At 40.6% G+C, this 144,179-nt stretch overlaps 3 protein-coding genes across 3 annotated transcripts; all 3 read right to left on the bottom strand.

The window, feature by feature from the left end:
• Positions 1-33,017: 33,017 nt before the first annotated feature.
• Positions 33,018-39,314, bottom strand: LOC118579993 (TRPM8 channel-associated factor 3-like). The gene is given in 7 exon segments (XM_036181834.1): positions 33,018-33,347; positions 35,380-35,717; positions 36,408-36,647; positions 36,929-36,971; positions 36,973-37,140; positions 37,878-37,986; positions 38,692-39,314. Coding segments are annotated over 7 exon segments (1,851 nt in total).
• Positions 39,315-65,101: 25,787 nt separating this feature from the next.
• LOC118579850 (TRPM8 channel-associated factor 2-like) lies at positions 65,102-86,068 on the bottom strand. The gene is made up of 8 exons (XM_036181587.1): positions 85,893-86,068; positions 83,613-84,249; positions 71,516-72,507; positions 71,140-71,237; positions 69,954-70,167; positions 69,310-69,549; positions 68,128-68,465; positions 65,102-66,937 (listed from the first exon to the last, which is right to left on the bottom strand). The coding sequence occupies exons 2-8, from the start codon at positions 84,233-84,235 to the stop codon at positions 66,692-66,694; spliced, it is 2,751 nt and encodes a 916-aa protein (XP_036037480.1). The 5' UTR covers positions 84,236-84,249; positions 85,893-86,068; the 3' UTR covers positions 65,102-66,691.
• Positions 86,069-99,180: 13,112 nt separating this feature from the next.
• Positions 99,181-140,112, bottom strand: LOC118579492 (TRPM8 channel-associated factor 1-like). The gene is given in 10 exon segments (XM_036180778.1): positions 99,181-101,535; positions 104,468-104,718; positions 106,130-106,467; positions 107,267-107,506; positions 107,811-108,024; positions 108,553-108,650; positions 108,913-109,129; positions 109,131-109,908; positions 113,845-114,478; positions 139,940-140,112. Coding segments are annotated over 9 exon segments (2,766 nt in total). The 5' UTR covers positions 114,465-114,478; positions 139,940-140,112; the 3' UTR covers positions 99,181-101,525.
• Between the last annotated feature and the right edge of the window lie 4,067 nt (positions 140,113-144,179).

Raw genomic sequence — 144,179 nt, 5'->3', positions numbered from 1 at the left:
CTTGATTTCCTCCAATTTTTGCTTTTTTCTCCTCCATTTCTTTAAGGAATTTTTTTTTATTTCCTTGTTAAGGCCTCTATCATCTTCACAAAATTGTTTTTAAGGGCATTTTCTTGTGGATCAACTGCTTGGGGATGGTCAAGTCTTGCTATTGTGGGATCACTAGGTTCTGATGATACCAGATTGCTCTTTATGTTATTTAGTGTGTTCTTACAGTGCCGTCTACCCATTTCTTCCTTGAATCCAAACAGGCAGAGCTCCAGGTCACCCTTCTTCCAAGTGGTGCAGATGGGGCCTCTGGCTCAGAGATTGCTCTTCTTCCAGTGCCTCAGAGGATGGTTGTCAAGGGGGTGGGAGGAGGCTGCTGCCTGGTCTCTGAGACTGCACTGGCTGATGGGAGGGGCAGAGGATATGCCCCTGGAACCTAGGGACTAGAGAACTGGCCTGACCAGTTCAGGGATTGGGCCCTCACCTGTTCCCAATTGGTGCGGATTGGGCATATGGGTCCAGTGGTCACTGGTGCTATAGGGGATGGTTGGTGAGGGAGTAGGAGTGGGAGGAGGCTGGTGCTGGGTCTCTGGGGCTGTACTGTCTAGGCTGTTTCTTTCTTTCTTATGACCACCATCCTGACTGGGATAAGATAGAATCCTGGTTCAGTTTTGATTTGTATTTCCCCAATGGTGTATGAGGCAAACATTATTTTTTTGTGTGTGTTTATCCTCACCTACTTCATCTTTTGAGTATTATGTATTCATTTCATTGGCCAATTTGTTGATTACATTGCTTGCTTTCTTATTCTTTAGTTGTTTGAGTTCTTTATCTATTCTACTATCAATCCCATGCAAATTTACGTCTTTAGTTGTCAAGCTTTGAAGCCATCTTATTTCACCCACAAATTATTTAGTACACCTCCTGGTTAGCTATCACGGTACTGTGTTGTCTTCATTAGTGCTCTATTGCTGTGAAAAGACACAATGACCAAGACAACTCATAAGGAAAAGCATTGAACTGAATGCTTGTGTACAATGTCAGAGACTTAGTCTATCATCATCATGGCAGAGAGCATGGCAGCCTGCAGGCAGGTGCTGGAGAAGTAGTTGAGAGTTTTAAATCTTGATCCTCAGGCAGCAGGAAGAGTGAAAGACAGTGGGCCTGGTGTGGGCTTTTGAAACCTCAAAGCCAAACTCCAGCGACACACTTCCAACAAGGTTACACCTCCTAATCCTTCCACTTTTCTCAATACTTCTACTCCCTGGAGACTAAGCTTTTGAATATATGAGACTGTGGAGTTATTCTCATTTAAACCACCACATTTGTACTTGTTCTCTGCCTTTATACAGGTTATTCAAGTAGCACTTTAGGTATGATATTTGAGTGCCAGGCAAATTTTAAGAAAGAATAGTAGTTAAAGCCCAGAAAATTCTATAAAAGGATTAAATAAAGACTGATCTTAATACCTTTGGTTTCTGTCAGGCTTTTTTGGTATAAAGATGCCCCTTTAAGGATAGAGTTTTTTCTTTAGACAGAAGTAGAGTATCTACTCCTTAGGCAATAAGTGTGATCTTTACAACTAAATTTTAATTTTGGATAAATAGTGTTCTAGTATTTGAAAGTTTCTGAGAAATTGTGAGATAGTTGTTATTATAGTCAGTAGAAGTTGGTAAGACATACATTGAAAGATTAATAAGGAGCTAAATGGATTAGCCTAGCAGAAGAAATACAGAATAGAAAGCATGAATAATAATGTAGTACTTGCACATAGTACCTCAAATCAGCAGTACAGAAACTATCCATGATTTCTGAGTAACGACAGTAAGTAAGCCAACTGTGCTAATAAGGAATCAAGATACACAATTTAACAGAGAATTTTTTTTAACATGTGTCTTGACTTATATTAAGGGACAATGCATTTATCAGCTTGACTATAGTAATTATTTCACAAATGTATAGGTATAGTGAATCATTACTCATGTATCTTGATATTATATGCAACTTGTATTTATCAAACATTAAAAATAAGTTGAATTAAAAAATTATAAATATATCCCCCCAAAAGATTTGCTTTTTGTGCTACATTTGAGTCATCTTTGCTAAGAAGGATGAAGCACATAAAGCCAAGACCAGGTGGGATGTCTGGGACAAGCACATATCACAGTGAGCTGAATTCTGGAATACTCATTGACTTCAAATAGTCAGAGAAGGGTGGTGTCAAATTCAAAGGTAAAACTTGGTTTGATTTGCTCAAGTCAATTTGAGGCAAGAGGGATGAGCATAAATGTAGCAATGAAATATGAGTTAAAAGGGTCACAGATCAAGAGGTCTGGAATGTCTTGATTCTTTAGGTAAAATATTAATTTCAAACCAATGTTTCTAAACTTTCCTTGAAAAGGGTAGTCTCTGATCCAATACTTTTAAAAATGGTAAAAATTTTTTTAAAGTATTTATCATATATTCTATTTGAGTGTTAGTATATGTAAACGGACATATGTGATTTGTAGTGGTTTGTGTATGGTATGTCCCACCAAAAGGCTCATGAGGTGGGGATTTAATTTCCAGCTAGTGGTTATATTTGGGAGTTTGGACTCAGATGGAGAGAAAGTAGGTCCCTAAGGGTAGGCTCTTGGGTGTATCTTGTCTCTGACACCTTACTGCTCATGTTTCCTGTCTGCCTTAAGGTAAGAGCCTCTTTCACCACAGATTCCCTCCTCTACAATGTTCTCCTCAGGTTCATGGACCCAAGTGACCCTCTGAAACCCTGAACTGAAATAAGTAATTCTACAGTTGAAGTCATTCTTGAGTATTTTGGTCACAACAACCAGAAAACAGTGATTTTATCTCTTTTTTTATCTAAAGGTGGGTAGCATTTCATAGCACAGAGGAATCATGTTAAGGGATTTAGGTCTTGTATTAAGAATATGAAGAACCACAGAAAAGTTTTAAGCAAGGAAAAAAGTGATATGTTACCAAGATTCACCCTGTATAGTTTTAAGATGAATGAAAAGGGAGAAAATGAAATCAAGGACAAAATTGATAGTTCAAAGTGATGTAGGGTGGGCCTTAATGGAATTCAAATGACACACATGGGTAGAAGAATAAATAAAGAAAATCTGTTTGAATAGATAGCAGAATGTTATGGCAGAGAGTGTGGAAGAAGTCAAACATGTCAGGTTTGGGACCTAGGAGATATTTGAGACCAGAAACAGAATGGAATTATACATAACAAGGCCAGAGTGACCTAGAAAGGATGCTGATCTCACAAATGAGCCCAGGTCTCCATGGGCTGTTCAGGTGATTATGTGCAATAGCTGCTTTTGGAAGTACAAAGGTAGAGGAAAGAGGTTGGAGCTGGGCACATTATCTTAAGAAATATAACTATGCTCCAGGTAGAAGGGGGATAATATGGAGTCTGTGCAGACCTTACTGGCAGTGTGTTCTACAGAGTGTCTGGAAGCAGAAAACTCAGTTTCTAATTCTTTGCTACCCTTCCTTTAGAACTTTTTTCAAGTTAATTATTAGCTGAATATCAGAGATTTAGGGGCAGTAAAATGCTTATCACAAATAATGTTATGCTGTGGAATAATGCTTTTGTACACTGGTTTAATAAATCATTGATTGGCCAGTAGCCAGGCAGGAAGTATAGGTGGGATAAGCAGAGAGAGAGAGAGTTCTGGGAAGAGGAAAGCTGAGTGAGGAGATGCCAGCCCACTGTCCAGGAAGCAGCATGTAATGGCATACAGGTAAAGCCAGGGAATACATGGCGACATATGGATGAACAGAAATGGACTGAGTTTAAGTGTAAGAGCTAGTCAGTGGTGAGCTAATGACCAAGCAGTTTTAATTAATATAAGCCTCTGTGTGGGAGATATTTGGCGAATGGTAGGCCAGGACACAGAAAACATCTAGCTACAAATGGAGTCAAAATGTGGGACCTAAAACCTGAGAGAGCTTTAAAAGGAAAAAAAGTATTCTAAAATGGAGGTAAAAACAGGTTCCCAGTTTTGTCTATCTGGCCACCCATGAGCTACAGTAGGGCAGGTTTGCAGTGGCGTGTGGGCTTGAGAGCAGCATGGCGGATTTCCACCAAGGTAAGGTACACAGTGACGTCTCCAAGCCACACAGTGCACTGTGTTGTAACAGATTTAGCTTTTGCTAGTACAGAAAACAAACAAACAAACAAACAAACAAACAAACAAACAAACAGAAAAAGAGGTTTCTGGGCTACACACTGCTGGATGGAAGCATAAACCCACTACTTCCCATAATTGGCAGTGAGCCTGGTTCCCAGAGCTGGTAGTAAACATAGTTCCACCATGTTGGAAAGCTGAGGTGGGTGGAGCCACCAGCCAAAGCTGCCATTTCAGTCCTAGTAATGCTGCAGTTTAAAGCAACAGATTCACAATAAGACAGATTCAGATGGAACAAGAATTTAAATGGTTTACAGTGTGTGTAAAAATGTACATAAGCTTGAAATAGAGAGAAAAAGGAATATAGACAAGTTATATAAAGAAATAGGAAGTTTTTAAAAATAGTCTTTAAAGATAAAGTAAAAGTAATATAAAAAAAAAGTCTGTAAAGATGTAACTCACATAGAGAGCCTGGATTATATTGTCTTTGGGGCTTTTAACTGCAGAGAGACATTTGTTTGTAAAAACTGCTGAGTTAAATCAATACATATATTTTAAAGATATCTTGATTTCAAAATTTATGCCTAAGGATATGTTGCTTTGGAAAAGAGGCTCTGCTTTTGTTTCCACAGAAGATGAGAATCTTTAGATTGCTTCCAGGCTAATATAGTTTGATCAAGGAAGACCCCCCTGAGACGTCTCCAGATGATCCAATATCCAAAATCAGCTTCAAGGCAACTGGCTCAGACAATGCAGTGTCACAAACTATGCCAGTCAGGACTTGATTGACCGTAATTCTTAATTTTCTCAGGATCCCCATAAGATTACCAGTACCCACAACCAGCAGGAAGTAGTATGAGAAGCTATGCCCAGATTCCCAAAATAGTGCTTGTAAATGTTTATTTTTATTTAAAGGGGCCTGATTATAAAGGCAAGCTCTTCCTAAAGAAGAAAAGGGGATAGTATAGATATGATAGGATGAAAGAGTAGATTACTGAATCTACTTTTAAAGAGCAACAACTTCTTTGAAATGTTTTACAATCCTATGGATTTTAGTTCATTGATATAAATTTAAAGTTAATTTTGTTATATTGTATGTATATTTCTACTCTTGTTTAAAGTATTTTTTGTGAAACTCATTTGAAATTGTAGTATATAGTTGAGAAATACAGATTAATAATTTGTTATCTATGATAACCAAACTTACAGTCACATTAGTTAAGTTTTCTAGGTATACATAGATATATTTCAGTTAGATAGGTAATCTTCAAACACTTCAAAGACCTACTGAGTATGGCATTTAAAATGTTTTAAAAACTTAGACTTTCTGGACAGTGAGACACATCTGCTCCTGGCAGCACAAATTTATTTCAAAGAGAAAGATGGGCATTGAAGACACTCCATATGGAGTTTATCTTCTTTTTGGCAAAAATAGCCATTTGGACAAGAAACTATTCTTGCCTGAACTGCTTGACAAAATGTTGTATCGACTGAACATGCAGGGCCCATAGGAAGGTGACCACTGAACTTTGCAAGGCAAGATGGTCCTTCAGATTCCTGTTTTGCAGAAGAAACTGCCAGACATTCTACAGGACACAGAGGAAAGTGACTAAGAAACTCTAGGTCTATGGGTTGAAAATGGATGCCCCAGTATTGCAGAAGAACTTTGGATGACTGTCCAGGCAGCCAGCTGTCTCTGTCGTTTCCAGAGTTTTGGAAGTTGCTTACAATGCATTTCCTGTTTACTTAGGTAATATTATATCCTTCTGAGGTCTTTGATGTAGTTGAAGACTAGATAGTTATAATTTTCCTTGGTTATGATAAAAGATAAGTTAGATATCTTAGACTCACAAATATTGGATAAATAGAATATTTTCTTTGAATTTGCCAAATATAAGTAGACTAGATATTGTAACTGTAACTCTTGCTTGATGACTGTTTTGTTATATATAATTTTACTATGTTAAAGTTAAAACTTTCCTTTTTAATTATACAGAAAAGGGGAAATGCTGTGGAATAATGCTTTTGTACACTGGTTTAATAAAACACTGATTGGCCAGTAGCCAGGAATGAAGTATAGGTGGGATAAGCAGACAAGGAGAATTCTGGTAAGAGGAAGGTTAAGTGAGGAGACACCAGCCCACCATCCAGGGAATAGTGTGTAATAGTACACAGGTAAAGCCACAGAACATGTGGCGACATATAGGTTAACAGAAATGGGCTGAGTTTAAGTGTAAGAGCTAGTCAGTGGTAGGCCTGAGCTAATGGCTGAGAAATTTTAATTAATATAAGCTTCTGTGTGTTTACCTGGGTCTGAGAGGCTGTGGACCAGGTGGGACACAGGAAAACTTCAGCTACATTGTTATGGAGGTTAAATTAGCTAATATTTGTTGTAAGGTTGCTTTGCAAATTGTAACAGGCTGGAGTTTGAAGAGATAGCTCAGGTGACAGCCATTGCTGATCTTGCAGAGGACCTGGGTTTGGTTTCCAGCACTCACATTATAACTTTTAACCATCTGTAACTTCAGTTCTAGGAGGTTTGATAACCTCATAGGGCTTCTGCAAGCTCCATGCATGCATGAGGTACACATACATGCATGCAGGCAAAACACTCAAACACACAAAATAAAAAGAAATAAATCTTTTAAAAATGTTAAAGGACTGAGTCATCTTTAGATCTACTGTAAATTGTGATTTGATGGAGGTGGGAAGATAAAATGTAAACTCCAGGTTCAGAGGTCAGCTCCAGAGCAAACTGGCAGGGAGTAAAGGTCACTGTAGTTCACATCTACACATATTCCAGGATCTACAGAATTTATGGCTACTATAAGAGAAGCAAGAGTTTATAACAACAAGTCCTGGGAGTAATAATTAGGGACCAGCTCACCAGAAATTGGAGGACTGAATGGGCAGACCACAGAACATGAAATAAGAGACCCATTAGGTCTGGGATAGAAGATGAGAACATCTAATCCTGAAGCTTGTAATATCCAGACTAGAGGCAAAAGCAGTCTTGGCTATATTTGGCAGGTGACCTAATGAGAAGACTTGATTTCAGAGTTGAGATGTCCTTAAATAATAAAATTACGGGTTGGGGATTTAGCTCAGTGGTAGAGCGCTTGCCTAGCAAGCACAAGCCCTGGGTTCGGTCCCCAGCTCAAAAAAAAATTACAATATACAATCAATGTCAACACTCTGTGCCAAGAACAATTTGTCATTGTTTAATTTTACCAAGGAAAGAATTTAGTTTTCTAATGATCCCATTGCTATTATTATTGTTGTTGATGATGTTATTATTTATTGCTTCCCTCCCCTTCTGACACTTTTAGATAAAGTCTAACTCTTGTAGCCCAGCCTGGCCTCACCCCCCACCCCCCGCCCCCAGCAATTCTGCTCCAGTCTTTCGTGTACTGGAATTAAAGACATGACTGGATTTTCATTTTCATTTTACACGTGGTAAGACTAAAGCCCAATTAGAAAGCTCAACTAGTAAGCAATAGAGACAGGCTCCATAAGCCCTGGAAATGGCTCCAGAATCAAGTCCCTTCAAGTCTGTGCCCTTGCTGTGGGTGTTACAGATGGAGAGGAAAGGGCAGGCACACCCACTGCCCTCCACATGCCAAGACTTGGAGATTGGTCCTTGTTAATGCCTGTGCTCTGCATGTCTATGCACCCCAGATTCCTTTACAGGACTGATCAGCCACTCACCATCACTCGGGGGTAATCCCAAGACAAAGGGCATTTTGCTTTTTAGTGTACTGAACTCTCTGATGTGAAAGTGGTATAAGCCAGTGAAATAAGATTTAGGTTGAGAAGGATGGACCTGAGTGCTGGGTCACCACAGGTGACCTTGTAGCCTTAGGTTTGCTACTTAAATTCTTTATATTTCAATTTTGTCATTTGCCGATAGTGTTGTATGCAATGTCTCTGTGAGCAGATTTTGCAACCAGACCCTTTGAGTCCTGGGTTGTCCATTTATAATCAGTAAGAGTCCTGTCAAATTCCAAGCTTTTCTATTTTGAGTTTCTCTTTCTATAAAAAAGTAATGATAGCAAATGTGCCCCCACCAGAGTGTTTTAAGGAAGATATAATGGAAGATTGGCATGATGCCCCAGACCTGGTGAGTGCTCCAGCTGGTGTCCTCTGTATTTGCAGAGATATAAAGTTCTAACCTGATTTATAGAGCTATTTATAGTATTATAGTGAGAAGGACACAAAGTGACAACTCTATGTAGCACAAATACTGTGCAAGGCACCGAGGAGGCCCTCACTGTGCATCAAGTGTCATTACTGTCTTCTAAGTCACCTTAATGAACTTACACAGAGCAGGTACCCACCATGCCCATCTTCTTCCCCTAGAGGCCTATCATTCTGCTAAAAAATGTTGTTTACACATGTCTCTTAAATTTAGAAGACCTCCAGAGGCCATGAACCTCAAATTCAATCTTTTAAAAATTAGTTAATTAATTTTTATGTGTATAGGTGTTTTGCCTACCTACCTATCTGTGCACCACATACGTGCCTGGTGGCTGTAGAGGCCAGAAGACACTGAGTCTGAGTTACCAGTGTTTGTGAACCACCAGGTGTATGCTTGGAATTGAACCCATGTCCTCCGGAAAAGCATCCAGTGCTCTTAATTACAGATCCATCTCTCCAGAGCTCTCATTCAATCTTGGTTCTAAACAAATGTAAGGAATCTGCGTTAGAGTGGAACGGGAAGCAGCGCTGTCTCCTCCTGGCTCCTACAGAGCTGTATCTGGTTCCTGGTAGGTTCTCCTGGCTTCTTAGTAGGTGGCTTTGTTCTTCTAGGTTCTCAGGGACATTCTCCCTTGCTTATGCTTGAATGGAAGGCTCTCTCACAGCTGTCCTATAGCTTCTTATTAAAGTTCCTAGTAAGAAAATAAAATTACTTTAGTGACTTCTTATCATTAAAATGATAAGGCTGAAAAAATCCAACACCCACATGTTCCCCTTAGTTGTGGTCTTCAGTTTCAACTCCGTTAGCTGTGTTTTCTAACACTTAAAAACCATTTTTCTCTTTTTATTAATTTCTTGCAGGATTCCCCACAATGTATCTGGAACCTATTCACTCCTATCCCCATTCCCAGATAGGGCTAAATAGGGTAGGGGATGGGAAGGCCAGGTAGGGGAAGAAATATGGAGAGGAATAACTAACATTCAACACATTTTGAAAACATCATATGACATTTTTTGCTCATGTGTTTACATGTATATATGTGCTTACTTATGTGTGTGCAGGTGATGAGTGCATGTGTGTGTACCTGAATAAACCAGAGGGCAACTTCAGTCATTCCTCAAGTGCCATATGTTTATACTACCATAATATTATTTTTATTATATATTATTAATATCTTTTTGTTTATATATTATTGTTATATTATTTCACTAATATATAATTACTTGAAGGTCTCTCATTGTCTTCGAGTTTATCAAGTAGGCTGGACTGTAGCTTATGAACCCAGGGGTCTGCCTATTTTTGCTTTCCTCAGGCTGGGATTCTAAGTGACTGTGTTATACTAGCACAGACTCCCTAGCTTTTTTTTAATGTGGGCTGTTGTAGGAGATCAAACTCAAGTCCTTCTTCTGCAAGGCAAGCATGTGCAAACTGAGCCTTCAGTTGGCCTTCCTGCCACTGTATTTTTAAATCTTTATTTGTATGTGGCTTTTATTTTAAATTTTGCTTATGACTTCTCAACTTACTGCTGTGGAAATGAGATCTTGGCTTTCCTATACCCCTCTCTAACATAAACACATACCAGACAAACACACGTATATTTCGTTTCCTGGCATAACAATGACATCATGACTTGGGTATTGAATGATACTCACTGTGAACAATTATGTTCACCTTAATTATGACTGAGTTATGGATTATTTTATCACCATTAATTATTATGTCTTCTTTCTTGTAAAATTATTACTTCCTCTAATAATTACTTCCTTGACTGTTTGCTTAGCATTATATGTGGCTGTCAGTACTTTCCTCTGAAAACTGAACAAGTAGTGTAAGTCCTGAGTTCATTCAACCATAACAGGCTGTTGTTTTTCTATCCAGTCATGGAGACACTTTCCCCAAGCCCCTCCTCTCTTACTACCCTGTTGACCACTTATTCTTATGCTGTTATTTCTTAGCTCTTTGTTCTTATTTGTAAGTGAGTCAATATAACGCATAGACTAATGTTTGGTAGGCTATGGCAATTAATTGGTGCCTCAGTGATTTCACTGGGAAGTCTCTCAATGACTAGCTCTAGGTCTCTTCCAAGGACATGCCAGCATAGTTAGAAAAGGATCTATTGAACTGTCAGGCATAAGCCTAGCTGCCCACATCCTGGAAATCTCTAGTGAATGAGACAAGAGGGTAAAATGTGGAGGGAATCTTCCTCAGTGGCCCTTATCTCAGCATAGGGTTCTTGCTTTGGACTGTGTATGGTGTCTTTGAATACAGAGTTCACTCACTTGACCTTCCTACTTTCTGCTGGGAACAGCATGGCAGCCATTGTCTGCAGCTTCTGTGAAGACTTTTAACCTGGCCTTTGTTTCATGACTCCCTCTCTTTTCATTCTTCCTGGGTTCCGGAGACTTTCTAGTAATTTTCCGTTCACTGCTGCACTTTCTGACTACTTCCAGCTTAGAGTTCTGCTTTCCTTCATTGGCTGGGTTGTTTTTTCCATCCACTTTTTTTCTACTAAGCTTTAAACTACATGGCTGTTGCCTCTGCTCCCATTTCTTTGATTTTTGAAGACATGTGCCTTTAAAGTTCTTGCCTATGGTATTCGAGAGATTTGCTAAAAATATGTAAATGCACATAAGACTCAGGCACAAATGCACTGCTGTAAGAGGGTCTCCACCCTGCGCTGCTTGACAGTGTGGAAGCTGGGTCTTCTCTTCCTTACATAGGTGTTCCCTCTGACAGCAGCTTGGTCATTCCTCTCTGTCTCTCTCTCTCTCTCTCTCCCTCTCTCTCTCTCTCTCCTCACCTCTTCTCTCCTGTTCTCTTCTCTTCCTTCTCTCCCTTTCTTTTCTCTCCTCTCCTCACTCCCATTCTTTCTCTCTACCTACTTTCTTTTTACTAGTTGGATGAAACAAAGCAGAGGTATTTTTTTTATTCAGTAGATACCAACATGGCCCACATAAAACTTTTCTTTTTCTTCTTCATGTGATAGTGTTACAAGGTGTCCATATATCCTTCCCATGGCATGTTCATCAGATTCCCTTGTTCCAAAATTCCTGATTTTGTTGCCTTCTAGATTCCAGTAAACCCATTGGTGCCTATTGTTATTAAAAGAATCATCCTCAGCTTCTAGTCAATTCTAGTCACTTCTTATAAGGTTTAATGCCTTCTCTTTTGTGAAATTATTATGATTGTGTGGAACCAAAAGGCTGTAATTGATTCAAGATCTTAGGTAGTCTGAAAAACAAACACCAGATTGGGAAATTTTCCCTCGATGATGTTGAATCAATTCATGATTAGAATTTACATTCTTATGAAGTACTTTCTGTGACAGTATAGAGATAAATTGTAGAATGGAGCCCAGTTTTATCATCTGTAGATACAAAACAAAACAAGATGACAATATATCCATGACAAGCAATGAACATTTAGCTTTTGCTTCTGTGTTTGAGGGTTGACTGAGGCACCTTCTTTGCACTGTGGGGTTTGTAGGCCAGTTTCTATTGTTCTCCATTTTTCTTGCTCTGGGGACCATATGGTAGGGGCAGAGGCTATCACGGATATATTCTCACAATGATGGTGTAAATGCTTGAACAAAAGTCAATCATGTATGCTCATTTCAAGCCTCTGCTCATGGCACATTTAATATACCATTTCAACATGCTATCAGCACATTTAACATAATGTGGTGGTTTGAAAGAAAATGGGCCCCCCAAAGAGTGCCACTATTAGGAGGAGTGGCCCTGTTGGAGGAAGTGTCACTGTAGGAGAGGGCTTTGATGTTTTTTTTTGCTCAAGCTTCCCTCAGTGTGACTGTCAATTGACTTCTAGTTGCCTACAAGCACTCTCACCTCCATGGAAAGTCTCCCTACATACACATGACTATGCTCTCATCGTGATGATAACGGACTGAACCTCTGAACTTGTAGTAAGCCACCCCAATTAAGTGTTTTCTTTATATGAATTGCTGTGGTCATGGTGTCTCTTCACAGTAATAAAATCCTGAATTAAGATACATACCATCTCAACATACCACTGGCACATTTATCATTCCACCCCAATATGCTACTGGCACATTTAACATGTCATCCCAACATGCCACTGGGCAAGGTAAATCACTTTGGCTAAGATCAGAAATTTTATTTCCACAAGTCTACAGCAAGAGTGTGAATCTTTGGTACTGTTACAGGAAAGTGAGTGTTTGCCTTTCTATTAATTTTTATCAGAGTCTGTTCCTTTGGAATGGCTACCCATCTTTCCTAAATTTCTTCCAGCTTCATAAAATACAATCACATCCTAAACTCACCTGATCTATATCTGTGACATACCTTATCTGGATATGGTTTCTTTGTATCAGAGACTGATGAATAGTGAGAATATGACTACCTGCCACACACTTCACATGTAATCACAAGTAAGAATTCAGTACCAGAAATAAACACTTCCACCGGGAACATCAAAAGTGCTCGATAGAATTTCCGAAGTCCTGCTGAGCAAACAAATATTTCTGGGTCCCTAGATTAGACTCCAGTTATTTTCTTTAGGAATCACATCCTGATCTACTGTTTAAATCTGTTTTGTACCCTGGGAAGTCTTTCCCTGTCAGTCATCACCTAGTTTCTTCCAGAGAGCTGAAGACATAGTGTTTACTTTATGTCTCACATAGTCTCAGCTTCTTTTAGCCCAAGCTGATAGTAATTTTCACAATATCATTCTCTCAAAAACACTGTGAGTTTTCTATGGCTTTCATTCTATGTAATTATATACTAAAACAAAGCCTGTTCTTTATGAAACATGTCTTGTTTCTAGAATAACTTACAGATAAGTAATTGGGATGCATCCGGCTCTTTTTGGGTATCCCCTAACACTTTTGGCTTAGTTGTAAAGAGCAGTATATATGAAACCTCAGTCTTCTATGAGGTCATATTGAATGTTATAACTTCATCTTTGATTTGGTCTTTATTTTGAGGCCATTTAAAAACCACCGTGCCTTTTCTCCAAGTCCATCCAACTTCTTACATTCAATCCCCTTTCTGAAGTTTTGCAAACTAACATTTATTTCCTCGGGTCTACCCTTTTAAGTAACACCATTACAATGCAGCTACTAGAAATTAGTTAGTCTTTCAAAATTCATCTTCAAAAAAAATCTTTGCAAAATGCCATAATTTATTAAATTCATTTTTGTGTTAGTTATCCCAGGAAATTACCATACCATTTTTGGGGCAATATATGATATCTGCTACCATTTTTGAGCTTTTAACATCCGTTTTCATGAAGCTTACAGCAAACATGACATCTGTAAAGTGTCAGTCGTGTGTAATATCTGGTACCAACATGTGTTCTTATCAGATGTTAGTATACCATACAGCCTCTGCTGCAATGGTTATGGCATGTGCTTTTTTTTTTTTATCACATATAAATCTGCATTTTGACTGGAGCCATCCTGTTTTTAGCTGTTTATTCTGGGCTCCAAACTGGGAGGAAGTGATTACCTGGAGTGTATTCTTTTTGTGCTGCTAATAGCAGGGTAAGAAAGCAAGTCCAGCCATGTAAGTAACACTTCCAATATTTGCTTATAGGGGAGCTATTTTTCTAATCTTGCTGATCTGATACCAAGTTAAATGCTATAGTCTCAATCCTGGGGAAGATGAGTGAATTCCATTCATATGACACTATGAAAGTGGATATCCTATAATACTGTTGTGTGGGAGATGAATTGGTACATCATTAAATTCTCCCTGAGACATGCTAGCAATGTGGAAAAATTAAGTGTATCTGAGAAAGGAAAATATTCTCTCAACTCTCTTCCACCCCCAGAGTCTGGTTTACATTCCTTGGGGGTGGGGGTGGGGCACTGAGTTACAAATTTCTACACAAATAGAAAATGCGAAACTGCTGCAAAGGTGTCCCGTGTGGAGAAGATACCATCTTTTCTGAGAAGTATCCCAATTAAGATGATCGGAACAGATGACTGATGGGAGTCAAGGCCAGACCATGTGTCTTACATCTTTGTGGCCTTTGATTTTAACATGCTGTCTGTAAACCTGAATAAGGCAATCATAACCCCCTTTGCAATTGCATCTAGTAAATGAAATTAAGATGGAATAAATAAGTAAGCTAGCTCACATTTTAAATCAGATTTTGGAAACTTTACTTAATCTTTGGAACTGTCAATTACATCCCTTGAACAATGAATGAGGTGATGTCATCTACAGAGCTATCGACAGGTAAACACGTTCTTTTCCTAACCTAACGTTCACATTCTGGCCCTGTCTCTAGTGTGTACTTTGTTTTGTTTGTTTGTTTAATAAACTCCAACTTTGTTACTGACAGTCCTGAAATTCTTCTCTGCAGGTTAAATCAAAAGCCCACAAACTGGCGGCTCTGATATTACTTAGCAGGCTAGTTCGGCCTGCATCTCTCACTAGATGTTATGATCTCTCAGAAGATCCAAGAGCCTTCTTTTCTAAGGGAAATATTTCTGTTCCTCTTCTGAAGAAATAGTTGTGTTATTTTTTTTAAATGAACTTTTTCTTCATTTGCTGCGTACATCTTTTGTAAAGGGGACATATAACTTCTTTCATGCGCCACTTCTCTGCACAAGCAAAAACTCAAAATAAGCAATAAATCACACACACTAAAAGATCTGTAATGATTCTCTAGTTCATGTCAGCAACGAAGGATCTTGGAAATGTTTCTAAGAATATGTTGAACACACATGGCAATACTTGATGGAAGAGAGCAGCCATAATTTTAGATTTTACTGGATTTGTTGAGTTTGAGTTCACCGTGCCAGTTATAATATACCCATCTAACATTTTTCTGGGTTGGTGAGTGCAAACATAGATCTATTATCCACAGGTTTCAGGGGACAGCGGGACACTTGAGATCTACTGTGAAACTGGAGAAGGAAGCCTGTAAGTAGCTGAGTGTCAGAATTCATGATAGAGATCTCTCTATCCCAGGCTAGGTTTTCTGTCCTCTAAGACCTAAGGGCTTAGATCAGGGTCTTTTAAAACTTCTCATTTCCTGCTTTTAATTTTTACATGCTGAAAAATGATGATAGAAAAAAAAATTAAGTCTTCATTTTTGTGATTAAACCATGACAATTATATAAGAGCAGAAATGTTTGTATGTTCAGTAAAAATGCTGTAGTTTATACAACAGGCTTGAATTTAGGACAAGGGTTCTATGGTAAGCACTGGTTGGCTATTGGTGGCATGACATGTACAGTGCAAAGTGCACTTATTGTGTGTTCAAATCTGAAGATGCAGTGAAATCACGTTATGCAGCGTGGCCGATCACCCTCAAATACTTTGGATCCACTAAGCACTTGAGTTTGAATCAATTATCTGCTCATTTCACATGAAAAAAATCTTTTCCTGTTGTTAAGGTTTTTAGAACTCACATATTTGTTTCTGAACATGACTCCAATTTTAGAAGCTGTGGCTTAGGGTCCCACCTACACATTTGCTTAGAGATGCTCGATATTTTAAAAAACAAACTGATAGGTGGGGAGAACCAGTACATTCTCGGTGAACTTCTGGTTGATGCTAGTAAAGTCCCTGTTCACTTTGCATAGATAGTAAGTATAATCATTGAGACTTGTCTTAAGTTACCCAAACTTTTATTGAGGACCTCACTAGCAAACAATTTAGAGAATGGTATTGCATTACAGCACCTCACGTCCTCACAGAGACACTCCTGAGATTGAGACGCTAAAGCAATCCATTCTTAATGGGTGAGGACTCCACCAGGTTGTTAGATAAAAATTCCTGTTATTATTGTTGTTGTTATTGCTATCTTCTACCATTAGGCGAAGGGAGGGACCACACAGCCCTCAAAGGTCCACAGTTTCAAATCATTAAATTCCTGGCTGTGCTACTTCTAAGATGTATGCATTTGTCTTGGGTCCTTTTCTTCCTGATTGTAGTTGCTATGGCATGGTAAGTGCCAGAGATCATGAAGCTACCCTATCTCCTTCCTAGGAAAGGGCAGATGCCATTGTTTTGTGTTAGTCAGGGAAAGAGCCATGAGATCCAACAAATAAATTTAATCTTGTCAAGTTTGCCTCAAAATAGATCCAACAGTTCTCTAAAACCATATGGTGGTGGTTTTCTCAGTTTTCAAATGTATATCTGACAAATAAATCCTTAACAATGAATAGAATTCCATTTCTTTGGTATTCCATGAGGAAAAAACACATTGTTTTAAATGCCAGCCTCAAAAGTTAAAAACATCCTCAATTTTTTCTTTTCCTGATGATTCACCTTCTTGACCCCCTCTAAGTATGCCTGGTATGCTTTTCACTCTCCTTGAGCAGGTGGTCAGAAGAACATGGTTTATTCTAATGATGATAAAGAATGGAGTAGGCATGGGTTCTCAGAACATGAAAAAGATGCATTATCAATGCAGTATTAGAAATTGAGTTTTAAAATATATCATGTTGTCCGTTATCAATTTATTGTCAATTAAAAGTACAGGAATATTTTTTTTGCTCCATTTATAAACAAGATATTTTTTCCATTCATTCCTTGAAACTTATTTTTTTGACCTATATATTTTTCCAGGTGAAAAGGTGATACATGCCCACCAGATAAAGGCTTGAAATTCAAAGAAACTAAAAGGCAGAAAAATTATCATCTATAAATGCATGATGTGTTGTTTTGACAATGATTGTTTGGCAATATAAACATGTTTATTAAAATGCACATACTAACTTTAAAATTATTTTTAATAATTATAAAGCAATATGTGGTCTTCTTAATAGTGGAGAATAATTAGATCTTGGGAAGTATGAGGAAGACCAAAAATTCTCCCAATGTCTTTGCTGGTGTTTATTTTACTACTCATGTGTCTGGTACAATAAAATACCTGAAGATATTTTTCCCACTTAAAAATAAGATTATTCTTCCTATTATTGAGTTTTGAGCACTCTTTATATTTTAGATGCATATTCTTTTTATTGAGAATTTCATGTATATATATGTGTGTATATATTTTGATCTAGTTCACCCCCAATTCCCCCTCCAATTTCTCTTCTATCCTCTTTCATTCTTCCCTCAAAATTTATGGATTCTCTAACAACAACAACAAAACAAGGAGTCCACTTAATGCTTCCAGTATGAGGACAGGTCCAACTACTGTAGCACAGGCAGCCTCTTGTGGCCCACAATGCTGAAGAAAACTGACTTTACCTTTTCCCTGTAAGCACCAATTGCCAATAAGTCATCAGCTGGGGAGAAATTCCTATAGATGCAGATTTGTTATCACAAATACGTTTCCAGAATATTATCCCACTGTATGTAGCTTACTTTCCTACACTCTTAACGATTGCATTTAAAAAAAGTTTTTATTTTTTTAATAATTTATTTTTATTATTTTAATGAAGTGTGTGTGTGTGTGTGTGTGTGTGTGTGTGTGTGTGTGTGTGTGTTTACATGTGTGTATCTGAATGTGAGTAGTCAATATGAGTGTCAGTGCTTTTAGTGGCCAGAGGCGTTAGGTACCCCGGCTGCTGGAGTCACATATGGTTGTTAGTCGCTATAACATGTGCCAACTTGGGTCCTCTGCAAAAGCAGTGAATGCTCTTAACCAGTGAGCCATTTGTCCAGCTCCCCAGAGCAAAGATTTCAAATTTTGATGAACTATGACTTCTCAGTTTTTTCCCTCATAGGTTGGGATCTAATATGTCTAATACATTTTGGCTCAACTTGGGATATCAAAATTTTGTCCTTTTTTCCTGGAATTAATTTTTTAACATCTTACATATTTTTAAATCAATCCTATCAAGATTTGGATTTAGTTTTTGTACATGGTGTGAGGTATGAATCAAGTTACTTTTTGATGTGGGTTTTCAAATCTTTAAGAACCATTTGTTGAAAGATTGAATTTACTGAATTTCTTTTGTATTTTTCTCAAGAATACATGAATTATAAATGTTTGAATCTATCTGTGGACTGGATTTCACTGCAATGATTTGTATGATTGCCCTTTCACCAGCACCACACTGCAATGGCTTTGTGTATTAATCTCAACATTTACATTTTGCTTGATCGAAGTCTGAATATGATGCTTCTTCTTCATTCTCCCATTTTGTCACTTTCTCAATCATCTCAGCTCTTCTTGTTTCTGTGATTTTTTTCCATATAAGGTCTAGTATTAGCTTGTCAACTTCTAAAAAAAAGAGTCTTGTTAGGAATTTTTATTAAGACTGTGTTAAGTTTATGGGGAAATTGATATAATATTTTTAAACACAGTCTTATTATTCAAGAGCTGTGGAATAGGGAATCACACATTTGAGCCAGCTCATGCTAGATAGTGAATTATTGGCCAGCCTGGGATACATGATCTTACCTCTAAATAACGACAAAATATTTTAACCTTCAATTTATAGGGAATACTGCCAATTTGAATGAGTAGGTCTTTGAGTTCTTTCTTTGTTGTTTTGGAGTTTTTAGTATACGAGTCATAAATATATTTTGTTAAATTCATTTTAAAGTTTCTGCAATTTAGACTCCATGCCCCAAATTCTCTCCTCTGTTTGATTTGAGTCTATAGTGATGCTTCTCACTGTTTGCTCGCTTGTTAGCTTGGTTTTAGTTCAGCTTTGATTTTTGGTTGTTTGTTTTCTGTTTTGTGAGACAGAATCTCACTCCATAGCTCAGAGTAGACTGGAACTCACTATATAACCCAGGCTGGACTAATACTTAAAGCAATCCTCTTGTCTTTGTCTTCATACTTGATTCCAGGAATGAACTCTCATGTCTAGATCCAGTGTGCTTTTTGACACATGACATTTTTCATTTCCAAAGTTCTCTTTTTTCAATATCTAATTTCCTTGCTGATTTTTCTTCTTTCTTTCTGATGTTTTTCATCCATAATGATGATCTCTCCTATATGTCAGTGGATTTCCTCTCTAGGTAATGGATTGACTTTCTTGTTTTATTATTCTTCCTGTTAAGAAGGGAAATTTTGATCATGCCAAAATCAAGCTGAAGACATTCAACTTACATTCATGATTATATATTTACGGCATAATAAAACAGAAAGAAATTCCCTGTATAAATAGTACATCGTACTAGGACTCTTCCTGAACATCCCCTTGCTGCCTTGTGTTGTAGAGATCCTGCGGCTTTGGGTCTGTGGGTGAGGGCCCTTCACGTGCTCCAGCAGATTATATATGGGGTGGATGCTGGGGTGAGCCAAGTTATGACCCTGGATCTGGGCCTGAGCACCTGTAGGGTTGGTTTGCCAGATGGGAAATGGGGACAGCTCTCTCATGGTCACAGTTTCAGGGCTGGCTCACCGACAGCTGCACTAATGGGGTTGGCTCTATTGTGCTGCCCTGGCAAGGTGTAGGATTGCTCTCCTGAGTGTTGAAACGGGGTGGAGGGTGGATGAGAAGGGACTGGGAATGAAGATACGTGATATGAAAAAAACCACATAGAACAAACAAACAAGCAAACAAACAAACAAATAAATAAACAAATTCCACAGAATAGAAACAGAAAAAAAGAAAAGAAATGGTATGTTCACCAGAGACCTCCAGCAATACTCATCAATAAAATATCATAAGCACTTATGGTAAATTCAATAAAAATAAAATGTTTACTCTCAGTGCTCCATCAGTAAATCCCTAGACATGCTTGGCAATGCATTAAGATAAGAAAAGAAAATGGAAAGGAAAACACAAAGCATTCATGCTTTTTTCAAAGTGTGATCCTCTCTGTGAGACAGAACTAATAGCCCTAGATGATGAGTGGACTGTGTTAGGGAGAAGGACGCAGAGGTCAAGGATGAACTCTGGCTTCTGACTTGAGCTGTCACTGGTGTTCACACCTTCAGGTGAGGTAAATGTTGGTACAAAAGTTAAGAAAAATGTCAGAGTTTTAATATGTGAGTCTAGACTTTATCTGAGCAAAAAAGACAAGAGGAGATGTTAGATTAATCTTGGATAGGCAGTTTAATAGATATAATTTAGGTCTCAGTTCAGATGTCAGCACTAAAAAAATACAAAATCGGAATTATCAGAATATATATTGCACTCAAAAATTTGGGCCAAGTGGCATTAGTTAAAGAAATAATTCTATAGGCTACTGCTTTAAGGCAAGCAGATGGCAGGGACTAGACCCCTTCGGTAAGACAAAAGCCTGAACTTATTATAGGTCACTAAACTGAGAAAGAAATGCTTTTTCAAAGGTGATCAGGAAATAGATCAATAGATATATGTTAGTGAAGGTAGTGGAGGTGGTTGGTAAGGCAGGAAAACAAAGATTTAGAGCCAGCCAGGTGGGCTCAGGGAGGTAAAGAATTTGAGACAATAGAATTAAAATGCTCTTGATACACTATGGGCAGGGCAGGAGTGAGCAGGAAAGGTAGAGGATAAAGGACCAAGGGAAGAGCTGGTTTGCTAACGCCATAAGATAATCATCTAATTGTAAAAAAAAAAACCAGTAGGAAGGAACTGGAGAGATGACTCAGCAGTTGGAGTACATCCACTTTGATAGAGCATCCAGCATTCATGTCAGGGACAGCTTCTGGCTGCCTGGAACTCCAGCTCCAGGGGCTCTGACTCATACACACATACCTACACACAGGTGAACACACTCACTCACTCACACACACACACACACACACACACACACACACACACAAAGATAAAAGTTTTTAAAAGAATAATAATCAGGTATATCGAGAGAAATTTTGACTTCTGAGTCAAAAGGAGAAAAACATCAGTTAAATTTATTGTCTTTGAGGTTATAAAGAAGTTTATCAAGAGGAAGAACAAGACTGAGTTCTAATAAGCCAAAGTGAATAATTAGCTCAGAGATCATTTTAATGATACAGACTATCTTTTTTCCTCTCAATTCCCTCTATTTAATTTTAACCAGACATGAGAATATAATCTCATGCTTCTCTCCTCTCCTCTCCTCTCCTCTCCCCTCCTCTCCTCTCCCCTCCTCTCTCACCATTTATACCTGATTTTGTTTAAGGTGCCCTAATGAGTGAAAAACAATGTCTTTATTCACGGTATAGTCATTAAACATCCCAACTGCATATCTTCCCTGCAGCTCTTGGAGCTAAAGCTCAGCCAGTCAGTTCAGGGCCACCAGGATGCTGAATCTGAAACAGATAAGACACAAATAGCTTAAGATCATGACCGTCTTGTCAGTGGCCTCAAGTGGCCAGTGGCTACATTTGCAGCATTATAATCAAACTCTCCCGGTAGCATTTCCCTCTGTGGTTTTGAACTTGTAGTTGCTGGTTGGTGACAGGTTCAAGCTCAGCTCCCCACATGCTCTATCAATAAAGGGCACCTTAGTCACATCTGCATCTATGACCAAAAATCCTTACAAGAAAAAAAAAAAAAGCTTCAGTGAGTATTTGTCTTTGGTTTTCTATTTCAGATGGTTCCAATCAGTTTGGTGAGGAAGGTGTGAGGACAGGGGTTCAGGGGTTCATGGTAGTGGGGATGTGTGACAGAGGAAGTGAAGCTCACAGAAGCTAAGAGGAGAGCTTCAACACTTACCCCACGTGACCTCCTTCCCTCCGTGAGGTGCTACCGATCTCCAAACACATAGCTGCCCTCTGGGAACTAGCATCCAAAGCAAGAGCCTGTGTGGGCACTTCAGTCACAGACAGCATTCTCCAAATGTTTGCTAATGAATCCCTTCCCTGTGAAGTGACCCACAAGTTGTTGTTGTTGTTGTTGTTTCTGTCGCTTACTAACCAAGAACCACGAGCAGAGAGATATACTACATAGATTCCCGTCATACCATCCTCAGCAAAACATCACAATAACATCATAACAACCTCTTCCTACAAGAATTCTCTCCATTTACTAGAATTTGTGGAAACTCAAAGAGGGCCTATATCGTCTTCTTTACATTAGGTCCTGTTTGATTCATAAAGGTTTAGGTCGTGGCCAGCTACTGTTTTTAGAGTGAGACACAGAAGCAGGAACAGGAATACCTACAAGAATACTCTCTCTAGAGCGTACATCTTAAGAAAACAGAGGCCGTCCTTGTTTCTTCTTGTGTGCAGCCTTCTCCAATGGCTAACTTGTGTGCTGCGTAAAGAGAGTTCAGTGTGTATTCGTTAAATAAACGGATCCACTAGTGGTTCAGGTAGCGTTGACATGGGGGACATTAAATAAAGCGTCCTATTTTATTCATCTACAGGCACCCTCTGTGTGTCCTTATTGATACAAATGAAGACACAAAATAAGTTCAAGTAACTTTTAGTTCAGGAGTTCTTAGGTTAGGGAACACATATACTTAAGATTGAGTACTGGAATTCTGAATCCTGCTGAACAAGATAAAAATAATTCTGTCTTAGGAGAGAAAAAGGTGGGGTCAAAGCTCTTTGGGTTCCCCAGCACACAGTGGAATAAACGTAGTCTTTGTTAATTGGTCACATTGTCAATTCCAATGAGCTCATGTTGGCACACTCAGGCAGGAGTCCCTGCAGGAAGATGCGGGTACCTGCTGAGATCTGTACTGTGATGTCTACTGTAAATGTCACCCCTGAGGGAAGAGCAAGCCCACACCAGGCAGCCCTTCCTAAGGCTCCGCTTTTCCTCCACAGGGTGAAACTCACTGATGCAAATTGCTCAGCTGGGTCTTAATTAAAAGTCTGCTCCCTGGGGTTCTGTGCCTTATATACTTCTCTTCCTTCTCTCTCTCTTAGCCACTTCTCCTTTCCTGGAACACCTCCACATAGGCCCATGGTGAAGACAGCCGACAATAATGAGGCCCTAGGAACAGTTCAAAGCTTGCTGTAAAACTTTTAAAATTAAGCCCTTGAGATTTTAAGAGTTGTAATTAGAATCCATGGTTAGAAGTGACCTAAGATAACCCTGCCATCTAGCTGAAAATTTCCTCTACCTACAGGTCAGCTAGACCCTGGATGCTAGTCAGTGGTCTTCTAGACCCAAGAGAGAGCAGAGTATTCTTTGAGCCTTTTGAGTCATGCCCCAAATTTCCTTCAGTAGAGCAGCTGGGGTGCATTTACTTCTTCACTATTAAAATAGGACAGTTTAATGAATATCTACAGTGACAAATGTTTGTGCTTATTCAGATTTCCTCAAAATAAACTTCTAAAAGTAGAATTATAGTTTGGAAAAGAGGGAGTGTTTTAAAGACTTGTTAAAAATATCATCTCCGGGCTGGAGAGATGGCTCAGAGGTTAAGAGCACTGACTGGTGGTCTTCCAGAGGTCCTGGGTTCAATTCCCAGCACCCACATGGTGCCTCACAACCATCTGTAATGAGATCTGGTGCCCTCTTCTGTGTACATAATAAATAAATAAATCTTTAAAGGGGTTGGGGATTTAGCTCAGTGGTAGAGCGCTTGCCTAGCAAGCACAAGCCCTAGGTTTGGTCCTCAGTTCCGGCAAAAAAAAAAAAAATCATCTCCTTTTCCTTTCACTCATTTATGCAAACATTTATTTAGCATTTAATGTACATAAACAAAGTACTCATTAAGTTCTGGAATCCAGCAGTGAGCAAGATAGACTAAATTTCTGACTGCCTGATGGTCAAGGAACATAATAAAAAATTAAGTAAAACATGCAGCCCTAAATTGGACATTTTTATCACACACCCAAGCTTTGGGAACATTGTGGAAAGAGGGAGTGGAAAGAGTTCAAGAGCCAGAAGATGGGGGGGAGGGAGTATGGAGAAACACTGTTGCCTAGATATGGTAGGGCCATCACACTTGTGAACTCTCAGAGCATGTGGCCACCTGCACAAGACCTGTACAAGATCCAGCCTCCAGACATGCGTGCATGGAGGTGGGGAGCCTCAGGAGGCCCTGCCCCTCCCTGTGGAGCTACTGGCAGGCCAATGTTCCTGGGATTGAGCACTATTTCCTTCAGTGGTAAATTGTCCATGCTCCAGTTAATAACCCCACAGCCTTGCTAAAGCAACTCTAACTCTGGGTCATCAAAAAGATAATAATAAATACATGGACGTAGGAGGGGGACACTTCAAAAAGAAGGGTCCAGAAAGAATTGGAGGGATAAGAGAAGATAATGAGGGAGTGGATAGAATCAAACTGCATTATATACATATTTGAAATTTTTCATATATTTTTTATTAAGAGATTTTCTATTCATTTTACATACCAACCACAGATTCCCTTGTCCTCCCTGAAAAGCAGTTTCATCTTCCTAAAAGCCTCTCACTGGCCTTTGAAGTCTCAAAACACTGAATGCTTTGTTTGTCTTTATATCCCTGCAATCTTCCTAGCATGGAGTAGAGAGAATAGTTGATCTGAAATTGTATAAAAATTAAAAAAAAAATAAACTCAACAGTTACTAGATTATATATAATTTCTTACAAAAATAGTCAATGTTTATATAACAAAACATAAATCGCTACAAATGCTATACAAATTCTTAAAATTTGGATAATATGGAGTCAGGGGTGGTTTAATTCCTTCTCTCATGCCCTGTAGAATTGTTTGTAAAAAAACTCAGTTTCTTCTACACACCCTTCCTGCTGTCTCCCTCATGCAAGGTGTCACCAGGTTTGGTCTGGACTTGGAGATAACTTCCTTTTTGGTCTCACTTCATGCCTCTACTTCCCCTAAAGGGGGAATTCTCTACTCCTCTGGAAGCAGTTGGAGTGATTCTCTTGGAGCTGAAGTCAGATCTCACAGTTCAACCATCAACACATCAATATTCCCTTCTTCCTCTCAGAATAAAATCCAGCCATTCCCATGGTGTTCAAAGACTGGATGCTTTGCTCTGAAGATCAGAGACATAGTGAAGATGTCCATCCTTACAGCTCTGGCAGGTAACACTGGAATTCTACTGTGTACAGTAAGGAAAGAAAGAGAAGACTATAATAGGCACATACAAGAAAATGAAAGAAATAATTTTTTTAAAGAATCTTTGAAGTTGAAATAATTATGTATTTAGATAACATGAAAAAAATCTATAAGAATGAAATAATAAATAAAAAGTAATATTAGTGGGGTGAATGAACAGGAAGTTAATGTAAGTCCAATATGCAAAACCCTTTATATTCTGCCTATGTTCTCTATACTAACAATGGAAATGGAAGTTTTAGATGTTGCAACAACCTACCAATCTTTTAAAGAATAGCTAACATTAGTGTCCTCTAACTGTTCCATAAAACAGCAAGCAAAGGAGCACCATCAAACTGATTCTACTAAGCTAGAATCACCCTACTGTCAAAAATCACCTGAGGACAGGGAAAAAATGCAAGAAGTCTATAGGCTAATATTCCTGCTGAGCATACACCCAGAGATTTGCAATAAAATACTTGAAAACTGAATTCAAGAACAACACCACCAAGTTGGTTTCATTCCAAGGAAGCCAATGTGGTTCAACAACAAATCAATAAATACAATACAGAGCATAAATAGAAATCATGTGTTCATCTCAATAGATGCAAAAGAGGCCTTTGACAAAGCTCAACCTTCCTTAAGAATAAAAACCTTGAGAAAAGAAAGAACACACATCAACATCAACACAGTAAAGCAATATAGGAAAATGTATAGCAAACAATATAATAGGCAAAACCTGGAAACCTTTCCTTTAAAGTCAGGAGTGAATCAAGGGTGCTAACCCTCTCTGCTCTTACTCATTATACTGTTCAGTGTCTTACCTGCAGTAATAAGATTAGAGGAAGAAATAAATGTAGGGAAGAGTAATGTGAGTAGGGAAAGGTGAAGCTGAACGTGTCTATTTGAAGATGGGATGATCCTATAATTAAATGACCCTGTCTGAGGACCCCATCAGAAAACTTGTATAATCAGTGAACACAGCAAAATGGCAGTGCACAAACCAACACATAAATCCTGGTTGCTTTTCTATATGTCAATAGTGACCGTACTCAGAAAAAAAAAAAATCCTACTCACTATAGGACTTCAAAAAAATTAAGTGTATAAAAATCATCCCAACTGAGGAGATGAAATACCTTTACAAGGAAAAACTTTAAAATGTTAAAGAAAGAAATTGAAAAAGGCAACAGAAGATGAAAGAAAAAAAAAACATGCTCATGAGCTAACAGAATTAATATTGTGAAGAATCACTACATTACAGAAATGACCCACAGCTTCAAAGCCGTCCCCATTGAAATTCCTATTAAATTCTCCCCAGAAATTGAAATGCTATGGAAGGAGAGAGGACATAGAATAGGCAGCATGCTGTGGAGACACCACAATACCTAACTTTAAGTTACATCAGAGTCTAGTGACAAAGACAGCTTGGTGCAGACACAAACGCTGACATGTGGATCAATGAGATAGAATGAAGTCTCCTGAAATAACCCTCCATGGCTACAGCTCTGACAATGGTGTCAAAACACTCATTAGAAGAAGCCCCTCCAACAAACGGTGCTGAGAACACTGGGTCTGCGCACAGGAAAGAATGAAACCAGACGCAGGGAAAAAAAAAATCAATTCAAGTGTAACAAAGACTTTAACATAAAACCCAAAACTCAGAAACTGTTAGTGAAAACTCAGATTTAAAACGGTTTAAAATACAGGCATAAGAAGGGATATTTTTAAAACATTGTAAATATTACAGAAAATAGTTCCAAGATCAAATGGGATTGCATGCAATTGAAACTTCTGCATGGCGAAGGAGATAGTCAGCACAACAAAGAGACAGCTTGCAGACAGAATGGGAAAAAAATCTTTTGCAGCTATATATTGAATTGGGGATTGATATCTAGAATTTATAAGGAATATCAAAAATTAAATTCTGCCAAATCAGCCAATGAATACATGGGCTAATGAATTCAATGGACAGCTCTCAAAGAAAGGAAGACAAAAGGCCAATAACTGTTTGAACAAGTGTGCAGCATCCTTAGGCATCAGTGAAACACAAATTAAAGCTGTTCTGAGATCCACCTCACCTCAGTCAGAACAGCTATCAATAAGAAAATCAATGACAACAAATGTGGATGAGGAGATGGGGAAAGGTACCCATCTATGCCACTGGGAAGAATATCGTTTGCTTTCTTCCCCATAGAAATCATTATGGAAATTTCTCAAAAAACTAAAAATAGAACTTTGATACGGCCAGCAGTACTGTTCTTTGGGTACATTGTGATGGCTATTGTTAGCTGTTAACCTGACAGAATCTAGAATCATCTGGAAGACGCGCCTCTCAACATGCCCATGAGGATTACCATAGATACACTAAGTGAGGTGGAAAGACGTGCACACTGTGGGTGGCACTCACATCCTAGCATGCTTTCTGCTCTTTTGACTGCAGATGTGATGTGACCAGCTTCCCCAAGCTCCTGCTGCTACAATTGTCCTGTCATGATGCACTATAACCTGGAGATGTAAGCCAAAACAAACCATTTCTACATTGTGTTGCTTTTATCACTGTATTTTCATCACACAACAAGAAAAGAAATTAAGATACCTCTCAAAGGGCTCCCAGTCAGCATAGCACCACACATTAATATTTAGTGTTGCATGGTTTGTTCACAACAGTCAAGATTAGGATCCAGAATAGATGTCTATCAAGAGATAAATGGATAAAGAAAATGTGATATGTATACATAATAGAATTTTATTTGGCTCTAAAGAAAAACAAGCTGATCTCAACTACAGAAAAAAATGTATTCTACTAGAGATCAGTATACGAAGCTAAATAAGCCAGAGTTAAAATAGAAAAATGGCCTGTATTATCTCTCATGAAGAATATAGTTTTTTTTTTTTTTGTGTGTGTGTGTGTGTGTTTTTTTTTTGTGTGTGTGTGTGTGTGTGTTTAAGCCACAAAAGGAGAAAGGGAATTATTAGAGAGTATGAAGACAGAGAGATGATGGAGGTATTAGAGAGGCTAATGAAATACACAGAACAGAAAATCTACTATCAATTAATGAATTAAAAACTACAAGCAGAGGCCATGAAGTTGGGAGAGGGAAGTTGGAGAGAGAGAGAACAGAATGGGGAACCATTTGAGAAGAGGAAGGGGTCAGCAAGAGTGGGAGAAAGATGAGTGAGGGAGTGAATAAAAGCAGAATGTCAGATAATTTTGTAGAAAAATGTTACAATGAAACTCCAAACTTAACAAAAGTAGAATGTTTTTCTTTGTAATTTATAAACTCTATGCCTGTGTAGATATATAAAAATGGTGCCATAGTTACATTCTTGAGACCTCTCCTGCTTCTTCGACCCAGTTTCTCTGCAATATTTTTATTTTAAATTTTATTTATTGTTTGAATCTTCCATACACACATACAACGTGTCTTGAGCATATCCACTTCTCACGCTCCCTCTCCAACTTCTCCCAGGATAGACATCTCCCACCCAACTTCATGACCTCTTGTTGCGGTTTGTAATTTGTTTTTAACCCACAGAGTCCCAAATAGTCTTTCCCTTGTGCGCATGGGCATGGAGTCAGTCCTTGGGGCAATGGAGAAATTAGCAGTGGTCACATTCTCCCTCTTTCAGCAACTTCAACTTGCTTCAACTTCCTCCCTCAACTTCCAATAGCTCCACTGCCAGCAAGTTTTAGCTGGTTTGATCCTTGTAGGGAAACACAGGTTCTTTGAGCATGTGTGCAATAGCTATGCCCTGTCCAGAGAATAGCATGCATGCCACAGTGCCCCTCATCTTCTGGCACTTACATTCTTTCCATACCCCATTCCATGTTGTTTCCTGAGCCTTGGGGTGGAAGGGTTGATTCAGGTAAACACAAATAGTCACTAACCCTTAGCACTTTGAACAGTAATGCCTCTCTGCACTAGCCACTACCCACTACAATAGGAGCTTCTCTGAGCAAGGTTGGAAGAAGCACAAATCTATTTAGAAAAATATCATTAGATTCTCCCCCAGGGCCCATGACTTCCCTAGCCCTGGGTTTTGACCCACCATGTTTAAAATGCCAGGCATGAGTCCTCCTGCGCTGCTGGCCTCAGAGTGTTCATTTACCCTCACTGCCGCACCAGTAGGTTCATCTTGCCTAGAGCATGTGATATCTAGCTCTTGATGTGACCACTGATAGATTTTTCCCTCAGCAGCATGTCACCTTCTTTTTTTTTCTGTGCTTTATAGACCTTTCATGGTTATTCCTGTTCTTTGTAGCTTCTTCCTTGGGGAAAGATTTTGGTTTCTTGGCTCCTTTTCCTTCTGCTTTTCCAACACTGTGATAGAATTTTACAAAAAGATCTCGGGTTTTTTCTTCCATCTGAGGCTGGGGCGGCCAGGGGTGGCAGTGCAGCTGAAGTTTCAGCCTGGGCTTAGTGCGCCATCTGGAGGGCAGACAAGAAAGGGCCCCAGGTACTCGGCTCGCAAGAACGTGGGGCTCCTCCTAACCTATAGCAAAGTTCATGAAGCATAGTTCGTGGACACACAGTCGGAGACGGGTTGACCATAATCTCTAGAGGAAAGAAGAGCTTCTTCAAAGTTAATGTTGAATGAGAGTCAAGGGGACAGAGAAAAGAAACAGGGCTGGTAAGAGGGAAAGCGGAGGCCCTGAAATGTGAAGATTGGGGAGTGTATTTAAAAGTTGATTGTTTATCTTGGAAGTTTCCGTTTTCATTTCTTACAAAACATTGCTGAAGCCATTCTCATAAGAACTAACTTTTGTATATAGAAAATGGGAAAGGGTGGATCAGTGAGATGTTCTTTGTCGTCCTGCATCTGACCATTAATAGGATCAAAACTTACATTGCCTGTTATTAGGTAAAAGAGAATAGGAGAAAGATTAAAAGCCAAGTTGTGACTTCTTTGTAAAGATCTCTTTGAATTTCATCAAATTGAATATTTTTCTATAAGGACAAGAGTTCAGGATCCTTGATTAGTCTTCTACAATTTTATACAGCCCACAAGTACCTATAGAAAGCTTTCTTATGTGTTTGGTACTGTGTTATATATTGAAGAATCAACTTTGAGAAGTATAGGCGTCATCCTTGCCTTACTGAAATGGACTGTCTAGTGGGGTAAGAGAAACTAGTGAGACAATTGTAAGAGTGGTGAGAAGCTTTTCACAGATACATGGTGTGACTACAGATAAACAATGTACCTAGTTATCATACATAGCTGAACATATATTCTCTTCTAAGAGAGACTCTTGGGATGTAGCTCAGTGGTATTCACTTATCTAACATGCTCAAGGCCCTAGGTTTGATCCCAAGTACCCCTTGATCTTTTCATGTTAAGCAAATGAGTACCACTGAGCGACACCCTAGGCTCCAAAAATATGGATATAGATGTGCTCTCCATAGGCTCATGTGTTTGAACACTTGCTCCACAGCTGATGGCACTATTTCTGAAAGGGCATGGAACTTTTAGATCTACCTAGAAGACATAGATTACTGGGGGTGGCATGGACCTTGAGGGCTATGTCTACTTCTACTTCCTTTTTTCTCTGTTTTCTGCTTTGCTGAGATATAAACATCATAGAGAGCAAGCTCCTGCAATTTCAGGCACCATCATACCTTCCCTGACATGAAGTACTCTATTCTCTTAATTCATGGACAAAATTATACCTCTCCTCCTTTGAGTTACTCCTGTAAGATATGCAGTCACAACAATGAGGAGAATAAATGATACTCTTGGTGACCCTTGGCCAACTCTACCATCAGAATTAAATTAACTTGTGTTTAAGCATCTTCATTTACATGCTGGAGCTATTATGAGTAAAGAAAAAAAAGATATGTGGAACAAGGACAGGATATTCCATAGACGGTTCTCTGCGAAAGAAGCCAGGTGCCATACTTCTCAAGCAGCAGGCTGAGGGGTACTGGGATAAAGGGACGATATGTTACTTCGGTTTTTCTGATGACAGGTGAAAGAACCTCAAATCAGCAGGAGCAAAGGTAGCACTTTATTGACTTAGGAAACAAGATAGTTCGAGTCCTGTCATGGAGCTTGAGTCACTATTAAATCAAGATTCTTGAAAAAATATCCTTGGAGACATAGTTCTTTATCTTTGATAGCTCATCTTTTTTTTTTATCCATAAAGTCCTGTTTGTGTAAATATAGTGCTATTAGAAGACAATGTTAGGCTCGTATGATTCATAGAAACCATGATTTCAGGAAGAAATTATTTCCTAACTATGGTTTTGTGACTCATTAGAAAAGGGCAGTGATTGGCTGGTCTACTTAAATCTGTGAGCAGATGTAAGATGTACCAGGTCCAGCAAGTTAAGAGCTGTGGTTGACCATCCATGGATTCATGCCTACTTTCGTGATGGGGTATTAGGAACTCTTGATTGACCACCCATTTCCATCATGCAGAAATGAAAGTCACTCTCCATAGGAAATTTCACAAAACAGATGAAAACATAAAGAATTTCTATATACATATCTCTTTTAGCATCCCCTGGGTTCCTGGCATTATGAAGAGAATAGCTATGATAGATTATACTTTTGGATAAGGGCAGTGGAGCTAAAACCCATGATCTCCTTTACTTATTTTTAATTTTTCAAGTGTATAGGGTGCACACATGTGTATATGTATGTACCATGTGTGTGCATGAGCGTGTGTATGTGTGCACATGAGTGTGGAGGGCATAGGTTGATGTCAGGAATCTTTCTCATTTTCCTTCTCCCTTTATTCTTTAAGGCAGAGTCTCCCAAATCTTGCCTGATAAGGCTACTTTTGTTGTCCAACTTGCTCTAAGGATCCCCTTTGAAATTTGGGTTTACTCACGTGTCCTGAAAGCTATATTTATGTACACAGTTTAGCAATGTTCATGTGCTGTGGAGTTGCAAAGACACTGATCCTTCAACACAGGAATCTAGCATAAGTTTCTGGCCTCAAACTGCAGCATTTCTTGCCTAGATTTTGTGGTTTGTATGTCACAACACAATGTTTTCTTTGCTAGCTTTGGTATATCTCTGATATTAATACAAAGTTTTTTAGGATATCAGATATAATTTTCAGCAAATTGTTCAGTTATTTTCCAAATAAATAAAGTCTGATATTTGGTAGGCTGTGTGGCCACTGTGTGGCAGAGGTGAGGTGTTTATTTGTGGTAAAATCCACATGCTAAGAGAGAAATTCTGTGCTAAGGGAATAATTCGCAGTTATATTGTAAAGATGTTTGTATATTCATATGTATGAATCAGTATCACCCACTGCCTTAATGGAATATATCTCCATGAAAAAATATATATCAGCCTGTTATACAAATGGAATATATCTCAATGTGTGTGTGTGTGTGTGTGTGTGTGTGTGTGTGTGTGTGTGTGTGTACATATTAGCCTGTTTTATAAAAACTTCCAGTAACACATGAACTTGAAGCAGGTTCTGCCTGTGACAGTCCTTAAGTGGTAGTTTTGCTGTAGCACACAGGTTAGCCTGGGTTAAGCAAGTGAACTCTCAAACAAAACAATCATTTGTATTGACAAAGCATTTGTTGATCTCCTGCTCTGTTCAAACCACTCAGACAAATGATATCTGCGCATGAATTTTAGGACTAGAACAAAGATTATCCCAATGGAGCCAACAAAAGATAGTTCTTCAATTAAGTCTCTGGATTTGAGCAGCTTCTGTAGACACACAGAGAGCATGAAAAATGCTAAACAGGAAGGTCAAGAGACAAATCAAATAGCTTGAAATTGATCTAGAAGCAACAGATTGAGCCATCTATATTGCAAATTTTCGAAGTTATTGTCTAACTGAATCTCTGCCTTGCAAAAGATGATTAAGATTAAGATGATTCTGACAACCGAAGTGGGAGGTTCCCTAAAATTGAATTCTATTGAATCACGAGGATTTTTCTCTTGCATCCAATAAATGATCTTTTCCCAGATAGAATTTCCATTGTTTTTCTCTCTGTACCATCGTCTGCATACATCTTCATGGGGTTTTCCTGCCACTCTGACAAAGAGGCCAGACTTTCAGCCACATTACTTGGGACAGGTCAGCCCCAGGCTTCAAAGAAAGGGGCCAGGTTCTTCAGCACAACCTCAGAGAACTTCTTCACCCACAGATTCATCTTGCCTTTATTGTCTTGGGGAATGCTAGAGAGGGTTTGGAAGTCACCAAAGATCTGGATGAATGGCTCCCACCTGAAGCTCTCCTGGAGCTGGAAAGAGAAAGAAATAGAAGAATCACATATGCAACCTACAAGTCACCCCTGAACACATGCATGAAACCACATTGTGGATTTTAGTTATAAACCATCCTGTTCTGTTGATTTAATCTGTCAGTGGGTCTCTTATCTCTTTTCCTCCAGAACCCTATCCCTGTGACAGGTGCCATCTCTCAAGCTACCTCAGGACAATGTCAGAAGGATTTTTGTGTTGTTACTCATTTGATTCCTACCAGGGTCTCAGTAAGCAGCAGTTAATTTCAGTATTATTATTATTATTACTGCTACAGCTAAGCTTAATGATGAAGATCTGAATCTGCTTGAGGTGAGCTAGACCCTTTTATCTTGTTCAGCTAAACACTCGAGATGGATAGCTGGGACTCTCCTGCTTCAGATTTAGAAAGCAAAGATTCCTGGCTCACCATCTATGAATCTGTGACCCTTAGGAATAGCCTTGAGCAATAGTTAAAACATTTCAATCAGCACCAGCTGGTCCTTTCATTCTTGCTCAACTGTAATCACAGTCTAGGTCATTAGGAAACACTAACTATAATCAACTGTTATTGAAGGTCCATGTGGATTTCAGAGCTGCAGAGGCTTGTGTGAGCATGGGTGCTTAGACAAATGCCTGAAGCATGCACACAAGCCACATTAGGACATGGGGCAGGGAATAGATACTGAAAAGCAAAATGATAAAGGAAGGCTTACTGGAAGCACCAAAGAAGCTGATACTAAAAGCTAAATGGGTGTTTCTTGATTTAAAAAGGGGGGGGAGGTAAAACTGTTTTGAATAAAAACAAACAAACAAATCCATCATTAGTAAATGCTGGCAAGATGAACCATGGTGAGCTGTTCTGAAGATGAAATGTTTGTAGTTGTAGCAGATGGAGTAACAGGTAAGAACTGGAACTTGAAGGAGGAGGTTTGATGCTTTACCTGAAGGGGCTAAGAGCTACTGTGGGTTTTAGGTTTGAAGTGTTTTCTGGCAGCATTCTGCAAGATAGGTCCATTTGGGATCCAGTGCAGAGAGAGGGAGACAGCGAAGAAAGTACTGGAGGACTGGAGTGAAAGATGCTGGAGAACTGAATGTTGTTTGTTGTGTTGGATGTGGAACATCAATAGTGCAAGGAGGCAGCTATCTGGCCAGAAATTCAGTCCCAGACCCCAGAGCAGCAGTCTGTCCCCAGGGGCCTTTAAAGTGAACTTGAATGACAAGGTTTTGACTAATACCATGACTGGACTCTGTAGATTTTCAGACAGATTGCTTATTAAGAAGGAAACTGGTGTGGTCCAGAAGTTATCTTAGACTGACTGAAATCTCAAAGGCAGTGAAAATCCAGAGATAGAGTGCTTTCATGCCTAAAGCATTGAAACTAGGCTCTTAGGTTTGTCTTCACTAATTAATTAGATCAATAGAAAGCAGCTCATCTCTGTTACCCTGGAAGTTTGAACATGTAGTATAATTATGTGAATATTTGTTTTCAATGTATTTTCCACAGGTGGTGAGGACATAGAAGGGAAGATTTTTGAAATGCTGTAAAATACTGCACATTATTATTTTACAATGTAGCCCCTTGATTTCATTCATGTTCGATGTTTGCTTAAGAAGATAACATCATGAATAACTTGTTACCAGATCACTGTCCCTACAATCTATCTTCATAATACATTGTTGGAGTGGGGTGACACTAATTTCTCCTAAGCTAACAATGTAGGTCTGGAGAAACTATTTGCATTTGGCAAAGCTGAGTTTCACTGCAAGTTTTCTGAGTACAGCTATTCAATTGCACTGTATTTCCCATAGTGAGCCCATGAACTTTTATTTATTTTCATAGTTATGAGGCAGAGAAGAGGAAACACATTTAGTTATCTACATATTACCCACACCAGGTTTGCAATTCCCGACCCACAGCAAGATGACACCTTCTGCCTCTCTCCTGTAACCCAGGAGGACATGCACTGTGTATGGATCTTGGGGTAACTGGGGAGTCTAGTGGTTCCCACCTCCCTGGTATCTGTTCGGTACCTGAAGATAAGTCTCTAGAGCTGTCCATACAACCCAGTTACTCAGGGGTGCTCCCTTGGACAGGTGATCTTTGATCCTCTGCTTCCGAAGTTCAGGATTCAGAGAAGGGTGGGCCTGATCCCTGTGGATGTTTAGAACAGTCTCATGCACATAAACAGCCCAGAGAATACACAAAGCTTCATTGGTGTGCAGTGGGAAACTCCATTTACCCTTCTGCTGGTTGTGGCCCAGCTCATGTATCACACCCCAAATACCATGTGACCTGATTGTGACCTCATCACTGATGCCTTTTTCTATACTAGTGTAGCCCATGATGTGGTATCCAGAATGGAGAAAACGTGAGGAAAATAAGGGGAAATAAGCAATGAAGTGATACATGTAATGACATTTTGTAGACTGCATCTCCACTATCCCAGAAGCCCTAAAATACACTGAGTAAGCTCACTTTGGCTCTGCTCACTACCTAAGCTTATTTGCAGCCCATCAGGCTTTCTTCTCTTTTTCTTGGACAGAATTTGACACTCATCTGCATTTCTTTGTGAAGGGTGGGTATATGTGGAATGTGATCCATTATTTCTTGTTTTTTGATGGGTGATGCATGCATGTTGTGAGGTCTTGTGTCTAGGTTTCCAACACTGAGGGAAAGCAGTAAGGTTTTCCTCTAGTTTAGTCTTAATGTTGAGGAATCATTTTGAAAGTCTGCAGATGCCAATTAGTTTTCTCATTGTTCCCTACACAACCTATTGTTTCTCCTGTTTTATTCAGCATTAGCAAGTCTCCTTGGCTCTGCTGAAAGCTACTGAGTGTGCATCTCTTGTCTTTTCTCTTACCTATCTTTGGCTCTATTCAACTATCTTCCATGAGGACATGTGAAAAATCTACAGATTTTGCTTTTCATTCCTACAATCCTGTAACTATTTGCACTTTTAAGATTAAATGATGATGGACTATGTTCTCTGCTGATCTCTGTAAAATTATGTCACTTCAGTTGAAGCTCAACTCTCAGCACATTCCTGTGGAATAACTACCAAGTGAAATCTGCTTGTCAAGTACAACCCTCTCAGGCCTATCAAAAGGGAAGGGCCTGGCTGCCAGCCTGGCTACAGCCTGGACCATCTCATCCCAGAGTTGGAGCACTGGGTATGGGTCCTGAAGGACCATGAGGTTTTCCGTAGGGATCGTCAGGATAATATTGTCTGTGGTTAGTTCTCCTCAGGGAGCTTCACTGTACTTGATAAGATTCTTCCATTCCTCCTGGGTTGTCTCACCTGGAAATAAAGATTACATACCACTTTTTCTGGATTTCAATTGTACCCCTTCAACTGCAGACCACACAGAGAGATAACTTGGTAATAAATCTCACTTTGTCTTTCTTTGTGCTCCTTTTAGACCTCCTAGAAGTGGGTGTTCATATTTCTTAGCCCAGTTTCTGTCTTGGGACACATCTTTCCCCAATCATTCCACTGCCTTCTCTCAAGCCAAGTCCCCTCTCCTGCTTCACGTTTCCCTCTGCTTTGTGTCCCATTATGAAAGTGAGCCTCCTACTCACCTATCCTGAAGTATGGAGAAGACACAGCCCCAGTGATGGTGACAGGACACATCATCATTGTACTTGGGGGGAACGATGATGTAGAGAAGCCCCCCACAGAGCCAGGAGATGGACTTCTGAGATGAATCTAAGTGGTATGTATGCGTCATCACAGGGGGATGGTGGTAAAGTTTTGCTTTGCTTATGTTGTCTGTATGGCAACCAATGAGGACATATCACAGTGAGCATAAGTCATCATGAGAACGACCGAACCACTTCCCCTCTGTACATACATGTATATGTGTGTAAGAAGCCTGGCAGAGTTGGCAAGAAGTGAACCTCAGAATGACAAGTGTCATGTGTGTAAGTAGAATATTGCTACTACTTATCCATTTTTCTCTAGGGCACCCTTTCCTGTTCACAACCACTCTTTGTTCTCTGTAGAGTTTAGGGATTAAAAAATAAATAAATAAAACTAGTTCCAAGCTAAATATTGATTCAGAGAGCACACTGCCATTTCCTTTGGGTCTCTACAAGAGAGGACTGTGGAAGTGGTTTATGGAACTGATGATTATAAAACATTTGAACAGTGTTTCAGATTCTCCAGGAAAGAAAATCAGTGAGAGAAGTTTTGACAGTAAATACGAGATGGAGAGGTGAAAGAGGAAGTGCATTTCTAAGCCTCTATTATGTGCCAAGATTCAGCTTTGCAATGACTACTGTCTATGTCGATATAAAGGGTGGTGTTTTCTGACCCATGTGCCTGGTGAGGTTTTTGGGAGAATCTAAAATGTAACTGAAGAGATCCAGGAGGATCTCTGTGAGTTCGAGGCTAGCCTGGCCTACACAGTAAGTTCCAGGGCTACACAGAGAGACCCTGTCTCCAATAAATGAACAAGTTACTAGAAGAGGATGTGAAACTATACCGGGTGTGTCAGAGTTTCACTTAACAGGGAGCCAAAGGCTTTACCTCTAGGTTGGTGTGAGTCGCTGCCCTGGGAAGTGTTATTTGTACAACCTGACCTTCAGGCAAGTGGAGTCCAGTGCTCACCCAGGAATTGCGGTTGTCTGATGAGAGTCATAAGAAAGGGCCATCTTCCCCTATGTGAGCAAACACAACTTATTTCTCATATATTTTGTAGACTTTTTTTCTGCACTTACCTTCAAATTGTAACCACTCCTTTATAATTACTTATCATGAGGAGACTCAATTGTAAATAAAACAAAATACCCCAACCTCAAAGTATTTCATATCAAGTCTGTACTAGAGAAAATAAAATAGCCTTGCTTAATTGCTATGGTAGTTTGTGTAGGAATGGCCCCCACGGACTCATATTTGAATGCTTGGTCACTAAAGAGTGTCATTATTAGGAGACACGGCCTTGTCGAAAGAAGTGTGTCATTGGGGGTAGGCTTTGATGTTTCAGAAGCTCAAGACAGGCCCAGAGTCTCTCTCTCTCTCTTTTCCTGCTGCCTACCAATCTAGATGTAGAACTCTGGGCCCCTTCTCCAGCACTATGCTTCCCACCATGATGATAACAAACTGTACCTCTGAACCTGTAACCAGCCCCAATTAAATGTTTTCCTTTGTGAGTTGCTGTGACCATGGTGTCTCTTCATAGCAAAATAACACTAACTAAAACAACTACTATAGGTGATAATTATATTAGTATTTATAACTATTTCACTTGGTGATAACCAATATATCCACTGTTAGGCTGAAAGCTCCCTTTAAAATAGACTGATTGGGCTGATTCTTAACAAGAAAGGGAAACATCATTTACTTGACATAAAGTGTGAGAGTGGGTATCTCTTTAGAGACCTTGAACAAGTCTCTATTCCCACAGACATCTGTGAAATACACTCCAGCCATACTTGTCACCTGGTTCCCAGGGAAACTGAACAGCACCTTGTCACTGCCATGTTGACTGGCCCAGTACCAGGCCTGGCCCCCAATGAGCAAGCCCCCACCATGCTTCACAAACTGGACCAGCTTCTCAGTCAAGCTGTCATTATAAGCATCTGTGCAGTAAACACCCAGCATCTCTCCAAGTTTAGGCTGAACCAGCGCCTCTATGCCAGAGTCACCTAGGATGTTCACTAGTGATGCCAAGGAGGGATGCATTACAATGAGAGCCCCCGGGGAGGGGCAGAGCCAGCTCACTGTATTGAAAAGAAATGGGGTAAAGCCAGCATGCAACAAGTAGCTCTCATGGGATATGACAACCAGGCAGCCTTGGCCATAGGAAGAGGCAGCAATGAGCACCTGGCCTTTGCCATTCACCATCACTGGGAAGGCAGCCTCCCCAGTAAGAAGGAGTTCACTAGGAATGGATTCTTTAGGAAGATCCCAGCTGGTCACTCCATTCATGAGGGTCTCAAAAGCAGCATCAGGAGTTGTTGCCATGGTTCTTCCAGCTGCTGCAGAGGATACAGAGACTCAGGATAGTGAATGAATGAACAGGCACTAAATGAATGAAAGCAATGAATATTCTTTTACAGCGTCTTGCACAAGAAAGCCTGTACTCAAGCTTAAGAAGAAATTAGAATACTTACTTCTCCTTTCATTTCCTCTGAGGAGCTTCACCCTTAAGATGCATTTTCATCACTCAGTTATTTCTTGCTGTATCTTTCCTCACTTCCACCCAGATGCTCTCCATGGCTGTCTTCCATTGTTTTAGCTCACCTGTCTTCTAACTCCATGCTGCCCACCAGATCCTGTAGTTACTTTTCATTTATAAGATCCCCATGACTTGCCCCAGCCCAGAATTCTTCAATGCACATAAATCCTTTATTTTGCTAAACAGATTACAGTTATCAGCTCCAATTCTTATGTGTGAGGAGCTGAGCTCATATTTACCTTGTCAGAAGAGTGAACATTTGAACTTATTTCTTTCCGTGTAAGGAAGATGCTATCAACCTTGAGAGGTTTGATGTAAAGGTTGATTTGTTTGGAGACGGGCAATGCATCTGTCAAAAGCCGACTCCTGGATGTTTATCATTCTCTTCAGTTGCTCAGAATGATGGAGAGCAGCACATTTTTAGAATCACGTTTGCCCTCTTCCTTTCTCCATCAAATACCCCACCATCAAACTTTGCAAGTATCAATTCCATCTCTTTCCACTACTCGTGCCTCTAGCCTGTTCCAGGATCTTAAGATTTCAGGCTTGGACTACACAAGTTATCAAATGCACTCTCCTGGTGAGGAGCCCTAACTGCTGGTTAGGTTTTACTGTAGAGTTGACACAGCCTACACTCACCTGAAAAAGAAATCAGGAATTTTCCAGGTTGAGTTGGCCTGTGAGCATGTCTTGGGGTAATTGTCTTGATTGTGAATTGATTGTTGTGATTGTTAATTGAGGTGGAAAGAACCAAGGAGGCAACACTTCCTGTGTTGGGTCCCGGACTGTGTAAGAATAAATGAGGCTAGCTGGGCCCTCAACAAGCAAGTGGTAGGCATGATGTATTCATTTCTCTATATTCATGACTAGGGATGTGGTATGACATCTTTAAGCTCCTACCCCTGTCAATCCTCTGGAATTATGGACTGTAACCTGAAAATGTGAGTAAAACAAATCCTTCCACCTCTAAGTGACTATTTGTCAGGGTCTTTGTTAGCCCAAGAAAAATGCAACCAGAGAAGGTGCCTCACTCCTGGGAAAATCGGAACCCTCCTTTAGCCTGGAAATGGAAGTCTGGGATCTGCCTTGCCATGATGTTTCAGCTTTATATTCCATTCTTTTCTCAATAAAGACTCTGTTTAATAAAAAGCAAGAAACAAAAACGAGACTCTGACTTGCGATTTTTAGTCTGCAACAGTTCATTTCCTGCAAACTGCCATTTTTTTTCTCCCTGTTGCTGATTTCTGATACTCATTTACTAAAAGAAGCTAGGTGACAAGGTTTCTGCTTTCATTCTGAGCACAGAAATTTGTTCACAGAAAGCACAGAGTACAGGATCTTCAGATGCAAAGTGTGGTTCTGGTTCCTTTTGAAGTCCAATTGTGAACAGGTATTGTTATAGGAATAACATGCCTTCCCAGTGAGAGATCACTCCATGTACTTAGAGATGAAGTGAAATTCTTTGCTAAAGTGCCTAGCTGGCTGGGGCTAAGGGCCAAATAGGAGTTAGGTTTGAACAGAAGATGTATACATTGTAGGCTTACATATTCCCCAAACATTGTCATCTTTAAATCTTGTCTCGGCCTCAGAACTTTGAACACTTTGAACAATTTACACAGAGACGGGAGACTGCAAGTCTGGCTGTTTAGACAGATAGGACATTTACACAGCAAAGCTGTTGCCAGAGTTATTTCTTAACTATACCTGTGTTGCTCTTCCTAAGAGTTGTTATCCAGGATCTTGCTCAGCTGGCAGAATTATGTCTTTCCTGATAAGAGCACAGGGCACTTAATGGCAGACTTGACTTAATGATGGCTGTGACTCTGTGCTGCCCCTCTTGAGCTGCCCTTCGAGGGATGAGCAAAATGGCTGGTTGTAAGTCATCGCTATTTCTTTGTTATGGGCATGGAGCCTAGTGGTAGCTGAATAAACATGTGCATCCTAGCATCCTAAATTTTGCCTATCTCTAACAGTCCTGGTTAGCAGACTATTCATCTTTGGGGTATTTTGGAGGTGGTGCTCCTTAACCTAAATTCCCCTTGTGTGACCTAAATAAATCTATTAGTAAATTCTTTATAACTGTGCTTCTCAACCTGTGGGTCTCAAACCCTTGTCAAATCCCTATCTCTAAAAATAATTGAATTATGATTCATAACAGTAGCAAAATTACAGTTCCAAAGTAGTGATGATGTAATTTTATAGTTGGTGGTCCCCACAACATGAAGAACTATATTAAAGGGTCACCATATTAAGAAGGTTGAGAACCACTGCTGTAGTACATGCTTTTTACTATTTTGAGTTGCTTTGCTATCCGTTATAGCACTGAGAGGCTTCCCTAGTTGACTGCATAGCAAGCGTAACTGCATGGAACCTTTCTAGCTATCGAGGTTGTTGAAGAGTGAGTGAGAGGAGAGCTTTGTTCTTTTGAGAAGCAAGAAGGCTAGGCAAGATGCTTCAATTTCAGCACTAGCTCATCCTGTCAACTCTAATAGGTGACTGGTTTTCATGTAGTTAAAAGACCTGCTTACCCTATGCAAGTTTCAGAAAGAACAGGTGTAAGCACACTACCTTCTGTGCACTCTTTGTGTAGCCGCAGATTAGCCAATACTCTGATGAGCATATGGACAATTTTGTCTGTTATTGAGGTATCCAGAGGCAAAGAAACCTTTACTTGGACAAAGAAATGGATAATTTCTTTCTTTTTAAAAATAATATATTTATTTTTGTTTTACGTGCATTGGTGTTTTACCTGCATGTATGTCTGTGTGAGAGTGTCAGATCTTGAAATTATAGGCAATTGGGAACTGCCATGTGGGTGCTGGAATTTGAACCTGGGGCCTCTGGGAGAGCAGTCAGTGCTCTTAACTGCTGAACCAACTCTCCAGCCCACAAAAGGATAGTTTCAATCAACAAATTTTAGGAGTACTGATCAGCATCATTTCAGAAGTAAAGCTAAATATTCAGAGAGAGGTTTAAAATCTCCTCTACTGGTTTTGCTCAAAAGTGGAAGGACAGTGTTTGGCTTCTTGAGTTGTAGGAGATCTTATCAGAAATTCTAGGTGTGGTAGAACCAGTCCAGCACTGGGAGACAGAAACATCCTGTCACCCACCTAATGACAGGGGACAGGAGGCCATGCACAGAGTAGATGTTCTATGGAATCTGCTAGCTTCAGCATCTGTAAGTGAGGGATGAGGAGCAGGCACCTTGGATGAAAGGGCATGGGTGAAGATTTGTGTTAAGGACATAGCACAAATCCCTATTCAAAGTTTAGTCAGCAGGATGGGCAAGATGGCTCAGTGAGTTAAGGTGCTCGCCATTAAGCCTGACAACCTGAGTGTGGTACCCAGAACCCATATAGTGGAAGGAGAGAACTACTCCCAAGAGCCCAACAACTCTCTAACTGATAATAGCCTTCACTTTCTGATACCTGACATTACAGACATGTACCACTACACCAAATTTTTGCAGTGCTGAAGATCAAACCAGGGGATTCACACATGCTAGCTACACATTTTACCAACTGAGCCCAAGCCGAACACTTACACCTTTCACTAATACATGGGCACAAGACCACACCATCTTTCTGTGTGCTATGGTTTGATTATGTATTTTCCCCCTCAGAACTTACGTTAAAATTGATTGCTAATGTAATACTAATGAGAAGTGGTGGGCCCTTAATAGGTGATTGGGTCTTCAAGAGGGATTTATGCATTTTTTTTTTTTTTTTTGAACTCAGTTTATTCTTACAGGAATGAAAGGTTTTCCCTAGGATCTGGATGACTCCTGAGATGATGGGTTTGCATAAAATGAGGCTTCTCATACTTTTCTCTCACATGAGCTAGTGTGTCCTTCCCTCTTTTTGATATGAGGTAAAGTAACAAAAGACCCTTACCGGTATGGCTGCCAGATCTTGGACTCTGCAGCCTCTAGATCCATGAACCTAAATTAGCATATTTTCTCTATAAACCACACTTTTAGGGTATTTTTTTAAATAGCAACAGAGAACATAATAAACCATGGTGTAACCACTAGCCCAAGGCACAGTTCTTAACTCTAAAATCCAAAGAAATGTAACACCCCTTTTTTTCCCATGCCTTAACAGCACAGACTTAATATTTTTTACAACAGCCACATCACTCACCTGAATGTCTTCTGACTGTAGCTCAGGTTTCCTGAGGAGAAGAGGCGTCTGTGTAGACTTAGGATGGACAATCTGAAGATTATGTACATAAGAAAGGAGGTATGATCACTTTTTAGTAGTATCCTTCTTCCTGCTTCCTCTTGGAAGGGTGGTGCTTGGCTTTTAGACTTCTCTAAACCTCCAAGGAAACTGAGTCTGTGCTTTTTGTGAGTCTGTGAGTCATTTCTTGGGGGGTCTGTCTCCATAAGCCTTGCTGAAGTGAACCAAACTCTGAGATTTTCAGCCTCTTCAGTTCCAACAGTAGCTCTATCTCCAGGAATCAGCTTCCTTTTCTTTAAGATAGCCTTTCCCTGTGGTAAATAAGGGATCTCTCAAAGCTTTCATCATATGTAGGAGCAAACCAGGAGTGTTAGCTTTAAATATCAACTTGACACAACTTTGAATCATCCAGGGAGAGAGCCTCAATAAAGGATCATCTACACTGGGTTGGCCTGTGTCATGTCTATGGAGGCTTGTCTCAATGAAGCTAATTGACAATGGAATATCCAGCCACCGTGGGTAGTACCATTCTTTAGGCAGTACATCCTGAACTGCTAAAGAATGGAGAAAATGAGCTGAATATGAGCAAGCAGGTGAGCAAGCATTCATGTGTTCTCTCTCTGCTCTGACTGTAGATGTGATTAGCTGCTCCAAGTTCCTGTTACCTTAGCTTCCTCACTGGACTGTAACCTGAATCAGTGAGCAAAATAAAACCTTATTGCTCATTGCTAAATAAAATTAGGACAATGGGTAAATATTATAGACTGTGATGGCTAAGTAAGGCAAAGGCTTTAAAAATATGAAAGAAAGCAGCGATATATATATATATATATATATATATATATATATATATATATATATATATATATATATATATCTTGTATAGGTCATGGGCAGCTTAGCGTCACCCCTCTAAGATTCCCAGGATTAGTGCTGACTCATCCATGAAAACGGACTTACCAAAAGTCAATAGGTCAAATGTCCATTCACTAGAATCTACCCACCAATCCATTGATCTATATACCTACAGCCTAATTTGTTGAATTCATTTGTTATTTTAGTTTGTTTTGTTTTGTTTGCTATTGAACGACACTCAGTGTTTAGTACCAAATGAAGGACATATTTTAATGAACTATGAAAATATATGTCTAATTTAAATTTGGGCTGTTTTTATTTTAATTATTTTATTTTATTTTTACTTTTTCATGTGTGGGGTACATAATCATGTGAGTATGCCTGTTTGCATATGTTTTGTAGGGTCCACATGGACAGGTGTGTGTGTCTCAAGGTCAAAGGTTGAATTTGGGAATCTTCCTCAATTGATCTTTCACCGGATGCATTATATTGCAGGGTCTCTCAATGAACTAGTCTGGCTAGCTTAGTTTGGAGATTGTCTGTGCCTTATGAGGCACTATAGGGGCTTCTATGCCCACCCAGCATTGACATGGGATTGCAGGTGCCTTAGGAAGCATTATAGGGGCTTCCATGTCCACCCGTCATTGACATGTGATCTGCAGGGTTTCACACTTGGATGGCAAACATGCACTTCTGGGCCATCTCTCCGGCCCATATTTTATAATTAATGACCACAACTAGAAGATTATTCAGTGGCTCTTTCTACCAAAGACCTCTTACTGTGTAGCTCAAGGAAACAGAAAATAGAATAAGCCCTACTGGGCAAATGATAGGTGAAGAGGAAAATGTGCATTTAAAAGTTAATATTTAAGAAGAATAAAAAACTGATGAAAACTAGATTAAGATAGACACCATCTAACGCACTTACAGAATGATGGTGTGATCTCAGTGCTCCCACAAAGCAGAAAACATGCCATGAAACTGAGAGGAGACAGTTTATAGAGAAAGTAGAAACAAGCAAGCACCACATTAGTTATTTGAAATAACAAATATTTGCAAAGAAAAAAGGAGTGAGAAAAGCAAAACTAACTACTATTACAATTGAAAAAGGATGAGTGGGAGGTTACTGCGATGGCAGAACAGCATGGAGATGCCGAGAGACATCTCACAACCCCACTTTTGGAAATGCAGGCAAAAATAAATAGGTTGTTGAACACATAGCTTCCCAAACTGAACTGAAAATGTTAACTGATATAAAAATAAAATTTATCATAAAGAAAATTCAAGACTGTGTCTGGTGAGCTATTTGAAAACTTCAAAGAACAGATCATTTTAAAAGTTATAAAACATTCCCAATAAAGTAAATTAAGGAACACTACATAACTTATTTTATGAAGAAAAATATAAGTTTGATGTCAAAATATGGTTGGAACTCAAAAGAGGTAATTCCAGGCAGGCCTCACCTGTAAATTTAGATGAAAGAGTCCAAAGAACAGCATTGAAACTGTAAACAATAATTTATGTGGATCATAATATGCATACCTAATTAGGTTAACACTAATTGGGACTGGATATTAGTTTAACACCAGAAAAAAAATTACTACATCCATTTATTTAATAGATGAAAAAAATTACATGATGGTGCAGGTATTGAACAAATACTTTTTGTGAAACTCAAAGGTTTTCCATAAAAATCTCTTTTTTTAAAAAAAAAAATTAATTTTACATGTAAGCCATGAGTTCCCCTGTCCTCCCTGCTCCCACCTCCAACCCCACCTTCCTCACAGCCATTCCCCCCCATTCCCATCTCCTCCAGGGCAAAGACTGCCCTGGGGATTCAGCTCAACCTAGTATATTCAGTACAGGCAGGTCCAGTCCCCTCCTCCCAGGCTGAGCAAAGTGTCCCTGTGTAAGCCCCAGGTTCCAAACAGCCAGCTCATCACTAAGGACAGGTCCAGGTACCACCCACTGGGTGTGGCCCAAACAGTTCAAGCTATTTAATTGTCTCACTTATCCAGAGGGCCTGATCCAGTTGGGGGCTCCACAGCTTTTGGTTCATAGTTCATGTGTTTCCATTAGTTTGGCTACTTGTCCCTGTGCTTTTTCCAATCTTGGTCTCAACAATGCACGCTCTTACAATCCCTCCTCTTTCTTGACAATTGGAGTCCTGGAGCTCCACCTGGGGCCTGGCTGAGGATCTCTGCATCCACTTTCATCAGTTATTGGATGAGAGTTCTAGCATGACATTTTGGGTGTTTGGCCATCCATCACCAGACTAGGTCAGTTCTGGCTTTCTCTCAACCATTGCCAGTAGTCTACAGTGGAGGTATCTTTGTGGATTTCAGGGGACCTCTCTAGCACATTGCTTCTTAATATTCTCATGTGGTCTTCATTTATCATGGTCTGTTATTCCTTGTTCTCCCTTTCTGTTCTTGATCCAAGTGAGATCTCCTGCTCCCCTAAGCTTTCTTTCCCTTGAACCTTGCCCTTCATTACCCCACTCACTTCCAGGTTGTTCATGTAGATCTCATCCATTTGTCTGTAATTGGGCAATCCCTGGGTCTTTCCTAGGGTCCTGTTTTCTAGGTAGCCTCCCTGGAGTTGTGAGTAGCAGTCTAGTCATCTTTGTTTTACATCTAGTATCCTACTATGAGTGAGTACATACCATGTTTGTCTTTCTGAATCTGGGTTACCTCACTCAGGATGATTTTTTCTAGATCCATCCATTTGCCTTCAAACCTCATGATGTCATTGTTTTTTTCTGCTGAGTAGCACTCCATTGTGCAAATGTACCGTATTTTCTTTATCCATTCTACAGTTGAAGGGCATCTAGGTTGTTTCCAGGTTCTGGCTATTACAAACAATGCTGATATGAACATAGCTGAGCAAAATGCCCTTGTGGTATGATTGAGCATTCTTTGGGTAAATGCCCAATAGTGGTTTAGCTGGGTTTGGGGGGAGATGGATTCCCAATTTTCTAAGGAAGTGCCATATTGATTTCCAAAGTGGCTGTACAAGCTTGCATTCTCACCAGCAGTGGAGGAGAGTTCCCCTTGCTCCACATCCCCTCCAGGATAAGGTGTCTTCAGTGTTTATTATCTTAGCCATTCTCACAGGTATAAGGTGGTATCTCAGTTGTTTTTATTTGCATTTCCCAGACAATTAGGGATGTTGAGCAATTCCTTAAATGTCTTTCAGCCATTTCAGCTTCCTCTGTTGAGAATTCTCTGTTTAGTTCTATAGCCCTTTTCTTAATTGGACTGTTGGGCATTTTGATGTCTAATTTCTGAAGTTCTTTATATATTCTGGATATCAGCCCTCTGTCAGATGTGGGGTTGGTAAAGACCTTTTCCCATTCTGTAGGCTGTTGCTTTGTCTTGTTGACCATGTCCTTTGCTCTACAAAAGCTTCTCAGTTTCAAGAGTTCCCATTGATTGATTGTTTCTCTCAGTGTCTGTGCTACTGGTGTTATATTTAGGAAGTGGTCTCCTATGCCAATGTGTTCAAGACTACTCCCTACTTTCTCTTCTATCAGGTTCAGAGTAACTGGATTTATGTTGAGGTCTTTGATCCACTTGGACTTAAGTTTTGTGCACGGTGACAGATATGGATCTATTTGCAGCCTTCTACACGTTGACATCCAGTTATGCCAGCACCATTTGTTGAAGATGCTTTCTCTCTTCCATTGTACATTTTTGGCTTCTTTGTCAAAAATTACATGTTTATAGGTGTGCGGAATAATGTCAGGGTCTTCAATTCGATTCCATTGGTCCACATGTTGGTTTTTATGTCAGTACCAAGCTGTTTTTATTACTGTAGCTCTATAGTAGAGCTTGAGGTCGGGGATTGTGATGCCTCCAGAGGTTGTTTTATTGTACAGGTTTCTTTTGGCTATCCTGGGTTTTTTGTTTTTCCATATGAAGTTGAGTACTATTCTTTCCAGGTCTGTGAAGAATTGTGTTGGTAATTTGATGGGGATTGCACTGAATCTGTAGATTGCTTTTGGTAAGATCACCATTTTTACTATGTTAATCCTGCCTATCCATGAGCCTGGGAGATCTTCCCATTTTCTGACATCTTCTTCAATTTCTTTTTTCAGGGACTTGAAGTTGTTGTCATATAGGTCCTTCACTTGCTTAGTTAGAATTACCCCAAGGTATTTTATATCATTTGTGGCTATTGTAAAGGGTGGTTTATCTCTGATTTCCTTCTCAACCTGTTTGTCTATTGTATATAGGAGGGCTACTGATTTGTTTGAGTTGATATTGTATCCTGCTATGTTGCTGAAGGTATTTATAAGCCATATCAGTTCCTTGGTTGAATTTTTGGGGTCACTCATGTATACTATCATGTCATCTGCAAATAGGGAGAGCTTGACTTCTTCCTTTCCAATTTGTATCCCCTTAATCTCCTTATGTTGTCTTATTGCTCGGGCTAGAACTTCAAGTACTATATAGAATAAGTATGGGGGAGGGGACAGCCTTGCCTTTTCCTGATTTTAGTGGTATTGCTTTGAGTTTTTCTCCATTTAATTTGATGTTGGCTGTTGGCTTGCTGTAAATTGTCTTTATTATGTTTAGGTATGTTCCCTGTATTCCTGATTGCTCCAAGACCTTTATCATGAAGGGGTGTTAGATTTTGTCGAATGCCTTTTCTGTGTCTAGTGAGATGATCATGTGATTTTTTTCTTTTGAGTTTGTTTATATGGTGTATTACACTGAGAGACTTTTGTATGTTGAACCACCCTGGCAACCCTGAGATGAAGCCTACTTGATCATGGTGGATAATTGTTTAGATGTGTTCTTGGAGTTTGTTTGCCAGTATTTTATTTAGTATTTTTGCATCAATGTTCATGAGGGAGATCGGTCTGTAGTTCTCTTTCTTTGTTGCATCTTTGTTTGGTTTAGGAATCAGGGTAATTGTAGCCCCATAGAAGGAGTTTGGTAATATTCTTTCTGCTTCTACTGTGTCAAACAATTTAAAGAGTATTGGTATTAACTCTTCTTTTTAGATCTGGTGGAATTCTATGCTGAAACCATCTGGTTCTGGGCTTTTTTTGGTTGGACAACTTTTAATGACTGATTCTATTTCCTTAGGAGTTTTTGGAGTATTTAATTGGTTTATCCGGTCTTGATTTAGCTTAGGTATGTGGTACTTGGCCTTTTTCCTTTGCTGCCCTTAATATTCTTTCTTTATTCTGTACATTTAGTTGTTTAATTATTATGTGGCAAGGGGAAATTTGGGAGGTCTAGTCTGTTTGGTGTTCTATAAGCTTCTTGTATCTTCATAGGCATTTCCTTCTTTAAGTTGGGAAAGTTTTCTTCTATGATCTTGTTAAATATATTTTCTGTGCCTTTGAGTTGGTATTCTTCTGTTTCCTCTATCCCTATTATTTGTAGGTTTGGTCTTTTCATGGTGTCCCAAGTTTCTTGGACATTTTGGGTAATGACTTTGTTGGCTTTGACTGATGAATCTATTTCTTCTAACGTATCTTCTAAACCAGAGATCCTCTCTTCCATCTCTTGCATTCTGTTGGCTATACTTGCATCTGAAGTTCCTTTTTTTTTTTTTTTTTAACTTAGATTTTCCATTTCCAGCATCCCCTCTGCTTGTGTCTTCTTCATTTTTTCTATTTCCCTTTTCTGGTCTTGGACTATTTCCCTCATCTGTTTCATTGCTTTTTCATGATTTTCTTTCAGGTACTTACTTTTTTCTTCTGCTTTAATTGTCTTTTCCTCTAGTTTTTTATAGTGTTCTTTTATAGTTATTTTTTGTTTGTCTGTTCCTCCACTTCATTTTTTATTTCTTCTATATGAGGCTCTAGCCTCTTCATGATGTTATTCATAAGGTTGTTTTCTTCTGCTTCTTCCATTCTGTGATGTTCAGGTCTAGCTGTTGGAAGAGGGATAGGTTCTGGTGATGCTGTATTGCTCTTTATTTTGTTGTATATACTTCTGCCTTGACATCTGCCCATCTCCTTGTGGATTCATTCTTGGTCTTATTAGTGCACTTGGTCCAGACAAAGTTGACAGATTTAGGGAGCCTCTCTCTCATCCAGATGGAAGCTCTGGACCAGATGGGAGCTCTGGTCCATATGGGAGTGCTGGCCAGATGGGAGCTGGGGGCTAGTCTCTGAGTCTCAGGAAGTGGCTGGAGTCCCAGGCAGATGGGTGTGGGGGCAGGGTGTGGAGATTGCAGGGTCTGCCTGCAGTCTTGGAAAGGGGGAACCTTCCCATGGGGGCCCACCTGATGGACAGAAACTAGAGCCAAGTTGGGCAGGTCTTCCCTGGGATGGCTGGTGTCCAGGGGTGGCTCATAAAAATCTCTTAGAAAATAGATGCAAACTTTCCAAATCTGATAGTAGGTATGTGTAGAATCTTAGTTAAACAGAATAGTTAAGTTGTGAAAAGGCCAGATTTCCTTTTGAGACCAGGAACTAAAACTATACTTTACTTTTAACTGACACACAATAATTATATCCACTTTTGTAATGCATAATGACATTTCTTTCTTTATAAAAAGGTTTTATTTTTATGTATGTATATGTCTGTGTGAGACTATGCACATGCATTTGTAGGTGACTGTGGATGCCAGAAAAGGTTGTTAGATTCTCTGGAGCTGGGGTTACAGGCCCTTGTTAATGATCCAGTATAGATGCTGAGAATTGAACTCTGCTCCTACACTGAATTCTGGTTAATATACTCTGTGAGACTCCATTGGAGAAAACTGATTTTTTCCCCTTGGCTAGTGGGTATCAGTTGCAGACAGCTTCTTCGTTAGGGTGGGGAGCCTGTATACATTTCCTCTTCTCAGTGCTGGGACCCCATCTGGCTCGAACCCCCTGGGTGTATTGGCACAGTCTCTACGAGTTTATAAGAACCTCTGCATCATATCTGTTGTGTCTGGAAGACAAGGTTTCTTTGGAGTCATCTACCCCCTCTGGCTCTTCCAATCTTGCCATCTCCTCTTCCATATAGCTCCCTGATCCCCAAGGGAGAGTTTGATGAAGAAATTCCATTTAGGATTGAGTGCTCCACCATCTCCCCCTCTTCTCACATTGTCTAACTGTGAGATTTTGTGGTAATTCCCATTTCCTGCAAGCAGAAGCTTCTCTGATGATAGCTAAGTGAAGCACTGACCTATGAGTAGAGCAATATGTTATTAGCATCCACTTTATTGCTCTCTTCCTTATTTGGTTTTCCTCTGTACCCATGTCATATCCAGTTATAAAATTTTTTATCCAATTCTTTTCGTGCATCAGTTGGGACAATTGTATGGCTTTTGTCCTTCATTCTGTTAGTGTGATAAAATACATTTATTAATTGTCTTATTTTGAACTAGCCTTGCATTCTTGGAAATCATTGACCATAAGTATGTTTTTGATGAGCTATTAAATACAATTATTTTAGTATGTTTTTTTTTATTTGTGTTTGTCAGGGGTATTGGTCTATACTTAGATTTGTTGCTGTGTCCTTATTTGATTTCGGCATCCATTTGGATAGATAGAAGGGGTTTGAGGGATGATATCCCTTGTAATTCTTTGGAACAGTCTGAGAAGAATTGGCTTTATTTCTTTTTTATATACACCAAAGAGTCAAAGCCAGCTTACTATAGAGATATTTGTATATCCACAGTCATTACTCTCCTGTTCATAGAGGTCAAATTATGAAATTAGCCCAGTGTCCATCAATGGATAATTAAATCAAGGAAATGTGGTATATCTACAGAGAGAACGTTTACTTAGCTATAAAGTGAATGAATGAAATTGTGCTGCTTTTAGGAAAATGGATGAAAGTTGAATCATTGTATGAGAAGAAATGAACCAGGCCTACAGAGACAAGTATCAGATTTGTCTCATGCATGCAATCTGGTAGGAGAGGGAAGGACAGGAAGGAAGGGTGGGACGATTAGGATGTTGAAGAAGAAGGGGGAATGGGGAGGGGAAGAGAAAGGAGAGCAGGAGGAAAAATAATAAGAGAATATGCTAAAAGTATGTTAAGTGCATATATGAATTTCATAACAAAACCCCTTATTTTGTTTAATTAATGCATTCCAATGAAAATTTGATGAAGCTGAGTAGCATAGCTATCAGCCCTGAGCTTTTCATTGTTCAGAAACTATTCATTGTTTATTCAAATTAGTATTTGTTATTGGCCTGTTCATTTTTACCAAGTCTTCATTCATGATTCAGTTTTAGTAGATATCATTTGGATATGAAATTTTACCCACTGTTTCACATATCTAAACATTTGATCCCCATGTGGTGGTGCTGCTTTGAGAGGCTGTGGAACCATTGGGAGCTGGATGGAGCCCAGCTGCAGGAATTATGTCACTTGGGAGTGAGCCCTGACAGTTATTTCTTGACAAGGTTCTGGCCCAAAGTACCTCTGCTTTGTGGTCTGTGAGGCATACAGAGCCTCCAATGTGCAATGCTACTGGCATGAATTCCAGCAAGCTTTTCCATTACAATCAGCTGTATCTCCTGAAGCTGTGAACCAAAAGAAATCCTTTCTCCATTCAATTGCTCTGTCAGGAATTTTGTCAATACCAATGCACCAATAACTCATACAGTGGGCTACCTCAGCCCAGGAATGTATCCATGTTTTCTAAGCTATAATTGTCACATGATTGCTCATGATATTCTCTTATGAGTCTTTTATTTCTTTGTATCAGCTATAATGTTTCCTTTTAACCTCTGCCTTTATTTATTTAAATCACCTCTTTCCCCCCTGATTAGTCTATACAAAGATATGTTGATTTTATATTTTTCATTAAAGATCTCTTTATGAAATCAGTATTTTGTATTTTTAAAATCTCGTTTTCCATTTACATATGTACTGGTCTTTGTTATTTCTTTCCTTTTAAAAAGATTTATTATATTTTGTTCAAATAATCTTCCCTGATAAAGTAGAGTAGTAACATGACCGTTAAAATCGTCTTTTTATAAAAAACCCGGAGCCATTTGGAATAAATGCTGAAAGGTCCAAGAGACAAAGGAACAAGCCACTGCCATATCTCACCATGCCAGCTCCACAAATCCTCTGACTGAACTCCTCTGAGTCCTCAGCTGAAAGCTCTCCAGTTGAGAAGCTTTAATTCCTGTCTCCTCATGCCTTATATACCTTTCTCCACCCAGCGATATCACTTCCTTCTTAGTGCTGGGATTAAAGGCATGTGATTTCCAAGTACTGGGATTAAAGGCATGTATGCTTCTCTGTACTGGGGTTAAAGGTGTGTACCACCACTGCCTGGCTCTGTTTCCTTCCCAAACTGAATCAATCTCATATAGTCCAAAGTGGCTTTGAACTCACAAAGATCCAGACAGATCTCTGCCTCCCTAGTGCTAGGATTAATGGTGTGTGCCACCACTGCCTGGCATCTTTGTTTAATCTAGGGGCTTGTTCTGTTCTTTGATCTTCAGGCAAATTTTATTAGGGTACACAATATATCACCACATAGAGTATCAAAGTGCTCATATATTGTTGTATTGGAGTCTATCTCTCCATTTAGGTTTAAGAATTTTTGAAATATAAAATTGTGTGTTCCGTATTAGGCACATTTATGTCTACAAAGAATTTCTTGTCAAAGAATTGATCTTGATTAATAGACAAAGCCTAATTTTTTAACTTCAAAGCAATTTCATCAGCTGTAATTACCTCCCCCTTCTCACTTTTGGTTTTCTCCACAGAAAACCCCTATTTTCCATCTATGTATGCATTCACCACTGAAGAGAATTTCTTTTCAGAGCACAACAATAGGTCTTGTTTTTAATTTGTTCATCTTCTAAATCTTTTTACATACATGCTTTCTGTTGATAGAGAAGGACTTTCTCCTATCATTTTATGAACATTCAGTTGCTTTACATATTCATCTCTTTGATTTGGTGGTTTCTTTTTTGATGATGTTTGATTCTCTTCCTCTTGTGTGTATCTGCTCTATGAAGGAGAATTATCCTCACGTCTGTTTTCATGATGATAGCTATTCTTCTGTCTCTAGCTCAGCAGAGTTCTTTGTCTTAAGCACTTCTTTGAGGGCTGGCATGATATAATGAAGTCTCTTGTATTTTTCTTTCCCTGTAAAGACTAATTTCTCCTTCAATTCTAAAATATCTGTTCACTGAGATAAAGGCATACTTAGTTTGAAAATGAAGTTATGGGCTAGATAGTGTATATCCATAACATGAAAGTATATATATATGTGTGTGTGTGTGTGTGTGTGTGTGTGTGTGTGTGTGTGTGTGTGAGAGAGACAAAGAATACTAATGGGAAGTAGGAGCAGTAAAAAGCTGTATAGGGTGTATGAAGTGGAACATGTACAACATACAATATATAGACAATTTAAAAAATTTTCAAAAAGAGATTACAAAATCTGGAAGACAAAGTCTTAATTAGCATAGTTAAAATGTGTATGAATCAAGGAAAAAGTAAGAAAGATATAAAAACATCATATATGTATCTGGAAAAACTCAGCCTACATGGGAAAAGATTTTCACCAACCCCACATCTGACAGAGGGCTAATCTCCAAAATATATAAAGAACTCAAGAAACTAGACATCAACATAATGAACAATCTAATTAAAAATGGCTTATTGAGCTAAACAGAGAATTCTCAATAGAAGAATTTCAAATGGCCAAAAGACATTTAAGGAATTGCTCAGCATCCTTAGTCTTCAGGGAGATACAAATCAAAATGACTCTGAGATACAATATTACATTGTTCAGAATGGCTAAGCTCAAAAGCACTGCAGACAGCTTATGTTGGAGAGGATGTGGAGCAAGGGGAACACTCCTCCACTGTTGGTGGGAGTGCAAACTTGTACAACCACTTTGGAAATCAATATGGTGGTTTCTCAGAAAATTGGGAATTAATCTACCTCAAGACCCAGCTATACCACTCTTGGGCATTTACCCAAGGAACACTCAATCAAACCATAGGGACACATTATCAACTATGATCATAGCAGCATTATTCATAATAGCCATAACCTGGAAACAGCCTAGATGCCCCTTAACTGAAAAATGGATTAAGAAAATGTGATACATATACACAATGGAGTACTACTCAGCAGAGAAAAACAATGACAATGCAGGCAAATGGATGGAACTAGAAAATAGTATCCTGAGTAAGGTAACCCAGACTCAGAAGGACAAACATGTTATGTACCCATTCATAAAATATCTATCAATAACAAAGAATAACTGAGGGTACTATATTTATGGAATATTAGGCAGAACTAAAAATAAACTATAACTTTTTCATTGGCAAAGTTGATGGTTAGTGATCTACCTGGTGGCAGGAGGGTCTATGTCTTGAAAGGAAGTAGTGAGTAGTAGTGGTGGTATCTGGTTATTGGTAATAATCTCCTAATCTAGTGATTCACTTCAAAATTTTCATTTAAGTTTTAAATTTACTTTCAGTACATTTTTGTGAGCATGTTATATTTTATAATAAAAGGAACATAATTGGATGCTTTAGTTATAAGAGCATAACCTGGGTAGAAACCAAGACAACATTCACAAAAGTACGTTTTCTCCTTCTTCAAAGTGTATTTCACAACACCCAAATTAAAGTGTTAAACAGTTCTGTCTGTTTTGTGCTCGCTTTCCTGCTTTCCCCCTTAAGCTGATAGGCTCTATATACATGCATAATTTTATGTAACTATATAAAACCTAGGAACCAAAAATGAGCAAATCCATGCTATGTTTGACTTCTTGAGTCTGGCTTCTAATTTGCTTACCATCTCCAGTTACATCTATTTTTCTGCAAATGACATATTTTCCATTCCTTTCTATGGCTGAAATAAATCCCATGTGTATGTCTACTGCATTGTCTTCATTTGTTCCTCAGTTGTTAGACAGCCTAGCTACTATGAATAGTGCCTCAAAAATCATTGATATACAATTGTTTCTGTAATATGTTGACTTAATCTCACTAGAGCTTTGGCTAAAGGAAGATGTCATAACTCAGTAATTTGTACCATTTTGCTCTGCGTTGGACTTGGTTTGAGTGTTTTTAAGGCTCTCTGTGTTGAAATTAATACCTAGTGTAAGAGATTAAAAAGGATTGGAGTTAACTTTAGTGTTGAGATGTGGAACCTTTGGGGAATGATTAAGATTAGATAATTTATTAAGATAAACTCCCTATTATTGAGTATTAATAGCTTTAAAGGAAGAGAGAAAGAGAATACACACACACACACACACACACACACACACACACACACACACACACATACACACACACACACACACACACACACACCATCTGTGTATTCCTTGTCTTTTGTTCTGTAACCTAGACAGAAAGAAGGCCATTGCACAATTTGACACTTCAACTTTGTATCTCCAGAACTGTGTGCTAAATGCCAACTAAACTTTGTCAAGTATCCACCTCTAGTATTTCGTTATATCAAAGAAAAACAGTCTAATACATACTCGATGTTATTCTGAGAGTAGAATTATTTTGTTTGTTTGGCTCAAGAGGGGATTCCATCTGGCTAAGTGTCCTTTTTCATGTGAGGTGAGCAAAATGGAAAGGTAGCCTCTACTGTGTTTCCATGAGATCTTGGATTTCATGTTACTTCCTTTCTCCAATGAGAGGTCACAAATTTATGCATACTCCAGATGTGAGAGGTCCTGTGCTCACAGATAGGCACTAGGGGAACCAGGAATGTAAAAGAAGTTGTCCCTTCAAAGGGAGGGATGTAGAACCTTCTTTTTGCCTAGAAGGCTGAGAATGGAAGTGGTTAATAGCCTGGTGACATTTACACTGTGTGGCTGAGACCACACAGGCTCCTTCCTCAGATGCTTATTGTAAGCTTGCCAATCTACAGAACCCATTTTTATGGAAGGTGTCACATGTAGTCAACCTGTAGAACCCATCTTTATAGAAGATGTTACATGTAATTTACAAAGACTTTCAACATAGTCGTGTCTTAAGTTTTATTGTGCAATGAGACTGAGTTATTTATCATCAGGAAATTTTTCACCAAATTGTGCCTAAATTTAATTTTACCAAATTTACCAAATATACCTAAAATAAACTACTTGGGTCCAGACTCCTGAAGTTTGAAACACCAGCTACTTAGTTGTGTTGAATTGAACTACTTTCTTGCCTCCCTCAGAGACCCCCAGTCACAGAGGATTGGATGGGAGAAGTCTGTTCAAATATTGAATGGGTGACTTATATTAGTTATAAAGTCATGCTTTCTTTATAAGATTATGTTTAAGTGAGAGAAGCCATGTTTACTTTGGGCACATATTTCTTTGCAGTTTAGATGTCTTGCTAGCTAGAAACATACAACATCAGTTTTAGAAGGTTCTTGGGTTATTTCTAATATTTATTTATTTATTTTTAGAATATATAAACTTAATAAGATGTGATTCAGACTTAGTGTATGTATGTAATTCGTGAAGGCAAAGCTATTGTATCCTAAAATCCTAAATCCATTCTAGAACAATATTTGTGAACATTTCACTCCAACTAGAGCTTATTAATTTGGGAGAATTTTAGAAACAGGAAGTGAAAATAATATTGAAAACTAATTTGCTTCAGGAAAAGGAAACATTTATTTTTTAACTAAAACTGGGGCAGGAGACTGAGTTTGCCTTGATGAAACAGTTTCCATTGTATTTGAAGGGCAGAAACTGTAATGTTCAGGTGTGGCCACAAGGGGGAGAGAAAAATGCCGTAGGCAGCACAGACTAGGCTACCACAGAACTTAAATGATTCCCCTTAGCTATGTTTATTATTTCATTTTAGCAGTATTTCCCAGAGGGAGGCTATTTGGTGGTTCATTTAGTGAGACAACATACCAGTCTTCTGGTTTTCTGATATTAATTGTCCATTCTCATAACAATTTACTGGCTGTATCACATTCAGCAAAGGACATAGAGGTAGGTCTTCTTTACAATTATTAGTACTCCTCTAAACTATGTTAGGGTGACTTTTTTTCTCAAAATGCTTTCATCTCGATAGGAATGTAGATTTTTTTTCATTCACTCGATCTTATACCCTATATGAAGGCTGGGTTTTCTTATCCAATACAGTATTGGTGAAGTTGGAATATCCTTAAGAAAAACAAAGGCCTTGAACTTAAGAACAACTTTCTCCAAAACACCACAAAGCCCTCAATTCTGGAGGTTTTAAACCAATGTAGGTAGGACAGGATGTTGATCATACCCTAAATCAGTGGTTTTTAACTTTTGGGTTACGACCTCTGGAGAATTGAATGACCCTTTCATAAGGGTTGCCTAAGACGATGGGAAAACACAGATATTTACATTACAATTCATAACAGTAGCAAAATTACAGTTATAAAGTAGCAACAAAAATAATTGGTTGGTGGTCATGATGTCACGAGGAACTGTATTAAATGGTTGCAGCGTTAGGGAAGTTGAGAACCACTGACTTTGGATTTATGCCTTGGATGAATGACCTTTATTATCCAGTTGTCATTTTCTGCTTGAATCCAGACTCTGCAGTCCAGAAGCTGAGCAGGGTCTGATGCAGGCAGAACCATGGGCCATGGCGGATCTGATTGCAGGTTAGTACTATCATGTCAGAAGGTCTGGCATCAATTCCTGTAGTCAGAAATGTAGCTTTTCTGTTCATTCGCTTTGTATCTCTATTTTCTCCTCAAGTAATAGGGACCATAACATGACTTCTTATATGGAAAAGTAAGCATAAAGCATTCTTAAACAGCAAACTGCTAGATCCTTGGGAGAAAAATACATGTTGAGATATGATTTTTAGGTTGTTTAGTTGCAGTGAAATCATATAAAGGCAGATTTTTTTTTTGTTACTGTTGTTACAACCATCCACCCTACGTTAATATAGTTCACCGATCTTATCCACAAATAACTAGTTCAATTCTGAATGACTCTTAATGACCACATACTCTGTTTACTCAAATGGTTTATTAAGGATTATTTGAGAGAAATAAAAGTTGTGTTGCTGAGGAGGGGATTCCTTGGTCATCCTAAAGGCAGCATCCCCGATAAAGTTGCCTCCTGCATCCAACTTGCATTCATCTGACTGAAGCACACAGCAGCTGGAGTTCCTGTGCCTGCAGAAACAAGAAAGCCTTTCTTCACTTGAATGCCATTCCTAAGTGTAGACTATTTTTAATCATGGTGAGCAGCCTTGCCTGGTTTGGTTTTCTACAGTGAGGCCACTTGTGTTGGATGCTAATTTTCCTGGTCTGCTACCTTTGCTGGTTCAGTAGTAGAGACTTAGTCATCTTGGGGCTACTCATGGACCAGAAATGAGGGGAAGTAGCTTTCTTGTTGTTGTTATTGCTTCTCTCTCTTCTTCCACAGGTAACCTCAACAACAATGATTGAATTTCCTTAGGCTATTCTTCATGAAAAAACAATAAATTCTTTTATATATAATTTAATTCTTTTTTATTGAAAATAACTTTTTTTTTTTGGTTTTTCGAGACAGGGTTTCCCTGTGTAGCTTTGCGCTTTTCCTGGAACTCACTTGGTAGCCCAGGCTGGCCTTGAACTCACAGAGATCCGCCTGCCTCTGCCTCCCAAATGCTGAGATTAAAGGCATGCACCACCACCACCCGGCTGAAAATAACTTTTTCCCATACAATATATCCTGGTTATGCTTGTCTCTCCTCCAATTTCTCCTAGATCTTCCCCATCTCCCTATCCACTCAAATCCACATCCTTTCTTGTTTTGTCTGTTTAGAAAGCAAACAGGCATCTAATGAAAAACAGAAAGAAAGAAATGACCCAAAAACAAAAAGAAAAAAATAATAACAAGAAAACCAACCTGAACAAGGCAAACAAGTAAACAAACAAACAAACAAAAAACAAAGAACAAAAGAAAAATTACAAGAAATACATATAGATGCAGAGACAAGTACAAAAACACAAAATCAGAAACCATATTATATAAGCAAAGACCTGTAGGGTAAGTGGGGAAAAGGCCAGGCAACGCATTATGAAACACAAACAAATGAACCTCCAAAAGTATCCTTGAGTTCATTTTGTGTTGGGAATCTACTGGTGGGCGTGGGACCCGGCCTTATGATTGGTTTGTATCTCCAGTGAGACTCTGTTGGAGAAAACTAATTTACCATTTGTGAGTGGTTATCAATTGGAGACAGCTTCTGATTAGGGATGGAGGCATGTGTCCACTTCCTCTCAACACCGGGGCCCCAGACCTGTGCAGGTCCTGTGCATGCTGCCACAGTCTCTGTGACTTTATATGTGCATTGATACTGCTGTGTTTAGAAGACCTTTCTTTCTTTGGTAGTCTCTGTCCCCTCTGGCTCTTACATTCTTTCCTCCTCCTCTTCCTCAGGGTCCCCTGAGCTGTAAGGGGTGGGAATTGATGGAGATGTCTCACTTAAGACTAAGTGTTTCAGGGTTTCCCACCCTCTGCACCTTGTCCAGCTTGGGTCTCTGTATTTATTTCTATCTACTGCAGGAAGAAACTTCTTTGATGACTGAGAAAGGCACTGTCCTATGAGTATAGCAGAACGTCATTAGGAGTCATTTTATTGCTATGTTCCTTTAGTAAAATAATAGTAATTGGTTTGTCCCTTGGTCCCTGGCCTATCTAGTCAAGGCTTCTTGGAATTCAAGCAGTATCAGGGATGGGTTATAATGGACCCTAAATCTAATCAGATATGGTTGATAAATCTCACAAGATTTGTGCCATATCTTGCATGCAGATCACCACTGCAGACTGAAGAATTTGTAGCTGGATTGGTGTTTACCTTTTCTTTTGGTAGTATGCTGAGTACCTTCCAGTACTGTGAACATCAGTCAGTAGGTGTGAAGGTTCTATGTAAGCTCCAGCTCAACTTCTCTATATTCAATGAGTTATATAGGTGTTGTCTTCAGCAATAGTGGCTTATCATCTGTTTGTGGATAGTGGCCTATAGCCTTGGCATAAGCCTAGGTTGTCTGGCCCTGGGATTACATGTAACTCACACCTGACACAAGAGGCTTCATTTGGTGATGAGAGATGTCCAGTTAGGGTTCTGTTTCCCCTGTTATTAGGCAATTCAATTTAGATCACCTTCATATATGTATATATTTTAGGAAGCGTCTAGTGTATTAGGTTTCCATGCAGCCCCTCAAATGGTCATTAGTTTTAGCTGTTCTTTCCCATATTCCCCCCAACCTTCCCTTCGACCTCCCCATTTGATTTTCCTGTTCTAGCCTCCCCCATCCATCTATTACATTTTCCTTTCCTAGAGTGATCCAGTAACCCCCCCCCCCCCCGTTCCTTACTCTGTACCTAACTGTTGTGCTTATATGGATTATAGACTGCTTATTGAAGCCTTAACAGATAACATCCACATACACGTGAATATATACTATATTTGTCCCTTCTGGGTCTGGGTTATCTCACTTAGGATGATTTTTTTTTTAACTCCATCCACTTATCTGAAAATTTCATGATGCAATTTTTTTAACAGCCAAGTAATGTTCTATTGTATAAATTTACCACTTTTTTATCCATTCTTTCATAAAAAAAATTGAGGTTGTTTCCAATTTCTGGCTATTATGAATAGAGCAGCAATAAATATGGTTAACTCAATGTTTCTGTAGTAGGATGAAGTAGCCTTTGGGTATACACCCAAGAGCGTAGAGCTGGATCTTGAGGTAGATCAATTCTTAACTTCCCCAGGAACCTCTACACTGATTTCCATAATGACTACACTTTTGCACTCCAACCAAGAATGGATGGGTGTTCCCATTGCTCTACATCCTCGCCAGCATGAGTTCTTATTTGTTTTTATTGACCTTGGCTATTCTGACTGGTATCAGATGAAGTCTCAAGTAGTTTTGATTTTCATTTCTGTGGTGACTAGGGATTTTGAGTATTTTTTAGTGCCTCTCAGCCATTTATGTTTCCTCTCTTTGGAGAATTCTCTCTTTATATCTGTACCCCATTTTTAAATTGTGTTGTTTTCTTGATTTCCAGTTTTTGAGTTTTTTTTTAAATATATTTTAGATATTAACCCTTGTGACAGCTATTCTTGGTTGTCAGTTTGACTACATTTGGGCTACCCAAATGACTGGACACACCTGTGAAGGATTTTTTTCCTTAATCAAATCAATTGAAGTGGGAAGAGCCACTTGTTTTCTGAATCTTTAAAGTGGGGAGATAAACTTTTAATCCGGATCTTTTGAGGTAGAAAGCTCTACCTTTATTCTGGACCACATCTGCTGGCAGCCTACCTATAGGACACAAAAGAAGGACGCCCTCCATAGCAAATCCTCCTCACTTGTGGTTCTGCTTCTTCCCTGTGATCTTTGGCTTCATTGGTCCACAAGGGCGGAGGGAGCAGAAGCGGTTAACAGGGTTAGGATAGCTGTGGGTGGGATGAAGACAGCTCCCTGGGAGACAGACTTCAGTGAATCAGCTCACCTTTATTCCAGAGTATAAGGAATATATAGGATTAGGGAGCCTGGGGACAAACCCTAATTTGCGCTAAGTGGCTCAATCCTTCCACAAGGCTTCATATGTGGCAGTCGGGTCCTACAGCAGAGACCCTAGCCCAAGTCTTCTTAGCAGGGATCTGTGCCAAGGGTCAAGCTAAAGATAACTCAGACATCTGGTTTAGAGACACCTTTCAGATAAGGTCAGCCTTCCAGGCCCAGGGACATTCTCCAGATAAGGGCAGGTAGAGGGAAGAAATTTTGCTGGGACTATAACCTCTACCAGCCAGCAAGGCCTTCCCATACTCACTGGCATTAGAACTTCCTTGGACTCGAGCATATACTGAAGACAAGCTGAGGCATCCCTCCTTGTGGAGTGAGAACAACTGTCAGATTCTTGAACCTTATGTTCATAGGCAGTCATTGTTGGATTAGCTGGACCAAATCTTGTAAGTCCTTCTAACAAATTCCCTTTCTATGTGTATATGCTCATTCTCTAAGTTCTGTTACTCTAGAGAACCTTGACTAAAACATCCCTCTTTAAGATGCGTAGTTGGTAAACAAAACAAAACAAAAACAAACAAACAAAAAACCTTTTCCCTTTCTGTACCTGTGGTTTTGGAAGGACAATGAAATCAAACAATGTTCAGAAATTGGTTGGAAACCATAAAAAATAGAGGTCCCACTTAAAACTTCTTAAATGGAACTAGTCCAGCTGCTCCTCTGGGGCTGCACCTCAGAGTGAGCTCTTTATTGCCCAGGGTGAAGAGTTTCCCTTCTCCATCTGTCTACAGTGCTTCTCACTCAGATTTGTTCTTTAGACTGGGGCTTGAGAGAGTTTAATTCTAACCAGCCCACATAATCCCTTCTTTCTCAATTTATCCTTAACATGTAGAACTGATGGTCTCTTATTCTTTCATCACCTGTAGGAGTACATAGATGTGAATTTTTGTTTTTCATGAAGTAAACTTTGCTCTTCTGGCTCACAACCTCTTTACCTCCATTCCAAGAGATCCAATAACATCTTCTGGTCTGTGGAAGCACCGGGCAGCTGCAGAACACTCATACACAGAAGATTAAAGGAAAAAAAGGAATGGGAATGGGAAAAGCCATGTTCACAATGGAACCTGCATTCAGAGGCTAGACCTGGGGACTGACAACTGCATCTCTAAAACTCTGTTCTGGAAGAATGGAAATGCTTTTCCTGGACAGTGATAGACAGGATGGCCCTTTGAAGACTGAGCAGGAACAGGCAGCGGCTCCACTTCTGGTCTTCCCTGCAGTTGCAGGCTTGTTTGGAGTATGCTAGTGCAGGGCATGCTCACAGCTAATATGGTATGTGACAGGCTCTTGCTTGGGGTGGCAAGCACAGCAGTGCATAAGAGCTACATGGTCTCTGCCTTGACAAAGTCTCCATGAAGAGGGAGACATTACACAAGTCAATTCCAAGGGGATGACTGATGTATAAGGAAAAATGTAGACTGTACCAAAGCCTGGAGCATGAGGACAAGTCCAGGGAAAAAGAAGAAGAAAAAAGGAGAGGAGGAAAAGGAGGGGCTGATGAAAGAGGAGAAGGAGACCTTAAAGGCAACAGCATATTAACCCAAGTTAATACACAGACAGAGGTCTCTTCCTTAAAGCCACAGAGCTAGACAGTGGTAGGCCTGAGCTAATGGCCAAGCAGTTTAATTAATATGAGCTTCCGAGTAATTACATTATAAGTGGGCTTTAGGACTGCAGGGGCTTAGCAGGACCTGGAGAGAAACACTCTACAGAAGTGAAATATTAAATAAATAACAAGGAACTTAAAACAAGAGTGGTCCATTCCAGCACTTCTGTCTCCATCTCTACCCACTTTCAGACCTACTTTTTCTAAGAAATTACTTCAAATTCTTTACAAAAATTATTTCTAGGGTTGGAGAGATGGCTCAGCAGTTAAGAACACTGGCTGCTTTTCCAGAGATCATGGGTTCAATTCCCAGCACCCACATGGCAGCTCACAGCTGTCTATAATCCAGCACCAAGTGATCTGACACCCTCACACAGACACACATGCATGCATAGCACCAATGCTTACAAATAAAAACAAATAAATCATTAAAATTTATTTCTATAGCTATAAGTAATATGCTTACATTATGAAATTTCAAAATGTGTAATACAAATTTGTTATGAAATTTCTAAACCAAAAGAAGAAAATGAATAACCATCCCTCAACTGTCTCTTGGTCTAACTACAATGACTAAAGCTTTGGGCAGTCTAATCAAGCTTCTGTTCCCAGTACCAAAGGCAATGTCTACTTTCCAGTCTATGTACTAGGAGTCTGTGACCTGCACTTCATCAGCTTGATCTGGACCACCTTCCATTACTGGAACTAGTTGAGGTTAGACGGTACGAATCAGATGTGCCAAGCTGGGATCCAGTGCCCACTTCAGCTACAAGTAAATCAACCTCTTCCAAACCAGCTTGACTCTGTATTGTAGACAAAGGAGAACTAATGGTCATACTTTGCCAACAGCTCTTCAGCTGGGGTTGGGACTTTATGACACCCCACCCTGCTGCAACACTCATTCAAATTCTTGAATATTTTTTCTCCTAATAAGGTTTCTAAACTTAGAACAATAAAATTGCAGGTAGAAAATTGGTTTTTATGCCTCCAAGACTAACCTGAGGAAGTTGCAGCCACAGGAAACAATCAAACCATGAGCATTAAAACAAGAGGCAAAGCTAGTGCCTGTCTGCAGGAGTGAGAAGAAACCACCACAGAGCTCCAGGTCCTACATAGAGGTGTTTACAAGCTTAGATTTAGGTTCTGGTTTTGTCTCCTAGGTAACCTGCTAACTCCAGCATCATCCCTTATCCCTCTACTCACCCCTTCCTCCCATCAGGATTAAGACTTCATCAGTTGGGGAACTGAAATGTCTTGGTTCAAATACCTTCCCAAGGCTGGGTTCCTAAGGCAGATGAGTCTAGGCCGAGGTAACGAGAAAATCAGATGCCAAAACCATTTAGAGATTTGATCTGATATTAGTCAAAATGCAATAATGAGTATAGGGAAAAATAGAGGTCTTTAAACTTTCATCTCTTTCAGGCAGTTATTTTTTTTTTTAATTAAAAATCTGTTGAGGATAAGCTCTACAGTTTATCACTAGACATCTGCCAAACCCTGACACTTCCTCTTGGCAGTTTTGACTGCAGAAGTTGTTTACTATCCATGTCATTTTCTTCTGTGTGAGGAGGTGATGTTAACTGTATTTTCCTTGGAAGTCTGCTGGAATATTGTCCACATAATTCAGAAGCTGTTGTACACAGTTCCCAGGACAATGGACTGACTCTTCCCTATGTCAGGAGACCTTTGTATTCTTTCATATAGGACGTATTTCCTTAATGTCTTTCATGTGCAAAGCACCCGCCAAATACCTAAGGAATGTAAATATCTAAGGAAATGGTCCCTGAGTTGGTGATGTGCTTGATGGAATGTGAAAAGGGACATTCTCTAGGTTTATTATCACAAGGAGCTCTGGACTCTAAAGAAAGCCTGGAATGATATTTAAAACAACTCAAAATATATTTTAAAGACAAATGCTTGAGGAAAAAATAGTTAAGGCAGTGAGTGTCTCAAGCCTGAACACAGTGGTGAAGCTGGCAGTGTGGCAGAGTCCTTCCTCACCTCACCCCACCCCTGCCCCACCTGCTCCATATCCCTTACTCCTCCTAAGTCATGTACACCTTCAGAGGGTGATCCTGCCAGCAAGGCAGGCAGGTCAGGCTATCAGCCACTTCCTTCTGGATAGGCCAGCCCCAGGCTTCAAAGAAAGGGACCAGGTTCTTCTGCACAGTTTCAGAGAACTTCTTCACCCATACATTCATCTTGCTCTCCTTGTCTTTGGGGAGGCCGGAGAGGGTTTGGTATTCAGCAAAGAGGTGCATGAATGGCTCCCACCCAAAGGCCTCCTGGAGCTGGAAAGAGAAAGAAAGGGAAGAATATGGTGTTGAGTTTGTGAACCTGACTGCTGCCTGTGTGCGTGGTCATAGGTATATCAGGACTGCTTCCCGTCAGCTTCAAACCTGTTGTTTGTCTGACCTCCCATGCTGTGTCTCCATATAAATCCACCTTATTAGATCATAGCAGCTCTTGGCAATCAAATTCTACCCCTCTATCAAAGCTGCTCTCTAGAACCCTAATGTACAGAGTTACTCAATAAAAGACAGTTTCTATTATTAGCCTTGATTTTAATGTATTATCCAGATCTTAAGTGCTTTCTCCAGCCTGACTGAGTTGGGTTGCTCATCGACTAAGACCACATCTCACTCTTCAAAACTAGTGAAAGGAAACATTAGAGTGTAGCAGTCTAAGAAGCCAGGGCTTGCTGCTAACTCCTGATTCTAAGTTCTTGATCTGTTGTTTAGGTAGGTGCTTTTGAACAAGTTGATTAAATTCTTAACTCAGGGTTCATGAGCCTCTGTGACATGTGAGGTAGGTAAGCCCTCTGCACAGGGTTGCAGTAGACAGGGCAAAAGGTCTGGTGTGGCCAGAAGCTTTGATGACTGGCCATGAAAATTGGGAGCACATTTTTTGAGTGGGGGCAGGGATAGATAATCCACAGAAAATGGACTAATTTTATGATTTCATTGCTCTCCTATTGGTTGGCCATTATTTATTCAAACAATGCTTCTGCTTCAAAGCCTGGGAACCTTGTTGGTAGATATGTTTCTTACTATACCTATTTGTAATGCAGTTGCCCTGTAGACATGTTCCTGTCATTATAACCCATAAAAGTAAGGAAAACAAAGCATAACCAAACAATGGCTATTATGGAACAGCTATTAGGGGATAAAGGGCAACGCCAGTGAGAGGAGTCAGGAAGATGTCTCAGAGCCTTCCCTCTCAGTCAAAGTTCAGGATAGTACAGAAAAATGTGCCTTGTAATTTTTTAGAATGCTTTCCATTTCTTTGCATCTTCGAACATCCTGGTTCTGGAAGTGGGATGGGTGTCACTTTTATCATACAAATATATAAGCTGAGAGGTACTACCAGTAACTCACATCCAGGGGTGGTGGTGGTAGTCCCCAGGTTTTAGGGGGTCATGCAGGATACTACATGACTGAGGAGTCTGTCAGCACCATCTCCCTGAATTTGTGCTCAGTACCTGTAGATATGTTTCCAGCGCTGTCCAGACATTCCAGTTACCCAGTGGTGCTCCTTTCTGGCGGTGGTCTTTGATTCTCTTCTCTCGTTCTTCAGGTTTCAGTTCAGGATGGGCTTGAGCCCTGGGAATCCCCAGAACTGTCTCATGCACGTAAACTGACCAGAGATTGCAGGTGGCCTCGGTGGTATGGGGAGGGAACTCCCATCCATGGCACTGCTGATTGTGGCCCAGCTCATGGATGGGTCCCCATAAGCCCATACTTTTCATGGCTGTCAAATTGATGAGCTCCTGCACAGACTCCAGGTGGCACATGATGGGGTATCCTGAATGCATCCAGCCTGGGATGCAAAGAAAGAGATGGAGCATGAAAGCAGGGTCTGCCTCAACTTCCTCCTTCCACTGTTGAGCTTTTCCTTCACAATCCTGGTTGTGCCCAGTGATTCCAGATATCTGTGCCATTTGGAAAGCATTTGGCTTTTCTACAGTAATTGACCCCTTCCTAGATTCTCCCAATTAAGTATTGTCCTGATCCTCACTCTGAAGGGTGGAAAGATACTTTACAGTACTGTCCTTGCTGAAATTTAATGCTTTCTTTTCAAGATCCTCCTTTGCCTGTGAGTCTATGATGTGATGCCCTGAGCCTGGACTAGAGAAGCTAGGGTAATGTCAGTTCCCCCAACAAATCAGCATTGTTAACCAGATTTGCATGACATAATAGAGATAGTTTTGTAACTCAAGATTTAGCTTCCTATGTGGGAACAGGACTCTGAACTGATTCCCTATATGTATGTATCTTTTCTGCAAAGTCCTTGGTACCCATACCTACCTCAGACTTCTTTATTCACCCTCCCCCTTCTTTTTCAGTTATGACTTATGTCTGAAGGAAGTAGTCCATTTTGAATATGCTTTTTGAAAAGATCGTGACAGACACTGGTGGCCTCCCAGCCTTGAGTTTCTGGGCGTGATTACTATCTTAGGAAATTGTATCTTGTAAGATGTCAATGATTGACCTTTTGTTTGTAAACATCTTTCACTTCCATCATAGTCCAAGCATTTTTTTGTCCTTCTTTCCTTGCATTTTAATAACAAAATTATACTTTACAATTCTTGGGCACTACAAGAAAAGTAGAATAATAACAAAATGAAGTTTGCTCATTAGGAGCATTCCTCTGAAGCACCCACCACATGAGATCTGCACATCTGCGACAATTCTCTCAGGTCTTTGGAAAGGGAAAGGCTGGGCTGCCAGTTTGGCCACAGCCTGCATCATATCATCCCAGAGCTGGAGCAGAGGCTTTGGGTCCTCCAGAGCCTTGAGGCTTGCAGTTGGTACTGTCAGGATGATGTTGTCTGTTGCCAGCTCTCCCCAGGGGCACAGGTTATCCTGGATACAGCTCTGCCACTCCTCTAGGGATGTTTTACCTGGAAATATATAGCATGGAACCTGCCACCCATTTCCCTTTGAGAGGTGGTGGAGAGACAGAGAGAAACAGTCAAACAGACAGAGAGAGAGAGAGAGAGAGACAGACAGACAGACAGACAGACAGACAGAGGAGTGAAATTCTAGAAGGAAAGCACTGAACCAATGACTTGATATCATTCAGGTCCATAGGCTATAGGTGAAGGTCAAACTGCTAGACCCCTCTCCATTGCACCCAAAGTCTCCATAGACAAGGTTGATTCTACCTCCTGCCTACAGATTTATGTTGAACAGGTCTTCCTTTTCCCCTCTGGTGATCCTTGTTATTCTCTCTCTCTTCAATAACAACCCCATAGTCACCAAGACACCTGGAGCTCAATCTTCCCTCAATGCCTAGTCCACTCACCTAGCTTGTAGTATGGGGCAGGCACTGCCTTCTTGATGGTAACAGAGACAGGACCAAGCTGACAACCTTGGGGCACAATGACGTAGAGGAGACCACCCCAGAGGCAGGAGACTGACTGTTGGGTTCTGTCCATACAACACTGGTAAGTTACCACAGGGGCTCGAGACAGCTTCCTGGCCTTGCTTAGGTCATCAGTGTGGCATCCAATCTGCACCTGGACAGACAATCACACCGCATGAAGGGAATTAGAGCACCCAAGAAGCACGTAGCGTTTTGTTAGGGGCATGGATGATGGTGATTATATATGAAATCCCAACTTCCCTTTTCTGTGAAGGATGAATGTAGTCTATGAGACTATAGCACTCCAAAGTCTTTTGGACTTAATTGTAAACTTAAGAGGTTTTTCTTAGGGGTGTAAAACAATTCAGTAGTGGAATTTCCATTTGATATGAGTTGGCTAATTACCAGGCATAACTGATGAGGGACTCATGGAATCTCACTACCAGGCAGAATCCTGGGCTCTTACATCAGACTTAAACAGCAGAGTGGCACTGGTGTTTTATATGAGGCAGGGCACCCCAGTGTACCCATTGTGAGCAGATACAAGTCTATTCAGCTGCTACCAAGTTGAGCCAGGTGGCAGACAACTCATTCGCTCTCCTCTGCCCAGCTCACCCTTACATGCTCTGTGGGGTTGCCTCTTTGCCTTTGTCAGATAGAAGCAGATAAATCTGTTATCTCAGAATGGTGATATTAGAGCCCTTAACTGTAGTAGGAAATGATGCTCAGAACTGTGAGGGCAGAAGAATTTAAATTCCGCATGGAAGTCATATATTTTCATGATACAGGTAATGGGATTAAACACACCCATTGGGTGTCAAAATGAAGAGGTCAAACTCTGGCCTCTGCTATCAGGAAAACTGGTAAGTACTGATATGTAATTAGGTCACTCTTCCTTATCCCTCTAAGTAGGTAAAATTGTCACACATGGAAATCAGGCTTAAGAATGAGTTTGGGTCATCAGTAGCTTGGATTTTTTGCTGTTCCATCTAAATAAGAGAGGCAGAATAACCCTCCCATGGGCTCCTGCTGGATAAACTTGGTAAGGGAGATATAAACAACTCTGTGGTGTGGGACATTCTTGGCTATGTTTGGGGAAGTGCTGGTTCCCAGTGTCTAGCCTTACCTTCAGGCCTGCAGAGGCAGCAGCTTCAGAGAGAGAGAACTCTGCACTTTGACCTTCCAGAAGGTAGAGCCCAGTGCTCATCCAGGCATCACTGTTACCTGACAAGTCACAGAGAAGGCTGAGTTGTGTTTCTACATTGTCTCTACCTGGAGTCTCCCACAGATACAACTTCTTCCATGAACTCCAAATCATCCATCCACACTTTCTGTACCCTTTCCTCCTTGGCCTTAATTAAGCACAATCCCAGGTCCCATTGTCTAGCAAAGCATGGAGTTATCCATTCTGAGGATCAGAACCTTCCAGGTTCTGCAAAGTCAACCAAACCCACCTTCTCCCAGGCCAAGAATACTCTGAGCATTCCCTGTTCATTCTATACCTGGGTTGGTTCCACTGATCTCCACAGTGATGGGATGCTCTGAGGGACAGAGATTGGAGGAGCAGGTCTGAGTGGCCAGACCCTGGGCTAGCTGGGAGCAATCAGTTCCAGAATGTGCCAGCTCTGTGGCCAGATGGAGCATTGCAGCCTCACAGGAGTACCTGGAAACTGGATTTTTCTTGCTTACAGCTGGAAGGCCTGCCTGTCTCAGCATCTTTCTTAGCATCCGGTGCAGAGACACATAAGCAGGAATTCCCTGTGCAGGAATCTGAAGGAAGCCTGCAGCATCTACTCTCAACCTTGCCAAATACTTCTTTTCCAATTTTCCACCCTTTTGGTTCAACATAGCCTGGAACTCAGAGAGAGCCCTTCGAAAGTGGTAATTCCTTATCTCTGTAGGAAGGACAGGGAAACAGCCTGGGCTGAGGGTCCGAGGCAGGATGCTGAGGCCAAAGGTGTTGAGGATAACATTCCCAGGGAAACCAGCTAAGGCAGAGCTGCCTGTGTTCTGGGAAGCCCACCACCAGGACTGACCACCAATGAGTAGCCCCCCGCCCTCAGTGACAAACTCCTGTATTTTCTTGGCATCCTGATCACTATAAGCCCCACAGCAGTAGACACACATGTCACTGGTCAAATGGGACTCCAGGCTGCAATTCCAGCCACGCTCCAACAACAGGGAATGCAGATTCTTGAGACATTTGTTCACCCCAATATTGTCTCTCTGGTCTCTGGCCAACCAACGTACAGCATTGAATAAAAATGGTGCCATCTGAGGAGCACAGAGCATGGCCTCATGGGCAGCCAATACCACACGACCACGGCCATAGTGAGCAGCTGCTAGGAAGCAGCCGAGGGAGGTATTAAGCCCCAGAGGAAAGGCCAGGGACCCATGCACCAACAGCTGTGAGGGGACACCTCCAGTCTTGATGTCCAACTCAGAGATCCCATCCAGAAGCTGCTCCTGGTCAAGCCTGAGCTCCTCCCAAGACCTGAGAAGATAAGAGAGATGAAGAGCCTGTATTCAGTTAATGAGCCACTCACTATAGCCCAACAAAGAAATAGAGAAAGATGACATAGTTCACACCAATTTTTCTTTCTTACCAATAGTATTTGGGGATTTAATAATGTGTGTCTTATCAACATAATGTATTTTTTTCATCGTCTCACCATTAACTACATATCATTGTTCATGTTTGCTCTTGCTTAGCAACGCACAAAACACCAGTGTTTCTCATAATTGAGGTTATCACAGATGTGAAGAAAAGAGAGGTAGTGATCTTATTCATACATACCCAAATCTACATTCTCCATATGCACCCTTCCAAGAATACCTTGACATTAGTCAGCCAAGTGAATAATCTAGCTCAAATTTCATGTCTTGAACATTATCAAAGCATATAAACAAAGCTGGAAAATCTAGCATATTGGATGGAGACAGCACTCCTCCAATGCTTCCCCTGGAGTAAGTCGTCAGATACAAGATCAGAAATAAGACTAGAGAAACATCACATTGGAGTCTCCACAGGTTTGCTCAGAAACAGGGACGTGTTACAAGTAATATGTTTTTCCTTCTACTTAATTTATACAGCCATAAATCTTTAAAAAAATTCTTACTTAGGGCAGGTGAGATGGCTTAGAGGGTAAAGGCACTTGTCATCAAGCCTGATGACCTGAGTTCGAGCCCTGGAAGAAGAGAACCAACTCCTGAAAGCCCTCTGACTGAGACCTGTGCAACCACCCCCCCACACACATACATGCACATCAGACTCATGCACACACACATACATTTATGTCACACACACACACACACACACACACACACACACACACACTGAATAAGTAACTACAAAAAATATTTTAAAATTCTTACTTAAATCTGATAGTATTTACCATTTTTTACTGAGAAGTGGTCAACATAAATAAATTTTTAAAAGGTTTTGTATTTCAAGAATTAAAAAACACAATTTCTAGATACATTAAGTATCACATAATAAGAGATGGATTAAATAAGTCATGTTAACATTATGCAGTAAGTCAGTAATTAGTGTTGGGAGAGGATTAATGGAATGTAAAAATTAGACCCTTGAGAGACTAAGTCAAATTTTAAAAATGCTAAAATCCAAAACGCATAAACTAGACATTGAAATAGAATCTACCCCATATTTGTCAAAATTTGTCTTCTAGGATAATCTTGACTATTAGAGTTACAGGTTTTAATCAGGATTTAAATCATTTTTACATAATTTTATCATTTCAACTTTAAAAACAACATACTTTTAAATAAAAGCCCAATATTTTTAAAAGTAAAATTAGTTAGCTTATTTAATTACTGTAAGGATGTGATAGTATTTTATTTGTGCTGAAATATGTTGATATTTTATTTGTGCTTTGATAAATAAAGCTTGCCTGGAGATCAGGGGGGAAAGACCAGCCATTTTAAGTAAACAAAGTCAGGCAGCACACGTCCTTAATCTAATCACTTATCAGGCAGGGTCTCTGTGTGTTCAAGGCCATACTAGGGAACAGAGCCAAGTGTGATGACACACACCTTTAATCCTAGTACCAACCATAGAGACCTGGAGGTCTGTACAGACAGTGACAAGGAAGTAAGGTAGCTGGGCTAAGAGCCAATGAGAGGGCAGCAAAGCAAGGCATATAAAAGTGTGGGTAGACAGGAAGTGGCTCACATTTGGAAGCTGCAGAGCTGGTGAAGTAAGGTTGGCTGGTGGCTTTTCTTGATCTCTAAGGCTTCACCCCTGTATTTGGCTCTGTGTTTTTTTTTATTTAATAAGACCATTTAGAAATTCATCTACATAAGGAAGTAAATCTTGTGCTGTTTTTCCTTAACTCCATATCAGTGCAGAACAAAGCAAACATCATGTCTCAATTTCATCATCTCATTTTCAAACAAATGCAGCAAGTGTCATATGGGCTCAGGGTTCAGTGTTTTTTGTTTGTTTGTTTGTTTGTTTGTTTTTTATTTCATTTTTTTCCTTTTAGAGGCTCAAGCCTTATTCTGAGCTGTCCCGACACTGAGCAACAAGAACTGATAATCCAACAAGCCACGCTCTGTGAACTCTCAGCTGCAGGCAGAAAGCTTTTGGCATAAGGAGTGGCAATGACAGAAATTAGCCACCTGGAGGTATGGATTCTGTGCTTGTGAACAGCTGCTATGATCCAGGGAGTGGGTCACTCAGTATTTTAACTTGTCAAAGTGTAATCGTTGTATTCTGGCAAAATAACTAGATAATCATGTGCAAACTACTTTCCTTCTCAAAACCACTATTTCTCTTCTGTTTCTGGGGGTTTAAAGAGATCACTAATACATTAGCTAACACAGTGTCTGATATAGACGGCAAGCCTTGAACATGCTAGTGATTATTTAATGAATACAAATACACTAAGAAGATCTGATTTTTTAGGGACTCTGTACCTGATAAACAAGGAACATAATACTGGTCATTGTTATGGTCTGAATTCTGTCCCACCCCAAATTCATATGTTGAAGTATAGACTGCAGCACCTCAGAATGTGACCTTCAGTGAAACTAGCACCATAGCTAGCTATAAAACCATATGGGGTATCTCATTATGGCCAGTGTCCTTATAAAGAATGGAGACCAGAACATTGAACATGCATTCAAGAATACCAACTGTCAATGATGTCACTAAGATGATGCCTCTAGATGCCAAGGGACAGGCCAGCAAAGATTGCCATCAAAATACATGGATCAGAGAAAGGCACTGTACAGTTTTTCCCACATGACCAGGCAGGATTAACCTACAAATATTTTATCTCAGATAATAGCCTCTAAAACCTATTAGATGATCAATTTCTATTGTGCCAGAAATGTGCAGCGCTTTGTTTTAGCAAATCTAGCAAGCTAATTCAGTCCTTAGCTAGGTACAGCTTGTACCTTAGCCATGTACAGCATCATTAGCAAAACCTTCCATGTCTACCTGCTTATGTACCATTTCCCATTCACAGTTTTTAATTTTCCATTACCTACAGTTGGTTGTGAGGCTTTTTATAGTACCTTGATTCATTCATTTCACACAAATTCTTACCTGGAAATGGTCATTGTTTATGGATTATATGAAATACAAAACTATGAACTGAGAACCAAGCTGCTTACAAGCTGAGGTCCTTGGGTGAAGATGTTTTTACTCCACAAGACTGGTGAGGGTGAATCTCTACAAATAGGTACATCAACTACTCTTGGTGCTGGGAGGGGAGAGACCTTTGATGATTTATGACCCTCCCTTCCCTTAGGCAGATAAATCTGGGTGGTGCAGAGGACATTCACCTTGCTTTCAGGACCTTTCAACAATGATTTGCAGTTAAGGAACCTGTCAGGTTGGTGTGAGGGTGGGGGTGGGGGCAGCTGGCCAAGAGTTGTTAGCAGGAAAATTCATGAAAAGCTCAGCTAGAAGGCAGAAAACAGAAGTGGGGCAGAATCTAAGCTAGGGATCTTTTCAAGAGTTTAGAGTTTAAAGATGTAGTCAGCCCTCCTCCTCTGTTTCCTGAAACTCAAGTTTTATACTGCCTTCCATAATGCAAAGTTCTTTGCAGAGCTAACACTGGGGGCACAGGCCACCCTTTCTCTTGTGATAGATAGTTCTCCTCATATTTTTCATTAATTTATATAGTTATGAATGTTTGTTAGCCTCTCATTCTTCACATTTTGAGCACTTAGAATGGAGAGACTAGGATTTAGTTTCCCTGGTAGGCAGACAGTTAGAACAGGAGCTGTAACTAGGTAATAAAGATACTGGAATTTCAAGATGGCTGGTTTCTTCTCACTCTCCTAGGCAGAGACAAAGGCATGTCAGTTTAAAACAAAGGCCTCGTGGGCTTTCCCTCCCACCAGTAGAGGCCCTGTTGAGGAACTGGCTCAACAAGTTCATGGTATGATCTAGGTATGATCCACAGCAGCTGTGGGCAGATCTGCTAGTCTTTCTTTCTTCAAACTGACCAACCCTAAGCTAGGGAAGAAGATCCTTCAAAGATTTCAACCCCCCCCAGGCCTCCAGGAGAGGTGTCTTTGCTCTGCTTTGTGGATGGTCTTTTTTTCTGTGTATTTCTTGGCATGTGTGTGTTTTTTCACCTCTAACAAAAGCCTTCCTTGACCAGTTGAGTCTGCTGCAATCAGCTGTGTTTGAGAGTTTCCCTGCTGCTATCTGCCATCCTAGAGATTTGTCCTGCCTTTTAATTTTTAACTGACAGAGAAAACAAAACCAATCAAGATCTCAAGGTAGTAACAGAATGAAACTTTGGACAGGACAGATGACTTCCAGACCTTGTCCAAGCTGTGCATTCTGGTAGGCTAGAAACATTAGCAGGTGGCCAGGTGACTAACAAGGAGATGGTGCTAGGCGATGTGCCCAGGGGTTGGGAAGTATGGTAAAGTAAAACTCCAACATAGTTCTGATTTAATAGGGTTGGGAGAGGCCTCCTGGCTTCAGCATGTTAGTGTCAGTTTGTATAAGGAAGATCTGCATCTTAAGAGCTGAGAGTTGTATGATAGAAAAAGCAACTTGAAAGTCAAGTGATATTAATTGCTTAGATTTTTTGATAACCAGATTTCCAAATGCTTTGATACCATTTTTTTAAATAAAACAAGACATTTAATGCTACATATTATGGTGTTTGACTTGGTAGAGAATGCCAAACTAATGATTTTTGGGTTTTTTCCCCTCAAAGTACAAAACTATAAAATTCTCCACGCTCAATAAAAGAAAATAATTAATTAGTTATGGAAAGTTTTGACATTATATTGCTGCTAAAAGTTCTCAATAAGGAGATTCTTTTCAAACATCAAATTATTTCTTAAACAGAACACAAAGTAGGAGTGTGTAATGACACCAACAATTGGTTGCACAGTGATTAAAGAAGCACACAAGTAAATACTTTGTGAGAACATTTATGAAAACTCCAAATATTCAATTACTTCAGTGTCACATTGCTTTTTTTTCCAGTTGGTTTTTCAAGTTATGAAAAGTAGCAATGTGAAAAATTATCTTCATAGTGGATGTGTGTTTTAAGGTCCAAATACCATAGCCAAGGATGATGGGTAGAATTTAACAGGCATTCAACAACCTACATGTGAACCAAGTAAGAGATACTGTATACTGGAGAAAAAGAGCGATAAGAAAATCCATTTTGGGTTGTTTCTTTTATTGCTTTGGGCACTCAAATACCAGTTTGGGCATCATTCAACCAGTTGCATAAAGGATGCTTAATGAGGTCAAGAAACTTGGTCATGGACACAAGGCAAAGAAAAGTGAAAAACTGGGATTCAGACCCAGGCCACTCTGACTCAGGCACCATGACTTCAGTCAAGTCTTTCTTGGATCTATCAGAAGTACTACCAAAAGATAAGTAAATAGCTAGGCAGTAACACGTCTGAAAACGTATCCTTCATATGAAAGCATAAAATTATGCAAACCCAGAATGAAAAAACTAAAATTTTACTAATATTAATTGATCTTTGTGAAATGAATTAGAAAATAACTTACACCTAAAGTTGTTTGCAAAGGGAAATCTTATTTTTGCTAGCACAACAAAAAATAGACTGAGATCTACTGACTACCAATGGTTTAATACTTAAACCTATTAAAACCACTTTTTAAAGTCTTGTTTTTTCTCTAAAATTATAAAAAGAATACCTAATGTCATTTTTATTTCTGAAAGAATTTGTTAACATATTAGAATTCAATTAATAAAAATCAGTGGATATTTTAATGTTTTTGTATTTTCTATGGACATATATAAAATATATATGGATTTTATATTAACAGAAATTATAACATATTCTTTGATTATTTGGCAATTTGCATTTTTTGTACATCAGTGCTTTCAAATGTCACTTTGGACTGTCTTAAACAGATTAAAACTACCTAGTCATATCTTTGTTAGCCAAAGGGTAAAAATTTAGATTAGACAGGAAGAGTCAATTCTAGTGGTCTATCACACACCTTGGTAATGATTATAAATACTGCTGTGTATTTCAAAATTGCCGAGAGGAAATTGCAAATGTCCTCACTATAAGTAATAATAAATATGTGAGGTAATGGATATGTCAATTTTTTTAACTTAAGCATCCCATATGTATATGTATATACTGTGTATATACATTATGGTTTCATATTGTACATATATGTATATATACATATATATATGTATATATATATACATATATATATATATGTATATATATACACAACAAATTTTAAATAGAAAACTCAACATAAATTGTGTTAGCCAGCTTTTTGTCATTATGACAAAGTACCTGAAGAAAATAATTTAAAAGAGGAATGTTCATTTCAGCTCTTGGTTTCAGTTCAGGCCAGCTGGCTCCACTGTTTGAAGCTATGCTGAGGCAGAACATCCAAGCTGGGAGAATGCTGTGAAGCAACTCTGCTCATCTCATGGATGCCTGGAAGCAGACAGTACAAAAGAAAGAAAGAAAAAGGCAGGGAACAAGATATGCCCTTCCAGCGAATGTCTTCGGTGTTCTGCTTCCTAGACTGCGGCCCATGTTCTAGTCTCTACCGCCTCCCAACAAGGTCATCAAATTATGACTCTATGAGGTGATCAATGCACTGGCGAGGTCAGAGTCCTTGTGAACCAAAAACCTAGGCCTTTAATGCATACACCTGTGAGGGACATTTCATATTCGAGTAACAGCATGACATAGGTAAAAGGATGGCGTCTTAATGTGATCAAGAAGTGCTTTCCCACTGTTAATGGGGTTTAATAAGATAAAGTTATTTAAAATGTAATTGTAATGTTGTAATTATAGGGAATTTGGTGAGGATTTAACATGTTAAAATAATCATTATCAACTCACTTGTGTTATATACTGCCTGTTATCACATTTGTTTTCTCATGTTCATATTCCTACAGACATATGTACCATTTTCACGAATTTGGCATCATTTTAATAGAATTGTGTATCTTAATGTTGTTTACTGTATCATGAGTATATTGCTTTCCTTTTGAGGTCTCTGAACACATGATTTTTAATGGCCACATAATTATTCACTCTGCAACTGTAGTATATACTATACTTTATTCAAGAGTCTTCTATTGTAGACAATATGTGTCTTATTGTGTTTCACTTAATAGTGACAATATCACTAAGAACTATGTACTGAATATTGCCTCATAGTTCACTTATTGCCCCTGTCCTGTATTTGTTCTTTTTCCCTATTGAGGATGCTTCTTGATGAGGGCTCTGCATACCTGTCTTTGTCTCTGAGGAAGCTTCTTACCCAGTCTGTAATAGGGGTAACAAGGCAATGCTAACAACATTACATACTCATGCCCCATCAACCAGCTATCCCAATTCTACAAACACAGCGAGGTTATAAAGATACATCTATCAGGACATTCATTGCATCCCATCTGTAACAGTAAAAATACTGGAAAAATAAAAATTAATACTGGCAATTCAAATGCCTGCCATTAAGGAACTTAATAGATCATATGATATCTACACACAGAAGCACAATAGGACAACAGGCCATCTTAGCATTCTGTTATGTAGCCATACCTAGCTTGATAATCCAGAATACTATTGAGCAGAAAGAGTAAGTGAAGAAAAGCTGATAGTGTACCACTGCTTTCTCAAAGAGAATACTGATACATATGCATATATCTGCTCATGTATATAAAGAAATAATGCAGCATCAATGAATTTAAACAGGGAGGGGAGAAAGGCATTGCATGTGGTGAGAGAATACAGGTTTAACATTTTATTTTTGAACTACTACAGAACTATTTGGCACAATTCTAAGAGTTAAATAGCAAAAGCAAATAAACAAGTAACTGGACATTTCCAGGTACCCAGTGGTATAAGCACAAAACAGGGAACTGTTCTGGGGCATCAAAGTTCCCTGATCTAACTCAATATGCTATCCCTAGGAAAGTATGCCAGGAGGATGAAAGGCACAGGAAGTAATCGCTGCTATGGTTTACTGCTAAGGAATATTTGCTGCTATTTGCCTACTTTCTCCCTCTGCCCCACCCACCTTCCTTCTTTCTTTTTCCCCACTGAGAGCAACTTTTAAGGAACTTCCCACACTCTATGACTCTGTCCAAGTCAGCTACTTGGGAAACCCACCCTGCAAAGGGGAAATCTCCATCTCTGTATATATCTCTTCTTAGGAAGCCAACTGACACAGCCAACTTGGCAATGCCAGTAAACATTCCTTGCAGTTCCCATCAGTCAGCAATCCCACAGTCATTTTGCTCTTGGTAGTATTGTCCTTTGAATTTTGCAACTGTTGGGTGTATTTTACGGTAAAGCAAGTTGTTCGCTATGTTGGTATCTTACAAAATGGGAAAAAGAGCTGACTCTCAGACTCTGCACAGCACATGCTCCTGGACCTTCCAGTACTGAGCCACAGGCTTGGGGGAGCCAACCCCTCAGACCAATCACGTCTGCTCTTACCATTTTTAGGTTGAACTGCATCTATTCCTTCCATTTTGCAGTAGATGAATAAGACTGACCATGAGTTGACCATTCTCAGTACTGCGCCACAATTGCCCAGAGGAATATTTTACTCCTCTCTCTACTTCTGAATATACTTGAAGTTCCATAGAAAATGAAACTTAAAACAACAAAATCAGGGAACTTCAGGTTTAGTAGCAGAGGAGGAAAATGTAGGTGGAGATGAGGAAAAACAACTTTCCCTTGTTGAAAGGAAGAATTCTTTGAGAGAACTACAGTGCTGAGACTTAAGGTTAGGGGACATCTAAAGGGCCAGGTCAACACTTAGGGGTTCATGGTTTCTCCTGAAAGGGTTACTGTGACTTGGAAAGAGCCACAAGCAATTTGGGAATACACGGTCATGGCCTTGCTCCGGTAAAAACTCTATTCACAAAAACAGGGGGCTGGCCCACAGGCCTGAGCTTGTCAATTGGCTAGAGAATGAGAGCCAGCTTAGAGCAAATCAGATTCACCTCTCTGTGACTGGTTAACCCAACCTTCTCTGTAAGGAAGGACTCCCATGTTCCTTCTCTGGGACTGAGGGCCATGGGCACTGCTAACTGCCCACTCAACACTGGCATTCTCTTTCTCCCTTAGGGAAGGATTTTGATTTCTTCAGAGATACCCCTTTAAAAATATCCACAGACTCTCTGGTGGTTAAATTTGACCACCTGACTAAGTTTTTTGTTTTCACTAAAATATCAATGGAAATCCACGTAATGGTCAAGACTGCAAGAAAATAGATTATTTTCTAAGTTATGTCGGGCAGTGGTGGCGCATGCCTTTAATCCCAGCACTCAGCAGGCAGAGGCAGGAGGATCTCTGTGAGTTCAAGGCCAGCCTGGTCTCCAAAGTGAGTTCAAGGAAAGGTGCAAAGCCACACAGAGAAACCCTGTCTCGAAAAAAAACAAAACAAAACGAAAACAAAAACAAAACAACAACTACAAAAAAAAAAAAAAAAAAAGATTATTTTCTAAGTTACAAAAAAAACCCCAAAAAACAGATAGACCCAGCTAATGTGTCTGCTCCAGAAATCACGCCTGGGTATAATTGGAGAGCCTGGAGCAGTGCTGGCCATCATCAACAAAAGGTGAAAGCAACAAACCACAGCAGAAATGGGGACAGAGAGGGAGCATGTAGCTGGGGGCATCATAGAGAAACTGCCATAGTCCTGGACTGGCTACCTGGGCTTCATAAGATATATAAAATCAGAAATTGTTAAACCACTGTGGTAAGTTTTTACATATAGAAAAAGCACAATTAGTGATTAATATCTCAAAACCCCCCAAATCTAAAGTTAAACTCTCAATCCCCTCTACTCTCATTAAATGACATCATCTTTAATCACTATGATCAAAATTACCAATTTCTCTTCTCCATTTCCTGCTCCATATCCAGTCCATTGACCCAGCCTGCTGGATCCTACCTTGGGAGCAAAGCCACAGCCATACCTCTTTCCAGTAGCTCCATTACATCATCCTAGACATGTCACTGGCAGCTCTCACATGGTCTATTTCAGTGGCCTCTTATGGGTGTCCTCCTCTCCTTTGGACCCTACCATCTGTTCACCAACCATAGGGTTCCTTTTGCTGGCCATTTGCTTGTTTGCACTTATGGCCATTGTTTGTACTCCGCCATCTTCTGTGATGCATTTGCTGGACTCCCTTACTGTAACCCTGGTGAATTCAGCTAGGGAAGGCAGAGGTTATCTAGCTATGGAAGCAGGAAGGAAGAAGGCCCCAAGGTTGGTGGTTTCTTTGGGTTTTATCTCTATTGAACACCAGGTCTTCTCCAGGACTCCAGTTAACACCAGACTGATCTTGTATCGGGGGTCTTACTGCTGCTTGGCAGACTGATCATGGGTCTAGCATCTTTAAGGTGACCACCACACCTGGGCCCCAGCAATGCCACCATTTTCTTCAGTCTGCCCTGCTATTTGGGCTGAGGTCCAGTCCTATGTGGTTTTTTAATATTCTCTCACCTGAACTATGGTTTCTATATGCTAAATTTCTTCTGCTTGAAATACCATAGAATTCCAACCAAACTGGACTGATATGCCTTCCCTGAAGAGGTTAAACAGCCTTTATTCTCTTCCTCATTGTTATATCTCAAGTCATGCCTTCTTCCCGTCTTGTGGCTCCTATCAACATCTGATAGACTTCTTGTCTATTGGTTTGCTTACCTGCTTATTTTTCCACTGATACGTAAGTTTCATGGTAGCACACAGTGTCTGTTTTGATTCCTGCTACATTCCCAGTGTTCAGCATAGGGTTGGGCCCAATCACAGGTGTTCATGTAGATATACCAGTGTTTTTTGACTCATTTAGGACATTGATAAGCAGTCTGTTTCAGACACTCCATGTGGAGAAACAACAGCAAATAGGGCAAGCTTTTCTCGTAAGTGGATAGAAGGGAGTGGCCAGAAGGACCAGCTTTTCTTGTGCTTTGAGGCATTTTAGTGACCGTGTTTTTGATTTGCAGCAGTTAGAAAACTGAATAACACAATCATTTGCATTGAAAAGGATATTCACTGAAGAAGGGACATCAGCACTATTTAAAAAAGTTAGAATCTATTAGGGGTTGTAGTTGCACACTCACCTGACATGGAGTGGGATCTTGGGTACCTTCTTGGAGATCTTGAACCTATCTCCATTCCCATAGACATCTGTGAAATACACTCCAGCCACACTTGTCACCTGGTTCCCAGGGAAACTGAACAGCACCTTGTCACTGCCATGTTGACTGGCCCAGTACCAGGCCTGGCCCCCAATGAGCAAGCCCCCACCACGCTTCATAAACTGGACCAGCTTCTCAGTCAAGCTCTCATTATAGGCATCTGTGCAGTAAACACCCAGCATCTTTCCAGGTTCAGGCTGAACCAGCGCCTCTATGCCAGAGTCACCTAGGATGTTCACTAGTGATGCCAAGGAGGGATGCACTACAATAGGAGCCCCCAGGGAGGGGCAGAGCCAGCTCACTGCATTGAGAAGAAACGGGGTAAAGCCAGCATGCAACAAGTAGCTCTCATGGGATATGACAACCAGGCGGCCTTGGCCATAGGAAGAGGCAGCAATGAGCACCTGGCCCTTGTCATTCACCATCACTGGGAAGGCGGCCTCCCCAATAAGAAGGAGTTCACTAGGAATGGATTCTTTAGGAAGATCCCAGCTGGTCACTCCATTCATGAGGGTCTCAAAAGCAGCATCAGGAGCTGTTGCCATGGTTCTTCCAACTGCTGCAGAGGACACAGAGACCCATGTTGGTCAAAATAGATTAAGGAATCAGAAAAAAAAAAAGCAAGCAACTAAATGCATTTAGTCTGCAAATTGTTGGGACCTCACTTTCATGATTCAAATATACAAGAGTAAAGATGATATATAAGTAGGCTTATAAATAAAAGTACAGCAATTTCCAGTTGCTGTGTGATGGTGAGATACAGACCAGTCAATCAACTGGAAGACTACTTTAGACTGAATGACAGGAAAGATCTCCTAAGAACGTGGCCTTGAAGCTGAAACCTAAAGTGCTGTGGGAAAAACATGCCACCAGGGCAGCAGTAGAGTCAAGGAAAGGTGAACAGGACCTGTGGTAGATAAGGAGGTGCAGGTTCCTAAATGGCTTGGTGGATCAAATGCAGGACTTGACTTAGTGTTTGTTGTGTTCGGTCAGACAAAAGAGTAATATGACCTGCCAGAAACTGCATTAGTTCTGACAGCTTTACTTACTGTTGGAAATGGCTTCCAAATGATCAAATCTGCTCTAATGGGAAGCAAGCCCCTACCCCCAACTGTCTGGCCAGAGGTCTTTTCAAAGCCTGTGTGCTGACAGCTGAACTCATTCAGTACTCCCTTCAGTTTTTCCCCTCTCTCTTCTTTCCCTTCTCATTCCCCCAAGTTCCATGGATCTAGCTGGTGCCCCACACAACTTCTCTATCCCCACATCTGAGTAGCTCACCACTGGGAATTTCCTGCCCACTCATATGACTAATTGGGCAGCCCTCCATTGGCTGTGGCTGATATCTTAAGTTAGTTTCAGGTACTGGAGGGAACTACGGATACACACCCAGTGCCTCCCAGAGGTGCGTCCTTGGAGGGTCCCTGGAAGGACTGAGTTCTGCAGGCTCTGTGACAGCCAGCACTTACCCTTGCTGGGCTCCCTCCTTTCCTGTTTGTTTGACCCAGATTCTTCACTTCGGTTTTCAGGGCTCTCTTCCCAAATAAGCTTCAGGGGAGAACCTGAGCATATCAGACCCTTGTGCCTCTTGTCTCCTTTGTCCCTCCTGTTCTTACGAACTGTCAATAGCTCATGTTGCCTGTCTCCTCTCATCTGTCCTCACAGTCCAGTCCACTTAGCTCATGGCCACGACCAGGCTGAAATTACTCGGTCTAAGCCTGCAGAACGCATTCCCATCTTCATCATGCTTGACTAAGAACTCTATAGAGCCCTCACATTTCAGCCACTCCCCGTGTGGTCAAAGTATTGGTCTTGGCATGTCCATATGTACTCCGCCACCCCCACTTCCCATCCCACTTCATGGCACTGCTCCCAGGAAAGTGAACAGTGGGAAATTCCACGTAGTGGTCTGGGGTAGAAAAAGGCAGCAGATAGACCAGGAACACCAAGTTCAATCTCTTCTTAAGTTTGCCTGAGAAGAAAGTTCTCTTACTTTTCCCTAGCTTGGCAGGAAAAACAAACAAAAGCCACGTGGCGAATCTGCCCTGAAACGACAGGCCCACCACTCTGTAACTCAGCGCTCTTGCACAGGCGAACACACATCTTTCTCAAATTTGTGACTCAAGTTCAAAGAGCGGGCATAAATCAGTTCTGAGTTAACTAGAAAATTGTACCAGATAAATGAAACTAAAAGAAAAAACAGACCTGTGGAAGATACACTGACTCTCGGGAATGACGTCCGGTAACCTTCTGACACTTTAGGGCTTTCCTCCCAGTGTAGCCCAGCTGCTCGAACACCCAGCCTCACCCTAGAGCACACCAGGACTAAAAAAACTGAGGAGGTCGCTGTGCAGAGGGCAGACTAGAGGAGAGCAGTCAGAATGAAGTTCGGTCGAGGGGCGGGACCTCCCTTGGGCGGGGCTGCAGAGGGCGGGGCTATCACGGAAGTAGGCTGTCAAGCAGAAGGGCTGGGAGCGGGATTTACTTGGCTGGGGCCTTTTTGGGTCTGGAGAACAGAGCTTCTCCAGCTGCAGTGCTACCAGGGAACTGGGGTGGTTAGGGGCGGGGCTGTCCAGTGGGGTGGGCTAGCTAGGGAACTGGGCTGGGTAGGTGTGGGGCTGTCCCGGAGGCGAGGCCTTCGGGAAACTGAGCTATTACCGTCACCCGGCGGGTTAGCTGCACCCTGGATGGGAACCTCACCTTGACGCAATCTGCCAGAATCTAGACCCCACCCTACCTGGAGAGAGGACTCTCTGCAAAGCTGTTTATGGACCAAGGGAGAAAAATCAAACTCCAAATCTCCAATAAATCTGATTCTGGGCGAAAATCACCAAACAGCTTCCCCTCAGACCCGGAATCTGGCACCGACTGGCTTGGTAGCACGCCAGGGCTTCACTGCGGGTGGGGTGGGGTGGGGTGGTGGTGGTGGTATTACCCCAGCCTGGTTCGGGCGTCAGGGCCTGCCCCTGGTGGCTGACACTGGCCCGTGCACCTGTAGGGATCTGCTGGGAGGACATGCTAGACATTTTGGCTTGAATATGAATGGAAATCTGTTCCAGGAACTCTGTTACTGGGCAGAAAACATGACTGACGTGATCTACACAGGCAAAGCTAAGCTGGAGGAGTTAAACTAAAGTCAAAGCGTGGATACTGCCAGAATTTCTGGCCAAAAAGTATCAGAAAAAAATGAAGGCGGAAAGAAGGGCAGATTAGCATGTCCTTTTGAGCACAGTTTTGCGTAACAGTATGTTTTTACTTCTATCATACATTATTTGGTTTTGTTTGTTGATGGGAAGGAAGGGGACAAAAAGAGAGGTAAGAAGATACGACGAGAATACTTACAAAGATTCTTTATATCCTTTGGTGCTACTACTAGCTACTAGCTATACATTTAAACATTGCAGTTTATGAAGCTATGTGTTTATTTTTTACAGACTTTTTTTTTTTTTTTTTTTAAGCTGAGGACCGAACCCAGGGCCTTGCGCTTGCTCGGCAAGCGTTCAACCACTGAGCTAAATCCCCAACTCGGTGTTTATTTTTTAAATAGCTATATGCTTGCTTTTCTGTTTGTGCATCATCTAAAAGCACTAGTTATTCTCATAAACATCATATTGAACGCTCACAGCAGTCGCTCAGTCGTGCTGAGCCAGATTTCCTGCTCATTCCCTTTATAAATGAATGGCCTCTACCCCAGAACATTGCTGACAAGTTGTCACCATTTTGCATTTTTATTTTGTGATCCCTGACAGTGTACTCCTTTAAGCTCTTGCCCACACTTTTCTGTATACGCAGGGCATTCTTTCCTGCTGTCTGCCCTCTGCTGGCGAGGAGGGTCAACATCATAACTAGCGTCTACTTCTAGCACTTGCTGGTCTTCCTGGGTCACCAGTGGGGGCTTTCCTCCTCGACTTTAGCTCACAGCTGGCAAATGTCAACTGTGTTTCTGTTTGGAACTTAATCAGGTATATTTTCAGTTAAGTTAAATTTAGTCTAGGGCTGTCTCCCTACTTTGAGATCTTGTACCTTAAAGTTTAGTGTCTTGTGGCTCCTACCCCAAAACTCTCAAATGAAGTTGCAATGCCCAATGTCTCATAATATAACTGTATTTGCAGGGCAAGTCTTTAAAGAGATGATTTAGTTAAAAGGAGGCCATTAAAGTGGGGCCCTCAGCCAATAACCAGTGTCCTTATGGGAAGAAAAGGAGACAGGGTGCAGAAAAAATATGATGTGATGACACCGTGAAAAGATGGCTACCCACCTGTAAGCCACGGAGGAAGGCCTTAGGAAAAGGCAGACTGCATGTCCCTGATCTCACACTGTTAGGCTCTCGAGCTGCCAGCTTTGTTCAAGGCACCCGGCCTTCGACAGATTATGTCTTAGACAAGTAATACACATGCCCTTCTCTTACTGTAAGCATGTTACAGAACGTTAAAGGTGTATTCCTAGGAAAATCAAGCAAGTACTTTTGTGTTGTTGTCTGGGTCTGCACAGACCCAGAACAAGTTGGGGTGGGGTAGCTGGTAAAGTGTTTGCATCCCAAACATTTATAGATTCTGTGCCCAGAACCTGCATTAAAATGTTATGTGCAGTGGTTCACCCTTGTAATCACAGCACTTCTGGGACAGAGAGGAGGATTTTTGGGGCCCTCTGGACAGTCAGTCTAGCTTAATTGGCAAGCTGCAGGCCAATGAGAAATCCTGTCTCAAAGGAGGTGGACAGCATCACTGATGATGGTACTGATTGTCCTTTGGCCTCTATATACTCGTTCAAACATACGTTATCTCCACACGTGTACACATACATATACATGCATACAACTGTGCCCAGTTCCTAACTTGGTTTTAGGGTAGAAAACACATTTGCAAGGCTCACTTTTACAACAAAACCATGTCCTCCTTCCACTTATTGCCAAGAAGAAATCAATAAATAAACTATAAAAGAACAAGCAATATTAGTGGTAGGAGTAAGGAAAGCTAGGGGTGTTTATTAAAGTGTGTATTTGCATGCATGTTCTCCATTGCCTAGCAATCTCAGTTTTAGAAATTCACTCTACTGTAAATGGATCGATGGTTGTTTAGCAGAGGATATTCATGGGCAGGTTATTTGAAATAAAGTGACAGTTCAAAATTACTTACTAAAAAATCCAGACAGTCACCAGGTTAGCAAGCTTGTATAACAAGCATTCTTACCACCAAGACATCTTGGTATCATTGTAGTGTCTGTTCCAAAGTTCAATGATGATCATGTCGGCTGCCATGCGCTGACTCTCTATAAGCCCGGGATCCTGATCGAGACACATGTCATTCACATGGGCTTGTGCAGATAACCAACCTTTATTGGCATTGTGCTTTCTATTCTCTCCTAGGATTCTGGACCAATTAATTCCTTTAAATTTACAGAATGCACAGCAGCCTCCATGGTCAAAGAGGAAATTCCCCCTAGAAAACAAACCTATTTTTCCTATGTCTTATCAGTCATTCCTCCCAGGAGTACAGTCTGGGAATTTTGTCTCCTCTTTTTTTTTTTTTTTTTTTTTTTCAGTCTTGTAGTGGACATTAGCTTCTTTTTAAAAGAATTTTTTGTTCATTATTTTAAGTGCAGGTGTAGGCTTGAATATATGTGTGTACACCATGTGTGTGCAGGTATCTGCAAAGTCTAGAAGAAGGATTTGGATTTCTTGGAACTGGAATCATAGGCAGATTGTGAGCTGCTGATATGGGAACCAGGAACCAAGTCCTAAACTTGTGCAAGAATAGCAAGTGCCTCTTCATTGCTGAGCATCTCTCCAGTCCTGATATTAGCTTCTAAACAATTACATAAACATAACTCAATACATAGCTAGTGTTTCACAAATGTCTGCTGATTAGTGGAATAACTGGTCTTTGGAGGACTAGTGAAATTCTGTTTGCTAAAGAACAACACACATTCAGATTTCAGACCTAATACGAAGGATAAACTTAGATGAGAAAGGACCTATCATGCTTTCAGAATATCTCATGCTAAAAACCTATTGTGCTGTGAAGCAGTTTGAATTCTCATATTTTATGCTAAGACACTGGCCCTTGAGAACTAAGGTGAGAGACAGAGATGGAGAACACAGGGCTTGAGTCTGTAATCTCTGCATTGGAAGCTCAGCCCAGCACCTCTTGTACACATGGTGCTCATAGGCTTTAGTCAGATCTGCCCTTTGTCAGTCAACCTGACTCTTTATGGAAAAGCACCACATCTGTTCTTTCTTTGTTTTCTTGCCTGTTTTGAGACAGGGACTACTATGTATCCTGAGCTAGCCTGAAACACAATCCTTCTGCAGCAGCCCCCATGAGTTCTGAGATCATAGGCGTGTCTCACCATGCCCATTTCATTTTGTTCATATTAAGAAAGAGGCATTGGAGGAAGCTAGTGATTAGAAATATCTAGGGTAGCACTGATCAAGAGGAAGTGAGAAAAAAAGTTATTTTTAGGGAGAGAAATTTCTCTCTGACTAGAAGAATTGCTGTGAATTCTATAAACTAAGTATTTTAGTGTTGATATTAACATCTTTCTCTTAAAATGACTTTCTTATCCTTTTGGTTATATCTAAGCCACTGTTTCATTGCTGTGAAGACACACCATAATCTCACAACTCTTACAAAAGAAAGCATTAAGTGTGGCTTGCTTATAGCGTCAAAGGTTTACTCTATTATCATGGGAGTGAGTTTGTGGTACATAGGCAGGCATTGTGCTAGAGCAGTAGTTGAGAGTTCTACATCTGGATCTTCAGGCAGCCAGAAGAGAGAGCTACTGTGTTTTCTTGGGCCCCTGAAAATTCCTCCAACAAGGCCACCTCAAGTAGTGCCACTCCCTGATGACTAAACTACAAATATATGAGCCTACTCAAACCACCACAGGTTATAATCTTTAGCCTTTAACTTCTGAGCCATCTCTAGCTCTACAAGAAAAATGAAGAAGCAAGTCTGTCATTGCTAATATACCTGCCATTCAAAATGACATCTTGCCTGAGGAATAGAACCAAAATAGTACAGGAACATCATGAAGATCATTAAAAATGGGGAGATAAATGATGATGAGACACATGGGAGCTAACTTAAGGGTCATGGGTCATGCGAAGGTCCAGACCCCAGACCTCCCCCTATGCCAGACTTAACCAGAAACTATGAAGGTGAAGGTCGATCTGTTCCTTCTCTCTCTAGACAGCCATCCTGAGGACACTCTGTCAGACAGAAATGATACTAGGGTTGGTAAGTCTATAGGTAAATATTTAAGTCAAAAAGAGAGAGCAGCTGACATGAAAACAACTATAACATCAAAGCTAAAATTTTATCTAAGGGCCAGACTTTGTTGGCAAGCTAAGGCAGTAGAAGAAAAGCAGGAAGCGGTTATTGCTGATCAGAGAAGAACTTGGAGACAGTAAACAAAACCAACAACAACAAACCACACAGTGTCTGCAAAAAGAGTCTAGTGGATGATGCTAGAGTATTAGATTGAGTTTAAAAAAAAAAAAAAGAAAGAAAAGAAACCACAAAGAGAAATAAATAGAAAAAGTTTCATTTGAAAAGGACAATATGCCCATCGTCATGTGAACTGTCAGTAGGTCTTGTATATGGAAAGCTCCATGGAGACATTTGATCTGGGTTGGAGGTACTTGTCTGTTCTATTGAAGAGTTAAGAGTGTATTTTACATTCCACTGAAGATAGCAACTGTGGAGGGGAGCCAGCCTGAGCCTAGGAGACAAGCTGTGTGTGCTTTGGAGGGCAGAGCTAGAGGAATGGAACTGGCAAGGCCCTTCGGAGCCCAGAAGGTTGTGAGAACCCCAGATGCTCAACACTGAACTTTAGATTTAGGTTTACTTTGATTTGAGTATAAATGTAACCTGCTTATTCCCTCTTGGAATAAGAAAGTATTTAACTTGTGTTTTGATTTCATGAGAGCTCCCCGGGTAAGATACTTTATATATTTTAGGGGTCTTGAATATTTTAGGGAAGCTTTGAACTTTGAAAAAGATGTTGGATATTTTAAAAGACTAAAATTTTAAAGTGTTTGACATTTTCAGACTGTTGGTGTTTCTAAGTTGTTTTTGTTTTATGCTGTGATATTGATATTAATGTGAGACCTTGAGGGATAAACAAGAAAGGAATAGTCATGGTTTCATGGTAATGTATTGGTGTGTCAAGAAAGGTCGATTGTGCTGGTTAGAGTTTGTGTCACTCGAAAAAGTCAGAGCTATCTGGGAAGAGGAACCTCAGTTGAGAAAATGACTATCTGATGGCTTATAGGAAAACTCCCAATTAATGATTGGTGTGCACGGACCCAGCCCATGGTGGGTGTGATGCTGTCTCTGTGCATAAGAAACAAGATGAACAAGTGACAGAGAGTAAGCCAGTAAGCAGCATTCCTCCATGGCTCCTGCTTTAGTTCCCATCTCCAGGTTTGTGGCTTGAGTTTCTGTCCTGATGGACTGTAAGCTGTAAGATGAAATAAAATTTTTCCTCTCCACATTGCCTTTGGTTATGGTTGGTTTGTCACAGCAACAGAAACCTTAACAAAGACACAGGTAGTAAATAGACTTAATTGTCCACCATATAAGAGAAAATTCGAATAGTTATTGTTACTCATGGTATACTGGTCCAGTTTTGCAGATTAGAGGGCAATATCTGTGGTTATTCTGGTTTATCACTAAGCAAAATGGGGACAGCTTTATATGCATGTGTTGTAATTGCGAACTATTATTAATAATCCTTGTTCAATTACTTTTAGCTATGAGTTAAACTTAATGTGGTCTTGTATATTCTTTCCTATAATGTTCTTAAGAATGTACAAAAGATTAGTTCTGATCTAATTTAGGAAGAAAGATGGCTGAGCCCACCGATGTGCTTTTACTGGTGTGAGTCACTGGAGAGGTTCACTAAGCCACAGAGATGTTCCAAAACAGGTGTCTACAGCTGTTTTTAAGAACAAATAATGTGCTGGCCATGAAAGTGCTGCTCTCAGATTTCCAACTGCAGGACATGCAAGTGCCAGTCACTCTCAGCTGGTGTGTCCTGGAACCCTTGGCGCCAAGGCTATTCTGCCCAAAGGATTCCTCCAGCCAATGATTGAGGGTGACAGGAATGGTAAGACAAGGGATGATGCTGGTGGTAATTTTGGCTCAAGAACTGCACAGTGGCCTTCATGAGACCTGTATGAAAGTCAGGCTTTGCTTCCTTCTTTCTCCTGTGCTGCAGTCCAGTGCTATTTCTAGTCTCCTCTGACTCTTTCTTCACATCATCTAACAGTCATTCCCCTTAATAAACATCCAATACATGGTATCCTATCTTTGCTTCTTCCTCTTAGAAGAGACAGAAGAACATAAGCACTATTACAAATACAGCTCCACACAGTCTAACTCTCAAGTATATTTATTAAAGTTGTCTCCTAATAGAAGCAAGGGGAAAATTATTAACAAGCACGTTCATGGAAGACCCACTACTTCACTTTCAGTTTCTGCTATATTTGTGATAACTTTTATTCAAATTATCTCACAGTCTGTCTCCAAGGACAAGCATCAAACTGCTTCATTGAAAACAATGAACGTGGACTCCTTTGCTTTTTTTTTTTTTTGGCAGGTGCCCAGTCCTAAGTCATAGTTAGAAAAGCTTTTATATTCTCCTTTAGTAGATTTGTGAAATTAACTAGGACCTACATTTTTTGTCTGCTTGTGTTAGAGGTGTGTGGAACATCTGTGGTGAGAGCCACTAATACTCTAGTGACATATTAGAACACATTATCACTGCAGAGATACAGATTACCATCTAGATTTCTTCCTCTAGTAAGAGAGAAAGGAGGTCTTACATCTGTAAACTCCACCACCTTTAGGTCGTATATAAACTTTAGAATTTTATTGAAGACTTGAGCAGTCTGGGATTCAGCAAAATTAAGTTAGTCTGAAACTAACAATGTTTCTCAGACTCTGAAATATCTTATCCACTAGGCACAGTATACAAATAATCTTTAATCAACATGATCAATATGATGCCCATATCTTCATATACTTTTTAATGCATAACTTTATTCAGGCTGAAGATACTGAGATGCCAAAGGGGTTAGAGAGTGGGAACTGGGACTCACTGATGGTGAGTGAGTGGGGAATACAGTTTAGGGATAGACTGCTTATCTAACCATGTTCAAGTTTCTTTCTTGGTTCTACCCCAGTACCACAAAACAAAGATTCTATTAAAAAAAAAAAAAAAAAAAAACTCTAGCAAGGAATGAGTAAGTTAGCATCCATGTGCATACAAAACTAGCACTTTTTTTTCCTGAAAACATAAACAATTACTGTTTTCTCTTCAAAAGTTTCTTATGATATTAAAACAAATCCTTCTCAAGGTCTTCCATTATACTGAGATTTCTGATAATGGATGTCTTTAATTTCAACTGAAGCCAAATAGACATCAGTCTGTTCAGTAGGATGAGGGTGGATATGGAATGAGAAGCCCAGAATCATGGGGCTTGAGTTACCCAGTACTCTAATCTTTTGCCCAGGTGAGCTCCAATAAGTGAGACTAAAACTTTTGTGGCTGAAAAAACTGAGTCATATTTTTAATATGTCTTCTTCATATGAACTTGGTTGAAATTTCTGTTTCCCTGAATGCATCAGATCATTGATAAGGACCCAGAGACTAGTGTGTTAAGGTATAGAGTATCTCCATTCATTACCTTTGACAGAAGACATGATAACCACTAAAATGAACCTACTTTGTTCCCTATCAGACAATAATTTCAGAATGGAGAGGCAAAAAAATTTTACTAAAAAATACGACTTCATTTCGAAGTTTCCCAACTGAGTTTCTACTAAGTCAGTGTGTTTGTCAGTCGTGAATCACTGCGACAAGCTACCTGGGATGACAAACTTAAGAAGGTGTCTGCTGGGGCTTAAAGTGTCAGAAGTTCCTGCCTGTGCTCTGCTTCCCGGTGCTCTGGGAAGAGGCAGAACATCATGACAGGGAATGTGTAGTGTAAGCATGGCATTTGGGAAACAGGGAGAGGAAGGAGCCGAACTTTCAAAACCTCTTTCAAGGCCACATCCCTAATGAACAAATTTCTGTTAGGTCTCTCCTCTTAAAGGGACCTAATTAGTTCAAGTCCATGCCTTTAACACAGGAGTGGTTTTTCATTCATTCATTCATTCATTCATTCATTCATTTCATTTATTTTTGTTGGTGTGGGGATTATACTTCTAACTATAACAATTGGTGGGGCCTACTAATGGTTACACTAGACTTCTGTGGTCAAGACTTTCATCTGGTAGGGGCTGAAAGAATGGCTTGGGCATTAAGAATGCTGGCTGTTCTCAAGGAGGAGCCAGAAATCAGTTCTCAGCACTCATGTTGAGTGACTTACATGTTAACTGTAACTCCAGGGGATCTGATGCCCCTGTCTGGTCTCCTTGGTACCTGCATACACCTGATATACACACACATTCACAAATGCATACAAATACACATAGATAAAAATATATATCAGAAAAAATGATGTGCATCTTGGAAAGTAGCTATTTAGTGATGGCATTCTAAAGTGTCTGCTTCAGCGTGCTTCATATAATTTTACTTCCCTTTGTTTTGAGTTAATTGCATGGTTCGTGGCATCATTCTGAGAATCAGTTTAAATATCACCTTCAGAAGCTTCTCTAGACCACATTACATAAAACAGCAAGTATGTCCATTTATGGGCCCCCACCCTGAAACCCACTTTCTTATCCTTAGTTACAGTGTTTTCCTTCATAATACTTCATACAGCAATCATGTTTTCTTTCTTTTTTTAATTTAAATATATTTATTTATTAAATTTTTTTTCATTTTACATGTCAACCCCAGTTCCCCCTCCCTCCCCTTCTCCGGCCTCCTCACCTCCCTCCCACTCTATCCTCATCGACTCCTCAGAGTGGGTAAGGCCTCCCATGGTAGTCAACAAAGTCTGGCACACCAAGTTGAAGGAGAGCCTAGCCCCTCCCCATTGTATCAAGGCTGAGCAAGGTATCCCACCACAGGGAATGGGTTCCAAAAAGTCAGTTCACCAGGGACCCCACAAACAGATCAAGCCATAGACCTGTCACCCACATTCAGCAGGCCTAGTTCAGTCCCATGCAGGTTCCCAAGCTGTCAGTCCAGAGTCAGTGAGCTCCAACTGGCACCGGTCAGCTGTCTCTGTGGGTTTCCCCATCATGATCTTGATCCCCTCCTTTTCCTCCTCCTCCTCCTCCTCCTCCTCCTCCTCCTCCTCCTCCTCCTCCTCCTCCTTCTCCTCCTTCTCTTCCTCTTCTTCTTCTTTTGAATGCCAAATGCCATTTATTGAAGGAGGGAGGAGGTCTTAAATACAGGCTTACAGCAAAATGGGAGAACCCTGGAGGGCAGAAATTCGCTTCTGAGGTTTTTTTTTTTTTTTTTTTTTTTTTTTGAGCCTAGGATCGAACCCCAGGCCTTGCGCTTGCTAGGCAAGCACTCTACCATTGAGCTAAATCTCCACTGCTCCTGATGTTTTAGAATCTTGCATCTAAGCTGTTACCGCCCAATATGCTGGATACACAGACAAGGAGCTTCCCTTAAGCATTCAGGAGGGTGGATATTTTTTTTAAAAGATTTATTTATTATGTATACAACCTTCCACCTCCATGTATGCCTACATGCCAGAAGAGGGCACCAGATCTCATTATAGATGGCTATGAGACATCATGTGGTTGCTGGTATTTGAACTCAGGACCTCTGCAAGAACAGCCAGTGTTCTTAACCTCTGAGCCATCTCTCCAGGCCCTCTTTTAGATTTTTTATGTTCATATTAGGACATAGCACCATGAGGACCAGTGTCCCAATCAACTTTTACCTAAACTGTACACAGCTTAGAGTCACGTGAGAAGGGAATTTCAACTGAGGGATTGCTTGCATCAGCATGGCCTTTATTATAATTTGATGCAAAGGGCTCAGTCCACTGAGGGTGGTACCATTCCCTAGGTAGGTAGGTGATCCTGGTCTGTATAAGAAGGATAGTGAGATCGAGGCCAGCCTGGGCTACCAAGTGAGATCCAGGAAAGGCGCAAAGCTACACACAGAGAGAAACCATGTCTCGAAAAACCAAAACCAACCAAACAAAAATAAAACCAAACAAAAAGGATAGCTAAGCACGAGTCAGTGAGAGAGCCAGCAATCAGAGTCCTCCATGGTTTCTGCTTCAAGTTCTCGTTTGAGTGTTTGTACTGACCTCTCTCAAGGATGGACTATAAGAATGGAAGTACAAGCCAAATAAACCTTTTTCTAGTCAAGCTGCTTTGATCAAGGTGTTTTATGACAGTAACAGAAAGGAAACCAGAGTAGCAAGAGGCATGCTTTGTTTACTTATATTTCTAGGCTCTAGAACAATTTTGGTAAATGTATGTAAATATGTATGAGTGAATTTACTTGTTAGACTAAAGTAGGGCACTTAAATGCTGAGTAGCTATCGTACAAAAGCCCCAAATTTATGATGATTCAATGAATGTTTCTTTAAAAATTATTTTTAAATGTGTAGGGGTGTGTTGCCTGCAGGTATGTTTGTGTACCATGTGTGGGCATGGTTCTGCAGAGGCCTGAAGAGGGCATTATATCCCTTGGAACTAAAGTTACAGACAGTTGTGTGCTGTCAAGTGAGTTCTGGGAATTGAACTTTGGTTCTCTGGAAGAGTAGCAAGTGCTCTTCACTGCTGAGACATCCCTCTAGACCTTCCATATGAAGAGGTTTGATTTAACTTGGGGAGGTAATTATCCTTGTGGTTCCATTTAGTTTTTCAGAGAAGTTGAAAGTCAAATGAAGCAAAAATTTTTGCCAGCTTAGTTTCCTGTCACACACAGGTTACATATTCAGTGAGGTAATTTGGATACTGAAGAAAATGTTTTGTACTACCCTTTATTAGATCACACACACACACACACACACACACACACACACACACTAATGTAAATGAATGTTTAAATTCATTTTGACTTTCAGTTCTTTCCATGTGGTTCAATTATAGCACTTTGCAAGTGGATTTTATGAATATTTGTAGAACGGATCTCTGGCTGGATGGTTCATGGACCCTAAGGACATAGCTACCTCTCCCAAGGAAAGGCAGACAATTACCCCAATTTACTTCCTGTTTTTCCTAGGAAAGGTTCAGAAAATCTGTACTGGGAAGTGAAGATGCCTTCAACCATCCAACAAGTGACTCGGAGGAGCAGAGACCATTCCAGTTTCATTTAGATTTACCAAACATGTCTATCAAATGGTCCTTACCCATGTTATCTCTTGTGTACTTTGTACTCATTGTTTTAAAAATTTGTCCTTTGTGCCTAGTTAAGAGGACTGCAGATTGGAACCACTGTCTGAGGAGCAAAGGCTCCTGCTCTGGGAAAGCCTTGGGCACTCAGGAACCTTTGTTGCATACTCAGCCAAGCCATGCTCTCCTGTTGTAGATAAACAGGTTCCTAACACACTATCAGACTAGATCATTCTGAGACCACCAGAAGATGAAACCAGGACATGTTGCCTGAGCAAGCCACAAAATGCTGACAGCTTCCTGTCTATTTGAGCATGAGCAGCTGCAACTTTTTCAAAAGCAGAAACCACTTTATATCCACTTTAGTTTGCCTCCATGCAGATGGATTTAATTGGGATTCTGGCCTAGGAACTGCCAGTGCTCCTCGACAGCATCATATCCACAGGAGAGCCTTATTTCTTCCCACCCTCTCCGAAAGTATCCAAACTACTTCTCAAGTCACATAGAAGCTTAAAAAATGTGGTAGTGAGCTGGGCAGTGGTGGTGCACGCCTTTAATCCCAGCTCTTGGGAGGCAGAGGCAGGCGGATCTCTATGAGTTCGAGGCCAGCCTAGTCTCCAAAGTGAGTTCCAGGAAAGGCGCAAAACTACACAGAGAAACCCTGTCTCGAAAAACCAAAAAAAAAAAAAATGTGGTAGCATGAAGATAGATTCTTCCAAGTACAAGGGGAATATAGCTGAAAAGTAGATCATAATGTGCAGACAGTGGCAAAACCTGAGAAATGGGTAGGAATCTTCTCTTGCCAACTGGCCCCATGCAAGAGCAAAACTTGCAAATGCATAGAACTGAACATCTTAAAGTCCTTTTTGGTTTTTCATGAAGTGTTTCATGCACTAGGGCCTTGGGAAAGAACAGTAATTAACAATCTAATACCAATGCCCCTTTGAACACTATTTTGTTCCGAAAATCCTGCAAGCCTGCTAGACAGGAAGCTTAGTCACAAGATATGCAAGAAGAGCAGTAGGTTTTGTGTTTTGCAGAACAGCCATAGAAATAAGGGAAGGTGAAGTGTCCTTGAATCTTGCCAGACAGAGTGGCTAGAATTACAGTCAGGGAGGACTTGTGATCACTTAGACTGGCAAAGCAGATGAACCTGAATGCCTGCTGCCCTCATCAGCTACTCAGTAGTTTTGGTTCATTCACATCCTCCTCATCAATATGAAGCCTCTAAAGGATGTTTTATTCCAGTTTATTACAAACTTGTCCAAGTAACACATGCACAAGGTAAAAAATTAAATAGTACAGAGGAACTTGAAATGAAAACAGTTTCCCATCCCACCCTCTTCTCTAATCCCATTTCCTAGATGCTTTTAACAATATCTATTTTTGGATCTTCTGGTGGCTAACTTCTTACCTTTAAATAACATGTTTGAACAATAATCTATTGACTTATTAACTTTAGACAATCTTTAATAATTCACCCTTACAAAAGATAAGAATTTAACGCACACCATCTCCACCTTTCCCTGGCTGCCCTTCTCTAAATGTTTGATAGGTATGCTGTTTTTAATTTTTGTGAGGGTCTAACGTATAGCATTGGCCAGAGCACTAACCACATAGCTGTGTTCCATTAACTGAAGACAGTGTCTGTTCAACCCCACTTAGAATATTCAAGTAGCCCCCCTCTTTCTTCTACTTCCCTTCTCCCAACTGGTTCAGTCTCCACTTTCCTGTGCCTCAGTTGGCTGATAATCAATTCAACTTCTCTTCTGGGTAAAACATTTAGCCTTTCAGGCTTTGTTCATAGGTGGATACATACTGAAGATCTTTAAGTGGCATCTATATTATTTTGGCTATTGAAATACTTTCTACTGAGTCAAGCGGAAGATATACATGTTCCTACGCTCCCTATGTCATGATGCCTGTACCATTGGAAAGGAAACTTACCTACCTACTGCCAATGACCAATCAAGTCTCTTCTCACATTCCACGAGTCTTTGAAATCCTATTCCATTTTGTTTTCCTTCACAGTTGAGCCTACATTTCTTGATGGATTGTTTGTTTATTTATTTTTTTGTGATAAAAGACTGTATGTCCTCCACATTTCCAAATGTCTCATTACTCAGTATCACTCTGGCACGTTCTTCTCAGAGCCCAAGGTTGTGTTCTTTTCTAACATGAGTCTATTAGATAACTACCAGTCTAGACAGAGGCCAGGTCCTCTTTCCACCTCTTTTTTTTTTGACTTTCATCCTTAATTTTTTTTTTTTTTTATGGAAAACTTCCTTAATAAGGGTACAAAGGAGAGAAGTAGGTTTTCTAAAAACTCACCTGTCAAAAGATATCTTTATTTTTATATTATTCTTATCTGTCTGCCCTATATGGAGTTCTGGAAACAAAAGTTTTCAAAAGTAAACACAAGTAAGCCCATTGCTCCCTTGACTTCTATCATTCAGCTGACATGGCCAGGCTCTTCTCATCCAGGTTTGACTCAGTTGTCTTCCCTTCCCTGGGAACTCTGAGTAAGTTCTCTGTAACCCTACCATTCCAATTTCTCTTAGCACTGTACCTAGACGTAGTTGGTATTGGGTCCTTCAATCTGGCATTCCTCAAGTCTTTCTTCTTCAATCTTCATCCATGCTATTTATACCCTGTCTTCTGGAAACTCACAATGGTTAAACAGTGATTGTCTATGTCTCTTTCTTTCCTTCCTATTGTTTGTTATTACATTTTGTTATATATATTGGGAGATTCATCCTACTTCATTTTCCAGCCTATCTATGGAATATTTTTGGCAATCGTGTTTTGCTTTACAAATGTTCAGAATTTTCTCTTAGTATATTATCTTACAAATGCACCTCAAATCTCTCTGGAGAGATGGTCAGAATTTTAAAGATTTTTTTCCCCCATATGAGCTTTGTTTCCTTCAGTTTATAATACTTTTTAAATCTTTTTACATTTAAGTGGTTATTTTTCTTACGAGTCTCCCTTGGTTCCTTCCATGCATGGAAATTCCTATCAGAAAACACACATTAAGAACCGTGCTAACTATTGTCTTTGTAAAGGACTCCTGTTTCTCTAGCAAATCTCTGCTATGACTAGAAGCCCTGGGTATGTCAGTAGGGGCCTCAATTCTCAGAAGAAAATTAACAGACAGGCTAGGGGGCCACTTCCATCCACGAACAGAATATCATTTGGAGCACTAATTCTTACCTCTCCTCAGGTGGTTTATTTGATTCCTTTATTCAAACAACAATAACAATGACAGCTTCACTAGTACCAATGGTAGATTTTCTGTGTTCTATGTACAAGGGTTGGGGCAGAATAGAATGGGGGTCAATTTACAACTCGTACAATTATTTAGTAGCTAGACTTCTCTAGTGCTCAAGTCTCTTTGGGGTTACGGTGGTCAGATCTGTGTGTTCTGTCTGAAATGCGCCTTCATGTTTCCTGTTCATTAACAAGCTTCATTTACTTTATCTTTTCCAGAAATTTGTTGAGATCTTTTCCAACCAAATGCTTTTAGATTCCTTTGCTTCATGGTCTCAATTCTCTTTTGTATTCCTTCACTTCAGTTTCAGTGGGGCCTAGGAAAGTAGGGAAGGCAAAATCACATGTTTAGTCCATCATCTTACGTCGGGAGTACTACTGGACGTTTCAGACAGGGGAACAGCATAGATAACTTGATTTAAAAGATCCCAGGCTCTACTGCTGAAAGTGGATTAAAGGGGTGGGGTGGGAATGGAAACAGATTAAGGGAAGGGAATGAGAATGGAAAAAGCTTATTCTAAAAGATTGAGAATCTAATTTTCTCTGAGAACACGAAGCATTTGGGAAATTAGGTACTTCACTAAAATAGCCCGTGACTCAAAATCCAATAAACCAAAAACTGCTTTCATGTACCCAGGGGAGAATGACAAGCACTCTGAATAACCAGGATCTAAAGAACTGCCTGATGCTAATGGCTCACTCACACTTCTACTGGGAGGTTCTTTAGAAACCTGTTTTAAATTCTTCCTCTCCACTGATGTTTGGGAGAATCAGAGACTTTTTGTCCTGTTAAGGTTAGATAAGGGCTAAGTTTGAAGAGTCCAGGCTCTGACAATCTGGAATATAAATGTTCTGTGTTGCTGGCTTGTTTTTTTAATTTGATTATTCAAAGCACCACAATTATGAATACCCATCCTGCAATCAGAATGCTTGGCTTCAAACTCATGGACCTACAATTTATTGGCAGTGGTATCTTACATAATTTACTTAATCTCCATAAAATCCAGTTCTCTTATTCATAAAATAAGTGATAATAATTTCTACTTCATAAGATTATTGGGGAGATTAAATAATATATCTATATATGGGGATGAGTATAGTGCCTGGAAACACTCAATACCTCATAATTGATAATTATTTTAAAGATTGAATGTTTATGTTCAAAATGCCTAAATGATAAATATACATGAAATAAATCTAGAATTGAGAAGTTGCATGGTAAATAAACACACACACACACACACACACACACACACACAAATTTTATAGTCTGTGCATTCACTCACTAACAAGCTATGCAAATAAGATATATTGGACTAAAATAAATTGAAAATAAGTGGGAAAACTGGTTATGCACAACATCAATCCTAGAGGTAACACTCATTAAAACCACAAAAGAAACTTTAAATGAAAATGGGGAAAACCAAGACATCTTTGAATGTGTAGTTATTAAATGAAAGTTGGGTTAGCTCTGTGGAATGATCTTGTCCCAAAGTGAAGTTTTCTATATGTGTGTAATCAGTAACCCTTGACAGCAACTATATCTTGAATCTCACTGTGGAAAAATAATAAAAGATTGGTATCTATTGTTTGCTAAGGCTAAACACTATCTTATGATTGTTCTGGTTTTTGTCAAGATCTCTAGATTTTATCAAAGAAGAAATTTGAGCTCAAAGAACTGGGTAAAGGGATCACATATAAGTAGCTGTGAAAGACAAAAGAAGAAGGACTGCATTGTGTAACTAGGTGTGGCTGTGCACATCTGTAACACCAACACTTGGAGGCTGAGCATGAAAAAGTCATTGAGTTTGAAGTCAGCCAGCCCTGCCTAAATAGAGAGGTCTGGTCTCAAACAACCATCCAAACTCCATTGTGGGTTTAGAATACTTTCTTTAGATTCATAAAGTAATATACCAAAATGATCTTAGAGGTTGGTGTGTGTAGTGTAGGATAGGGTAGGACAGATAACAATTATTTCTTTTATGTTCGTTTAGTGTGTTTGTGTGTGTGTCACAGAACACATGTGGAGGTCAGAGGACAACATACAAGAGTTGGGTCTCTCCTTCCACCATGTGACTTCTGAGGATTGAACTCAGGTCTTGAGTCTTGGCAGCAGGTGTCTTTACCCACTGAGCCCTCTCTCTGGCCTGCAGTAACAGTTATGTACTGTTTATCAAAAAACAAAAACAACAACAAAAAAAAACTAGGTTGGGAATTTAGCTCAGTGGTAGAGCTAAGGCCCTGGGTTCGATCCTCAGCTCCGAGAAAAAAAAAAAAAACAACTATAAATGATTTTGAAGAAATGACAGACGCTCGAGTAGACAGATGTGTTATACTCAACTGAGGTACAAAAATGTATTCATATATTAGACATCACATGGTATCTTGTTGATATATGCAGGTTTTATATTTTCATGTATCAGTTTAGAAAATTAAAAGGCTATGATAGCATCTGTTAATACCACCTAAAAGTGAAGTCTGGCTCTAGAGTAATCTTGGGTTAATTAGGAAATAAATGCCAGATGACATTTCCTCAATAGCCTCTTACTGCTATAATCACTTTAGAGGCATTGTAAAACTCAGTTCCCTCAATAACCAGATGCAATAGATCCCATTTTATAGAATGAGATCATAGAGCCATGGACAAGTCAAGGATCTTGTCAGTAACATAGAAACGGTCGATAAAAGGCCTTGAGTTTGAGTACAGGGAGTCTACTAAGAAAAAGGGTTGTTAACCTCTGAGCTGTGAAAGAGAATGGATCATCATGAAATGAAGCAACCCTTTAGTTTTCAGGCACCATATATGGTTCATATATGGTTCAAGCTTCTTTAAAACCGTGAGTCAGACACTCCATGACCACTCCAAGAGACAGACTTTTGCAACTATCCCGAAGACAAGGAGGCCAAGGGAAGAATTGTCTTCCATGGTTCATCAAGACAGACCAAGGTCCAGCATAGAAACAAATGCCCAAGCTCCCAGCAATGGGCAGGGTCAGGAGGGTACCTGACAACCGAGAAGCAAAGGGGTAGAGCTCATAAACACAGGCCTTGTTCCTACGAGATTCTGGCTTCACTTTGTATCGTGTTCTTAACCCACTTCCTAGAGACAGAAGTCAGGAATAAGACACAGGAGCAATGAATTAAGAAGACAAAGCCAGAACTTTAGAAGACAGAGGTAGAGGAATATACCCCCACCTCTGCCTACCTCCCCAAACCTCTCTACCTGCCACCTCGATGGGCACTCCTTACATCTGTGTGAGGAGGTACAGTTTCATTATATTTTCCTTCCACTCAGGCAGATAGGCTAGGCTGGTAGCCACTTCCTTGTGGATGGGCCAGGCCCAGGACTCAAAGAACGGAGCCAGATTCTTCTGCACTTGCTGGGAGAACATCTTCACCCACAGATTCATTTTGTCGACATTATCAGTAGGTGTGTTGTTCTGGCTTCTGTACTCAGTGAAGAGGCGAATAAACGGCTCCCAACCAAAGGCCTCTTGGAGCTGGGAAAGGAAAGTTCCAAGTAGGTGAGACATCCAATCTACCAAAAGAAGGCCCCCAACACACACAAGTGAAGTTAGTCAGTTCAGTCTCCTAAATGTTAATTAGCTTTGCATCCACCACTGACTACTTTGTGTGCTGGCCTCATGCCCTCCTCTGTCATTTACTAATCTTAAGAAAAGTGTCAAGGATAGCACATCACTTGGCAGACGACCCTCAGTGTGTGGCAGCTGTCAAAGCAGCTCCAATGATCAGTGCTTCCCTCCACTGTCACTGTTCATCTACTCATGAGACCATGAAAAGAATAATGTGATAAGAACACAGGGATTTAACACTGGGCAGGGTGGAATAATCCTCATTATCTTTCATTGTTGCAAGGTGAAATTCCAATAACTTAGAAATCCCCACAACCCTCATTCATCCTAATACTAATTCACAAGGCCACTAAAAATGGCCTTTGAAGAAGAAAGTGAGTCAGGTAGAAGTCTATACAGTCTAGATAATTGTAACAAAGAATGAGCTCGGCTCATTAGAAGTGTTAGAAGTCATCATCCTCTACAACTATTGGAAAACACCCATGCTTGACAGTCATAGGGCCTGTTTAAAAGTAACCTTCATGAGACTTTGGAATGAGACCATGCTATCTATGGTCACAGGGTTTTGGAGCTAAGGGCCCCTTGGTAGTTATTATAACTAACCTGTTTTTACTTCATGGATGAGCCAAGTAGCTCACATGAGGAGAAAGTAGCAGTGAGCATCGACAGTAAAAGATTTGAACAGGTGGAAGAACCAGAATAAATCAAGCTGGGCTTGAATCCAACATGATATCACCCCCCAAAGTGATCTAGGGACTGATCTGGGCACTGGGGCTGAAAACTGGGGCATAGAAAGACAGTTCAAAGGCAAGGTGAACCTCCAGACCCAAGGCAGAGAGGAGTCCTGGACTGCCTATATACAGTGGAATCTGCGGCAAGGCTAAACCATAGCAAGGAAGAAGTGTACTCATCTAAGGGAAACTTGGGTCATAACCCATCAAAGAATGTGTGAGGAGGGTGGCCTGATAGCTATGAAGTAGGAAAGGTTGGCTTCAATCATTGGTATGCCTGGCTTTAAAGCCACATTGAGTAAATTGTGTTTGTAGTACTCTGTGTGCCTCAACCAGATTTCAGATTTCTCAGTGCTATGTTCTCTGTGCCTCTCTCTGGAGGTGTGTTTGACATTTTGATGTCAGTGCAGGGCTGTGCACTTTGTAGGGTCATACAAAGGACTGCACTGAGAGGCATCACTACGTGATCTGTGGCTGAATGTGGGAAGCAGATGGAGTAGGTAATCTTCCGAGTCACTAGCTTATGAATTAACCATGTGGGCTTGGTGGCCCCACTTGTCTTACCACCTCCCAGTCTTTCCCAGTACCTGTAAGTATGTTTCCAATGCAGTCCAGGCAGTCCAGTTCTTTATATTGGGCCCCTTGCTCAGGTAGATTCGGACTCTCTTTTCCCGAACAGGGGGCCACAGGGCAATATTGGCACGGCTTCGAGGTATGCCCAACACTGTTTCATGTACGTAGACACACCACAGGTTGCAGGTGGCTTCAGTAGTGTGTGGCGGGAACTCCCACTCCTGCCTCTGCTGGTTGCGGCCCAGCTCATGCACAGGGCCCCACAGTCCCTTGGTCCTGATGAGCTTCTCATTGATGAGCTCTTGCACTGACTCCAGATGGCACATGATGGGGTACCCTGCATGCATCCAGCCTGGAGATGCAAAAGAAAGAGGTAAGGTCAGAATCCTCCCACCTCATCATGAAATCGATCTTGGAACTGTTTCTTTTCCAAAACACACAGTAGCCCCAGGCTCCCTCTAATACCCTACTGCTTCAAGAGGTCATCCCAGCCCAGATACTCCCAAGTTTTCTCTCTGCTCATTTTGCAGTGACATTTGCATCTTTCTTCTGACTTGAGCCCTGGGGGAGTATAGGTTGCTGAGGCCCATTTATGCTGTTATTGGAGTATCTTATTTTATGGGGCAGGGAGGTGGTGGTACCCATGGGAGACTGTGTAACCCATTCTCAGATTCTTTGAAGATGCCTCTGCCTCACTCCTCAATATGGGATTACCTATATTAACACCATATTACAGGATTTATTTATGCAATGTAAAAATGAGGGTCTAGAGAAATTTCCATGGGGCTTCCTTGTTTGTACCCACCCCCTTCGTTTAGGCTCCTTGCTTCATTTTCAAATAGCTCTTTGTTCAGAGTCTTCCAGTACTCTCAACGTGGTCAAGGCCTTCTACTGTATTTTCCCACTTCTTAAGATTCCCTGAGGGGAACCTCACAAAGCTCAGGTGACATCTCTTGAATTCTTTGATGACATTTCTTGACATGCTAACTTAAGCTACTATTTATCTTGATGTAATTTCTCCCCTTTCCATTTAAGCCATATGAAATATATCTATATGTCTTGCTAGCAAAAACATTTTTACTCTCTGCGCCTTCAAGGCTGTGGAAAGAAGGAAAGTACTTGGGGAAGTGAGCATCACTCAGAATACACACCGACTGAGATCTGCACATCAGCCACAATCCTCTGTGGCAGACGCAAAGGGAAGGGCTCGCCACCCAGCCTCGCCACAGCCTGCATCACCTCATCCCAGAGGCGAAGCAGGGACTCAGGATTCTCCAGAGCTCGAAGATTTGCAGTTGGCACAGTCAGGATGAGGTTGTTGGTGGCCAGCTCTCCCCATGGACCAGGATGTTCCTGGAGACGCCTCTTCCATTCTTCCTTGGTTGTTTCCCCTATGAAGAGAGGCAATAGACTTTGAACTGTCCTTTTCCAAATCCCTTAAGTAAAAACATACTTACAACTTGGGCCCCAGATGAGAATCCCAAGATGAAAACCAGCAACATCCCTTTTCTCCACCCTTCTTGGAAGCCCCTATGGGTATAATTTGATTTTTTTCTTGGCATCAAAGTAGAACATAAGAAACCACCCACCTCCCTCCACTGGTCTACCCCTGTCCCCTGTACTAAATAGCCCCAGAAACTTCTTCATTCTCCGCATCTCCCACCTCTCACTGTGCACCTTGTAGTGCTCACTTACCTAGCTTGTAGTATGGAGCACGGACAGCCCCCTTCACTGTGATGGGCACAGACCCCAATTTGCTATGCTGAGGCACGATGATATAAAGGAGACCACCCCAGAGGCAGGTGATTGATTTCATGGGCTTGTCTAAGCAACATCTGTTAATCACAAGAGGGCCTCGGAACAACTTGCTGGCCCTGGTCAGGTCATCAGTATGACAGCCGATTTGTATCTAGAGCAGAGAAATCACTCTCACAGTCACATGGAGTGTTGGGGGTGGTGGTGGTAGAAAAGAAAATAGGAGGCAAACTCAGGAAGGGGCATTAGGCTATGACCCCATGTACCATTGATGATATCATGTATGATAGTCATGAAATCAGAGCATTTCTTGAGTCCATATGTACTAAGCTATGAGACAGAAAGTAAACTAATATCCACCGACTACCTATAGAATGTCAGGGAACCTTCCATTGAGGTCTCTTAGTCCCCACTCTATGATATAAGTCAAAAGAACAAATTTTAAGAGCAGAGATTGGTATTCTGAGGCAAGATGATACAGAGTCCTGGGCTCCAAAATGTGTCACATTGATATATTTTGTTATATATCAAAACACAGTTTCCTCATTATTAAGAAGAAAAAAGTATTTAAAAACTGCCCTGAATTACCAGTAGGGCATTATGCTGACCCCATACAATGCCAACTGAGACAGCAAGAACATTTGGATTCTGCATCATGTGGTGAGATGGGGAGTGGCCTTACCTTCAAATCAGCAGAGGCAGCATCTTCAGGCAAGGAGACCTCTATGATTTGCCTTCCGGGTATGTAGAGTCCAGTGCTCATCCAGCAGTATCGTGTGCCTGCCAAAGCACAGGAAGGGCACTTTTATCTCTGCATCATACAGTGTTGTACAGACCCCATGAAGCCAACCATCCATTTCCCCGCCTCAGTGCTGATGATTCCAAACACTGCTCAATACCCAAACCCTGTCTTCTTGAAGAGAAAGACAGTGAAGGAGAGCAATGACCCTCTGCAGGTGACCAAACTTACCAACACCACAGCAATCTCATGTCCCCGTTTTGTTGATGCACATAAAACTAAGCTTCCATCCTCCTGCCATACCTCGATTGGTGCAGTTGACATCCACGGTGATGGGAGACTCTGAGGGGCGCAGATAGAGGCTGCTGTACATATCTTCAATTTCTGGGACTAGTAGCGAGAGGTCACTTCCAGAGTGGGCCAGACCTGTGGCCAGGGAAAGCATGGCCCCCCTACAACAGTCATTGATAACTGGGTTCTCTCGGGTTGCCACTGGGAGCCGATAGCGGCTCAGCAGCTTTCCGAAGGAGTCGGTGCACAGACATGTAAGCAGGGATCTCCTCTGCAGGAATCTGCAGGAAAGCTGCCCCATCTGGTCCCAGCTTGGCTAGCCAGCCCTTCTCCACATTCCCTCTCTTCCTGCCCATTATCACCTCGAACTCTGCCAGGGTCGAGCGGAAGTGATAGGTCCTTACTCCCGATTTAGGGGTGCGGAATGGGCCTGGGTTGAGGCTTTGGCTTGTGATACTGATGCCAAAAGGGTTGAGGAGCAGGTTTCCTGGGAAGCGAGCTAGAGGGGACACTCCTGGGTTCTTAAAGGCCCACCACCAGGCTTGGGCTCCAACGAACAGCCCACCACCCTCTGCTACAAACTCCTGCAGCTCCTTAACCCCCACGTCACTCGTGGGTTCAAAGCAATAGACACTTGCATCACTGGTCAGCTGGGGCTCAATGCTGGTGTCTATACCACCTACTGCAAGCAGACCACTGAGTGTTCTTAGCTCTGTCTGCACCACAATCTTGCCTTTGCGGCCCCCATCCAGCCAACGGACAGCATTGAGCAGAAATGGGCCAAGTTTACCCACAGTGAATAATACCTTATGACCAGTTACAACCACTCGGCCCCGGCCATAGCGGGCAGCCGCTATCACACACCCATGGTAAGTATCTAGCCCTAAGGGGAAAGCCAAAGCCCCATGCACTAGTAGCTGGGATGGGAAACAGTCCGAGTTGGTGATGTCCAGCTCCGAGATGCCACGTAGAAGTTCACTTCTGTCTTCTGAGAGGTCATCTTCACAACTGCAAAAGACACACATACACTCCTGATTAAAGGGACCACTCTGCATACAGTTCCTTGAACACTGCCTGTGACACAAGAACACTACTACTTTGACTAATATTGGTATTTTTAGATGTTGTAGAAGATTTGGGAGAAGAGAGCAGATGAAAATTTGTTGGAAAGGAGACACAAGATGTTACCATTAACTCTGTTATGCTCATTTTCAAGTCACAAATTCTTCAACAGAAACTGCATAGAAAATCTGATACTAACTTAAGTTCATGCTTATTCCATCTATGTCTTCCAGTACCCAAAGAATTAGGTTAGGCATCATGTTTTTAGCCTTATAATGAATGGGTCTTGTTTATACATTTCACACCACTAATTTGATAGGAGAAGAGTCTGTGAAAAGCAGAGTTAGTGGTGCCAGTGAATAGTCAGTATCTCTGAAGATGGAGTAAGAGGCAGTCATTAGTCTCAACTCTCCTGAGACCTGTGGTCCCTTAGTGGGAGGGAGTACCACATCCAGAACTCCACCTGTCCGTAGCTCGCCCAATAGGGGTGCTGTGTGCTATGGCGTTTTGCTCATAACCAGTGATTTTCCTATGCATTACCCAACTCCTCCCACCATGAGGACCTCAGGCCCCCTATAAACTCCAAAGTGAGATTGAGCCCTGATGCTTAGGACGACCTCTACACTCTTGCAATTCCAGAATTGAATCTGTCTCTTCTGTTATGTGTCAAGCTATGGTACTCATGTGTCAAGAGTCAGCATAGAGGTGATACAAAAGGGATGTCAGATAGACAATGGATTTTCAGTTCCTGTGCTGTACACAGCTCGGGAAAATTTGCAGGGAAACTGGGGTCTTGTTGCAGGCTGGCCCTCTCCTTCCTTGAATCATTAGCTACAAAAATGATGAACCAGCTCTCCTGGCTCTGATTTTACTTCTCTTTCACAGACGATTCTGAGATGGGACAGAAGTTACTAAAATAAAGATAAACTAGTAATATCACCCGATCTTGTACAGGGCACAATCAGCATACTGGGAGAGGGGGTATTTACAGAGATCACAACATAGATGGAACCAGAAGAATCAGAAATCTATGGGAACACAAGAATCTGGAATGCATATGAGTAAGAAAAAAATGGAGAAACAAAAGGCCAGGATTAACATTTGTTTGGGAAAATACATCATAGGAATCAGTAATGATCAGCCCAGAACTTCAGTGAACTCTACAATGGACAAGATCACTACACATCACAACATACAGATGGTCAACAGGTCTACAAAAAGGTGCTTGCCGTCACTGCTCACCAAGGAAATGAAATCAAATCCACAGTGAGGAGCCTCTCCCCATCTAATAGAATGAGTATTATCAAACTGCCAAAAGATATCAAGTCTGATGAAGATGGGAAGAAGGAGGAACTCTTGCACATTGTTGGCAGCAATGTAAACAGGGTTGGAGAGTCCTTGAAAAACTAAAATAGAACTACCGCACGACCTCGCTAATCCTCCATTGAGAATGTAGCCACAGCAAATAAGGTCAGAGACTCTCACGTTCTTGCAGCATTTCACAGTAGCCAAGGTAAGAAGGAAGTCTCAGTGTGCTCAGTGATGAGAACATAATTTGCTGTGTGAAGATTTGGTGAGGATATGACTTCATTTCTTTTGGGCAATATTTAGGAAGGAGATGGATGAGACGCTACCAATCCTTCCACTTTGTGGTCTTGTGCAGTGTCGTCCACAGGCAATCTCTGCCCAAGGCAAGGTTGCAAGTGTTTTTCTTGTTGTTTTGCTTGTCTTTTTTTTTTTTTTTCTGTGTTATCATGTAGAAGTTTTTCAGTTTCTCTTTTATACCTGGGTCCAGACCTGCTTTTGAGTATTATATGAACTATGTTAGGGATCAGAGTTCACCTTTTCCATTAGGGTGTCTAGTTGTTCCAGAACTGCACGTTGAAAACACTGCTTGTGTTTAATTTATTTTAATATACATTGTCTCTTTTCTTATGTTTAGCTTCATAATTTGTGTCTATCAAGAAGTCTATTTCATCTGTGTTGAATAATTTGCTGGCATAGATTGTATCAGTTCCCTTATTACGCTTTTAATATCAGTAGACCCATGTTAATGATACTCCTTCCGTTCTTAAAATTTTTAATTCTCTCTTGGTGTCATGATCAGTTTATCTAGTGGTTATCACTTTGCTGATGTTTTTCAATCGAACAAGTATAGATTGTATTGATTTACTCTATTCTATATATAGTCAGCACATAACTATCAACATCCTCCGAGGATTTGCAGATCCTTCTTGCAAATATTTATCTATACCTGCCCTGATGTTTTCTAAGTCACTTGGGGGAGACAAGCTAATGTTTGTTTTCAAATTTAAAAATTCGGAAACCTCTTACAGTAATCTGAAAGTCAAAAGATTCTCCTGTGGCCAATATCATTTCACTAATATTCAGGATGGAAGGGACACATATAACATCCACTTGAAAGTTGGCTAATTCAAGTTTTAATGTAGTATTTAAGCAAATGTGTTGAGAGCATTTGGGTATGCAGACTATGATCAGTTGTCCAACATTCATTTCTATGCATGCCTGATGACTTTGGGAGCACACAAGGATAGCACTAACCAGAAGATGTGAGGGGAATGATGTCTAAAAGGGGAACCCATAGGGTGTACTTAGCCACTCTCCTTCTAGGTGGAAAGAGTCAGAAGGACATCCTAAGGGCACCATGTACAGTTACTAGCCTTAGATCCATTTCTAGATTCTTCTGCACTACAATGCATAATGTCTTGCTACACAGTTACTTGGCTTTTCAAATGTCTTCCAGATATTGTCATTTGAGATACTTCCATGCCATTTGTGCTCAGACCTTTGTAACTCAGTCCTAAGATAATATCTGAGACAATATTCAATAATCTCTGGAATAAACAATGGGTAAATGAACAAAAAAAGAGTTTGAATTCCTTGGAGAAGCCCCAATTTGGGGTTAAGATGAGACAAGGTGACTTCTTTCCAAAAATAGAGAGTACATAGTCTGTCTGGTTAATTTATCATGAAGATTTATTAATTTCACTTACTTTTCATCCTTCTAAAGGCCTCATTGTTTCTTCCTCACCCAATGCAATTCACTTTGTTCCCATCAGTCAGAAATAACAGGGTTATTTGTTCTGAGAAAGCTAAGGATTTTATGTATAATGCGAAGTGGCCTAGTGTACAGTTTCTGCTTTTTGAGAGGACTGCAGCTTTGAATACCCCTCATTCCTCAATCGAATTACACATCTAATGAATGTATGCTTAGTGCTTATTAATCTGTTGTATATACAATGCTGTTTGTGCATAAAAATCAACTGTGATAGACTCTCTAGAACCTTCAGTAAAGCTTGCCTCTGTACCAGCGTCGTCCTCTCCATTCTCAGATGATCATTTGACCCCAGAGATAAAAGTCCTCTTTGAAAGCCTAGTATGTATAACTGTACTGTCTCTTTTCAAATCAGCTTCCTAACCAACAACTTCCTGTTTCCATCCTAACCCCATGTAACCATTTCAAAATACTTCAGAGCCCTCCAGACTTTGGCCCATGGAGTTGTTGTATGGTTTTCTTTTTCTAGTATTTTTGTTTTCACAGTAAGGAGATCTCCCTGCACAAATCATGCCAATTTTTGTGCTCAACAGTATTTTAATTAAGCTAAGTGCTGAGGAATATCAGAATCAATAGGAATTCTTCTCCTCAAAGAGCTAGATGGATTGGTGTGGGGAGGCAGTGTCAACGAGACCTTTGTCCATCCTGGGCCTCAGAGTATTTAAAAAAAAAAAAAATCTAGCAGACTGTGGCAAATACATGTCTGAGTTTCAAATTCTTTTCTATTGGTCTGGAAGGAAGCTGAAGATGGAATCATACCTGCATTTTAATATGAGGCCAACTTCCCACTACAGTAAGATACTCACCTAACTAATACGGGGATCTTAGGCATCTTCTTAGAAACTTTATAGAGACTTGTGTCTGCCTTGTTGTCAGTGAAGTACACACCAGCCACACTGGTCACCAGATTCCCAGGAAATGTGAACAGAACTCTTTCACCTTCACCCTGGTTAGCCCAATCCCAGGCTTGGCCTCCTATGAGCAAGCCCCCTCCGCGTTTCACAAACTGGACCAGCTTATCAGTCATGCTTTCACTGTAGGCATCAATGCAGTAAACTCCCAGGGAGGCATTCACTTCGGGCTCGATTGTTGAGTCTATCCCACAGCTCTCAAGGATTTTCACCAATGGTGCCAAGGATGAGTGTACACCAATCGCAGACTCAGAGGAGGAACGAAGCCATCCCACAGCATTGACAAGAAAGACAAAGAGCTGGCTTTCCACCAAGTAGTCCTCATGAGCTACTACCACCATGCGACCTCTGCCATAGGAAGAGGCAGCAATGAGGACCTGGCCCACGTCATTCACCATCACAGGAAATGAAGCCTCTCCAATAAGAAGCAGTTCACATGGGACAGCATCCTCAGGAATATCCCAACTTGTCACTCCAGTCATAAGGGCCTCAAAGGCAGCAGAAGGAGTCGCCATGGTTTTGTTGGTTTCTGCAGAGAAAAAGAGCAAAGATTCAGTTTGGTGAAGAATGGCTAAGCAATCAAAAACCAAGCAAGGTATTTATTCCACCAGCTGTGGCAATGACCTTACCATGTGATAATACCGACATTGAAATAACTCAAGGCTTAGTATCCACGCATTTAGTCCATCCCCATGGTAAAACTTAGAGAAAGTAAGATTCTATTCATTCACAGAAGGAAACAGCACAGAAAGGAGGGGTGATGGTAGAATTGTGTCTCCCAAAGATGGTAGTTTGAATTCCTAACCCTCTGTTATCTATGAATTGACTTATTTTGAAAGTAGGGTCTGGAGGTGCTACCTATTTAACAGGAATCATGCTGGACTTGGAAATTGGAAATTGAGAGATTGAAACATAGGGTAGATTTCTATCAGAAGATGGAGATAAAGATAAGATGTGTCTGAAGACTGAGGAATACCAAGTATTGCTGGCAAAACCCAGAAGCTATAAGAGAAGCAAGGAACAAATTCTACCTCTGAAACTTCAGAAGGAATCAGCACCACTCTAGCCTGGGCACTACAATTCTAACCCTCTAGAACAGTAGCTCTCAACCTTCCTAATGCTACAGTCCTTTAAAAGAGTTCCTCATGTTGTAGTGAACCCAACCATAAAATTATTTCACTGCTACTTCATAACTGCAAATTTACTACTGTTATGAATTATAATGTAAATCTCTGATATGCAGGACATTTGATATGTAACCCCTATGAAAGGGTCATTTGACTCCCAAGGAGTCATGACCCACAGCTTAAGAACCACTGCTCTAGGATTTTGAGGAAATAAAATATCATCATTTTAAGCCACTCTAATTGTAATCATTTGCTGTGGAAGTCTCTGAGAACTGGTGCAGTGGTGCAGACTGCTCTGCTCTCACACTACTCCCATCCATCTTCGATTCCTCGCTGATCTTACTAAGCTCAGTTTGGAGCCTTTAGAACACCTGTTGTTGGATATTGCAACCACCAGACTTAGTGTTTATCCACGGTGAGTGCATAGTTCTCCAATTTTGCATTGAATGTTAAGGTTAATGCTAACCTTGGGTAATAATGACAATGACATGTATTTTTACATATCTCTCTGGACCACTGGAAAAGTCCTTGGCCTGTGTGCTTTAACTTCCACAGCCATGGATGGGAAGACCTCTGTCCCAGGTATCTCAAGCCCCTGCTGAAAAACTGCAGTGATCATCTGTATGTAGCATGTCACTAATTAACAGAAGCCTTAAATTTGAAGTTGTATGTGGTGGTACATTTCTGAAATCTCAGCACTCAGGAGGTAGAGGCAAACTGTGAGAAAATAAAATCCTATTATGTTAAGCCATCCTACTTGTTGTCATGTAATATGGCTGTCTCTGGGAACTGATACAGTGGTGGTCTATGTCACTAAATTCAAGGGCAGTCTTGAGACTGTGCCTGTGAAAAAAAGAAAATCTTCCCTCACAGAAAAGAAGAGCTTCTCTAAGTAAAATTATATCAGCCAGATGCCTTTAGCTGTTAAATACCAGCATTAACTTTTTACCCACTTTACAGAATATCTAAAGGATACAAAGAGTTAAGGGCTGGTTAGGAAGAAGCTTGTCCCTTCCTGGAGCCCACAAATAACCAGGACAGCAGCACACTGTGCAGAGTCCTAGTGTGTCCACTCTTCCTATTTTATCCCATTTCCATTTGGCCACAAGCCCTGTCAATGTCTTTGCTGACATTCTGCCAGCACACTGCGATTAACCCAATTTGGTTCTTTAGTAATTCATGTCTGGACTGAAGGAATCTGGTTTCCAAGTCTCTCGGGTCTGTTTATACCTTTATTCTTCTGAAAGTACTCTAATAATATTTTGTCCTTGAAGAGCAATCCACAGAGCTTCACCTGTGTCCACTGGAGAGAACCTGACTCCCTTCCCCAGTGTGACCTTCCATTTGGTAGGGAGACTGTTCCTGAAAGTTTATTGTCGATGCCCTTCTCCCTCCTTCAAGCTATTACCAGGATAGTCTCCCTCCTCATGTTTTAAGAACAGGACAGATTCTCTTTCTCCTCCCCTCCTCCCTCAAACTATTACCTAGGTCAGGCTCTGCTTCCATTTCCAACTCCCTCTCTGTCTTCGCCTCTCGCAACCCCACCTCTACCTTTCTGTCCCTGGGAACTCTACTTTTCTAAGTTAAAATGTACACAGAGGAGGAAATTTGAGACATTTGGTATGAAAAAAATAATGCCATGAGTCAGGCAATAAGAAATATAATTAAGATTATTAAAGAATGAACTAAGAGGAGGAAAATACAGAGTAGAGAAGATGGGGAAGATGAAGGAAGATGAAGGAGAACATGAAGATAATTAATTGACCCATCCATACTCCCTTGTAATAAGAGTGGCAGATTTAAAGATATATGTCCATGGATCCTGAATGCCCCACAAAACTACAAATGGACACCAGTAAGTGAAACTCAGGAATGAATGGACATAGATCAAAGACAAGGGAGTTTCCTAGGATCATTTTCATGTAATGTGGGTTCAAGGTCTGAAACTCAATCATGTACTTAATCAATTTCCACATATCTCCCTAAATGCTCCATTGTACCCCAATGATGTCCTATTGTATATCTCCTCACACTCATACACATTCCCTCAAGAGATGCCCGTCAGACTCTACTGTCTTGGCCAATGCTTTCCACAGTGTAGGTGGCGCATGCCTTTAATCCCAGCACTCGGGAGGCAGAGGTAGGTGGATCTCTGTGAGTTCGAGGCCAGCCTGGGCTTCCAAGTGAGTTGCAGGAAAGGCACAAAGCTACACAGAGAAAAACCCTGTCTCGAAAAACAAAAACAAACAAACAAAACCAACAGTCACATACTCTGAGAAGAGAATTCATATTCATACTTCTATCTCATCAGTCATTCTTAGCTAGTTTGTGTGTACATGAGCGACATCTATTTGGCATCTACTTAGAATGACCTAGATAACACTTTTGGTGAGGATTTCAAGCCCCTGTGTAGACTTTGAACCAATTTTCTGTGGCTAACACGATGATAACAAGAGTAGCAACTGTGGTAATGACAGGCATGGCAACACACTCATCAGCTTTCTCATATTGTGACACATAATTTATTGAATTTATTTAATTCTGACAAACTTACAAGCCATATATTATCATCATCCCCACAGCACAGTTTCTGGGGAAGGAAACCCCGAATGTTTTGAGTGGTCAGAGAATGTGTCACTTGCTTGATATCACATTGGTAGGTAAATGACGAATCTAGGATCCCAATACAGGAAATGCAGAGCTGAAGTACAGCCCTTTTAAAATAGTTATCTATTTTACGTGTATATATATATGTGTGCTGACTAGTTTCGTGCCACTTGACACAAGCTAGAGTCATCCGAAAGGAAGGAACCTCAATTGAGAAAATGCCTCCATAAGATGCAGCTGGAGGGCGTTTTCTTAACTAATGATTGATGGGAGAGGGTCTAGTCCATTGTGGGTGGTATCATCCCCAACCTTGTGGTCTTGGGTTCTATTTAAAAAACAAACAAAATGAAACAAAAACCAGGATGAACAAACCAGTAAGCAAAGCTGCACCCCTCCAAAGCCTCTGCATCAGCTCCTGCCTCCAGGGTCCAGCCCTGCTCGAGTTACTGTCCTGACTTCTTTCAATGATAAGACTATGATGTGGGAGTATAAGCCAAATAAACGCTTCCCTCCCTGACTTGCTTTTGATCATGGAATTTCATCATAGCAATAGTAACCGTAACCAGTACAGTATGTGTCTGAGTAGCATGTATGTTGACCATGTGCCTGCAGGAGCTAACAGAGGTCAGAAGGAGTTGGAGTCTCTGGAATTCGAGTTACAGCCAGTTTCGAGTCACTATGTGTGTGGTGTATTTACTAAGTTCCAGGGTTTTCTTTATACTCAGAGGAGCTCCATGGAGGCCACCATTAAACACAGCAGCCTTGTCACATTAGGAAGGGAAGAGGTGAAGAGTTTTTCTCATATAGATTTTCATCCTTTAAATTGCTCCCCCGTAGTTCTTATCCTCTCTTCCCTGTGCTAACTACGGTCCCTTTGAACTTACTACTGTCTTCTTCAGCGCAAACCGTATCACAGGCAAAACTTGAAAGCAGACTTTCTAATCCTATCATAAAGCAGTCCCCTAGACTCGAACATCGTTTTCCCCATGAAGGATGTATGGGATTGGAGGTGGGGCCATCTTGGGAAAAGGATCCCTCACAGCTTGCATTTCGTTTGATTTCATATCTTGAAACACAGACTTAAGTATGTGAGATCAGAGAATGCATTTTATGATTTGCATTCCCTAGGTAGCTATTCCATGGATGTATGACTGAAAAATGGCTTTGAGAGTAAAGAAACATCTAGGGCTACTTCTCAGTAAACGGCTAGCCTGACCTTGCATTAATATCCAAAACACAATTCTCCATGTCTTCTCTTTCCCATACCCTTCTCGTCTAAGAAGCCTTTCTTTCTTTTTCCTTATACATCGGGCATTTTCCCTAATGTCCACCACATTCTGCTAAACCAGAATTGAAACTGCTTCAGTTATTTTTTTACACTCCATCTGAGACGATTTCCATTACATCTTTATTTAATTTTAACTTAAATTGTTTCATTCATACATCTCCAAGGATGTGTAATGCATACAGAAGAATAGGCAATAAAATGATAATACAATAGTTAAAGAGTTAGGCTTCCGTATACGTGATATGATTAACAGCATCAGCACCTCAAAGACGTATCTTTGGAGCCCCCACCTTGGATCCCGCTATCCCATCCTCCACAGGAGTCAGATTAAAAACTTGGCTTTTACCGTCCCATATTCCTGCCTTATCACACTGACTCCTGCATTCCACGGCTCCCACGGGACTGTCTCCCTCTAGCTCACGTTTGTTCACTTTTCCCACTGGGTAACTAAGAACAAGGTAACTGTGGATTCTGACCGAGGAGTTGAGAGACCTGCCCTTTGCCATTAGAATCCCAGGTGCTGCCTCCTTCCCAGCTGTGGGCCTGCTTGCCCTAGAGGGATTCTGTCAAATACGCTGTGTGATAAAGATCTTTCCCAACCACCCGGAGCAGCCCCAACTACGCAGGAGCCTGGCGAAGGCCGCCCTCTCTCCTTTTCCTTCCCTGTAAAGGCTAGTGTTCAGAGTTTGTGGGTGACGTCAGAGGAGGGGTGGGGGCGCGGGAGAAGGGAGGTTTGGCTAGCAGAGGAGGAGGGCGGCCAAGTGGAAAATCTCAGGCTGCGGATTCTCCAGGCCTCTGGACCAAGGACTGCCCTCTACTCTAAACACACCCACACTCCAGTGCCCTGTGAACAATGCAGAGTGGGTCAGAGATCTAGGTCCTAGCAACCCTGTTGTCTAAGCTCAATAAGCCTTAGGATGGAATGGTGCTCCATCACCAGCTACCTGTGTGACAAGTACGCCCAGCCCCCTCCTCTAAAGCTGCGCATTAGATGTGGCCACAGCTGGTGGGGCCAGTCTGGAACTCGCCCACACAAAGCGGCTGCACACAAACGTCACTGTCAGACACAGGCCAGTGGGAGTAAGATCTCGGGGTCCAGGATGGGGTGAGGGTGTGGGATGCTCAGCCACCGAGCAGAGCAAAATCACCATTAGAAGGCAGGCAGGAAGCACTAGGGAGCCTCTGGCCAGATCTGGACACACCCAGACAGACCCTCAGCACCCAGGTTCCTCTCCCAGTTCGCTAGCGTCCCCCGAGTAGCCCCGACCTCCCTCCCCGCACGCCTCCAACCCGGGCCCCAGGCCGGGTCACAGGCTCCTTGGCCCTCCGGCTGTCCCTGCGGGCCACTCACCCTGCGATTCCACCAGGGCAAGTGTCTTAGCGTTTCGAGGGCCGCGTAAGCGGGCCGGCCAGCGGCTTCTGGGCAGAGTACCGGGGCGTCTCAGAGCAGCCACCAAAAGCCTGGAGCCGAGCGGGGAGGAGACTTAAGCAGGAGGAGAGGAGGGGTTCCTAGCCAGTCTCCTCCCCACTTCCTCCTGGCTGGAGTGGGAGCCCGAGGGGCGGCGCTTGGCAGGAGACAACGCTTCTTTGTGTCGCTGGCTCAGGCGACAAGGCATTGAGGTGGATCAGGGACACCTAGAGGAGGTCTCATCCTAGCAGTGTGGATGGCCGCCGTTTTATTAAAGCTTACTGTGGGTGATGTCTATTTATTAGGAGGGTCCAGAATGAGCAAACCAAGGCATGGGCATTCTGTGACTGACTGAACGCTTATGCAGAACCTGAATCCCTGTTTAGTTTAGGATGGATGGACCTTGATATATTGCCCTGGGAAACACACGAATTTCAGGGGCTGTAGAATATGCTTTCGTTTTTGTAGTGGGGAGGAGTAAGGAAACAGACCTTTCTTCCTGTCAATACTGTTTAGTCTGAGGAATAGGAGAGGACACGGTATACAACCACACTGATCTCAGTGTGTGTGACTTTGGTAAGTGCAAAATAACATTTCAAAAGAACAATAGACAGTTGAAGTGCATTGTTGTGGGAAGCCTTTCCTTCCTGACAATCAGCTGACCACCTCCCTTTATGAACTGCCTGGTCCTATTTGTGTGGTGACGCCGGCTGTTACATTGCCAGGTCCAGGAAGGAAAATGCAGAGAATGACTGTCAGTGGTGGGTCTGACTCAGATCTCAGCGTTGTACTTCACCAGCTGTGTGCATTTAATCAACCACTCCACACCTCTTTTATTTTCTGCGAGACGGGGGTGATAAATGAATACCTATGTCACAGATAGAAGGCTTAAACATATGGGCTAATACTTGTTCTCAAATGAATACCAGGCACAAATAAAACTGTGTGATTATCTGACAAAAATAAATATCCAGACATCCCAAGATTCAGTACTTTGTGTTTGAGGAATACATACATACATACATACATACATACATACATACATACATACATACATACATACACACATACACACACATTTGAATCCAAGAAGGGTTGTGATGCACATCCAAACTCCACTTCCTTCCTCCATTTCCTTTCAAAAGCTTTTCTCCCATATAAATCATATGAATGCCAATCAAAGGTCCTTTGGGCAGGTGAGCTCAGTGGCAGGGTTTATTTAGAGAGACCAGTTGGAACAAAATCAAATAACCAGAATTCAGGTCCTGCCATGTAAAGGGCATCCAAGAGACAGGAAGTATAGCCCATCACTTGTCCAGGTCTCAGAATTCCCAGCTAAGGGAGGAGGCTGTAGACATGCTCACTAAGTCCCATTCTGATACAAGAAGTCAGGATTGACAGTACAGTCAGGACGTCAAACAGTAGAATTAAAATGCACGCTGCTTCTGTAGAAATGTGTATAAAGGGTAAAAAAATATATGGGAAGAGTCCAAAACTCAAGTCTCTGTCTCTCTCTCTCTCTTTCTCTCTCTGTGTCTCTCTCTGTCTCTCTCTCTCTCCCTCTCTCTCTCTCTCTCTCTCTCTCTCTCTCTCTCTCTCTCTCTCTCTCTCTCTCTCTCTCTCTCTCTCTCTCTCTCTCACACACACACACACACACACACTTAAAATACCTGATAAGCAATGGCTGATTTTCAAGACTGACTCTCACTATGTAGCCTAGGCTACCTTCAGGTTCCACATTGACCCGCTCCTGCCCCCCTAGTGCTGGGGTTGCAGACTATCCCACCCTACCCAGATGCAATAGGTCTTAATGTTAAAAAGACACACAACCTGTTTTCAGAGGATGAGTGATAACTCTGCATACCCACCAGTAGTTAAGAGCCCTCTGGAATCCTCTCCTTTCCCTCCTCACCTGTTCCAGTCTTCCCCTCTTTCTCCCCTTCTCTCTCTTCATCTCAATCTTTCTTCTCTCTCCCTCTCTTTAGTCTCCCTTCTCAAGATAATATTATCATATGTATACTCACCACATGTTATTATACATCATTCAAATAAAGATCTAATATAGTCAAATAGTTCTAATTTTGCACTAGAAACATGATAATTATATAAAAACTATGTCAAAGTATTAGAATCAATTACTTCAGACAAGAAAGTGAATTACTTATTAGTTTTGTTCCCCTGATACACACTCCTTGGTCTTGCTAAGTAGCCTTGGCTGGCTTCCAACTTTTGAGCCTCCTGCCTCTGCCTACAAAGAACTGGGATTACAGTCATGTATCGTCATGTCTGGTGCAACTGGGTAATGATTACTTATAAGTATTTATTCTTTATGTACCTCATTCACATTTCAATAATAACCTGTGTTATTTTGCAATAAAAACAAATTAAACTAATCAATTAAAAACGAGATTACAAATTCCTGCTCAAGTGCTGGCAGTGACTTCTTCATGAAACCTGTATCAGGTTTTTTGAATTTTGTTTCTAGTCCTGACTCCTTTATAAATGAGAGTGGGATCCAACACCCAACCTTGTAGCCTGGCTTTGTGCCATGTCCTGCTTGAACCTTATCAGTCTATGTAGCTTATGATCTCAAGAGTCAAACCCTGAGGGAAAGCCACTATGCCTTTTCATGGCGGGCCCCAAAGGCTGAAGGAGGTCTGTGCTGGTCCTGAACATTCTCCAGCTTCCCAGCCTTCAACTTCCTTGTCTCTGTTCCCTTGGTACCATGTAAAAGAGGTAGTTCCCAGATTGAATCTTGGTGAGAAAGCAGATTCAATGGCTAAAGTATCACAAAAGTGATACACTATGTCACTTAAGACTTCTTAACCATTCTGCAATCTAGAGGAAGTATAGGTTAACAACCGTGCTCTATTTTTCTGTCAGTTCCCCACTATACCCAGGTCATATGCTGGAGTTCCACAGCGTGATAGTTGCTATCAACTGGCAACTTGCTGAGATCTAGAGTCACCTGGCAGAGGGGCCTCTGGGCATGCCTGTAGGGGATTAGCTTGATTAGGTGAACTGAGATGGGAAGACTCTGCCACTATGGGTGGCTCCATTCCCTAGGCTGGGATCCTGGACGGCATAAGAAGTAGAAATTTGGCTGAGCACGGACGTTCACCATTTTCTGCTTCCTGACTGCTGAGGCAAAGTAAGGAGCAGCCTCAGGTTCTGCCACTGTGGCTTCCCCCATAAGGAAATATCACCCCAAACTGTACACTAAAACATGGCCTTCCTTAAGTTGCTTTGCACTGTATTTTGTAACAGCAACAGAAAAGTCACTAATGCACATGGTGTCCACTGGACTTATAAAAAGGATAAATGGCTGTGGAGTGAGGAAGGAAGTGTCTAGAATAATTCCTAAGCAAAACCAACAGCTGTCAGATGTAGAAAAGTGACCACCTTTCAAGTTTTCTACACCATGGATTTTCTCTTCTCCTTCATGTTCAAATGAGTTTCCCTCTTAAGCCTTTTGATTTCTCCATAGATCTCTAAATGCCTTCTAAAAAATGATGTATTTTTTATTATATTTTAATATTGAGTGTGTGTATGCACTCACACATTCGGATGCCTGTGAAGGACAGAGAGGTCATTTGGACCCTCAAGAGCTGGAATTACTGGTAGTTGTTAGCTGTCCATGGTGGATGCTGAGAACTGAATTCAGGGCCTCTGGAAGATCAGCAAGCAGTCTTAACTACTGGGCCATCTTTCTGTCCCCTCAACGCCTTCTTCAACACATAAGCTGGTTCTTCTTTCTCATTGTGTCACAGGATGTGCATTACTAAGTCAAGCTGAAGTTCTACACCCTCTCTTATTTCTGCTCCCCAAGTCCTCTAGTTCTGCTTATGGTTTTTGTCCTCCATAGTCCCAACACGGATAAGAAATCCTGAAAACACTGAAATAACTCCTGAGAAATTAAGTCGGTGTGCCCAGCCACATGTGAAGGAAGGAACAATGTATTGGCAATCTATAGTATAACATACTCTTTCCAAGTATTAGCTCAATCCTTACACTGATGAATTATCTCAACATGTATTTTAAGTGAAAAATTTATGATTCTGCTCTTACAAGGCAAAAATGTGATCACATAAAAATAAAGAAATACTATTTGCTTCAAGAATGGGAGGAGCAATAACTTTTTCTTTAGAAGTTTTGTATTTAAGATAAAATGTTAGAAGTGACATTTTGAAATGAAAAACAAAACTACTTTCTAATCGCTATGGTGATATTTTATTTGTATATTAATAAATAAAGTTGCCTGGAGATCAGAGGTCAAATAGCCATTAAGCAGAAGTCTGGCAGTGGTAGCACATGTCCTTAATCTGATCACACGGCAGGCAGAGAGAGTCTCTGTGTGCAGCGCCTTTAATCCTAGTACCAACCATACAGACCTGGAGGTCTGTATAGACAAGCAATTGATGAGGAAGTCATGTGGCTGGGCTTAGAGCCAATGAGAAAGCAGAATAGAAAAGCAATAAAAACACAAGTCAGACAGGAAGAAGGCTTCTCTCTGGGGGAAGCGATGGCAGTGAGGTGATAAGATAAGGTAGTCATGGCTCTCTGATCTCTTTGGCTATTACCTCTGTATTTGGCTCTGTGTTTCTTATTTACTAAGACTGTTTAGAATTTTGTCTACAAATCACCTTTACATGTCTCTATTCAACAGAAGTGCATATACATATTATTTAAAAAACTGTATACCAAGCACCATACTATAAAACTGAAAGGTACCCAATGCAATCCTCACTGCCTTCTCAACCACTGTGCCATTCAGCTATCACAATAATGTGTTCATATAAGTTCTTGTCTATTTTGTAATGAATATTATACAATAACAATGGTGCATCCCATGTGGCTGAATCTCACCAAATGCAGTAACATTATAGAAGGAAAGATTACATGTTGTAGGAATATGGTAGTTTGAATGAGAATCGCTTGTATATTTGAATGCTTGGTTACCAGCTGATGGAACTGTTTGAGAAGGATTAGAAGGATTAGGAGGTGTGACCTTGTTGCTGTAGATATTGCCTTTATTGGAAGAAGTGTGTCAGTGGAAGTGGGCTTTCTTCTGAGAGTTGCCTTGGTCATGGTGTTTCTTCACAGCAACAGATTGTAACTAAGACAAGAAGTATATTTACATTGCAGTAGTTTAAACATGAAGCATCCACCCCAAAAGGCTCATTAGTTGAAGGCTTGGTTCCCAGTGCTTGGTGTGACTTGGCAGGTGCTTACTTAGATCATGAAGGTTCTCACTTCATACTCCAAAGTGAATGAGCTAGTAAGAAGTAGGACCTAGTTAGAAGCAGTAGGTCACTTGTTGAGAACCTTTGTGGCTTATATCTTGTCTCAGACTTTTTCTTTCTACTCCTCTTTGCTTCCTGGCTAAGAGAGGTGAGTAGCTTTGCCCAAGCCTGCCTTACCACTGTAATCTTTCCTCATTTCAGCCCACAGCAAGGGGGCAAGTCTAACATGGATTGAAACTCTGAACTCATCAGCCTGAACAAGCAATTCCTTTTTTCAATTGTTTTTCTCCGGTATTTGTCACAGTGACAAGCCTAACAAATATATGCATTAAAAAAAAAAGAAGGAAAGCAAATGTTACAAATAAAGTTCAGAATAATGTTTATCTGTGGATAAGACAGCGAATGGCCCCAAATGGGCTCTTGCTTATTTTTAATTTTTTTTTGTTTTGTTTTACATGTTATTTTTAAACCTTTTAAGTACTGAGCCAAGGATGTTTTAAGTTTGTAAAAATTCATAAAGCTACACAAACATCTATGATTTACTGACGATACATTTTCTTGCAAGTGTTATGCTAATAGGAGTGAAGGGAGTTATTTTTATTTTCATTGTAAAATTATTTTGATTAGCTGTCCCATGTTAAACCACAAATAAAAGACTACAAATACAAAATATAAATGTGCCATTATGATATAAAAGTAATATGCGAAGCCAAAATGAACTGAAACTGGGGGCCCCGAGAGAAGCAAGCACAGGAACTACCTTTCACCATGATGGGTCTGAAGAACCCTGGAGAATGAATGAAGAGTGATTATGGTGTCACCAGCCTGTGACAGCATGAGCAAGCTCACACTGTAAAGGGTGTGATTTAAGGCTCACTGAGTAGACGGATACTCTCATAAGGTAAGTTTAGCAAGAAATAAATTACCCAACATAGAAGAAATTAATGCAACTTTTCTATCTTAGCTTTCCTAGAGGATGAAAGAAAAGCCATTAAGATTCATGACTAACCTCACACCAGTCACCTATATAGATTTAGAATCTAAATGATTGCTATGTTTACTAACTGAAACTCTAACTCTAAGCAAATAACATAATTTGAAATAGTCCCAGTTTGGTAATACTTTAAGTATGTAGAAACTTATATAGGTTGTTTCCAGAGAAGGTATTCTTCAATGTATATAAAGAATTGTTATAGAGAACAAAACTCCACATCAACAAAGCACCTCACAGTAATAATTGTAAAAATTCAACAGACATTGCAGGAAAGACCATGAACAGGAATAATCAAAAACAAGATATCAGAAACAGGTAGAACTCAGAGAAGTATTAGGCACAGAATATAAACTAGCCATATTTAACAGATAGAAAACAAAGGAGAAAATTTTAAAACCAATCTGAACATTAAATGGCTGTATTTATAAGATATCAAACAGAATTAGAAATGAAAGAATAGGATAGATAAAATATAATGTTCAAAATAAAAACAATTGTTGAGTAGATTAAATAAAAGATTAGACAAAATTAAATGTGAATTACTGCACTGGATCTAAGGAAATTAAATAAAAATTATTGGATTATATTTAGAGTAGAAGAAAGCAAAGGGATGTGGAAATACAAACAATGAATAAAAGATATGGAAGGTGCCTTAAAATTAAACCTGTACCTGCTCTGATCTCTAAGTGAATGTTAGATAAAATTATATCAGAGTTAATTTAGGCAGAAGTACTACCAATGATTTTCTATAGTTCTTGAAAAGCCTCAGTTCTCAGATCCAGGAAGCCTAACACATTCAAACAAGATAGATCTTTTTAAAAAGTTATATCATAGTGAACTCAAGGACAGAAAGAATCAACGGTGTGGTGGTGGAGAGTAAGAACAGTTCTAGTGGGTAAAAAGAATTGGGATCATCGAGAAGTATCTGACAGCTAAACATAACACAGCCTTCTCTAAAACAAGAAGACAATATGATGATATTTCAACACAAGCAAAAACCTAGGTGTTGGAATTCACAGCCAGCAAACTACATCTTAAACATTTTTTTCCAGGCCAACAAGTGATGAGAATTTATGAGACCAGATAAAAGGAAATTCAAAAAAATGTATCTTAAGAATAAGGACAGTGATCTGAGCTAAACAAACTGAGATGTTACAGCATAATGGTGAGAGATCAGCTGTTCTCACATTGCAAATGTTATCTTTGGAGTAAGACCCACTGAAGGCAGAATAAAATAAAATAAAACAGCAGGAAAATACAGAGAGCCTCCTCAAAAGAATAAACAACCAAAGACCCTTGATGAGGATTTCAAAATACAAATCTTCCAAAAACAGAAATCCCAGGACTCCACCTTCCCTATAACTTTTTCCATTTGAACATTTTCCTACTCATAGCAAAATAACTGAGGCTACTGTTAGCCTGACCAGTTAGTTTGAGATTAGCAAACAAACTGAGCTCAAAGGCAGACCTGAGAAGGAGAGGCCCAGAAAAAACAAACAACAACAACAACAACAAAAACTCTATGTGGAGATTTCCTTTTTTCATTGGGTGTTTCCTATGATACTTGTAGGAAAAGATGCCAAAAAATCTTGGGAAAGGTCATTCATTTCAGTAGCTATAAACGGTAGTGGACATCAAGCTAAAACGAGAAGGTTCCTGTACACGTGCTGTGATTGCAGCTGATGCATTAGGAAAACTCATGGTTTATCAGTAAGGTTCACATTTTAGCAGTAAAGATTATGTTTTCAGAGCAAAGTCAAGTCTGAACTGTATCAGTACGAACAGAAAATAAGGTAGAAAGGTGTAAAAGTTTTCTTCTAGATCAGTAGTTCTCAACCTTCATAATGTGGCAACCCTTTAATAGAGAGTTCCTCATGTTGTGGTGACCCCCCCAAAATAAAATTATTTTTGCTGCTACTTCATAATTTTGCTGGTGTTATGAATGGTTAGTAAATACCTGTGTTTTCTGACAAGTTTAGGCAAAGGGTCATTCAAACCTCAAAGGGGTTGACCCACAGGTTGAGAACCATTGTTCTAGAGTGTTATTTGCACCTATATCCCCAGTCTTCTTAGATGGCAGCAACATCAACCAGAATCTTAGATTTTTTTTTTAACCAACAATATCTTAAACTCAGTGAAAAGTTGAAGGAAGCTGAGAAGTAGGAAAAGCTGTCTAGAGCTCAAGAAAAACAACAGATAAGAGAGAGGATTTTGAGTGGTTCTGATAGGTAGGAGATGGCTCAGCAGATAAGGGCTGGTACACTATTGCAGAGAACAGGCGCTCAGTCCCAGCACCCACATCACAGCTGCTCACAATCACCTGGCTCCAGGGGATTTGACCTCTTCCTCCTGCCTCTGCAGGCGCCGCACCCACATGCACAAACACACATACATGCATTAAAAACAAATCTAAAAAAAGAGATGAACAGAATTACGAGGCATGGCAAGAGGCTACAAAATGTGTACAATTGGTTTTCTGTGGGAAAGGCGAGAAAGAGAAGTAATATGCTGATAATTAATGTCTGAGAATTACCTAAGGCAGATGAAACACATTAAAACACAAACCAAGATGCTCTGAGCTTCTGAGCAGAATAAATGGAGAGAAATCCACACTCTGTGTAGTCAGATCTCTGAAAATCAGATTTACAGGGACCTGAAGACCAACCAGAGACAAGGATGCTTCCTATCCAAAGTATTAAAAATACAGGAACAGGGACAGCATAGAATTAGAAGAAAGAAACTAAAATCTGCCAACCTTCAATTCTGTGCATAGCAAAAATATCCCTCAAAGTTAAAGGGAAAGTAAAGACAGTTTTAGGTAACCGCAGTCTGTGCAAATTTGGAACAACAGAATACAGTACAAGAGCTATTCAACAGAGCTCATCAGGATTAAGCAAAATTACCCCAGACAGACACACCACACCAAGAAGAGAAACAGTGCACTATAACGAGCAAACCATGATCAAATGTAAGTATTGGCTTTCTTAAATAAATAAACATCAGACCTTGTGGTAGACTACAAAATGAAACCAAATATGTGATTAACACAGCTGAATGGTTGGATTTATGGAAGTTAACTAGGTTAAGATTTTGTTTTTAAAACAGGTAAAAGTAATAATTTGAGGTTAGAAAGACTGTAAGTCATAATATGCATACTTTTCATTAAAAATGATAAAATTATATTAGTCAAAAATAATATAGGGACTGAGAAATGGCTCAGTGGGTACGAGTGTTTGCTCTCTAAAGACAAGGAGCTGAATTCAATCCCTAGTACTCACTTAAACAGCCAGGGTTGGGGAATTGGGACCTCATAACCCCAGTGCTGTGAGGTAGAGACAGGCAGATCCCCTGACTTTCTTGGCCAGGCACTGTAGCAGAAATAGCAAGTCCCAGGTTCAGTGAATCACCTTCTCTACAGGGAATAAGGTGACAGAGAAACATACACATTTTTCTTATCTTGTCTCTATGCATGTCTAAGTATGCTCCCTTAACTCATGTGTGCTGTACCCACACAATACACACATTCACATCCACACAAATAATATAGAGGGAAAATACTATAAAATATTTGATTCCAAAAGAAGCAAAAAATCAATAAAAAACAGAGAGGAAACAATGCTCAACTTAGTAGACTCCAACCCCATTGTTAGGGACATATTTGTTTCCTTCCAAACTCACCTGTTGAAACTCAAACTGCCAAGGAAGTGGAGGCTTTGGATGGCAATGAGGTCTAGATAATGTCATAAATGTGGAGGACTCATGATTAGTTTTCTTGTAGGAAGAGAAAGAGACTAAAGTTTTCTCTCATGTGCCAGTGGAGATACAGTGAGAAGGCGGCCATCTATAAACCAGGAGACTGCCCTCACCAGACACAGTACCTGCCCCATCCTCCCTTACATCAAATGCCCGAGCCCCTAGAACCACGAGAAATAAACATATGGGGTCTAGCCTGCACAGTGTAAAGGATTTCTGTTGCGGAATCCTGAAATGACTAAGAAAACCATTAATCAATAATCCTAGTAAGCATAAATGAGTTAAAACACCTATCTACAAGATGAACTTTATTTAAAAGGGGACCAGGAGCCTGTAAGATGGCTCGATGGGGAAAGGCATTTGCTGCTAATCTTGAACCCAGTTCCTCATGCTTGCATAGCAAGTCCTCTTACCCAGTCCCCAGGACCCACGTGTGGAGGGGAGAACAGATTCCCACAAACTGTCCTTTGACCCCTAGAGACACACTCCATGCCATATGCCTCTCCCCACAAGTAAATAAACAAACACCCATAAAATAAATAAATTTTTAAAAATCGAATTATTTTAAATATATAGATTTGGAGATTGAAAGTTGTTAAAGTTATTTTATTTTATTATTTTATTTTGAGATAGGGTCTCATTGTGCAGCCCTGGCTATCCTGGGACTCATTATTTAGTCCTCAGGCTCACAGAGCTCTTCCTGCCTCTTTTGTTCAAGTTCTAGAATCATAAGCATGCTTTACTGTATCCAGCTTGTTGGATTTTGATTTTAAACATCCCTTCAAAGGCTTACAAGATAAAGACTTAGTTTTTGATGGCTAATGGGATACTGTGGAAACATTCAGAGGTGGGGTCTAGTGTAAGAATTCTGGTCACTGGAGGTGTGCCAATGAAGGTGGACAGTGGAAAACACACCCTTTCTCTTTTTGTCTCTCTTGTCCTGGCAGTGAGGTGAAGGGCTTTGCTCCACCACGTATTCCCTGACATGATACAGTACCTCATCACAGGCCCAACAGTAACAGGTCCAACCTGTTATGAATTGACACCTCCAAAACTAGACATCAAACCACTTCTCTTTTTAAGTTGGTGATCTCAAGCATTTGCTAATAGTGACAGGAAGATGGCTGACCCAAAAGGAAATTAGTAACAGGCTAAGTAAATGCCAGTGCAGCTAATGTTGCTAGATAGAAATCTAAAACAAAATTCATGATGATAAAGTAATTTGTTCCACAGAGCAACAGAAGAATCTTGAATTTGTATTCTTAATAAGATAATTCAAAATTCATGAAGCAAATTCAATAGCAAAAAAAGGGTGAGAAATGAATCCACAAACAGAGTTAGCAGATTTAAATATATGAATGTTACCTATTCAATGAAACAAGGGCCAAAAGATCAGTAAGGAGATGGATTACTTGAATGACATAATTGACAAATGGATCCTATTAAAAGTATAGAACATATACATTTCAAACAACAGAATACTTCATTTCAAGAGTATGTCAAATGTTCTCCCAAAAGAAATCATATTTTGGACATTGAAGTTTTTCATATGCATAAGGAATATAATTTCTGATAATAAGGGAATTGAAGTAGGAAGAATAACCATTAGAAAATTCTCATTTTTATTTGAAAGAATATATTTGTGTGTGTGTGTGTGTGTGTGTGTGTGTGTGTGTGTGTGTATCTGTGTGTACTGTGTGTGTATCTGTATATGAGTATGTGCACTCATGTATATTGTGTATTTGCAGGCATGCATGTGTCATCCTGGTAGTCACATGTGTGGAGGCCAGAGGCTGATATCAGGCATCCTACTCAGTCACTCTCTCTGTTATTTTTTGAAACAGGATTTCTACTAAACCCAGAACTCACCAATTATTTAGACTGGCTAGACAGCAACCTTTGGCTATCCTCCAGTCTCCATACTCCACTCAACATCAGGGTTGCAGATATGCACTAGCAAACACATCTTTGTGTGGGGGTACTGGTGATCTGAACTCAGGTTTTCATGCTTATGTTGCAGGGGCTTTACTTACCATGCTATCTTCCCAGCCCTGAAATAATACGTTTCTAAGCAGCTTAAGTTAAATGAGAAATCATAGTGGAAATTAGAAAACATTTAAATTCGCCAGGCACTGATGGCACACGCCTTTAATCCCAGTACTCGAGAGGCAGAGGTAGATGGATCTCTGTGAGTTCAAAAGAAGGAAGGAAGGAAGGAAGGAAGGAAGGAAGGAAGGAAGGAAGGAAGGAGAGAAGGAAGGAAGGAAAGAAAAGAAAAGAAAAGAAAAGAAAAGAAAAGAAAGAAATTAAAACTCAATAGTTATAATAGCAAAAATTATGGGAGGAAAAAATGTCAAAAACTTTGCAAGAAAGACTGATTGCTTGGGAGAAACTGTTGCACTAAGTGTGTGTGTGTGTGTGTGTGTGTGTGTGTGTGTGTGTGTGTGTGTGAACCAAGCTTCCCTCTTAAATTAGCAGGAAAAAACAATTGCTTAAAACTAAAGAAAGTGAATAGAAGGATAGTGAATGTACAAGCAGAAATCAAAATTTAAAAAACATTTGTATATTCACAACAAACAAAAGCTGGTTTTAATGAACCTAAGTAAGAATAATTAGTAAGCAGAAGAGAGAGGGAGGGAAGGAGAATGAGATGCTTATTAGAAATGAAAAGGCTACGCTGTCATAGCCTCAAAGGGCATTGAAAATATGATGAAGTGATGCTAAGTATCTCAGTGTGTCAAATTATTGAATGTAAGCTTGACAAATTCAGATGAATTTTCATATTCTTTCAAAACACAATTTATCCAAAATGACACAAGAAGAAGCAGAAAATATAAATGGTCCTATCTATTATGGTTATTTAATCAAAACTTCAAAAACACCCCACAAAATGTTTAGATCCAGAAATAATCCTATAGTGAATTCTTTAAGTATTTAACACAATGCATTACTAATGCCCATGTAAAAAATAAAAAAAAAATTTCCTCCAAAACCTAATAATAGTAAAGACTAAAGCTAGTACATATATATGGTAATGCTCAATAAAATACATTAAAACTCTATGCAAAAGTTGAATGTGGTGGTGCACCCCTTTAATCTTAGCACTCAGGAGGCAGAAGCATATGGATTTTTTTGGGTCCAATGACAGCCTGGTCTACATAGAGAATACGAAGCAAGGAAGAGCAAAACAGTGAGATGGTCTCAAAACGAATCAATGAATAAACACATTTAAAACATTCTAAGCAAAGTATTGGCAACTCAAATTCAGTGATTTTTCTTAAAGTCTGAAAACACATATATACAGTTACTTGATTTATAACAAATTTAATCCATTGGTGTCAAGACATGTTTTCAATAACTGATTCTTGACTGATTAGGTGCTTGTGTGGGAAAAAATATATCCTAGCTCACATCTCAGATCATGCACAAAGAATAATTTGAGATAATATGCAGCTTTAATGCCAGTAGGAAACAACTAAGCATAGGGCAGATTTGGGGGACTAGGTAGACAGAGTTTTCTTAAACAGGATTCAAGCACTAACTACAGGTGTTTTGATTTAACTCTAAAGGTTAAAGGGTATCAGCTGGATGTGAGGACTCACACCTGTGAGACCAGAACGTGGGAGCATAAGGAAGCAACATTGCTGTAAATTGGAGGCCAGCCTGGGTTACAAAGTGAGACCTTATCTCAAAATTTGTTATTATTTTTAATGATATAATTAAAATTAAGAAAAGTGACATAGTTATTTTTGTTAGAAGCCCTCATTACCAAAGTGAAAAGGCAAACTAAAACAGGGAGAATATTTTAAAATTTATTAATATAATGAAAAATGCATGTGTATATCCAGAGTATAATAAAAACCTATGTCTTCCTCCCAAATTAACAAAACATCTGAAGACTTTATGAATGACGAAACCTAAATGGCCAGGAAATAAAATAATGTTTCATGCAACTCTACAGTGAGAAATGCCAAGTTTACCTTATGATGAGAAATTTTGGCATCACTTTAGGTATTTGATAACTCTTGCAGACAAAATTTTGATAAGGATACATAGGATTGGAAGGTATAATAATTTTAAAGGTATACATATAACATCACCTAATTAGACAGTATACATTCTGTCTAACCTCAAAGAAAACTGATTTTCAATCCTAGTTTTAATAACTCGACAGAGTCAGTATCCTATTCTTTGACTACAGTGTGAATTAGGCTGCATTTACCATACAGTGATTAAAAAAAAAAAAAAAAAAGCTGCTTTTTTTTCAGCTGACACATTTTGCATTTTATTTCTGTGCTTAGTAATGCCATTATTAATCTTTTGTTCCACAAAGATTCAGGCAAATGTAAACACTGGCTTGCTACTGTCACCCTCAGGGATCTTACAGGGGTCAAGTCAGAGGAGCCAAAGAGGTAGCCACAGAGTCATTGTCATTACAACAACCTAACAGTGAAGAAGCTTCTTAGGACCAACTGGAAATTGAAAGATGCATTTCTGGACTAAGGAGATGTTGGTTGATAAAGTTCTTGTCATAAAAGTGTGAAGACTTGCGTTCGAACTCCATCACAGAGAGAAAAAGCTCCACATGGTGGCATGTGTAATCCCAGAGCCTGGGAAACAAAGACAGGTATCTGCAGCTCACTGGCTGGCCAGCATAGCTCAACTGCTGAGTTTAACGTCCCAGGGAGTGGCTTTGTCTCAAAATAAAAGATAGACAGATCTTGAAAAACGATGATACCTGAATATTGACCTCTGGCTTCCATATGTACACACGTGCACCTTGTCACACACAAACATGCACACGCTGCAGGGTCACACGTGAGACACATTTCTAAAGAAAATATGACTGAAATAAGATCACGATGCTAATGATAAGTCCTTAAAGCTGTATAATAAGAATGTTCATATTAAAGCTTGTGGGATCTAGCTAAAACGTGGCAACAGAGTCTTAAAACTTTAAAAGCTTAGGAAGAATTCAATTGATGTGCTAAGTACCTAAATTTCAGGCTTTAAAATACATGAAAAAAGCTAATGAGGTAAAAAAGTGTGTGTGTCTCTGTGTGTGTGTGTGTGTGTGTGTGTGTGTGTGTGTGTGAGAGTGAGAGAGAGAGAGAGAGAGAGAGAGAGAGAAAGTATGTGTGTAAGAGCCAATAAAGTACACCAAATTCTGGCAAAACAATCAAAACAAAGTGGGAATAAAAAAGAGTATACACATATTACCAAAGAAAATGTCATATCAATAGAAAATAGATTTAAAGCAATAATGATTTTATTCCATTAATATTGAATACATATACACAGTTTATCAAAATTGACTTCATAAGAAAACCTAAATAGCCCTATAATTATATTTTAAATAGTGAAATCATTTTATTCTAATTAACTTACAAATAAAAACACACAGCTAGTTTAAAAAAGGCATTCTCAGCTGGGCAGTGATGGCACATGCCCTTAATCCCAACACTCGGGAGGCAGAAGCAAGCAGATCTCAGTGAGTTTGAAGTCAGCCTGGTCTACAAAGCAAGTTCCAGGACAGTCAGGACTGTTGCACAGAGAAACACTGTCTCCAAAAACAAAAAAGGCATTCCCTATAATTATTAAAGTAACTAAACCAACAAGCCTAAAATCCCTTGAACTCCAAACCTAAAAGGCTTTACTAATTAATGATAAAATAATAGCAATATTGTGCAGATTTTTCATGATAGGAATAGAAAGAACACTACCCATATTATTTTGATATGATACCAACAGCAGATCAGGACAGTACAAAAACAGATAACTGTAGACCAATGTTTAACATACACAAATGTAAATAATGGCTTGTCTTTGTATGTTATATATAAATGTCATAACATATACACTAGAGGGGGCTTATTCTAGAGGTATCAGATAACTTACTATTAGAAGTTAAATACTATGTCTTGCCACCTAAACATATTCAAAGAAAAATAATTACATGATACCTTCTCTTTTTAAAAATGTTTATTTTATTTTGTATTATGTGTAAACATTTGGGTATAGGCATGTGAGTGCAGGATCCCATAGAGTTGAGAGGTGTTGGCTTCTTCTGGAGCTGGAGTTACAGGGAACAGTGAGCTACTCCAATCCTCCACAAGAAAAGTACATACCCTTAACCACTGAGCCAACTCCCAGCCCCACGAATTATATGATACTTTTAATACCCACAGAAACAATGGATGAAACATTCACTTATGATACACATACTCACCAAATGAAGAATTTGCTGGCTAGCTATGTGAAAGCTAATTTTAAAGTTTACATAGTAAAACCTTCCTATGTGGCATACTGTACTGATTGATGGTCCTCACCAAAGGAGGAAGGCAAGAGAAATAAATTAAAGATCATAGATATGCAGATAAGGAGAGAAACAAAATTTTAATGATTTTTAGATGATATTATTGTCCATGTGGTAAATTTGAAAGCAGTTACAGATAAATAAAATGACTAATGAATCCCATAAAATTTGATTGGCAAGTAATTAATATATAAAAACAAGTATATAAATGAGAGTGGGGAACTTAAATTTATACACACATGGGAAACTTGATTCATGTATACCATTGAAATAAACAAAGTAATCAATTTTTATGTAGATTAAGCCTGACTGCCAAATGCAAAACCATTGGCAGCCTTTGAAACCACTGGAAGACAACACAGTAAGTTAATTTATAATTTCAAGGACACAACTGTGTCCAGTGTGTGCCTTTGTGTATGTGGTATGCATGTGTGTGTGTATGTTTGCATGTGTATAGATGCACTAGTGTATAGGTTTACATGTACATATGTGTAGCTCCTTGTGAAGGCCAGAGGTTGATGTCAGGTGATAATAGGTGCTTGTGAGCTGTTTGTGAATGCTGGGAATTGAACTCCAATCTTCAACAAGAGGAGTAGATACCCTTAATGGCTGAACCATCTCTCAGCTCCATGATTACATGATGTTTTCAGTAGCTACAGAGACAATTGATGAAATTGTTTCCACTTTATTTACTGAGGCAGGGTCTCTCCTGAAATTGAGAATTTGATATTCTAGCAGGTAATCTTGCCTTGGAGGTGTCCCCTGTTCTCTCTACCCTGGGATATCAGGTGGACTACCACACTAGTCCAACTTTTACGTGAGAATTTGGTACCCAGCCCTGATCCTCATATTTGCACAGCTTTATCCACTGAACCATTGAACCACCTCTCCAGCCCCTTGAAGATACAATTCTTAAACAAGACACACCATAAAAGGAAGTACTAGAGTCTTTAAATTTCTCACTGAGAAATGTGGAGAGATAAGAAAATGTCAGAAACAATCTAGAAGCAGGTATTTGCAGCACATACTATAAATTAAATATTGACTGAGACATGGATTGTATAAAAAAAAGACTCCAATGTCAATTAGATACAGAAATACAACTCACTAGGGGAAGACATACAAACTAGGTTATCAAAAATGCAGACAGAAAGCTGAACTCTTGGACAGCTATATAAAAGCAGGCTGCCTTTGTTAGCTATGTGAATGCTAAGTAAACTCCTAGAGTATGACTAGTTGCTACTTGCCAAACTGACTAAAAATGGAATTTGTTATGACAGGTCTGTGGAGCATCAAGATCTTTGATCCTTTGTTGGAGGAAGTGCCAGCTAGTTTGGCACTCGAGGAAGAGCTTGGAAATGACCTAATAAATTTGGATATATACAAATCTTATGACCTACTCATTCCACTCTAGGATGCAAGCTCTAAACATGTGCACACATAGTCATGGATGCTAGAAGGCATTATCTGGTTGCCGTAGTAGGCAGTCTTGAGAATGTTCACCTGAAGGCATCCATGCCCTTGTAAGATTTACCCACTTGTGTGTGTGTGTGTGTGTGTGTGTGTGTGTGTGTGTGTGTAGCAGGGGGCAATCACTTCTAAGAAACAGAAAAATGACAAAAATAATGAGATGTCACTTTTGAGATTAGGAAAGAAAAAAATCTGGCTGTTGGCAAGCCCTTACTCTGGGGTGGAGGTGAGGGGAGCAAGATGCTATATCGTAGCAAACCTCTACTAAAAGGCCCATACTGCAAAGAGAGATATGCCTAGCCAAAGTCAGGAAGGTCCCAAGTCTCCAATAATCCCGAGTCAGCTCCTTTGAGTCTTGAGGTGACTTCAGCCTGAGCCAATAGCCCTTTACTACAGCATGTGAGAACCTCCAGAGACTCCAGTAAAGTCACTAGTCAATTCTAGGTCCACAAAAACTGGGAGATGACAAGGGAATATTAGAAGTGTTCTTGTTGTTGCTTATTATTGACTTTATACCGCTTGCTGTTGGGATAATTTGTCAAGTAAACAACGAATGCATCTCCCAAGCTAGAAACCCAGATGTCCAGCAGTAGAATCCAGGATATTAAGTCGTAAGAAATAAAAAAGAAAGAAGCATAAACAAGGGTGAATCTCAGAAATGTAAGAATGTAGAGGATAATATTCATGATATGAAAGTAAGACAGAAATATAAAAAGCAATGCATGTATGTTTTACACACAAACATTAAACTATGCAAAACACCAAGGAAGACTGGTCAAAAGGAAAATCATGAAGGATGCCATGTCTCGGGGAGGCAAGGTCCCATAGTGCCTTATTTTTACCCACAAGATGGTCAGGCTCTTGGGTTGTTAAATGTGCTTTTCAGTTTTTAATTTATAAGCAAAGCGAAACAGAAAGTGAAGAGCTGAAATGCAATCAGTTCACAAATCCTTTGGAGAATGGACGGTTGGCTGCTAGTCAGCCTGTAGACAGGGACCTTCTATTCTTCACATCTGTTTAAGCGGTGCTTCCTCCAAATTTCCACGATTGTCTAAAGTGGCAAGATCCTTTTTTCTCCCATTGTGTCCTTTGGGGCTCCCTGCTTCGCAGCTTGGACCAACCTGGGAGGCCAGCTGGGGGACTGTTTATCCCCCAACTGCATAATCCAGCAGCGCTTGCTGCTGCAGGCCAAAGGCATTCTAGACTAGCATTCTCTGGAATGCCCACACCTATTCTCAGCAGCACCCTGCCCACATTCTCCCACCCACCTCTCAGCGCAAATTCACTCCAGGCTCCCTCCTGAGTGCTTAAAGCGCAGGGAGAGGACTTTTACCTGGGAACAGGGGCAGGAGGCTAAGCAGAGACCATGGCCCTGAAAGAATTCTGCGTGGAGGCCCCCTCAGGTGGGTGTGATAACATTACCTTTAAGGTTCCTTTGATCAAATACGGATGGCTCCCTGCTGCACACAAACCACGCAAGAAGGGAATGAGGCGGGGGAGGGGAGTGGGGGGAATGTCCTGGCTGGCGAAGGGATAACAATAAGGGGATACACTGAAGGAGATGGGCTGCAGCGGAAAGCTCAGAAACTGACAGAGAGGAAAATCTCCATGGTGGAATACCTCAGCCACCTCAGCATGCTCAGGGTGCCCACACAAGTCCCCCACGCAGCCCCTGGACAGTCGTCACCCTCCCCCTTTCCCGCGGAGCACCCCACCCTTCTGGCAGTGGCCTTTGTCACCACAGGCCTCTCCTGGTGCAAACCCAGTCTCTGAACCCTACTCACTCTTTGCCTCACTGTTCCCTGAAGTGCAGGTTCGGGGTACAACGAAACAGCTGCGAAGCGGGGCACTAGTGGTCCCCAGAGGGAAGAAGCTTCTGGCCCAGAAGGGAATGGGCGGTGGACTAGAGGCTAGGGGACGTGGAAAGTCACTAGCAGAGAAGGGGAGCAAGCGATGGGCCAGCCCCGAGAACCGATTGGCCACACGGGCGTGTGGGCGGTGCTGGGCTCTCAGCTCCCAGATCTCAGAGGCCCTGCTTTGTGTCAATTTCTGCTCCAAGATGTGCCACTCTATCTGGGATGGAGATGCAATTCCATCTCCTTGGACGTGCAGCCGGGCAATTTGTTAAATAAATAAATAATCTTTAATACTATGAACAAATAGAGCATTGAAAAAACAACAGATCTTTATAGGAAATAATACACAATATATTAAGAGTTAGATCTATGAGTCCTATATTAATTTTAGTTAAAAAGTCAAGGTTTGGTATAACAGTAGGATTTCATTCTGCTATATCTTATGTAAGAGAAGGCTAAGAGTGAAGACATCAGCTCCTGATTCATACATCCACAACCACGGAATTGAACCTGCTCTGTGTGACCGGTTAGGGAAACCAGTGAAAAGCCTGGATTTTTAAAAATAAGTTTTGCTGCATTCTTTTTCCCCCAATTACATGTATTTATTTGTTTGTTTGTTTATTTGCATGTGGTGTGTGTGTGTGTGTGTGTGTGTGTGTGTGTGTGTGTGTGTGTGTGTGTATGTGTGTGCGCGCAAGCTTCTGCTTGGGGGAAGGTGGGGAGACATGCAAAGTTGGAGTGTACCATGCCAGTTTGTGTGTGGAGGTCAAAGGACAGCTTGTGGGAATCAGTTCTTTCATTGTACAGTGGAGTTCCTGGAGAACAAACTCAGGTTGTCAAGCTTGGCAGAAAGTACCCTACTCACTAAACTGTTTCACTTTCCCAAACCTCTGGATTTTGAATATGTTGCATCTTTTGTATGAGTTAACAGTGGCTGCTATAACAAACTGCCACACAAGGAGGTGAATTAAACAACATACTTTTCACATCTTATAGTTCTGTACATCAGAAACCTGGCACAGGTCTTTCTGGACAGAGCTGCCATGCTTTATGGAAGAACAAGGGGAGAATTCATTTCTTCCCTCCTCCAGCTTCCAAGGTATGCCTCAAAATTTTCTGAATTTCCCTGTTCAGGGCCCACTCCTGTGTGCAGAGACAGTGGGCTCATCACTCCACTCTGCTTGTGTTGGTGCTTCTTAGTTTCCTGAGGCCCTTGATTCCTCAGGGGACCAGTGGTTCTATCCAAATGATCTCTCAGTTCATGGTCAGATATCTAGCAGGCCTAATTCCATCTGCACCATCACTTCTTGGTCCTGTAACATTGCATGGTCACAGGCTCTGGAATGATATATGGTTTCTATGAGGCTATGTGTCTATCACAAAAGCTACGTTCGTATCTATTTTCTTGTCCTGCTCTGTAATACTTGTCTCTATCAGGGTCAACCTAGGATTTTACCAGTACACACGGCAAAGAACACACAAATGTCTGTTATAACCTTAAAGAGAGACAGGTATTTCCAGACCTCTGCCATGGGTGACTGCATCATACTGTCACATTGACCTCACTATACTGTGAGTAGGACATTGCTCTTGCATTGTGGGTCTCTTCATCACTGGCCATCAGCTTGCTGGTACCTAACTCAACAGCTAATCCTTCCTTTGGCTCCATCCTCTCCCAGCCCCTGGGGGAGTTTCCTCTGACCGTTACTCTCATGTTCTTTGCCAGCTATTTCTGGGCCCTGGAGAAAAAGAGGGAAGAGGAGAGCCAGCACTAGGCTTCCAGTGTAGTTCTGACAGCTTCCGGGAATTTGAGACTTTTCTTGTATTGTCACAGAGTGTCACAGTTGTAAGCTGAGTGACTGCAGACTCATCCTGTTCTACCCTGGTTCTAGGTGGCCTCCCTCCCATCACCTCCTTTTGAAGGTTCACATCTCTCATGCTGTTCACTCCTCTTTTCTCCCCTAGATTGCTCAGCTTCCTCCTCGAGGTAGTTCAGTGTTGTGGAATGTTCTGTATGTTAAATGTGCTGCTCTAATTGGTTAATAAATAAAACACTGATTAGCCAGTAGCGAGGCAGGAAGTATAGGCAGGAAAAGGAGAGAGGAGAATTCTGGGAAGTGGAAGGCTGAGGCAGAGAGACGCTGTCAGCCACCACCATGAAAAGCAAGATGTAAGGTACCAGTAAGCCACGAGCCACGTGGCAATTTATAGATTAATAGAAATTGGTTGATTTAAGATATAAGAACAGTTAGCAAGAAGCCTGCCATGGCCATACAGTTTATAAGAAATATAAATCTCTGTGTGTTTACTTGAGGTTGGGTCTGAGCAGCTGTGGGACTAGTGGGTGAGAGATTTGTCCTGACCATGGGCCAGGCAGGACCAGGAAAGCTCTACAGTTCAGCTCTATAGGCGGACAGTGTAGTGGGTAGATTGTATCAACAGAACACTTGCCTTGTTCTCCTAGCACCACTTATTACCACTTAAAATTCTGCTGCTTTTCAGAATTGGAACGCACTGGGACAATGTGTGAGGAAAGTCTTTGTGAATTCCCAGCAGCCCTCAGAAGTACAGTGGGAACCTGATGCTGCTCCCTTCCTTTCCTCCAGGGTCAAGCACTACTTTAGCAAAGAGCATATGAGTGACAGTCTGAAGAAGAGTGGAAGCACAGGAGCTGGGAGAGAATGGGGCTGTGACAAGGACCTCAGTGGTGGAGGACAGTATTGCCTGTGTTTTCTCCATACTGAGTGAGAAGAATCTCCTTGCACTGGCTCTGTGTTTGTGCATCCCCCAACAGGCAGAGAATGGGGTGGGGAAAGAAGTGGGGGAGCTGCCTAGTGATCTGCAGAATGGGAAGAAGAAGACATAGTTCAGTCTGTTTGCCACACAAGCATGAGGGGCTGAGTTTGAGGCCCAGAACCAAGTAAACAGCTGGCTGTGGTGGCATAGGCTTGTAATCCCAGTGCTATGGAGGCTGAGACAGGTGAATCCCTGAGGCTTAATAGACATGCAGCCTGCCTACTTGGTGAGCTATGAGCCAATGAGAGACACCGTCTCGAAACAAAATGAAACAAAACAAAAACAAGCAACAGCTAAAACTCAAAGGCGGGATGGCTCCTGAAAAAGCATACCCAAGGTTGGCCTTTGGCCTTCACATATGACCACACATCAACACACACGGGCACACACCACACACACACACACACACACACACACACACACACACACACTAGCATCTAAGTTTGATTGTCTTCTCAATTTCTGTGTAAACCCTTTCTGCTGCCTGCATTTTGGAGTTCCTTTGTCCAGAGAGGAAACCAGACAGCATGCCTCTGCTCCAAAATGCCATGGCTAACACCATACCTAAGTACATAGTGAGAACAACACAAACTGAAAATGGTCTCTTATCTTCTGTTCCTGTGAGGAGAGAGATGCCTGCAGGCATGCATCCTACTGGCTGTCGACTTTGAGAGGAGGAGGGGTATGGCAAGAGAGCAATGCAGCTGTCTTGGCAAGCAAGCATCAGCTCAGCTGCAAGGAGCTCTGGTCTCCTGGAAACAACAGATAATCCCCAAACTCTACCTACTTCCACGGCTCCCCTCACACACTCAATTCTGCTCCACAGAAACACCAAAATCATGCAGCTCTAACTGTGGCAGCTATATAAACTAGGGCCTGACCTTTGAAGGCATTTGGATTTGTAATCACATCTCTAATGGTTCACTGCATGATGTCCCCTTTGGTGGATAAAGGGTAATCCCAGCAATGTGGCAACTTGAGTTGAGAAAGGGAGACAGAACTGCCAAACACTTAGAAAGTCTCCCTGCCCCCCCCCAAAAAAAAAGAGCTAAGGATGAGGCATCTTGTGACTCCCTGGACTTTGAGCACTAGAAGTAGCAGGTGGCAAGGACTCATACCACAATCCTCAATTCTGAGAGTAGTAAACATAGTTATTGATTTGCATCCCACCTCACACTGAGGATCCAGTGACTATCATGAGACAGTACATCCTAGGGCAAGGGAGCAGGTGGTAGTCAGATGTGTCCCAGGGCACCAGCATTTTGTATTTAGAGCTATTTGTGGAAATGATGCTTAGTGCCATTTGATGAGGGAGTCATTGTACTCTATGCTTTTTGTAGCTTGATTCATTCAGGTAATGCTACTGGGCTGG

Source organism: Onychomys torridus, chromosome 3, assembly GCF_903995425.1.
Source record: "Onychomys torridus chromosome 3, mOncTor1.1, whole genome shotgun sequence".
NCBI lineage: Eukaryota > Metazoa > Chordata > Mammalia > Rodentia > Cricetidae > Onychomys > Onychomys torridus.
The sequence above is the reverse complement of the archived record's forward strand: the minus strand, read 5'-3'. Positions and strand labels throughout refer to the sequence as shown.

Bases quoted from the DNA above. Each gene is read 5' to 3' on its own strand.
- LOC118579850 (XM_036181587.1), bottom strand. From the start codon at position 84,235: ATGGCAACAGCTCCTGATGCTGCTTTTGAGACCCTCATGAATGGAGTG. The intron at 72,508-83,612 runs GTGAGTGTGCAA...TTATCTTCTCAG, and splicing joins AAGATCCCACTCCATGTCAG to GTCTTGGGAGGAGCTCAGGC. The intron at 66,938-68,127 runs GTACTGAGCACA...TTCTCTTTCCAG, and splicing joins CGCTGGAAACATATCTACAG to CTCCAGGAGGCCTTTGGGTG.